Raw genomic sequence first — 144,179 nt, 5'->3', positions numbered from 1 at the left:
TTCAATAGGGTTGATTGAGAAAAACATATATTGGTGTTTGAGTAGAATAACATTCTTTTGATCATGCAACCCTTGTTGGCCTACAAAAATTTGGTTTAGTGCGTTCATGTTCACTAAGCATAAAAGGTGTTGTATATTCATCAAACATGAGACATGCCAACTTGGAGAATTTAGATATGAGATTTGTCCCAACGAAATTGTTATGACATTTCCTAAGAAAAGGTCAACATGTTAAAAGTGTATATGGTTCACATTAAGTAGAAAGGGAAATGAAACATGGTGATAATGGATAACTATAATTTGAAAGAGAAGAAAAGAATAGATGGTAAAGAAGATAAATATTGAATTGACATTCTTACAGTGTTATGGAGGGAGACATGTCATTGAAGACATTTGTGGTATCTAATGAAATGCTTTTATCAAGTTGTATATTGTTGTTGAGGTTCATGGCCACATTTGGAAGCCCAAGTGATTTTTTTGGATTTGACAGTATCTGATGAAATGGTTTTGGCAATTGCAATCTGTCAGTTAAATTTTGGTACTACATTGAGTTGTCTTCTGTTCAACTATCAATATAGATGTACAAACACGTGAAGTTCTATGTTATTGTTCTATAATTCAGTATAGACACATAAAGTTAATGTTAGACAAGATTCTGCACGCGGTTAGTTAATGTTAGATAGGATTCTGATGTGTAAATTGTGGCCTTTCGAAATTGAAAGAGTGCGCAGACACATGAAGTTCTACTCAATCAACATGTCTTTTTCTTCTTATTTTTTACTTACACATCCAACTTTATACAAATATGCATTTTTTATACCAGTCTGAATCAAGTTTCAAGTTGGAGAAGTGTTGTAATTATGAAGAGTGGCATCTTGAATAATTGGTGGCAGTTTATTAATCTGTTGTTTTTGTCCTTGTTTCTATATGTAATGTCAATTAATGGCATTCATAAAATGTAGTCACAATTAGGGAGTAAGTTAAAGCAGTATTTTCATGAACATATTTTGAGGTTATTTCGAATTCAACCTTATATGTTGCTATCATGTCTATTAATTATATTGCATGAAGAAGTTTAGCAAACAGAAATGTAGTGAATGTGAAATTTGTAGCTGACAGAAATTTAGCTTGAAACAAATATCTCACATGCATTCATTTTTATTGTTGATATTTTTATAGTTATTGTTATACATGTAAGAAGTTTATGCAAACAGAACAATAGTGTCTGTGTATTTTTGTAGCAGATTGAAATTAGCTTTGCGCAAAAGGGTCATATACTTTCATATTTATAGTCGATGTTATACATTATGCAATAAGGTTCAAAATAGAAATTGATGATACATATAGAATGGACCAAATAAAAATATATTAATGTAATGACCAATTCCAAAATATAACATACAATAAATCACCATAGGTTCATCAAAAGCTTATATAGCTGGATTCAATTGTTACAAACTTAGGTAGAAAATAGTTCAACAAAACAACTAAAAAGTTAAAGCAGTATCCAATAAATGGTCATAAGCATTTTCATCACTCCTTTTTTAGTTGCTTGACTTTTGTTGCCAACTCTTTTGGAGTTAAAAATTCCTCTACACATATGTCATCCGAGGTGATTTCTGTTGCAATCCTATTATAAGGTGTACTGGATGAGTTAGTAGTTGGACTCTAATTCTGTTCTGCATAAGCAGTTGTTGGGGAAGAGTAGCTAGGGTCTACGGATTGACTTTGCTGTAAAGAATGATATATAGTCAATAGGTGTGTAAAAACACAACAATTGAAGTAGTCATGGACAAATAAGAGGTTATTGTTTCTACAACGAAATATAAGAGTTAATGACTATCTATAAAATGAAAGTTCTTTCTATTTGGATTTTACTTCATTTTTCTGACATCGTTTTATAGATACAGTGTTGCAAAATCAAATAATAAGCAAGAATTGGGTGTCCAATAGATACACAATTGTCATTTTACTTCATTTTTCTCACAGTTGTCATAATTTTCATTTTATAGATACAATTATCAACATATACTTTGATAAGCATGAATTAAGAAAGACATTGTAACCAAATCTAGACCTACAATGTGAGATGGAGATGCAGTAATGTTGTTTATATTGCAGGAGATGCAGTAATGTTGTTTATATTGCAACATATGAGGTACTTTAAATAAGTTAGAATGAAGAGTTATTGTTGAATTGTAATTTTTTGTGTCGAAGTAGGTTGCTCGACGGAAGCAAGGAAGTGTCGAACCACCTAGTGTGTTGAGTAGTGTTAGCTATTTTGGGCTTTTATAGTTTTGGGCTTTGACTTGAGGTCCAAATTAACCTAAATCTATAAATAGAGAGAGTAAACCTTATTCTTGTAATAGAGGTGAATAGAGTATTCATAACACTTGTAACTCACAGTATTTTGCAGTTGCAAAGTGAATCAGAAGTTTTCCACAGTTTGTGGACAGAGAGAAACTCTGCAGAATTTTATTACTCTTCTCCTTCATCGTTCTTTAATTTCTTCCTTTTTCCATTGTTCTTCTCTTTTCGTTGTTATTGTGTGGGTAATAACAATCTTGTTCATCAAGATTGATTGAAATTCTCCATAGGTTTTTGGGGATTTCAACATCTAGTATCAAGAGCTCCGGTTAATCGATTCGTGGGAAGAAAATCACCATGGAAACGAGTCATCCAAACGGGCATTTTCCAGCAAATCTTTCGATTCTCAAGAATAACAATTATGAGAATTGGTGCAAACAAATAAAGGTTGTATTTTGTTATCAAAATCTGAAATTCTAGTTATCAGACTTTGGATGTTACACTGGTTGTTATGACATCCAATTCTGCACAGACAGGGATTATGCAAAACTTAACAGTAAGTGTAGTAAATAACACAAGTAATTGTTCACCCAGTTCAGTCCAACATGACCTACGTCTGGGGGCTACCAAGCCAGGGAGGAAATCCACTATTAGTAGTATCAATTCAAAGCTAAACTCACCCGTTTACAACTTATCACTTAATCCCTACCCAATGCAATTTCAATCTTACACTAAGATCAGAGTTCCTACTCACTCCCCCTCAATCACCTCAGTGATATTAAAGACACTTTGGAGTCACACTTCAAAAACAACTCTTGATTATGCTTCACAGCTTAAATCAAGATACACAACACTCACGCTTAAAAGCTTTGAGTGACACAACACTTACAACTCAATGAACACCCTATGCCAAAGCAATCACCTACTTGATAATGGCTTGGCTTACAAGATACGTCTAATACAAGACTCACACAATACAACAGTGAAGTATGATGGACACACTTAATCTTCACGCCTCAAAATCCCTGAAACTGAATGAAGGAACGTCTTCCTTTTTATATTGCAGCACCTGGGCTTTTGCACCTGTATTCTCCTGAATTTAAGGTCACTCAAGTTCCCATAAATTCAACATTTAGGTTACTAACAAATAGGCTATTTGTTAGGTTCATTGAATGTAGCTTGGTTGTTGATTTCCTGGATTTTCTCTCAGCTGTTGAATCCCTGAAGAATAGCCTGAGAAAAAGCTGAAACAGAAAACTGAACAACCTACAATTTAGCATATGCTGTCAGGCATGAATGTCACGACATTCAGCTTGACATCAAGGTCCATATGCTGAGTCTGTTTTTCCAGAAAAACAGACTGTACAATTTTGCTGACCTGTACATGATCAAAATGACCATACTACAGTAACAACTTACATTAATAAATGTCAAAGTGTCCAACTTAACATTTACACATTTGGCCTTAAGTTAGTTCTGTTATTCTCTTGAATAACAAACTAAGTTACATGCTGAAGTATAACAGAACACCACTCTGTCTAATCTTCAGCAGCTGCTTTCAATGATGAATGTCATAACATCCAGTTTGACATTCAGTCAGTAGGCCTTATGCCAGGTCTGGTTCTTCCTTGATAACCAGACTGCACTTAAATACTAAGTTCTAACAAAACTCATGCTGTTCTATTCCTTAGTATCTGTTGACAGGTATGAATGTCACAACATCCAGTTTGACATTCAATAAATCCTGTGTTAGCTAGTCCTGCAGTAACTACAATGTAGTCACACATACATGTTATGACATCAGTCAAGACATTAGTGTTTTACCATATAATGCAGCCAATTAAACACCTACAAACTCCCCCTTTGGCAAATTTTTGGCTAAAACACTTTGATCCCTATAACAGAGTTCAAGGCAGCGGAATCACACACCTAGCAGGAAATAATACTAGCTAATACACTCAGAGTGGCAACACACTCACACACATGGAAGTTAAATAAAAACTTCACATAGCAGCACACACATATTAGAAGTTGCACCTAAACTTCAACATCAGCTGCAGGGGGGGGAATCTTCAGATCTGTCATGAGAGTCTGTTGTAGAGACCCACTCTGTTTGTCAGGGGTAGTGGTGGTTATTACTCCCCCTTTTTGTCAAAAATGTTGCCAAAGTCAACAACATAGCCAGAGCACAATGACAGAGTTCCAGACTTGGTTTTACTTCACAGTTTCAACCAAGTTCACATCCACTTGATCTTGCTTCACAGCTTCGATCAAGTAATCACCCACTTTTGCTTTACAGTAGGTACCACCATATCAGATGCCATGATTTTGTTTCTGACATCCAGAACCACTCCGGCATGAACAACATCCTTGAACTCCTGCAGGTACATTGGCCTTCTCACAGTAGGGTGTCTCCTTACCCTCTTGTATCCACCCTTGTTGCAAGTAGCATAGGTATGATCTGGTGACCAATCATAGCCTAGTACAAATTGTTTAATAGGCAGAGATATTAAACAATTTATCCCAAACATCAGTGGTTGCTATAAGGTCTCAGAGAGACATATTCCCAGTTTGCTCCTTAAATTTTCAAACTGAGTAGCATCCAGCGCCTTTGTAAATATGTCAGCCAGTTGAAGCTCCGTGGCTACATGTTCCAAAGTGATCACCTTGTCTTCCACCAGATCTCTGATGAAGTGGTGCCTAATGTCAATATGTTTGGTCCTGCTGTGTTGGATGGGATTCTTGGAGATATTGATGGCACTGAGATTATCACAGAATAATGTCATGACATTTTGAGAGACATTGTACTCAGTGAGAATCTGTTTCATCCAAACCAGTTGGGAGCAACTGCTTCCAGCAGCTATGTATTCAGCCTCTGCAGTGGACAGAGAGACACAATTCTGCTTCTTACTGAACCACGATATGAGGTTTTCTCCTAAGAAGAAACATCCACCTAATGTGCTTTTTCTGTCATCAGCACTTCCAGCCCAATCAGCATCACAGTACCCAGATAGGACAGGTTCAGACCCATGTGAATACAGCATCCCATAGTCACACGTCCCATTGATGTACTTGAGAATCCTTTTGACTTGATTCAAGTGGCTCACCTTGGGCTCTGCTTGGCATCTGGCACACACTCCAACTGCATAAGAGATGTCAGGTCTACTTGCAGTCAGATACAACAGACTACCTATCATGCTTCTGTACAGGCATTGATCAACACTAGGCCCTCCATCATCTTTGGTTAACTTCAGATGAGTGGGAGCAGGAGTCCTCTTGTGCCTGGCATTATCCATACCAAACTTCTTAACTATGTTCTTGGCATACTTGCTTTGGGAGAGAAACATAGAGTCCTCCATTTGGTTTACTTGCATTCCAAGGAAATAGGTCAGTTCTCCCACTAGACTCATTTCAAACTCAGACTGCATCTGGTGAACAAATTTTTTAACCATTTGTTCTGACATTCCACCAAAGACAATATCATCAACATAGATTTGAGCTATCATGATTTTGCCTTCTTCATCCTTCACAAACAAGGTTTTATCTATGCCACCCTTTCTGTATCCATTTGAGGTCAGAAATTCGGTTAACCTTTCATACCAAGCTCTGGGTGCTTGCTTCAACCCATACAAGGCTTTCTTCAACTTGTATACATGCTCAGGTTGGTTAGGATCACAGAACCCTTTGGGTTGTTCCACATAGACTTCTTCATTCAGGTAGCCATTCAAGAATGCACTCTTCACATCCATTTGGAATAGCTTAAACTTCAGGATGCAGGCTACCCCCAACAGCAATCTGATGGACTCAAGTCTAGCCACAGGAGCAAATGTCTCATCAAAGTCTACCCCTTCAACTTGAGTGTATCCTTGAGCTACTAGTCTTGCTTTATTTCTAGTAATTACTCCTTTCTCATCAGATTTGTTTTTGTAGATCCACTTGGTACCAATGATGTTGGACCCTTCAGGTCTTGGAACCAGCTCCCATACTTCATGCCTTGTGAACTGCTCGAGTTCCTCTTGCATGGCAATGATCCAGTATTCATCAGTCAGGGCTTCTTTCACATTCTTCGGTTCAACCTTGGAAACAAAGCAGGAATTTGAGTTTACTCCTCTTGACCTGGTAGTTACACCACTGGTGGGATCCCCTATGATAAGATCCTTAGGGTGGTCTTTCTGAATTCTGATAGATGGCACTTTGGTGGTTGCATCTACTTCACATTCAGGAGGAGGTTCCTGTACTTCTTCAGACTTGACTGGACTGTCAGTTGGACTGTCAAGGAATGTTTCAACATCCTCCATGACATCGGTTCCTTCCTCTTTATCATCCACAATGACATTTATGGATTCCATCAGGACATTGGTCCTGTAGTTGAACACTCTGTAGGCTCTGCTGTTAGTGGAGTATCCCAGAAATACGCCTTCATCACTTTTGAGATCTAGCTTCCTTCTCTGTTCACGATCTGTGAGAATGTAGCATTTACTTCCAAAAATATGAAAGTACTTCACAGTGGGTTTTCTGCCCTTCCATATTTCATACAGAGTGGAGGAGGTTCCTTTTCTCAAGGTGACTCTGTTGTGAACATAGCACGCGGTGTTCATTGCTTCAGCCCAAAAGTGCATAGGGAGCTTCTTTGCATGAATCATTGCTCTGGAAGATTCTTGAATAGTTCTATTTTTTCTTTCAACTATTCCATTCTGCTGGGGAGTTATAGGAGAGGAGAACTCATGGCTTATTCCTTCAGACGAGCAAAACTCATCAAACTTGGAATTCTTGAACTCCGTACCATGATCACTTCTAATCCGGACCACACAACTGTCCTTTTCCCTTTGAAGTCTTATACACAGATCTTTGAAGACATCAAATGTATCTGACTTCTCTCTGATGAAGCTTATCCACGTGTATCTGGAATGGTCATCAACCACCACGTAAGCATACTTCTTTCCACCAAGACTTTCAACCTGCATAGGTCCCATTAGGTCCATGTGCAACAGTTCCAGAACTCTGGAGGTTGTGGAATGTCCCAGCTTCGGGTGTGACATCTTGGTTTGCTTGCCCACCTGGCATTCTCCACAGACTCTTCCTTCATCAATCAGAAGCTTTGGAATTCCTCTGACTGCTTCCTTGGATATGATCTTCTTCATTCCCCGTAAGTGGAGATGTCCAAGTCTTCTATGCCACAGCTTCACCTCCTGTTCTTCCTTGGCTGAGGAGCATGTTGTGGAAAAGTTAGAGAGTTCAGGTTCCCACAGGTAGCAGTTGTCTTTGGACCTGGTTCCTCTCATAACTTCCTGATTGTCACCATTTGTCACAATGCACTGCTCCCTAGTAAACTGAACATGAAAACCTTGATCACACAGCTGACTTATGCTGATGAGGTTTGCAGTTAGTCCTCTTACTAACAGCACATTGTTCAGTTTTGGCACTCCAGAATAGTCCAGTTTGCCCACACCTCTTATTTTTCCTTTGGCACCATCACCAAAAGTCACATAGCTGGTAGTGTGAGGTTGAATATCTACCAGTAGATTTTCCATACCAGTCATATGTCTTGAGCATCCACTGTCAAAGTACCAGTCTTCTCTGGAAGAAGCCCTTAGGGCAGTGTGTGCTATCCTAGCATGCCATAGTTGCTTCTTAATGGGAACACATCGCTTATGTGTTTTATGCTTAGGTCTGACATGTGAGGCTCTGTTAGGGAAACCATGAATCCAGTAACAAAGGGCTTTTATATGTCCAAGCCTACCACAGTGGTGACACCTCCAACCCTGGTATTTCCTCTTCTGATGATCATTCATCCTAGTTCCTCGATGTTGTGACATTGGAGTTGACTTCCGCTGGTACTTCTGAACTTTAGCCTTTGGGCGTTTGTGTTCAGTTGAGGATCTTTTCCCAAATCCTAGGCCAGATTTGGTTCCAGACTGCTGTCCCACCTTTAGGATCTCTTCCAAGGTGTCAGTTCCCTTATTCATCATTCTGATGGATTTTGTCATCTGGTTCAGTTTGGAGGTCAGCAGTGCTATTTCACTATTTAGACCCTCTATGACAGACAGTTGCTTTTGTCTCTCATCTTCCAGTTCCTTGATGAGTTTCTTCTGCTTTTCTCCTTGTGCAAGCACTTCAGCACTGGTGGAGCACAGCTTCTTATAGGCTGCAGCAAGTTCATCAAAGGACAGTTCATCTACACTTGAGTCATCATCAGAGGCACAAACACTGGTTAGTGCAGTGACATGTTTGGTAGATTCTCCTTCAGAATCTCCTTCAGACCATGTGATAGCTAGCCCCTTATTTTGCAATTTGAGGTAAGTAGGGCATTCAGCTCTGACGTGTCCATACCCTTCACAACCATGACACTGGATCCCCTTGCCATGGTTGAACTTCTCATCAGAAGTTGATCTTTTCTTAATGTCAGACGGGATGTTCTTGACATTAGGTCTACCTCTTTGATCAATCTTCTTCACGAACTTGTTGAACTGCCTCCCAAGCATGGCTAAGGCTTCTGATATACTTTCATCACCTCCAGTATATTCTGCTTCTGACTCCTCTTCAGCATTAGATACAAAAGCTATGCTTTTGTTCTTCTTCTCAGCATACTCACCCAAGCCCATTTCAAAGGTTTGGAGGGAACCAATGAGCTCATCCACCTTCATGTTGCATATGTCCTGCGCCTCCTCCATGGCTGTAACCTTCATAGCAAATCTCTTAGGCAAGAACCTGAGAATCTTTCTTACGAGTTTCTCTTCAGCCATTTTCTCACCTAGTCCACCAGAGGTGTTTGCAATTTCAAGAATATTCATGTGAAAGTCATGAATAGTCTCATCCTCTTTCATCCTCAGATTTTCAAACTTGGTGGTCAACATCTGAAGTTTGGACATCTTCACCTTGGAAGTACCTTCATGAGTTACCTTGAGGGTATCCCAAACTTCCTTAGCTAGTTCACAATGGTGTACCAGCCTGAAGATGTTCTTGCTGATTCCATTGAACAGTGCATTCAAGGCCTTGGAATTTCCAAGAGCTAACGCCTCTTGCTCGTTGTCCCACTCTTCTTCAGGAATCTGCACACTGACTCCATCTTCACCTGTCCTCACTGGATGTTCCCATCCTTTGTTGACAGCTCTCCAGACTTTGCTGTCTAGAGACCTTAAGAAGGCTATCATACGAGGCTTCCAGTCATCATAATTAGATCCATCCAACATGGGTGGTCTGTTTGAGTGTCCTAAGTCCTTGTCCATGGTACTAGAAAGTAACTTCCCTAGAGCTCACCCAGAAATTCACAGGCAGGGTGCCTGCTCTGATGCCAATTGAAATTCTAGTTATCAGACTTTGGATGTCACACTGGTTGTTATGACATCCAATTCTGCACAGACAGGGATTATGCAGAACTTAACAGTAAGTGCAGTAAATAACACAAGTAATAGTTCACCCAGTTTAGTCCAACATGACCTACGTCTGGGGGCTACCAAGCCAGGGAGGAAATCCACTATTAGTAGTATCAATTCAAAGCTAAACTCACCCGTTTACAACTTATCACTTAATCCCTACCCAATGCAATTTCAATCTTACACTAAGATCAGAGTTCCTACTCACTCCCCCTCAATCACCTCAGTGATATTAAAGACACTTTGAAGTCACACTTCAAAAACAACTCTTGATTATGCTTCACAGCTTAAATCAAGATACACAGCACTCACGCTTAAAAGCTTTAAGTGACACAACACTTACAACTCAATGAACACCCTATGCCAAAGCAATCATCTACTTGATAATGGCTTGGCTTACAAGATACGTCTAATACAAGACTCACACAATACAGCAGTGAAGTATGATGGACACACTTAATCTTCACGCCTCAAAATCCCTGAAACTGAATGAAGGAACGCCTTCCTTTTTATATTGCAGCACCTGGGCTTTTGCACCTGTATTCTCCTGAATTTAAGGTCACTCAAGTTCCCATAAATTCAACATTTAGGTTACTAACAAATAGGCTATTTGTTAGGTTCATTGAATGTAGCTTGGTTGTTGATTTCCTGGATTTTCTCTCAGCTGTTGAATCCCTGAAGAATAGCCTGAGAAAAAGCTGAAACAGAAAACTGAACAACCTACAATTTAGCATATGCTGTCAGGCATGAATGTCACGACATTCAGCTTGACATCAAGGTCCATATGCTGAGTCTGTTTTTCCAGAAAAACAGACTGTACAATTTTGCTGACCTGTACATGATCAAAATGACCATACTACAGTAACAGCTTACATTAATAAATGTCAAAGTGTCTAACTTAACATTTACACATTTGGCCTTAAGTTAGTTCTGTTATTCTCTTGAATAACAAACTAAGTTACATGCTGAAGTATAACAGAACACCACTCTGTCTAATCTTCAGCAGCTGCTTTCAATGATGAATGTCATAACATCCAGTTTGACATTCAGTCAGTAGGCCTTATGCCAGGTCTGGTTCTTCCTTGATAACCAGACTGCACTTAAATACTAAGTTCTAACAGAACTCCTGCTGTTCTATTCCTTAGTATCTGTTGACAGGTATGAATGTCACAACATCCAGTTTGACATTCAATAAATCCTGTGCTAGCTAGTCCTGCAGTAACTACAATGTAGTCACACATACATGTTATGACATCAGTCAAGACATTAGTGTTTTACCATATAATGCAGCCAATTAAACACCTACAAAATCTTTCGGATCTTGTGAAGGAAGGAGTAGCAACTCTTGCAAAAGTCGCGACGGATCAAGAAAAGACTACACACAAATAATTGAAGAAGAAAGATTATAAATCTCTCTTTATAATCCATCAATGTGTTGATGCAGATAACTTTGAAAAGGTTAGTGATGCAGAGTCAGCGAAAGAAGCATGGGAAATTCAGGAGAAATTGTTTGGAGGCACGGAGAAGGTGAAAGAGGTGAGGTTACAAACTCACAAAAGAACGTATGAATTGCTTCAGATGGAAGAAAATGAAAGCATAACTGATTTCTTTACCAAGGTTACGAAACTGGTGAATCAAATCAAGGTATGTGGAGAAGTGTTGACATCAAGATCTGTTGTTGGAAAGATCTTGAGGTCGTTGGCTCCAAAGTTCGACCACATGGTAGTAGCCATAGAAGAGTCGAAAGATTTGTCAAAATTGACAAAGGAGGAGCTTCAAGGGACGCTTGAATCTCATGAACAAAGAATGGATGAAAGAGCTGCAGGAAAGTCGAAGAGTGATATGGCTTTGCAGGCTCAATCAACAAAAGAAAGAAAAGGCAAAGGAAGCTGGAATGACAACAAAGACAAAGGAGGTTACAACAATTCGTCTGGTCGAAATCAGTAAGAAGGAAACTGGTTGAATCAGAGAAAACCCTGGAACCAAGGCAACCAAAGAGGTGGTGTTGCAGGTAGAGGAAGAGGTGGTGGTCAAAAGCCAGACAAGAGTCACATTAAGTGTTACAATTGTCAAAAGTATGGTCACTATTCTAGTGATTGTCCAGAAAAGCAGAAGAATCAAGAAACTTATGCAAAGCTGGCGAAACATGAAAAAGAAGAGATGTTGTTGATGGTCACAACAAGAGAAGAAGAGAGATTCAAAGACCGGTGGTACTTGGACTCAAGATGCTCATCACATATGTCTGGAAGAAAAGATTGGTTTGTCAACATAAAGCCCTCAATGAAGAACATGGTGAAATTTGCAAATGACAACATTCTAGCAGCTGAAGGTGTTGGTGATGTTTTGATTATGAGGAAAGATGGCAAGAGGTCAGTAATTTCAAATATTTTGTACATACCAGGCATGAAGAGTAATTTGCTCAGCATATGGCAGTTAGTCGAAAATAACTATAAGGTGTCGATCAAAGACAAAATGATGAGAGTTCTCGACTCAACTGGAAGGTTGATCTTGAAGGCTCCAATGTCTCGGAATAGAACCTTCAAGATTGAACTAAATGTGATGGAGCATAAGTGCCTTGCAATAGCAGCCAACATAGATGAATGGATATGGCATTATAGACTTAGTCATGTCAATTTCAAAGACATCAGAGATTTGAAGAGAAGAAATATGGTTTTAGGATTACCAGAAATCGATATTCCAAACGAAGTGTGTGAAGAATGCATGCAAGTGAAGCATCATAAGAACATCTTCAGTAAGGATGCAGGAAGTAGGTCAAAGGTAATTCTTGAAGTCATATACTCTGATGTATGTGGCCCTCTCCAGGTGGATTCGATTGGAGGTAAAAAATACTTTGTTACATTCGTAGATGATTTCAGTCGAAAACTGTGGTCTTACCTGATCCAGAAGAAAAGTGAAGTGATCGAGGTAGTTGCCAAGTTTAAATCTATGGTCGAAAGACAGAGCGGTCGAAAGATCAAGATTTTGAGGACTGATGTTGGTGGAGAATATGTGTTGAAAGATTTCGATTCATTATGTGTGAAAGAGTGGATTATGCATGAGGTAGTGCCACCCTACACTCCACAGCAGAATGGAGTTGCGGAAAGGAAGAATAGAACCATTATGAATATGGTTAGAAGTATGTTAAAAGGCAAGCATCTACCCAAAGAATTATGGGGAGAAGTTGTGTCGACTATGACATATATCCTGAACAGATGTCCGATGAAGAAGCTAGAAGGAATCACGCCAGAAGAATGTTGGTCTGGTGCCAAGCCTAGCTTGAGTCATCTAAGGGTGTTTGGATCTATAGCACATAGACATGTGCCAGATCAGTTGAGAAGCAAACTTGATGACAAGTCGAGTCAGATGATCCTGATAGGATATCATTCGACTGGAGGATACAAGTTGTTCGACCCAGTGAATAAGCAAGTGGTGATCAGCAGGGACATGATCATAGATGAGCTTAGAGAATGGGAATGTACTGAGAATGTCAAGAAAGATTCAGTGAGAATATTTTGGGATGAACCAGCTAGTGAAGTCGAAAGAGAAGTTCAACAGGAAGAAGTCAGAGGTGAAGCAGGCCCAAGCAGACCTCGGAGAACAAGACACATGCCTGCAAGATTGCAAGAATGTGTGATTACATTAGATGATGTGGTCGATGAAGAAGGTGAGCTGGTCCATTATGCTTTCTACGCAGATGTCGAACCTATCAATGCAGTTAAGGCATTGAAAAATTCGAAGTGGATGAAAGCAATGGACGAAGAAATGAAGTCAATCAAAGTCAACAACACTTGGTCACTTGTCTAATTACCCCAAGACAAGAAGGCAATCGATGTGAAGTGGGTATACAACGTGAATTTGAATCCTAAAGGAGAAGTGACTCGACACAAGGCAAGACTTGTGGCGAAAGGATTTCTTCAGAAAGAAGGAATCGACTTCGATGAAGTTTTTGCACCTGCTGCTAGGATCAAAACAATCAGGTTGGTTGTTGGTCTAGCAAACTTGAACAACTGACAGATGTGTCGGATGGATGTGAAATGTGCATTCCTTAATGGCCCCTTAGAAGAAGAAGTTTATGTTGCACAACCAGCTGAGTTTGTGAAACATGGTGAAGAAAGAAAAGTGTACAGGTTGCATAAAGCCCTGTACGGACTTAAACAAGCTCCAAGAGCTTGTAACAAGAAGATAGATGGCTTTCTAAGGGAGAAGGAATTTGTAAGGTGCAAATCTGAACATGGAGTATATGTAAGAAGAAGCAAAAGTAAATTGCTTATACTATGCCTCTATGTCGATGACTTGTTGATAACAGGTAGTTGCAAGAAGGAGATCGAAGACCTCAAAGGTGATCTCAACAAGGAATTCAAAATGTCAGATCTGGGTTACATTTCATATTTCCTTGGCATCAAATTCTACAAGAGTGGTAGAGGTTTTATGATGCATCAAAGAATGTATGCAGGCGAAATTCTCAAGAGATTTGAGATGCAAGATTGCAACCCAACTTCGACTCCAGCTGAGCCCAGATTATAACTGTCGAAAGATTTAGATGAAGATGATGCCGATCCAACCCAATACAGAAGACTTATTGGGTCACTTCGATACCTTTGTCACACAAGGCCTGACTTAGCATACAGTGTAGGTATGGTGAGTAGGTTCATGCAGAAGTCAAAGGTATCACATCTAACAATGGCGAAGAGGATACTAAGGTATCTGAAAGGAACTCTCGACTATGGCATTTTGTTTCCTATAGCTGATAAAGGAAAAGAATGCAAATTAGTGGGACACACCGACTCAAGTTTGTGTAGTGATGCTGAGGATCGAAAATCCACAGCTGGCTATGTGCTTATGCTAGGTGGTGCACCAGTTGCTTGGAGTTCGAGAAAGGAACCAGTAGTGGCATTATCGTCATGCGAAGCAGAATACATGGTTGTTTCTCTCTTGTGCATGTCAACCAACATGGATGGTGAATCTGATCAAAGAGATAACAACGAAGAGTCATGGAGCAATTACCATGAAGATCGACATCTTATTAGCTATCAATTTGGCGAAGAATCCAATATCACATGGTCGAAGAAAGCACATCGAGATGATGTTCCATTATCTTCGAGAGCAGGTAGCAGATGGGAAGATGAATGTGGAACACTGCAAAACTGAGAATCAGATTGCAGACATCATGACGAATGGAGTGCAGATCAAAGTGTTCAGAAGATTAAGAGCTATGATGAATGTAGATAGCTTATACACAATGAATTAGGTGGTGTGTTGAATTGTAATTCCTTGTGTCGAAGCAGGTTGCTCGACAGAAGCAAGGAAGTGTCGAACCACTTAGTGTGTTGAGTAGTGTTAGATATTTTAGGCTTTTATAGTTTTGGGCTTTGGCTTGAGGTCCAAGTTAACCTAAATCTATAAATAGAGGGAGTAACCCTTATTCTTGTAATAGAGGTGAATAGAGTATTCATAACACTTGTAATTCACAGTATTTTGCAGTTGCAAAGTGAATCAGAAGTTTTCCACAGTTTGTGGGCAGAGAGAAACTTTGCAGAATTTTATTACTTTTCTCCTTCATCGTTCTTTAATTTCTTTCTTTCTCCATTGTTCTTCTCTTTTCGTTGTTATTGTGTGGGTAATAACAATCATGTTCATCAAGATTCATTGAAATTCTCCATAGGTTTTGGGGGATTTCCAACAGGTATAAGATATTACAAAAGTAGAAAATAATATAAAGATAGATGAGGAGTGTAATACCTCATTAGATTTGATGGAGTCCTTAATGGTTGAAATAACCTCATTGTCATAAAATAGTTTAACTATGGAGAATTGCTTGAAGAAAGGGTTACACTTGATACGAAAGGCTAGTTCTTGATCCAAAAGCTTGTCAATGTGCATCAGATACATTAAGTGATGATCCTCTCCATCCTAAGAATTCAAGAGAAATATGAATGACATAATGTATGGAGATAACAATTAGAAAGGTAGATGGAGTTGTATAAAAACTTGACTTGACTTACATTCTTCATAATATTTCTCAATTCCTGAGTTATCAATTTGATAAATTTTATGCAATCTTTGTCCCATAAAACAACATTTGCAACATGTTTATTGTATTCAACCTCGATTTCAACTTTGTACCTGCAATAAGAAATACAACAAAAAAATATATAAAAAATAAGATTGAAGATATTTGAGTCAAGTATTAGGGAACTATTTTCCATTCAGGTCAAACTCACTTAGTCAGTGGTAAAAGACCGGTCAGAACACAACCACATCCAAATGGTTCTCCAGGGGACTTGTTTGATTTCCTGCAAGTGGGACAAATCTCATAATACCAACCAAACTTGGAGCTTCTTAATCTCGTTGTTTTACCAACTATAATAGCAAAACACTCTTGCATTATTGTATGTCATGACTTGTATTTGTTCTCCTTGCATAATACAACAAAGAAGATAGTGAGGGGTTGTTAATGGAAAATAATGAATCCTACAAACGGAGGGGGTGTAATAATGACATTTGCATCTTTTATAACCAACTCAAGATGTCGTTGGTCGTTTCGCTTTATAACTATCCAGAGGTCGACAATATGAATGAGCATCTACCATATTTTGATCCCTTGTTTCAAGTCACCGATCAATATAAGAGGTTTTGACATTCTCCATTTGCAGAACATGAACAACATAAAGTATGAATTGAGCAATAATCATGGAAGCAAAACTTGAAGATGGTTAAAGTTAGAAGCTCAAATAGAGAAGGATTAACATTGGCAGCAGAACATATCAATTTTTTAACATAGTTAGGTCAAAGTTAGAAGCAGAACTTGAACATAGTTAGCAGAACATTAGATTAATAAGAATAAATTGGAACATGGTAGTATGAAGTATTTAGGACATTGTCTTTCTCATTCCTTCATAATTTACCATAGACTCTAGTTTACAAAATGTATAGGAAACATATAAATAGTGAACAAACAAAAAAAATACATTAGTTTTGATAAAAATCACCAACAGGAGCAAACAATCTCAAGTTTAAATCTTAATAGATAATTGTGGATCCTAAATAGATAGAGTGGTATGCTGAAGTATTCTCTTCAAAACTGATGAACACAGTAGCATTGACAAAATTTCATTGACGATGAAATCATGAACGTAATATGATTGACGAAAATTCATTGACGATGAAAACGTGAATAATACCATTGACAAAACCATGAAAGTACAAACATTGAGATGTGCGGTGCAATAACTGAAAATAGTAAAAATACAAAAAAGACGAGAAAGGTTAACGTAGTTACAAACCTTGCGATGGAGGAAGTTGAAGAACCGGATGAAGCTTTGTTGGCAAGTGACTATGTCATGAGGCAATAAACAAAGGAGTATTATAATAGCCGTGGCTATGTGAATAGGTGTGAATCTAAGTTTTGATAGGAGAGATTGGAAAATATATGTTTTGAAAATCCAAAGGAAATGCAAACAGGTTTGTGTTTGAGAAAGAGAAAAAGTTTGAAAAATCTACTAATAGTTCCTGATTGGTTGAAGGAAAAGGTAAAAAAAAGACTAATGACCACCTGAAATTAATTAGATGTTTACTTGATATTTACTTGTTTATTATTACATTTGTCTCATAAAAAAGTGTCTCATTTTTACTTTTTTCCTCTCTCAAAATAATTGTCATTTTACAATATCAATGCAACATTTATTATTATTTTTCCACTATCATATCTCTATTTATTACCTTTTATTTTATCCAACCACTCTTTTAATTTTAATTAATAAGGATATTCTAGTAAATAATATTAGTTTTATCATTAAAACCAACACATTCAGTCATTTTCTTAAGAACTGTGAATTGTTCAAATATGACATTTTTTATGGGATGGATTGAGTATTATATTTTTCTAGTGAGAAAACTTAAATCTTTTAAGGACAATATTGGGAGATCATGTTTATTCATTTGTAGTGGATTGATAGTTGATTCATAATATTAATGAAAGTTATGTTAATATGGTAATGGAAGTATTATAATAAGAGATTTATGTTTAATGGATTATGTTTCAATGGTATTAAAAAGAAAATGAATTATTTTTCTTTATGACATTTTATTATTTCAATGATGTGTCAAAATAGATGATTAGATGTGAATCAATTATTTTGAGATTGTGTTTTAATATAATGATGATAGATACTACCTCCGTTTTTTATTATAAATCGTTTTAAAAAAATATTTTATATCACAATATAAATCGTTTTATAATATCAATAAATCATTAATATTATTTTTTCTATTATATCATTAAATATTTATTATTTTATCTCCTTTCAATTATATCAATGGATAATTTTATAAAAAAAATTATAATTTCTCTTTTTTATATCATAAAAAACGGAGAGACTTGATATTATGCAACTTTTCTAAAGTTTCTTAAATTTATTACCGTTACTAAATTTCTAGAACTCAAAATCACACTCAACAATGCCTATTAGTTTTTCATAATTGTTCTTATAATTATTGGTCTCATAATGACTCTATATTGTTATTTCGCCTCTTTCCACCAGTTCTCACGTGAAGAGAAAAGACTCATCTTTACTATGTATGTGTAATATAAAAATAGTTATTTCTGTATTTATAAAAACTACTTAAGTGGAGTAATCCACAATTTAAAAAGAATCTTATTAAAATGCACAAATAAATCAATAAAAAGAAAAGAAAAAAAGGGACAGCGTACTTTACTAGGAAGAAACCTATATAAGCAAAAGCAATCCCTAAGAGAGATGCTCGAATTAGTGCAGATTTAGTGGTGCTACAAAAGGGGTTAGACATCAGAATAATGAGATTTCATCTTGGAAATTTTCCCCAAACGCCAAAACTCTAAGGACAAGAAAGTTAATAACTCTTTTTGAATACCATACCACAAATACACATCATTAGATTATCTTGGAACTTTAGAGGGATATAGATCACAATTCACAAGGTAACATTGAGCTAGTAGAAGATCAAGATTCCAACCATTATCATTGCCAATTACTATACAACATCATTATTCAAAGGCTTGAACAAAAGCTAATTATTTCTATTTTCTGAGCATTTAATGGAGGCATAGTTAAAGGAAAAAGAATTAGGCATCCAGGTAGAATAAAGGAACATCTCCAACCCTTCATATCTAAAAAAACAATACATTTACACATCCTTAGGTGGTATTTATGAATCATGAGAAAGAACCAGTCTTCAATTTTGGTGTTTTCTGTTTGACAAAGAAGGATGATAACACACTTCTGCTGCGAGGAGGGGTTTGGGCAGACTCACGGCGATTTGCGTTGTCAAATGACCTGAACCCTGTCATTGGTTTGGAACCATCCAATGCATCCTGCAGGTAGAGACTCCTGAGTAACTTATTGACAACATTTATTTTACATTTTACAAAAACAAAGTTAACATGAATAAATACACTATTTAAATATAGTGGTAGAGCGCAATGGCTAGCTTGAAATATTGACTACAGTTTCAAATATTTGGTTCGCCATTTGATAAACTATGGTAACATTTATTGGGCTTGGTGCAAGTTAACTAAAATAAAAAGCCATTTTTCCCAAGCTAAAAAGAACCATTCAAAACTCAAGAGTATTAAATGTTTTACACTCATAGTCTTCTTTATACTAATTTTATTGTCGACCAGAAACAGAACAATTGGGATACCACACTAGAACTGAAGAACCATGCATCTTCCTATCTCACTTAATGACATTGTAATAACTCAAGTAAAAAATCTCAGTTGAAAGTTCTTTTATCCTCAAACCAAAGTTTCTCGGTGTAAACTACGAAATGATAAAAATTATTGGGCGGCTGACGTAATGATCTCCAAAAAAACCTATTTCTATCATTGAACAAACACTCAAAGGGGAATGAATACAGAGACATAATCTAACACAACCATTAAGTATTCATGGTTATATTGTTTTGTAAGAAAATCATACTGAAAATATGAACTGCTTCTACCTAAGGACTAGAGGAGAACACCTCACAATTAATCATTTCTTGCCAAAAACTTATGTTAGTTAAAGAGATAAAACAATGGCCTGGACTTACTACGAAGCAGCAGTTCTAAAGCAAGGTGGTATAAATATCAGTTGAAGCCCTCATTCTCTCAAGAAGCTTAGACATCGAATATAAATGCTATGAACCAGTGTTTATGTCCATAATGTAGCAACTACGCCCTATTTTGGCTACTATAAAATGCAGAACTCTAAACTACTGCAATGCAGAGCCTATTGCCTACATGAACTGTTAATAGAAATTCAAAACCTTTTGCATTTTCAACCAAGTGCTAGCCAAGCAATTTCAGCAGCAAAAGATTAACAAACAGGTTTTAGAACACTGGCAAACAACGAGCAAACAATAGGTAAATGACAATCACAAGTTGACCATTAAACGTGGCACAACCACTCTCAGTTCTTGAAAAATAATATGCAATTACCCTGCGTGTGCCGCCAAAACTTTGCACATGTATAGTAGAAGTAGGAACTCCATTCGGTAAGTGAATTTGTGCTGGTGAGGACTTTGTATAGATGCTCTCTTCATTGTCTGCAGGACCATAACCAAAGACTATAAGGAGATATAATTTACACATCAAGAAATAATCATCGTGTGGCTTGTCTAACTGAATTATTACATATACAAGAGATACAACTATATCACAAACCTAAAAGGTGGAAAAATCCAGAGGCCTTGGCAGAAAATTTTGGGTTCTCGATGCTGCAAAAGAAGATGCCATATGATAATTCCATTCATGTTTATAGATGAAACCAGAAATTCCAGCAATATTGTACAGCCTCATACTATAAAAAAACTTGAACTTACTTTGGGGAAGCATGCGGAGTTCCTTTCAGTGTAGACTTAGTCTCTGATGCTAAATGCCATGAAAGAGTTTTCGCAGGAGGGGTACCTAGACATAGAATATATATTCCAATTAGTAATATGCTATTCACTTATGAAAAAATAACCACTGTCAGAACCAATGCGAAAAACACTATGAGGGACAAAATTTCCCCCCACCACACACCTGAAGATTGAAAACGAGTTCTGGTTTGAAATGAATTCTGTTTTGCATCAATTTGTATGTGTGGACTGAAATGTACCTTTTTATTGACAGAGTCTAGCTTGCAATGTTAAACAAAATGCACAGAATCATTAGTAAAAACTACCGGTATAGATATGAAGTGCAATAATCTCATCCAGACGAACATAAACGTAGTGAGGCCTACTTGGCAAAATATAGTGCTTATGATGTCTGGGAATGAAAGCCAACAATTGCTGCTGCCGAAGACCTTCTTTATTCGTATAAACTTGGCACGTAAGAAGTTTCTGTTATTAAGAAAATATGTTACTTATATGTCTATGAAAACATAGTATCTAAAATAAAGCTGTAATTACCTGATTTATCGTAGAGACCTTCAAATCAATAGTTGAGACATCCAGTGTGTGTTGCTCGAGAAGGTCAGTTAACTTGTATGCAACAGTTCCAAGATGATCAACAGCATTCACAAGGGCTCTTACAGCGTAATCTTTTAGGTTATCAAGTACCCTAATGAATTAATAGCATATAGCTAAGGAAAACTCAATACAGCTCAAACACAAGAATATGTGAAAAGAAAATGTTAAGTGACAGTGGCACCCGCTTATTTCTACCAGAAGAGTATGTATGGTCCTATAATACTAAAGGAGCCTTCCTCAATTAGTCACCAAATGAAACACGGCCTTACTTTTTAAAAATCAGTATAGTGAATGCTTCAGCATTTATAAATCAATTATGGGGAAACTATTTGATGCTAAGGATTCAGTACCCGAGAAATATGTTACAAAGGAAACAGTTGATGCTCTTTAAATTTTCCACATCCCAAACCATCCTAAGTTTATTTTTATAAGGCATCTTTTTTAACCAAAACTTATTTCATTTTATTCACCTATAGCCTCAAAGCAAGTCGCTAGCATTTCATAAGTTCTATACACAACAAACATATATTGACTTCCAAAGCAGACTGTAAAGAAGAGGGTTAAGGCTGTCTAAAGAACAAATTTAAGAAAAAAAACCATCTACAAGAAGGAAATCCTTACATTTGTTTCTGTTCACTATGGAGATAAGATTTTTCACAGTATTCTGCAGCAGAATAAAGTTGAGGCCTCAGGTTCTTAAGTTCCTGAAATGACCACAATATAGGGATAATGATTGTCATAGCATGTTTTAAATGGTATCCACAACAATCAAAGAGAAAAAAAATCAAACAGTGCCATTAGAAATCAAAAAGTCATGTTAGTCCCTTAAACAGTAAAAACTATTACTTAAGGGGCCCTTGAGTATCCCTGCGCCTATTAGTGCCATTTGAAAACTGATTCCACAAATAGACTCATTTAAACTACACCCCATTGACTTTCGTTCCAAATTTCCAACATTTCATTATTCACGAGTTCAAGCTAAACAGCTCTAATAACTGTTAAAAACTAAATAATCTTTCAAAATATCCTCCAAATCTATGATACTCCGTTACAGCATGATATGAATGTCACATACACTGCACTATTGCAGTGTTGTGATGCAGATTTTACTGTGATTTACAATCACAGCACAATAGTGGATATGGATATCGCCATTCACCACACTGCAATATTGAGCCACCATACCGTGTTTCTGTCCGGAGTTGAGATCCTCTCGATGGTTTCATTTGGAAAGAGATACACACACAAAAAAAAAGTAGTACTGAATCCCACTATAGGCATGTTTGGATTGGTTTATTTGAATTTATCTACTTACATAAATTTCGTAACACTATCTGAAAGACTTCATCAAAACAACTAATGTTATTTACTTATTTTTCATATATTTTTTTAACTTATTTTCATAAGTTCTCTAAAATAGCTTATGAAAACAGATTATACCATATATAAAAACAATTTAATTTAACTTTTCCTCTTGTTATAGAAATAATTCATGTAACCCTATACATAAGGGCTTATAGGCCTAAATTTTTGTAATATTTTTCAAATTTCCGTTTCTACCGCTTTCCAAGTAGATTCTTCGGATCAAGCCTATTAGGAATAGTTTTTCCAGCATTAAGCTTGAACAAAATCACAATTTCAAAACTAAATTGTCAACATACACAACTAGTTATGCCAGATACAAACTCCACCAAATAAACCGAAACAAATACAGATCTGAACTTCAAAAAAAAATATATAAATATAAAAATAAAATAAATAAAAACTCACAGCAAAAAAAAACAGAGAAAAAAGTGAGAATCATCCGAGAGAGAACCTGCAAGGAGTTGATGAAGCTCTTGCTGCGTTCCATGGAAACTTCGTCGAAGGTCATAGAGTTGTTGTGAAACGTCGTCGTTGGGTGCTCCAACTCCATGGCTAGCTATAACAGAAACGTAACTAACTCAACTAACTAATAAATCAAAAACTTGGATCACTCAAATTGCAAAAGAAGAATTTGATTAGAATTAGAAATGCAGTTGAACCGCCATTGATGATGTTATGATTAATTCATAATGAAAAGGAGAAAAGAAGAGAGAGAAAGAGAGAGTTTAACTTTTTTTAGTGAGAAATGAAAGTGAGTATTTAATGGAAATGCCAGGTGGCAGGTGAGTTAGTTGAAACTAACTTCTACTTCACTCCATTTAGTACCCGACGGTGGGTTTGTTTAAAAGACAAAAGTATCCTTATGGGTTGATGGTTGACCTAACTCCACATGCAATGGCATTCAAAAAAAAAAAATTGTCTGCATCATTGTAATCAATGTATTTATGTACTAGTATGTATGTAAATTTAATTTTTAATGCACAGCTTTCTGTATTTTTTTCTTCTTCTTTTTCTTTGGTACAATTTCTGTTTTTGTTATATACGTTGTTAGTGTACTCCTACATCACTGTTGCAACTTGCACTCACCGAATACTACTAAAATATAAAATGAATTAAAATATACTATATTTCATAAAATAGATCAAATTGCTTATTGACAGCTAATCACTCATATAAAACAATAAATAGAATAATCAGTTTAATATTATAAATAAATATTTTATTTTCAGATTTATTAAAGTGTAAGGAAATTGGTCCCGTTAAGTCAACTCAATTGATAGTTATGCAATGATATTAGATGTAGGAGCGTGAGTTCGAATATGCAACATTCTATTTGTTCACATTTAAACGGTGAATTCTAGCCACTAGGCTAGATAAAAAAAAGGAAGGAAATTAAAGGTAAAAATAATGAAAAGTAATATATAATGGGTTTAACTGATGTCGATCAGTGGTTTCCGTCTGCTCCATTAGTGACTTTCACCTTCTTCTTCTCCTACAACATATTTCCTTGTGCAATTTGCTACCTTCTGGATTCTTTTGTTCTTATCGCTAATTTGATCTGCTGTTGATTTGTGTTATTTGATCAACAACCCAGGAATTCACTATCCATTTTTTATTTTCTAGGTTGTTGATTCCATTGCAGACTTTTCTAAAATTTGTTATGGGTTTGTGTTTTTTATTCAAGCCTTCAAATTTTCGACATGGGTGTGTCACTTCTATTTTAATATGGAATTCAGTTTTAAGTTGGATTAGGACTGCCATGGAAGAACAATCAAGTGGTTTCTTTCTGAACGCGAACGAACTTGTTAGAGTGTCTTTGTGTATGTTTTTTCTTGGAGATTTTAACTTAACAAATGTTGTGCATTTATCTGATTTTGCAAGTTGAAAAGGTGATGTCTGCAATGGATAAACCTACGAGGGTTGCAACGAAAATCGTGGTTCCTAAAGTGAAGCGTGCAAGCCAAAAAAAATTGCTCAATTGTTGAGTAAGATATGTGTTATTATCCTCATTGACAAATTCTAAGGGGATGATATCGCTATCAAAACTCTCGCGGATGAGTACAAGATTTATCTTGAATCGTGTAAAAATAACCTTCATTAAAGGTTGATTATGTCTAAAGGAGGCCGTCCCCTAAAACTTCAAAACTTGCATGATAAACTAAATACTCTCTAAAAGTTTTTAAGTGAATGAGAAATTTCTTTAAGGAGAGTTTTCAATGAATTTGTTTTTTCTTTTGTTAAGGATGTTTAGTGTGTTCGTGTGGTTTCTCAAACTATTCACTTGGACTTCCGACTTTAATCTGAATAATCATAACATACAAGATTTCAATGTTGGGTTCGTTTTCTGGAATAGCCTCGGGAATATTGGAGTCCTAATATTATCTTTGCATGATTTTTAAAGTTTTAGGGTGAATGATGTTAATTTATGTTTTCTCAAGGATTTTTGGGCGGATATTAAGGAGGACCTTATAAAATTTATGCATAAGTTTTATTTTATGGGTAAGTTAGTCTAAGGTTTAAATTTCATTTTTATTGCTTTGATTCCAAAATTTGTCTATCCTTCGAGATTAAGTGATTTTCGCAACATATCTTTGATCGGTTGTATTTATAAGGTGTTGGCTAAGGTTATGGTTAATAGGTTAAAAAGGTGATTGGAAAGGTAACTTCATAATCAATCTCGATTTGTTAAAAGGAGACAAATTTTCGATGATACTATTATTGCTAATGAGATTGTCGATGATACTAAAAAGAATAGGAAAATGTTACTTATGTTTAAGGTTTAGTCGATGACAAATTTTCGATGATACTATTATGAATTGTGTGAGTCCAAATTTTGATGAAGTATATGTTAATGGGTACCCAACTACTGAGTTTTACTTGGAAAATGACTTATGCCATGTAAACCCCTTGTCTCTTTTTCTCTTTTTAATCATTATCGAAGGTTTGCATTATTTATCTCTACTTTGGTTAATACTAGGTTACTTTCTAAATACTATGAGGGAAAGAATAATAATAATGGATGAGAAAAGTTGGGCCAATATTAGAGCAATCAAATTTATTTTCTTGTTGTTTGAATTGATGTCGGAGTTTAAAGGTGAATTACCATAAAAGTTTGCTAGATAGGGTGAATGTTTCTACATGTTGGAAGAAACATTTAATGTTCTCCATATTTTCTCAGATTGGAAACATTTTGTTTTGTTTTTATTTTGGTCTTCTTATTTGTGAAAGTTATTTAAGATTGTCTTTTTGACAACCAGTCAATGATTGTATCGAAAATTGCTTGTTGGGCTGGAAATGTCATAACTTTTCCATGGGTGGTTTGCCTTGTCTTGATTAAATCTACATTATCATCTCTTCTAATTTATTTTCTTTATTTCTTAAAATCCCCTCAGTATTGAATCAAAAATGGGTTAAAAAACAATAACCTCTATTTGTAATTTTGATGATAGCAATATGTTTAAGAATAATTGATATTATGATGTGTGTTTCTTCCATATTTAGAACAATTTCTTACCATCTATAGAAGAACAAAAGCTATGCTCATCTTCCCCTAGATGAAGCAATGATCATTTTCCTTTAGATAAAATAATGATCATATGCCCGCATATGAAGAGTGATCATTTATGCCAAAGTCAAAAGATTGGCCATCTAGACCTCAAGTATAGTATGATCATATGTACCCAGACAAATATGATCACATGCATCCAACATAAAGTGATCATATGTGCCTAGTCATCATTCATTCAGACCATATAAAATGTTCTCTCAACAGTCACATTGTGACACTTGTGTTAGTATAAGGAAAGAAAATATAAGACTTTGTATAAGATAGTACAATTCTCAACAACTCTATTCTCGGTGGCCCAATGATTTGCAAATCAAATATTAAACACCTCCATAAAAGTAAGAATTCAAATGATGAAAAACTGAGAATTTATAGAAGAACTTTTGACACTCTGATTCTTAAAATACGATTGTCTTTTTTTCTTTCCTTTGTTATATTAGAAGATATACATAAAAACACATGTGCCTTAATCATTATTATTTCTTAGGAAAATTATTCATTTGTAACTGAACTTTATTGAGTTTACCTATTTGTGTGAGTAGTTGTAAATTAACTTCATTTTGTAATTCAAAGAAGTTCTCTTGTGTGAGACTAGGAAGTCCTTGTAGGTTTAAGACAAGAAAATATATGATTTGAGAGTCTTATTGACTAATTGTAAATAAGTTTGATTATAGTAGAAATTTCTCGGTGTGAGGGGTTTGGATGTAACTCCCAGTAGACGGAGTAAGCCGGTGTAAATTTCTTGTGTGAATCTCTTTCATTCAATTTTTACTTTTAGAAGTTATCTAATTTTTTTGTGTTATCAATTTTTTTTTAAAATCCAACACAATTTAACCCCCTTCTCTTTCTTGTGTTTTGCTCATCTTATGTTTGTATTAGAGCGATGTCTCCATTTTTCGCGTAATAGTGTAAGAGTAAATTATCCTTTGAGAAAAGCATGGTTGGCGATCCCATATCTCTATCTAACTCTCAAAATAATAATAATTCTTATTTTCTTTCTAAACCACTCATATTTAATGGAGATCGTGAATAATATCATTTGTGGAAGAACAACCTCTATAGTTTCTTCATACCTCAATATGAAGATCTGTATGACATGCTAGAAAATGGTTATAATATACATGATGACACAAAATGTTTTGCTACAGAAATGAAAACATTATCACCTAAATATAAGAAGTATAATCTTGAACGTAAAGTTATAACCATTATGGTGAACACAATCCCTTTCAAAGAATTTCTTAAAATTCCACATCAATCCACTACCAAGAACATATATGGTTCTCTGGTTAGAATTTATGAAGGATATCAACAAATTAGAGAATCTAAAGTTGGGCTATTGATTCAACAGTATGAGATATTCAAGATGAATAATGATTAAGATATTGAAACCATGCTCTCAAGGTTTCAAACTCGGTTTTAGAATTTCAAATCTTAAAAAAAGATTCATAATGTTGCATATCATATAAATAAAATCCTCCAGAGTTTATCGGTTAAATGGAGACCCACAATCACAACTATTTAGGAAGTTAAAGATTTGAACAATTTGAGGTTGGAAAAACTCATAAGCTCTTTGAGAAGTCACGAGCTAGAGTTAAACACATATTGACCTTCAAGAAAGTTCAAATGCATTATTTTAAAATCAAAAGGAAAATTTGTCAAAGCTATAAGGCATTTCAAGGTGAGAAAATGTAGTCAATGATGACTCCCTAAAGGATGAAATGGTTGAAGGGTCAGATGATGAAGAGTTTAATTTTCTAATGAAGAGAATACAACACATGTACAATGAAAGAAAGTTACCAAGAGTAATTCATTCTCAACTATATATATGATCAACTTTTAATACCAATAAAGAAGACAAGATAATATGTTTTGGTTACAACAAGTCAAGACACTTTAAGAATGAATGTTGATAGCATTAGGAGGAGAAACCTATGTGGTTATATGTGTTGTTCATGTAATACCTTCTAAAGATTTTGATGATGACAACTGAAAAAAAAATATTAAGCATCACTAGTCAAGAAGCATGCACAAGTCAATTTGTTCAAAGTTATAGTTGAAATAGCTAATCAGGTTAAATCAAGCAAGAGTAAGTTGTGAAGTTCTAACGTTTTGAAGTTTTGAAATCTTGCATGATATTACGCTTAGTGTTTTATTTTGTAGTGTGATCATTTAATTGTAAATGAAGCAAGCTTAAGCCTGGAAACATTAAGGTGGTGCACATACACATAAAGTTATTTCAAATTTCTCATCTTTTTATGAAAACTTCTTAAAACTAATAAGTGCAAGAATTTAATCTATTAAGAGTCCCTCTAATCAATTAGGAAGACAAAACTAAATTGTCTAATAGATTATGAAATTTTATAATTTTTATTCAATGGTCATTGCCTTAACGTTAAGAGAGTGAAAAACTTCATATGAAAGTTGTGACATCTTTTTGTTGTGTTGGAATTGTTAATTCAAGAGCATAGTTCTCTTATAATTTATAATGAATTTGAAGGTTGAAACCTAAACCTTTAAATATATATATTTAAGGTTATTAGATTAAACTTTTGTAAAAGTTCAAAGTATTTGTGCAAGCATGTACGAAGAGACAATCATGTGTAAGAATTCAAATTGATTTTAGTTGATTCTTTGGAATTATAATTGTTTTACATTTATTTTGTTGATTTTGAAATGAATTGTATTATGCCACCTGACAATTACTCTAATTGTTTTTTTATATAGGAGATAATTGATGAGAAATATATATGCGCAAAAAACAGAGCCATTCATATATTTATGTAGATATATGCCCTCACTAATATTTCAATTATAAATATATTATTGCTATTAATATATGATATTCACATCTACATATTTGTTTCGCCTCTATACATTATTTCTTATTATAACATATAATATAATATTCACATCCATATATTTATTCCGCCCTTTTGTATGTTATCTTTTTATTGGTGTCATCTTAAATTTTTAGGACAAATATTTATGAGGCTCTATTTAATTATAATTTAACCCTTAAAAATTCGAGACCCTCTAAATTAGCATGTCTTACACGCTTTTAAATAGGGTCTTATTTTTTATAAAAGAATATTAGAAACAAATTCTTCAAAACAAAATAACTTGTTCATAGTATATGTCCAATGTATTATATATATCACCTAATTAAGTATATTTTTAATGCAATGCAATTCGACTCTTGTTTTTTCTTCTTTTTTAATTTAGTGCAGTTGAACTCTTATTAAAACCATTAATAGATTATCAATATTAATTTATATTTCATATATGTAATAATATTTACTTTTTTAATATAAATTTAACAGTAGTAATTTTTTAAATAATATATATTTAATACTTAAAGTAATATATCACATTTTAAATAGAACTTAATCCGTATTGTTAATACATAAAAAAATAACACATGCACTTAATTGTATTTTGTTTGTTATTGTTTTTAAAGTAATATAGTAAAGTAAAAAATAATATATAAATATATTATATACATACAAATCATTTCACTCAAATATAAATTTAATATTACTTATATATCATGCGCCCATATTTTAATTTTTTTTAACTGCATCCCTAATATAGCATAAAAATCTTTAAAGAAAAGAATTTGAATAGTAGATAAATGTCTAGAATAAGATTTTACTTACACAAATAATAAGGTAAAGTAAAAAATTTCTACTTGCATTCTTTCTCAAACACCACATCTCTTAAAAGCTTAATCACTTTAACCCTTACCATATCAATCAAACTATTTTCTACTTTTCTACAAGTTACATCTAATAATAATTCTACTTTTCTAAAAAAATTGATCTCTATTCAAAACAACACATCTTTAAATTAATCTACTTCTATAATTTGTTGATAAATAAATATTTAGACAATATTTATTATTTTACTGTAGCTAATGTTATATTAGTTTCATCAATTTCATTATCATTCAATTTCATATCATTTAATATCATAATATTTATTTTATTGATTTTGGTAATAAATAATTGTATGGCAAACAATTTTTATGGGAGAATTAACCTAGTCAACATTTGATTATATGCTTTTATGACTAATAATTTTCAATTAGCAATTTTAAAAAATTTAAAAAGAAAATAATATATAAGAAAATCGTGTTACACAATACACGTTATTAAAATATTTAAAGCCAATAACAATCTATCATACAATTTTTATAAATTATTTACTACATTTAAGTTCATTATTTAAAAATATTTGTTTAGCATTTTTTAGTGATTGACTCCTTAATTATTTTACTTTTCATATATTTTACAATGGTGTAATCCCATTTTATTTTAATTTCGCCACATTATTTTGTGTATTAATTAAATAAAAAACAATTAAATTGAGAAGATATATCAAAATATTAAATTAACCACATTATTAAATTTTAATGTTTATGTAAATTAACAACGATATTAAATTAACAACAGTATTTGCTTTGTTTATACCAAAAAATCATCATTACAATATTGATAATTTTTATTATTCTATGAAATTTATTACTATTTATTTTAAAAATAATTGGTAAATTTGTATTCGAAAATTACAAAATAAATAAATCAAGGGACAAATATTTATTATTAATAAATATTAAAAGTATAATAAAAATATTTGTCATTTAAAAAAATATAAAACAAATTTAATACGGGTAAATACAAAAAAAAATAGAACGTGTATATTTAATTATTTTATTATGTCGTCTAAGTGATAATGTTTAATTATATTTAATTAAATTGTATAATTTATTTTAATTATATTTAATTATGTTGTAATAATAACTATTTTTTAATATTTTATAAAGTATGTATATTTTAAAATTTTGATAAGTGTATCTTTAGCTTCTATTTTATAAATATGATTAGGAACTATTTAATGCATTGAAGAAAAAAACACATAATTATTGCACATAAATATGTTCTAAACCTAAATTAAAAAAATATTTTTTCAAAATAATAATTTGTTTTTGTTAAACAATTTTGTCTTTCTATTTTTTCATTCTCATTACATTTTAGAAATAAATGAGTGTAACACACCAGTACGAATGCTCGAATATCTAGATTAAAATTCTTGTGAATGCATGTATTATTATATTTTTTGTAAAATTAAAAAAAAATATTTAAAATAATGTACATATTTAAATATGTGCAAAATGTATTTTTTTTTTATGTTATTGATTTCTTTATACAATTAAAACAATATCTACGAATACTATGTTATTAGTTGATATTTATAAAACTAAATAATTGTATAAATATTTTTTTAAATAATGTCAAAACAAAATTAATATTTTCATATGAAAAAATATATTGTTGATTCAAATACGAGAAAATATAGGGTTGATTTAAATATTTGTATATATCAAAAAATTATATTTATGCTTCAAACATAAATAAAAATATATATATTTTTAAATAATAATCTTTTCTGATTAATTTTTTTTATCTTTTATTTTATTTTATTGTATTTTAAAAACAAATGTGTGTAATACTTCAATACTCGTACGAACGCATGAATAATTTAAGGAGTAGTTTTTCCGATAGTTTATGCAACTACTCCCTCCGTCCCACCATGAGTGATCCATTTGGAATAAATAAGTGTTGCAAAATAAATGATTCATTTTAATTTGCAATGCACTTTTTTCAATTCTACCCTCTAATTAATGTTACTTTCATCATTTCCAATGTTTAATTAAGGATATTTTAGTAAAAACTTCACTTTCTCTTTTATTTATTCTTTTTTTAATATATGAGAAATTATCAACTGAATCATTTATTATTCATTATAAGATGGATGGATAATTATTTAGTTACTCTTTCTAGTTATACACTCATAAAGTAGGCTATGGCTAAAAGTGCATTATTGTTTTCCTAGATCCCACGAACTCTTTTTTTAGCACCCCAATCTTTGAGTGCACATAACTCATTTTCTACCATGTTTTCGATCAACTCATTTAGTTTAGTTTCATATTTGTTATTTCATCTAGATCGTGCCTTTAAGAAACATTAAGGAAACTTGCATTTGAATCAATCATCTAGATGGCCGTCAAAAAATTTCTTCAAAAATAGTTTGAACCTCTCTCATATGTCATAGAGAGTATGCATCAGATTAATGAATACTAAGAATCTCGCTTTTTTTTTTATATAAACTTTGATATTGAAAAAAAAATCATATAACAACAATTATTCTAGATCATCCCCAAATTAGATGGTTCCAGAAGGAAGAGTATGGAACCGAATTATTGCCTAATTAGCAAAGTAAAATCGGGCAACCTCAACCTCTTAAAAATTTCTACGACCCTCATTGAACTAGTGGTTCTACGAGCCTCATAAAAATGACTCAAATGTTGATTAGGGTCTTTGCGATATCCTTCAGAAAGTTGATCTTTTTAAGAGCAACTAACACAAACTTCTTGATCTTGAAGAAAATTAGATTTGTCAGTTAAAACTTATGAGTGACATGTCCTATATTGTTTCTTATTCCATAGTAATCTACATGATGCTTCACCTAACATCCTCAACTCATAAATATATTAGTAATATTGCACGATTAGAACAAAAAGAAGAAAATTTATTATTTTTGGTAATTTTCTTTTTTATTCCACAATTCTTTCCTCTTTTTCTCTGATTTTTCTCAATATAAATTATTGCTTTCCCATACTTATGGTTGAATTTCTTTTGTCATCAACTTTTTGCCGATGTATTCATAATTAGAAGAAGACTATTTATCCATGTCACAATTCTCTTATGTAACTTTCTTTATAAATTTATTGTTACCATCCTTAACTATACAAGCTTTTAGAGTAAATCACACGAATTAAAAAATAGTTTGGAGTGTTAAGTCTTTTATAGTAAATCACACAAATTAAAAAATAGTTTGGAGTGTTAAGTTTGTTAAGTATTTGTATAATTTTACATCTTTATTTATAAAAGAAATAGAGTCTTATAAACTTTATTTATAAAAGAGAGTCTTATAAAAAAAATTAAAGAGAGACTTATAAAAAGAATTAAAAATGTTATATTTGAGGACATACTCTTAATTATAGTCTCGAATAATTATTGAATTATTTTTCTAATAAATACTAACTTTTAATATTTTTAAAAATTAATAATACTAAATCAACATAATTGATAATCATGTAAAGATATTATATGCAGATGTACAAATTCTAATATGTGACATCTCATTTAACGATGATATTCAATTTAGTTAAATTTTTAAGTTTTATAAAAGGTGAAACATCACATAAAATTTTCTAAATTATAAAAAAACAATATTTTTTAAATAACAAAGGCATAATACTAAAGTATTTATGAGGAATTATTAGATCATTTTCATTATCACTCCACAATCCATAACTATCCTCATTTTTGTTTCTTTCTCTCCATCTATATCCATTTTATTTACTTTTCCCCACAAAAGTCTTCTACTTTTTTTATTTTTACAACCAAAAAAGAATAATCAAACAAACCCAAAATATCTATCCTAAATCCTCATCCTCATCCAACCCATCACACATTTTCCCGCTTAATAACTCAATAAATCCAATTATCCACAACTTAATCTCCTTTTCACTTCATTAAATAAATAAATTCACTCGTTCATATTTTCCGAGAAAATAATTGATTTTTTTTCTTAATTTTCTAAGCTTTTTCAATGCCGCTTCTATTACACTACCCCGAGGTTCACGTTGCTCTTCAATTCGCACAAAACCCTAACCCTAATCGAAGGAAACTTCACTGCTTCAAACCCTATGCAAAATTGAACGCGGTTGGAACAAAGAACGGGGTGAAATTTTCCAACGAAGTAAAGGATTGTGCGGTTTTTGATTTGGATTTGGATTTGGATTTGAATAGGAACGTGAAGCAGTTTGGTCAGTTTTCGGTTCCGGTGAAGAGTAGTTCGCGGTCGAGTAAAGAGGAAGAGGAAGAAAAACAGAATTATTATGTGAATATGGGATATGCTATACGAACTTTGAGGGAGGAGTTTCCTGATCTCTTCTCTAAGGAACTTAGCTTTGACATCTATAGGTTTGGATTTTACTTCATTTGTTTCATGATTTTGCATAATTTAATGTTATTGCTTTTTAGTGTGGAAGGATATCATGATTTTGCTTAGTCTATGATGATATGTAGATGATAGAAATCAATTTTGAGAGAGGTTTTCAAGGATGAGTTTGGAAGATGTAATATATGAGTAAATAGATAAATTGATTCTCGGAATTGTGATTATCAATTTAATATAGTCTTTCAATTTTGTAAATTGGGTCTTGAATAGAACATTATGGAGAAAGTTAATTGATGTAGCCGAGGGATAAGATTTCCTTATTGTTGTTGTAATTTTGCAAATTGGCAAATAATCTCTGGAGTTGTGATGATTCATGAACATGGTTGATGATCACTGTTCAAATTAGAGAACAATCATTATTTGGGTTTATTGCGGTGGCGGGGAAGGGAGGAGAAGAACATAGAAGGGGAATTTATGGGAAATTTTCACATTGTAAATGGATAAAATGTTAGCATCAAGAATAGAGATTCAAAAACAAACATGATCAGTGAGTTATTGCATGGTATCCTTGCTATGCTCAATGCTATAACTCAAAGTTAAAAGAGGTCCAAACATATTTTAGTGTGATTTAGCATCCCCGTGTTTGGAAGGGACCAGTAAGGCCATACTACACTTCTTGGAGCCTTTGTCATTGGGCATACTTATTTCTAGAGACCTTCAGGCCTAAGCTTTGTAGCACCGACACCTATGAATAGAAACGTGTTTGTATTAGTGGTTGTGTCCGAAACCGACACTGACCCTTGTGATTATGTTTAATTTATTTAGTTTTTCAAATTATTACCGGTGTTGACGAGTCAGTGTCGGTGTCGTCTTTCCGGTGTCCGTGTTTGGCCTAAGCCTCTTTCCACCCCATTCAATGTACTATGAAATAAAATATGTTTTCCCACTACTTTGGAACATGATATAGTTTGGTTATGTTATGTGCTTAATTTAAAATAATCAACTCCATATTCATGTTTTTCTACTCTGATCTGCTAAATTTGCTTTTGTTCTGTCCAGGGATGATATTGTGTTGAAGGATCCTCTGAATACGTTTATGGGTATTGAGAATTACAAATCGATATTCTGGAACCTACGATTTCATGGCAAGATATTTTTCAAAAGTTTATGGATAGACATAAATAGTGTATGGCAGCCGGTTGAGAATGTAATTATGGTTCGCTGGACCGTTCACGGGATCCCACGAGTTCCATGGGAAAGCCGAGGTAGGTTTGATGGGACGTCTGAGTATAAACTTGATAAACAGGGCAAGATTTACGAGCATCGGGTTGACAACATTGCTTGGAAAAAACCTCCTAGGTTTAAAGTTATGAGTGTGGAAGAATTGATTCAATCTATTGGCTGTCAGCAGACCCCAGGACCAACTTACTTCGAAATATCTTCATCTGCTAAGAGAAAGTAAAAGCTACTCATGCCCTTCAAAAAGTTTTGGACCAAATTGTGCATATTATGGTATACATTAAGCTAGATATTTAGCATCTTGTTGTAGCACAAACCCTTGAGAAAATTGTATTTTTCTTTAGACCTAATGGTTTATATGTAAATAATGGTTCCCATATCTACTGGCACCAGTTTTAAAGGGTCTTTGTTGGCTGTGTAGTGTAAATAGTTGAATTTGAAAAGCCATGTATATATAATGCAGTTTCTACTTCAATCTTCCTTTAGGTTTATATCAGCAATTCATGTACTAATGTTGCTAGAAAAATTATACTTTCCATTTTTCAATCTTTGCTTCTCACTATATCTAATATTGGCAAATACCCATATCAACTCCTAAACAACCTGTCCCTATATCAATTCTTCGCCCGACCAAACTTTGGTTCGAACCAACAGAAATGAGCCTTATCGATGGTTCAAATAGACAGAAATGAGACTTATAGTTGGTTCATTGAAAGAAAAATGAGTTGTATGATTTTACATAGTTAGGGATATTCTCGATCTATTTCTCAATAATATCAAATACCCTTAAATTTTTAATTTTAATCATTTCTAAAATATCCTTCTGAAAATGTTTTTTATTTATTTATTTAAGAGGTATTAAAACTCCTCTAAATATTATGGTTTTGTAATGTTTGAATTTGAATGATTAGTTTATTATGGTTGTATAATGTATGAATATGGATGATTAGTTTATAAGTGCATGCAACTTTAGAGTTGAAGAGTTTGACGATAGAGGCGGAGTTGGTGGATCTTTCGCTTCATATGGTAATAACCCGGGGTTCGGTGATGAGCCGGTTAGATAGATTCTTTATATTAAACAATTGGTTTAGAACTTGGTTGGAATTTTATTGGTGGTGCTTAGATAAGAAATTATATGATTATTGTCCGATCATGTTGTGCAAAACAGTTCAAGATTGAGGCCAAAAACCTTTTTGTATGTTAAATTGTTGGAAGGATTTGCAAGGTTGTGATAAGTTAGGAGATGTGAAGGTGGAGGGTGGGGAGTGTTTGTGTTGAAAGAAAAGTTAAAATGATCAAGGAAAGACTCAAAGAATGGCACAAGATACACTTAAAATATTGAAGGGAGAATACTAGACAGAGGAAAAGTTAAATAAATTAGAGATCCAAGGTGAAAACACAATCCTATTAGAGGAGGAGATGGTATCCAAGAGAGAGATTTCATCAAAATTCCACGATCTTTTGAGACTCAGTTGCAATATTCAGTGGCAAGAGGCTTGATTAAGATGGTTAAAGGATAGGGATGTCAACACTAATTATTTTCATAGATACATAAACAAGAGAATAAAAGATAATGAAATTCTAAGTCTAGGCGTGAAAAGAAGAAGGGTAACGAAATAAAAAAAAAATAGATTTTCAAGCATTTTCGTCCCCGATACTCAGCAAGTAGTGTAAGAGCAATAGTGACAAAAGTCATGGTCCGAGCGTAGTAAACTTGGGGTTTGTGAAAGAATTTCGAGAGGAAATAAAACATAACTTTTTAAGGGTAATAGTAGAATTTCACATGGAAGGGTGGCTAAGGGAGCTAATTCTTCTTTCGTGGTGATGATATCAAAGAAAATACACATGATCAAGATTTTAGATTATAGGCCAATTTTGTTGATAGGCTGCATCTACGATGTGATTTCAAAATTCTTTGCTAACATATTAAAGAAGTGATGAGTATTACTATATCACAATGTTGGAAATTGTTTTGCAATATTAGTTCTAAAATGACAAGAGTTAAATAGCATTTAATGCTTTGCTTTAAGTCCCACATAGAAAGTGGAGACATCCTTTAAAGCATTTATAAATGCTTTGGAACTTTAACTCACCAAAGGAACAAAGAGAATAAGGTGCCACATGGACATGTGGTGGTCCCAAGCATTATGCCACTTGACACAACCAATGGACCCTCGCCGGTGTTACCACCGGCGACACCGGCTCCGGGACCGGGGGCGTGGGCGTAGAGGCGCTAGTGGTGGCTTGTAGGTGGCACATTGCATCGGAGCGATCGGGCTATTCGCGGCGTTAATGAGGCGCTAGTGGCGGCTTATAGGTGGCACTTAGGCACGTCGCATCGGAGCGATCGGGCTATTCGCGGCGTTAATGAGGCGCTAGTGGCGGCTTATAGGTGGCACTTAGGCACGTCGCATCGGAGCGATCGGGCTATACGCGGCGTTAATGAGGCGGCCGGTCGAAGAATTTTAGTTATTGTTTTGTTTGAATTTTGAATTCAATTTTCATATCTTTTCATGAAATAGTGTCATATATGAAACATTGTGTTTTATGGTGAAATTGTGTTGTTTCATCAAAGGTTGCAAATTTTTAAAACAACATCCATATCTCTTATAAATATATGATTCTATTCAGAAAAATCAACACAAGAACTAAAAACGTATTTCTCTTCCAAATTCCAGAAAAACCTTCCTTGCATTTCGGGTTCTTCACTTGTCTTGTGCAGACTCAAAATTAAGGCTGATATTATCCTGAGTGTTCTTGCATTTTCCAACTCTAAGACATAATAAAAGAGTGCTTGAAATACTTTTAAGGAAATTGATTCTCAATCACGATTCAGTCCTGGATCCATTTAATTTTACCGAATTTTCTAACAATCTTAAAAGTATCAGTAACATAATGGCTTCAGACGCTGCTGTTTCAAGCATCAAAGTGATGAACCAGGATCTTGTCAAGTTAGATCGATTTGATGGAACAAATTACACAAGATGGCAAGACAAGATGACATTCCTATTGATTGCCCTGAAGGTTCACTATGTTCTTGATCCCGACCTACAACCAATACCTGAACCAACAGAAAGTGATTCGGAAGAACTCGAGAAGGAGCGCAAGAAACGCTAGGAGGACGAACTGCTTTGCCGTGGACACATTCTGAATACTTTATCTGATCGTCTCTACGACCTCTACACAGACAATCCATCGGCAACAGAAATATGGAAGGCACTAGAATTCAAGTTCAAGGCTGAAGAGGAAGGTACGAAGAAGTTCTTAATATCTAAATATTTCGATTTTTAATTCTTAGATTCTAAGTCCATTCTTCCCCAAGTGCATGAATTGCAAGTTCTCGTCAATAAAATAAAGGCAGTAAAAATAGACATCCCTGAGACCTTCCAAGTCGGTGCAATTATTGCAAAATTACCACCTTCATGGAAAGGCTACCGAAAGAAATTGTTGCACAGTTCCGAGGACTTCTCCTTGGAGAAAATTCAGAAACATCTTTGAATCGAGGAGGAATCGAATGAGAGGGAGAAATCAGAACCCCCTACTCATTTCAAAACAAACGTTGTGACCAACAAGGGAAAGAAGAGACATGATGGCATGAAGAGTCATCTTGGACCAAAGAAAGAACATAACAAGTTCAAGAACTCTGGCGGTCATAAAGGTCCAAAGAACGGATGTTTCGTATGCGGTAAACCTGGACACCATGCTCGAGATTGCAGACAAAATAAAGCAAAAAATGAGATCAATGCAATTCGATCAGATGATGACATAATTGCTACAGTGAGCGAAATTATGGCAATCAAAGGAAAAGTTCAAGGTTGGTGGTATGACACTTGTGCTACGGTGCATGTTACTTATGACAAGGCTGCATTCAAAACCTATTCTGAAGCAATTGATGGACAAGAGGTACAAATGGGAAATGAAGTCCGCTCTAAAGTTGTTGGAACCGGTTCGGTCGAACTTAACTTCACTTCTGGAAAGAAAGTTACACTTGTAAATGTGCTTCATGTTCCAGACATGAATAGGAATCTTGTTAGTGGGGATTTATTGGGAAAACCGGGTATTAAATCTGTATATGAATCGGGCAAACTTATTTTGACCGTAATGGTGTATTCATTGGAAAAGGATATTCCGTAGAGGGAATGATCAAACTATGTACTAATGATAATATTATTAATGAAATTTCTAATTCCGCTTACATGCTTGATTCCGTTTCTTTATGGCATAATAGATTAGCACATTGTGGTATTAGTTCTATGAAGAGACTAATTAAATCTGGACTAATTTCATGCAATATAAAGGATTTCAAAAAATGTGAATTATGTGTTGAATAAAAAATGATTAAGAAGCTTTTCAAAAATGTTGAAAGGAAAACGAAATTACTTGATCTTGTGCACTCAGATTTGTGCGAATTTAATGGCATGTTGACACATGGAGGGAATATGTCGCACCTCGAAAATATGGGGATACGACTTTAAAGCGAAGCGCGATTTGCACGCTCGCAATGATGGACTGAACAGAGTCGCCACCGAACTTTATTTATTCCTAAAAAGGAAAGGGGAAATATCGATAAAACCCAAGACAAAAGAAAGGATAAGATATGGTCATCGCAACCAATATCAGGGTTCGGGAGTCGATTACGCGAGGGGAAGGTATTAGCACCCTTCACGTCCGTTGTACTCAACGGGAACCATTAGGTCAGTTGTGTGCGTTAATGTTAGTTGAAATGTTAGGCTTTTCAAGTTATAATGAGGGAAAGAAAGAATAGAAGAAAGAAGAAATGTTTTTGGATTTTTTTTTAACAAAGGACTAAACCTAAGTTTTTTATTAGTGGGCCTGACAAGATTTACAAATCCTGCTCCTACGTATCTCAAAAGAGAAATCAAGACTTACGTAGTTCTAGGTAGAAAAATGTTTGTTTGTTGGTCGATTTTAGCGAAAGCTATATTGCATTAATCGACGAAAACATTGTTTTACCCAAAACAGATGAGGAGTGGACGCATACCACACATCGAACGAATTTATAAATCTACATTCGGAAAAGCGTCATTTATCTCTACTCAACAATTGTGGCCGAAACATTGTTTTATATCACTTAAGACAAGATACCCTTCGTTTATGAAAAAAGGTTTTTGATTAGTCGCACGGCAGCGAGAAAAGAGTTTGATTGGCTGGGTGTATTTTGAGTGATGGCGAGAATTTGGATGAGCGAGATATACATCTCGAATCCTAGCCTCAGGAGTGCATGGTATACACCATGTTCCATTTCCATCTTTATTGAAAAGGTCTTGAGTATGAATTAAGCATTTTGGAATTTGATTGAGAAAGAGTTTGAAGAAACCGCATTGACAATTTTAGACGGTGGCGAGAGTTAAGATTGTCGAGATATACATCTCGAATCTTAACCTCAGGAGTGCATGGTATACACCATGTTCCATTTCCACCTTTATTGAGAAAATGTTAGATAAGAATTAGGTATTTTGAGTTTTGTTGTGAAAATGACTTAACCTAGATCAAGTATTGATGGACGTTTAAGAGAAATTTGGATAAGTGTTTGAGAGAAAACAAAGTGGATAAATTGGATGATGGCGAGAGCTAGGACTGGCGAGATATACATCTCGAATCTTAGTCTCAGGAGTGCGTGGTATACACCACGTTCCATTTCCATCTTTATTGAAAAAGTCTTGAATATGAATTAATATTTTTTTGAGTTTTTATTAGAAAAAATGGCTTGACGTTGGATCAAGCATTTGATGAAGTTTGAGAGAAACGGAATAGAAAGGAGGAATGAGTTGATTTGTTTATTGAGAAAATACTCGACGTTGGATCGAGTCATATTTTTTTTGTATTTTTTGAAATTGTTGATTTTATTCTTATATTAGTAGCTAACTAAACAGTCAAACAAATAAAGAACTAAACAGTACAAAATTATTACACATCGGGGGAGTGGGGTACATTTTGTCAAATGGGGATTCAAAATAATGAAATAATTAAATCGGGCCCAAACAACAAATAATGCAAAAATATGAGTGTAAGTGCAAGAAAACCGGCTCATTGTAAGAAAGCCCAAGAGTAAGCTATGTGAGGTTGACGGCGATGCTTGAAAAAGCAATCGACTTACAAGGGTGTGAAAAAGGGCTCGATATTAAATCGAGAAAAGTATGATTTTTTTATAGTTTTCAAATGGTTTCGAATATATGATGAAATTAATAAAGAAGCATGGACATAAAAAAAAATATTAAAAGAAACAAAATGCTAAAAGACAATAAAATACTAAAAAATAAAAGCTAAAAGAAAATGAAATACTAAAAAAATGAAATACTAAAAAAATGAAATACTAAAAAAATGAAATACTAAAAAAATGAAATACTAAAAAATGAAATACTAAAAAAGTGCTACATACGAGTATCGAACCCACTCCTCTTGAGACTATGAAAACCACCCTCTCCACCAGGCCACTTACCAACTAGATGTTATTTTAGTACTAACTTAAATATATAAACTAAAATAAATTAAAAAGGATTAAAATAAAAAAATAATAAAACTAAATAATAAAAAAGGGTAGAATAACCTAATTAATTCCAACCACTTGTCTGTTGGATTTCCGAAGGGGAATAAGTTGGAAATGGTAAAAAAGAATCAACTTTAATAGCCAATATTAATATCTACTGGGAAAACCAACAGTCACTTAAAATGGAATTAAAAAGGTTTTAAACCACGCTTAAAGTAAATAATAAATGAAAAAAAAGAAAATGAACGAACTCTCAGAACTCTTCCTCTCTCAATCTCTCTGTCTCGTCCAATCTCAACGATGCTCTCTCAAACTCTCACGCCCTCCTTCCATCTCGTTCTCTCTCGAAACCGCCTCTCCATATCTCGTTCACGAACCTCTCTCTCAAACGCTCTCACTCAAACTCTCAAACTCTCCCATCGCTACCATCACGTCCCAAACCCAGACGCCCATATCTCAATCAATCGTGTGAGCAAAGCAATGTCTGAAACAAAAAACTCACCTTCGGCGATGACAAACGGCAACGATGAAGCTCACAGGTTTGTCCTTGATTTGGTGATTAGGGTTTGGTATCCTTTCCGCCGTTCCTCTTTTTTTCGTCTTTTTTTCGATCCCCTTACTGATTTCTTCTCCTTTCTATTTATGCTCTGAATTAGGGTTTCAATTGGTGCCCAAAGGTTCGAAAGGAGAAAGTTTCCAGAAGCGCTTTTTTTTGCTCAGAAACGAGTTTAGCCTGTTTTATGCTATAATCCGGAACTGGTACCACGAGCTCCTTCTTTCTCTTTGAATTTGTCTTAATTCCAAATTTGGGATTTTTTTGAAATTTAACTTTTTTCCATTTTGCTTTTGTTACTTTCTCATTCAGAACCGATGAAGCAACCAAATCATCTTTGAAGAAGTTCAAACCAGCATTAGACTGAGTTAATTCGCCCGTTTTTGTGTCGTAAGAAAGATCGTGACCGAGAGCAATTACATTAGTTCCAAAGACACCAGAGAGGTCGACAATTGGGTTTGCTGTTGGTTTCAGTCCAAGAACCGATTAAATCAAACCTTCCAATATGAGGTAAGTTTCTACCGGTTCGTAATTTTTTAAGTTCTTACTGGTTTGTAATCCTTCCTAAGTTTCTACTGGTTTGGTAGGCTCAAGATAAGAACGCAACATCTTTTCTGAAGTCAACGGTTCAGAATTTGTTTGCCTTTTTAAGATTCAAGAAGCTTTTCTTAGGTTTAAACTCATCGTCTGTTTCCAATTCTGTTTCAGGTAGCGGTATTGTAGCAGAAATACTGCAGTTTGAATCTCGGGCTGCGGCGGTATGAAATCAGAAACATAGTCGTGATACTTCATAGTTTTTCACCTTCCTGTTGGCTAGGTAATAATTGATCATCTCCACTGCAAAGTATCAAAGTCTGAGCTTTGATAGCATAAGGCCGTGAATTTGGTGTGTGCAACAAAATCACCTTGCTTTTCATGCAAAACAGGATATGGCTGCAAGAGCTCGTGATTCATACATTCCACTAAACCTAGCCGAGCTCTTTTCTCTTCCAAGGCCCTAGCAGAAAATGGCATGATTGGAAATTTTTGGCTTATTTCACTGAGAATAAATCGAGATGCTTTCATCTTCAAGTGATAACTCTTGTCAACAGCCCGCTTATAAATGGTTGTTTGTTTCTCATCTAACAGCTTAGGCTTGCCTTCTCCGGTGCTGGCTACAATATCGATTGCATAAACTTCATTCTCTTCAAACTCGGCATCATCAACCCTTGTATCAGGATTAGATACATTTAGCACAACCTTATTTGCATCAATCACAAACTGCTTCATTTGGTGGCCAAGAACACCTTCAACAATCCTACAATCATAGGCAGCAGCAACCTTTTGAATCGCATCAGTTACATCTTGGTTCTTCCTTCCAGGCCTAACAAGCCTCAATGCCACTTCAGCAGCTGTGTTTGCTGCAGCAATGACATCCGCTGCACGTCCTGTAACAGACCCCTCTTGAAGAACATGTGTGTGAGCCACGGCAGCAATAAACCCATCAATATGACATGCCAAATCAATTTTCAATATATCCCCTTCTTCCAACACTGTCTCATCACTGACTAGAGGAGAGAAATGACAAATTATGTTGTTGTGTTTCTGCTACAGATTGCAACTGTCCATGTTAGCTAGGATTATTTCAATGCCTTAACCTGTTTGCTGCAGAATTGAGCCGGAGAGGGTGCATTGAACGGTTGCTGCAACTTGATGTCGATATGTGTTGGGTCCATAGTGATCATGAAGTGTAGTATTTGGAACATGTCATGTAGCATAAAAGCTAGTGTAGGATTAGGACCTTTTTGTAAGAACAACATGTAATGTCACATTTTAGTATCAATGCTCATTCTCATGGATAAATACTAGCAATGTATTGATATGGAAATGGAATTGTTTGTCCTTTGGAAGATGACTTTGTAATTCATGATAATGTTGTAATGCCATTTTGATTTTGAAATGTACTATGGATATAAAATGGATTTTTTTAGAAATAATCCAAGACTAATTTAAGTATCAATTTAAATAATAATGAAAAAAATCAGTAGAAAACCCAATTAAAATCAAATTAATCCAATAATTTGTTAAAATTACCTTTGACATCAATTCTAACATCTATTTGAAAATTAAAATCAATTAGAGTTTTAAATCATTAGTAAAAATAACAATTAAAATTAAATTGAAATTTGGGAATTGAACTTAATCTGAAATTAAAATCAAAAATTGAAAAATTACAAAAGTCAAATGATTAAAATCCATTTTATAGTCAAAAGCACCATGATCAAAAAGGCATAGACAATGATCAATGTGTAACAAAAATATGGAGTTGGGAATGTATGCAAATGAACTTTAGGCCAAGTGCCAAACAAAAATAAAAAATTCAGGACCAAAATCGGGGTATGACAGTTGCCCCTATTTAAGTATCTTCTACTAGATCATATGAAGCAGGACACTCTTCATATGATCATAGTGGGAGATGGTTAAATACTAAGAAGACCCGGATTTTGATCCTGAATCCCTATGACATGATGTGATATGATATGATATGATATGATATGATATGATATGATATGATATGATATGATATGATATGATATGATATGATATGATATGATATGATATGATATGCATGGATGCATGATTCTTTTTTTTAGTTTTCTTCCCTGCTAGGGATATGGTGGACCCTTGACAGGAGATGCTACTAGACAGACCAATATGTGGGGAATACTGATGATCCAAAGGGAGATAGACGAATGGTAAGAAACAACTTGCTGGGGAAACAATCCTGTTGGAGAAACAGGCACACAGTGGGGAGTATTCAAAGTGAGATTTGATGAACGACACTTAGAATACAAGGGATTTCGGTAGTAAGTTCACACATGACTTACCGAACCCGAATAAAGGAAAAGATGCTACAACAGGTTCATATATGACCTGACAACGCTGGGGAATAATCAAGGAGAAAACTCTTCAGAACAGGTTCATGTATGACCTGACACCGGAATAAGGGTTCAACAACAGGTTCATACATGACCTGAATGGTATTGAACAAACAGAGAAAAAAATCTTCAGAGCAGGTTCAAGTATGACCTGACACCGGAATAAGGGATCAACAACAGGTTCATATATGACCTGAATGGTATTGAACAAACAGAGAAAAAAATCTTCAGTACAGGTTCAAATATGACCTGCCACTAGAATAGCAACAATTGGACTCTGACCGTAAGCAATGGACTACAACCAGCTTTTAACGGATTCTGCCAACAACAATTGGACTTGAAAATGACCATGAAAACCGGATATTGGTTTAAGGATACCAAAGACAAACTGGAATTAGAGGTTCAAGGACATAGGATTGACACCAAGACCTAGGTCAATGCACAATGATCACGAAATACCTTTCGGCTATGCATGATTTGAATTTTTTTGATGTATGAATGATCATGATTATGCTGACACTTGGCAGACTGGGTGTTTGTAGGGACAGAGATTCTGATTCATCAACACCAATAACTCACCCGTACAATTAATTGGCGCATCCAGAGGAGAAACTATCACGATTGACAGTTATAAACAACCAAAGGTCCATCCTTCTAGAGGATCAATGAGTTATATTCCATGGGGACTTTTGTTGGTGCTCCCGGAATATTTATGCAACTTTGAGGCTTTTGGGGAAACAAATGATTTTCCTTCGATTTTCACATGTATCAAAGTAAATTTGTTCTAAGTTTCAAATTCTTTTTCCAAGTTTCAAAATTTCATTATTAACAAACAAATGACATTTTGCATAACAAAGAAAAGCATAGATGAACACAAATTAACAATGATTGGGAAAACTTGTATTTTATTGAAGAATGGTAGCACACAAATGGCGTAGCTCCATAGAGTGTTACATTTTTTTTGAAAATGGAAATAAGGAAAGGTTTACATTGAATTCCATGACCACTAACATCCCTAATAGGTATGATTTCCCAAAACCTTGCTTCTGAGGGGAGTAACTGGATTAATCTTCCACCTCAAATTCTTCGGTGTTAATCAGTAACAACTGATGCAGTTTATGCCTTTATGCCCCTAACTTTTGCCTGGATCGCCCTTTCGGGTTTTCAATCCACCGGGACGCTCCTTTTTTTTTGCCTAAGTCGCCTTTTCAGGTTTTCAACTTAGCGAGCTTTTATTAGGCATAGTATTTTTTAACTGCATCAGAGTTCACGGGGTGTGAGAGTTCTTCATCATCCATAGTTGTGAGAATCAAGGCACCTCTGGAGAAAACTTTCTTTACAAAATGTGGGCCTTCATAATTGGGAGTCCACTTCCCACGTGAGTCTTTGTGTATTGGCAATATCTTCTTAAGCACGAGGTCTCCTTCTCTGAATTCCCGAACACGTACTTTCTTGTCAAAAGCCCTTTTAAGCCGTTTCTGGTATAATTGTCCATGGCACAAAGAAGTCATTCGCTTCTCATCTATGAGGTTCAACTGATCAAATCTGTTTTGAATCCACTCAGCCTCTGCTAACTTGGTCTCCATCAAGATTCTCATTGAAGGTATCTCCACTTCAATTGGGAGAACTGCTTCCATCCCATATACCAAAGAGAACGGGGTTGCCCCTGTTGAAGTGCGGACGGAAGTCCGGTATCCATGCAGTGCGAAAGGTAGCATCTCGTGCCAATCCTTATAGGTTTTCACCATTTTTTACAGGATCTTCTTGATGTTTTTATTAGCGGCTTCAACAGCGCCATTCATCTTTGGACGATATGGTGAAGAGTTATGGTGCTCAATCTTGAAGCTCTCGCATAATTCTTTCATGGTCTTATTGTTCAGATTCGTCCCATTATCTGTGATGATCCGGCTTGGAATTCCATAACGGCAAATGATCTCTTTCTTGAGAAACCGTGCAACCACTTGTTTTGTCACATTAGCATAGGAGGCGGCTTCTACCCATTTGGTAAAGTAATCAATGGCAACCAGGATGAAGCGGTGACCATTGGAAGCTTTAGGCTCGATGGCGCCAATCATGTCGATGCCCCACATTGAGAAAGGCCAAGGTGACGTCAAAACATTTAGCAGGGTTGGAGGCACGTGTACCCTGTCGGCATAGATTTGGCATTTATGACATTTTCTAGCATAATTGAAACAGTCGGATTCCATGGCCAACCAGTAATAACCAGCTCTCAAAATCTTCTTGGCCATGGCATGTCCATTGGCATGAGTTCCAAAGGATCCTTCATGAATCTCCTTGATCAACATGTCCGCTTCACGTCCATCCACGCATTTGAGCAGAATCATGTCGTGATTTCTCTTGTACAACACACCATTGCTTAAGAAGAATTTGGATGCTAACTTCCTCAATGTTTTCTTGTCAAGGGTTGTCGCATCTGTCGGATATTCTTGATTTTGCAAAAAGCATTTGATGTCATGAAACCAAGGTTTACCATCGGCTTCCTCTTCCACTGACTGGCAGTAGGCAGGCTCAACTTTCCGCTCGATCTGAATGAGAGGTGCTTCATTATGGAATCTAACCTGGTACATTGAAGCCAACATAGCCAAAACATCAGCAATTTGATTCTCAGTTCTCGGGATATGACGGAAAGTGATTTCGTCAAAGTATTTTATTAATTCCATGACATAGGCACGATATGGGATCAACTTGGTATCACGGGTTTCCCATTCTCCCTTGACTTGGTATATCACCAAGGCTGAGTCTCCACATACTTCAAGGATTTTGATTCGGAGATCATGTAACACCTCAAAATTTACCCTCCTCTCTTGGGACTAGCATTAACATATTTGCATTTCATTTTAGGTCATTAGGCATTTCATATTGCATGGCATGTGGTTACATAGTGCAAGCCATCTTCCCAAGTCTTAGTCAGAAGATGAGGAAGTCAGAAGGTGCAAAGCTAGGGTTTATTGACTGATCATGGGCCATCTGAGGATTGGGCTGTGAATTAGGGTTTCATGATTTCCAAGGGTATTGGTCTTCATCTTGATTGAATTGATACATCATCATCATCATGGATGGATGTCATCAGAAGATTGAAGAAGATTCCTTGAGATTAGGGTTTTGACCACTGGTCAACCCTAATCAGTTGTATTGGGCCAATCAGGGCTGGATCAGGAGATGGGGTTTATGATGGTTATGAGGATCATTTTGTAATTATATTGTGCTTATTGAGGCTAGGGTTTCTCCCTTGAGCCATTTCAGTTGGAAATTGGGGTTTAAATTGATCTATGCATTGCCAGATTCATCTATCAATGGAAAAGTCAACTGTGGTCAACTGTGCATGATCTGGTGAATTTGGAGGTGAAAATGAGTTAGATACACTTCATTCATATTGAAACAAGTGTTAAATGACATCTCAAAGCTTAAAAATGAAGAAAATCAAGTCAGGACAAAAACTGCCAAAAATAGCAGGTGACCTGTAATTGAAGTTTCCAAAAATGGAAAGTTTTTGACCTCAAAATAAGATGTCCAAGGAAGCTTCAAATGAAAAATTGTTCAAAATGAAAGTTGTAGATCTTGCTCTCACCTTTCCAAAAAGTCCAAGAACTTGAAAATCCAATGTATGGTTGGGAAGTTATGGCTCAGTGAAATTCAAAAATGACCCGTAATCAGGAGGCCATAATTTCCACATGCTTTGTCCAAATTGCAAGTTCTTTATATGCACAAACTCCATTTGACATGTACTTTGAGGGTGCATAATTGGATTTTCCCAAAAATGGCCAAGGCAAAAAGTCACTTTTCAACTGGACAGCTGAATTGGACTAGGGGCAAAATTGTCCAACTCTCAGAATAATTGGAATTTTTGAATGGGACTTTTTGCTACACCTCATAATTGGCATTTTAAATATGTTGGAATCATCATTTCATGGCAAAGGCTAGTGGTTTGGAATTTGGCTTGAAAAATGGAAGTTGTAAAAATGGACCAAATGCATCCACATGTGAATTTGAGAAATACATAACCAATAAGCATGAGACAAGTGGCAATGGATCACACATGGTATTTAGAGTTTGCATGAGCTGTCAACAGGTGTCATTGAGCTGGCATAGTGAAATTCCATTTTTGCCCTTTCTTGCAAATAACCATTTTCACTTAACAATGCCAAATTGCTAATTAACATGATTAGTTGATGATTAAGTGTACATATATAAACAAAAACACATTCTAATCACAACTGAATTTCACAATCATCAAATTCAGATCAAAAACCATTCCAATTCTCTCAATTCTTCAAGAACTCAAGAATCTTCAAACTCATCAATCTTCTTCAATCTTGAACCAAATCACGAAATTCCTTTTGCATTCAACTCACATCATCTTCTCCTCCATCTGTTTGTGCTCAAGAGCCTCAAAAACTTGGCCAATCGCGACTGTTGCAAGTGAAGACATCAATGGCAAATTCCAATTCCTCGTGACTGGAGCAGGTTCGAGCTAGGCAAAGGCTTCCAATCATCTTCCTCATCATTATACAACATCTGTTTAAAGGAATCAAGCGCAAAGAACCGCTCAATCAACACTGCCACATCCAGGTTTGGAAAAAAATCGAATCTCAAGATTTGTTGTATGATCATATGCGTTTGAAAGAGCATGCTGTGTAGGTTATAGTGATACTCTTAGATTTGTGAATAGTGAACTGTATAGGGAGAAATCTAGGTTTGAAGATATGAACATAAACCCTAACTTCTTCGATTTGCACGATTTAGGAATTTTTAGGTTGTAATAGGTTCATATTCGTGTTGTTGATGATCGTACGGTTCGAATGACTATCCATTTGCCAATTTCCATGAAGTTTTCATGTTCTTCGAATTTCTCAAAATCTGGAAAATATTTGGTCTGAAACGAAGAAGATGAAGCTGTTTGATCTTCAAAACTGTTTGAAATTTCAAATAGAGTGTTTCCCGCTGGCGCCATGCAGTATTTACAAAAATGCCACTGAATTTTAATTATTTTCATTAATTCTTAAAAAAAATACATAACACATGAAAAAATTCATAAAAAATAGTAAAAAAATCATAAAAATGTGGAGATTTTTTCTATGACTTCCTTGTTGACCCTAGGATTTTTTTGACCTATTGGTCAAAGTTGTGCATGGCAAAAATGTTGTTTGACCTAGACTTATTTCACATATGTCACATTTTGCTACATCTCACCAATTTGATTATGAAATGCTCATATTGTTAAATAAATTCTTGCCAATTTTTGTGATGATTCTTGATTGGATGAGGTTTATTTCCATATAAATTTTGTGAATTTTTGATACCTGGCCATGGAGTTATGAATTATTGAACTTAGGTGTGACAATTTGTGTCACACCTCTTGAGGTCAACTTGTTGAATTTATTTGATTGACTTGTGCTTGCTGGATTAAGGAGAAATTTTGCATGATGATTTATTGGTATGTTGAGATGATGTATGAATTTTTGTGGAAATTTTCATTGCATTTTCAAATTGATTGTGATTTTTCATTTCTGGTGATCAAATATGCAAGCTCATGTGACCTATGTTTGTAATTTTGATGTGAAATGCTCATATGGTATTGGATAGCCATGAAATTTGGTATGGATGTTGTAGACACATTGTGTGACATCCCTGTTTTGGTCCCATTCATTTCTTTTTGGTTTTCATTGAGTTATGAATTTTTGAAGTGGATGCATGCATTGATGTTGTGGTTTGGAGCCCATAATTGTGTCTGTTTTTGATGATTTTCATTAACATGGTTCCTTTTATCCAATTGAGCTCAAATTTTGCATGCTTGACCTTAAATATGTCCTGTTTAAGTGTAATTTATTTGAGAATTTTTGGAATTATTTTGATGTGGATTTGGATGCAATAGTTCTGTTTGTATGTTTGATGCTTCATTTGAACCAATGTGGATTGTTTTGTGCATAACATGATCATAATGAATGATATAAACATGAGACCAATGATGTTTGCTCTTGTTTGACTTTAATTTGAGATTGGTTGGTGGATACCTTGCTGTTTAAGGTTTTTATTGCCTTTGGACCCTAGGCTTAGCCTAGTGGTCTAGTTGCTAATGTTTGCTTGATCTTTCAGGATAAGAAAAGCAATGCACATGGAGAATGATCCAAATCAATTTTAATTGATGTTGTTGATGTTTGTACACTAACATAACATTGTTTTGTAGGTTGTGAAGCATAGGCTTAATCCTTGAGCTTACCTTGTGTTGTGCATTAAGTTGAATAGACTGGTTGACTGTTTGCTGTTTATGGTTTATCTGCTGAATACTAACTGTGTTTGATTGTTTCCAGGTACTTTAGTTGCTCAGTTCCTTGTGAACTTTTGCTTTGCTTTGCTTAAGCAACTTGCATTTGAGGTAACCTCCTAATCTTCATGTAGTCTGGAGACCCGGCTTGTTATTTGGCCGGGCAAATTGTCTGAAGTCCTCCTTAAGAGGCAATGATTGTGATTGTTTATTTTTCAAGCCCAAGCAGGTAAAGACCTCAATGAGGCAATTGGTGGAAGCCAAGGGGTATGCAACCTACCCCCCACTATTCATGTTGTGTCATCCCTCTGCTCACACTGCTTTGTGTTGATGCATTGGGATACAAACCCAAAGATCTTGTGCTGTGCACAATTGAGTCAAAGTCTCTGAGTATAGAAGGGTTCCCACATTCTGGACCCATGCTCATTTGTCAAAAGCTCTCCCTGGCCAGGGATAAGAGCTGTGAGGTCTCATCCTTACTTCATCCTTTCATCTGCTTCACCTTAGCCTCGTAATGGCAAGGTTAAGAGCAAACACAGCCTATACAGATGACTTGCTGAGGCAGTCAAACCCATTGCTTGAGCCCAAATTGTGTGGTTATAGTGTGTGCTATGTGGATATCTGTTATGCTTGTGTTGATTGAGATGCCTGTTCTCACTGATTGTATGCTTGTATGCTTGCCTATTTCCTGGTTAGGATTAGCTTGCTTATGCAAGTAGGATAGAAACCTGAACTTAGGGTCAATGATGCATGATAACACTAGGCTCGAGTACAACTCCCTAGTAGTGTGTCTCCCTTTGTGTCTGGCTTGATTTTTAGTCCCTTGAGGGGGAACTACATCGCCCTGATCCTTGTTCCAGACGAGGTATGTAGGCAGGTGGTCGTGCGAGACCACTCCGGGCGCCTTTTTCTTTTTTGTGTGAGTTGTTTGATAACTGTGCTAGGCTCGAGTTCCAGACTCCTGAGCCTGTGGTTGTTTGTTTGTATGTGATTGTTGTGTGTTTGGTAGCTGATGTAAGTCCATTGAGTGGCATTCGGGTGCCAGTGTGGGTTTGTTGGGTTCGGATGCTGACTTAAGTCCAGTGATTGGCTGTCGGGCTCCACGTTTGCCCGTTTGTGTGTGTTTTGGTTCGGATGCTGACGTAATTCCATTGAGTGGTTGTCGGGCTCCATGTTTGCCACCCTTGTGTGTTTGATATGTTTGATTTGTTTGGCGTGCGTGAGCCGAACTACGGTAGCTCTGATTCTCGTTCCCGACGAGATACGTAGGCATAGGATGCGACGTCCTATCGAGCCCCTTTCTTCTAACCCCACCTGTGTGATCCTGTAGCGTGTGTGTATGATGTTTATAGCAACCTAGTCTTTCTAGAGCGTGGATCCCGTCGAGTACGACGGACGTGAGGGGTGCTAATACCTTCCCCTTGCGTAACCGACTCCCGAACCCATTCTCTTGGTCGCGAGACCATGTCTTTTCCAGGTTTCTCTGAGTGTTTCCTTTCCCTACCCTGGGATAAATAACGTTTAGTGGCGGCTCTGTGTTGTTTTTATTTCAGCGCTCGCCGGTTGATTTTCGCGGATGCGACAGCTGACGACTCTGCTGGGGATATCAACATGTTGACCTATGCTGGTCCATGGTCCATAAGCGAGTCTCTCCTAGCGCTTTAGGATGGGTTTGGTTGCTTGTATTGTTTATTTATTGCATTTATTATACTAACCATTGTTTGTATTTGCATTAAATACTTGCATGCATCATTACTGTCATGTTGCCATCTTCCTCTGCAGGTGGTTCTGTTACTTTGGGGTGGGTGTTCTGAGTGGGGCTAAAACCCAGGCCCGAGTATACACCTAGGACTAGTGTGGTCTCACGTTGCCTTTTTCATGTTAAATCAACATGTGCCTGGCGGCGTGATGTTCCACAAGCCGGACGAGGCTCATTTGATAGTGCTCATCTCTGTGGATATTCCGCTTTGTTTGAGTCACTCCATCTGAGTTGTTGACTCTGGTGACCGATCATTTCCCGGATCTTTGGTTTAGACGATTTTAAGAGAGCTACAATGGCACACCCGAAAGGGCAAACCCATTGAGTATCTCCGCCCGATTGTCGAGACTATTATCCGCCTTAGGATGACCTGTTTAGAACTTACCTGTGAGGGAAGGGTGGTTCTGTCAGATGTTTGTTCAGATGGAGCCTTCAGATGGTGACTTTTTGATCTGTGATTCAGAGACATATTTATAAGTCGGATTTATGGTCATTTATTTCCGTGACGCCGGAGTGCTGTCCGTGACTTATCAGTGGGGATCCGTTTATTTCAGGATTCCCCGGGCCGAGATACTTATCAGTGGGGATCCGTTTATTTCAGGATTCCCCGGGCCGTGTCAGAGGGTGATGATGTGTCCACTCAGAGATGGTTTGGTGATGATGATGATGATGATGTATCTGTCTTCCGTTTATTTCGGAACCCGTGGGTCAGATTGATGGCTACAGTCTCCTCAGATGGTTATGATCAGTTCAGAGATCGGATTCAGTGCAGATGATCAGATGACTTGGAGGATGGCAACGCATTGCATTCATTCATCAGCATCATTACATTTTGCATCACTTGCATCTAACCCATGTTTACCCATATGCAGGGACACTTTTGATTGACATCCTGGTTGAGAGATTTGCTGCTCAGATATGAGGACCGGCCTGAAGAACAACATTGCTTACAGTTTCTTTGATCCAGAGATTGGTGTGCTCAAGGATATGGTAGCATTGATTACTTCTGACCATGTGGGGTTGTTTAGAGAGTCATACGGCGGTATTCTGAAGATGGTTTTCAGACTCACTGACTGTGACAGGAGCGCCATCCACACTCTTCTTCAGTTCTATGATCCGGGGCTGAGGTGCTTTGTTTTGCCAGACTATCTGTTGGGGCCTTTAATGGAGGATTATGCTAGCATCTTGGGTATTCAGGTCCGAGATCAGATTCCTTTCCATGTCACGAGGGTAGATCCAGATGTCCTTGGAATTTCCCGTGCTCTTTATTTGAGTCCGGAAATGGTCAAGGAAGGTTTGAAGGAGAAGGGAAAGTTACCTGGTTTTCATTTGAGTTTCTTGGAGGCTAATGCCAAGGAACATGCTGCAATGGGTAACTGGAAGACGGTGTGCGCATTGATTGCTGTGAGCATTTATGGGATTATTCTATTCCCTAACCAGAAGAATTTCGTGGACCATAATGCTATCAGGTTGTTTATGCAGAGAAACCCTATTCCTACCCGGATTGGAGATGTCTACTACTCAGTGCATAACAGGAATGAGAAGAGGCGGGGTGGTCTGGTCAGATGCTGCTCTCAGTTTCTCTTTAGATGGTTCATGGGGTATTTGCCTTCCCGAGGTGCCTTTGCTCAGATTGATCCTAGTGTGAAGTGGTCCTTTCGATTGATGGGTCTGCGGGCTGATGACATTGCTTGGACTCATAATGGTCTAGCTGGTCGGGACTTCATATGCAGTTGCGGGAGTTTACCTAATGTGCCTTTGGTGGGAGTTCAGGGTTGCATTAATTACAACCCAACACTTCTCAGGAGACAGATGGGGTTTGCTGTAGAGGGTCCTCCTCTCGAGCGAGAGATTCAGGAGTCCTTCTATTTCCCGATTGATGGTAACCAAGCCAAGTTGAGGCAGGTGTTGGATGAGTGGCGAGATATCCAGAGGAAGGGTAAGGTTCCTTATGGTAAAGTCAACTGTCAGTATTTTCCACTTTTTGAAGATTGGTTGCGGAAGAGGATTGAGTCTACATTTCTACCGTTTCCTGGAGGTGACTCTGTGTGTCCTAGGATCGAGGGTCCAAGTTCTTCTGTTAGCATGGGGGAATTCCTCGAGATGAAGAGGGCCAGAGATCAGTTACTTGCGGAGAAAGCTGAATTGGAGAGAGGTGTTGCTCGGTTTCAGGCGTCCAACCAAGAGATCAAGATGAAGATGGAAGATCAAGACAAGCGGCATGCCTTGGAGGCCAAGCGCTTTGAGATGGATACAACCTATTATGGGAAGATCAGCCAAGCTTTAGCATCATCCAACCGGGAACACGATATCACCAAGGAGAAGCTGTTCAGAGCATCCAAGGTTATTGAAGATGAAAAGAGGAGGCAGATCCTTGCCAGGGATCAGAGAGATGAGAGAGCCAGAATTCTTGCTGCAGAGTGGGAAGCGGAGAAAGCAAAGATCAGGGCTGAGAGAGATCATTACCTAGCTGAGAGAGATCACTACTTCAGACAGATGAAGATTCATCAGAAGGAAGTTGGGAGACTACAGCAGGAGAACACCGAGCTCAGGTTCGCCGCGGAGTTCGCAAGGATGGAAGGCGAGATGGGGCCACCTGCGGGACCCTCATCCAGCTAGTTCTTTCATTTATGGTGGATTACCGTCAGGCTTGTTGACGGAATTCATTGTCTGTATTTCTTTCCAATTCTGGAGGATGGTATTTGATTCTATTTGACTTGATGTATGACTATTGCACTGATTGTGCACTTTTTGGTTATGTGATGGTGATTTTCATTCAGTGATTAATCTTCAAGCTTTATTTGCTTTACCGTATGCACTTACACAAGCACACACATGGTTGGGGGTATTCATGCCAAATCACATATCTCCGATCTGCATAATGAAATCAAACAATGCTAATCAAGATATTGATGCCGGATTATTATTTGTCTCGATGATGCCAGGATCGAGAGACAAAGTGTCCTTCATATGGATAGACACTGCATACATGCATTAATCATGATAACTTGTGTTTTATTTTGCAGGTGACTATTACTAACGTGCTTGTTTGTAAACAGGAATCATTGCTCGTGCTCGAAGAGTAGTACCTCTGCACTCAACTCGCCCTCACAGATATTATACTCGAAGAAACACTCCCAGACTCATGGAGCTTCCGAATGCTGATATTCTTGAGCTTAAAGACAAAATGAGCGAACTGATCAACATCATGCAAGGCTTTGCAGTTGGTCAGAAAGCTCTGGCTGATAAGGTTGAAAAGCTTGAGCGGGCTTCTGCAGCAAATAGTGGAGTGAACCTGGATGGAGTCTCCAACCAGGGCATTGGGGGTAGTAAGAGAGCCACGGTTGGTATGGTAAACAATCCTGCGGGGCCAAGTCAGAATCCGAGGGACAATCTGGTGCCTCCGTTCTACGGATTTGATGAGGATCAGGAGGAAGATAGAGAGGCGGACCAGTTCTCAATGCAGAATGAGCCGTTTGTGCCTTACAACGCTCCACCCCAGAATCGGGAGATTCAACTGCTGGCTAAGAAAATAAAAGTGCTCGAAAGCTATGCCACGCCTGGGGTGGTGAATATGTCAAACATGGGGTTGGTGGAGGGGATTGTGATCCCTCATAAGTTTAAAGCACCTGCGTTTGATAAATATAACGGTAGTTCTTGCCCTGAGACGCACTTGCAAGCATTTGTCCGCAAGATCTCTGCGTATACGTCAGATCAGAAGCTGTGGATGTACTTCTTCCAGGACAGCCTGTCCGGAGGCTCCCTGGAGTGGTATACCAAATTGAAATCGTCTGATGTAAAGAGCTGGCAGGATCTTGGGGATGCGTTCTTCAAGCAATACCAGTTCAACGCGGATATGGCTCCGAGTCGTACCCAGCTACAGGGTATGTCTCAGAAGCATAATGAGGGCTTTAAGGAATATGCCCAAAGGTGGAGAGAACTGGCTGCGAGGGTGCAACCTCCTCTGGTGGACAGAGAGATGTCCGATTTATTCATGGGGACCCTGCAGGGGCCGTTTGCAGAAAGAATGGTGGGTTGTCCTGTGACCAACTTCTCAGATATAGTGGTAGCTGGAGAGCGTATTGAGAGTTGGTTAAAGCTTGGCAAGATTCAGGGTGCGTCTTCTTCTTCTTCGGGATCGAAGAAACCATTCGGTAGTAATGGAGGGCAGAGGAAGAAGGAAGGAGACACCAGTGCAGTCTATACTCAACGCGGACCTAGTAGGGACCGTTACTTCCAGCACAACGCTGCGGTAACAATTCCTGCTGAGTCTCAGTCAGCACAACCACAACAACAGCAGCAACAGCAACAGAGACAACCTTTCCAGCAGAGGCAGCAGAGGGCTGGGTACCAGGTCAGGGGCAGGGCGAGTGATCGACATTTTGATAGGCCTCCGGTGACCTACTCATTTCTGTTGAAGAAGCTCTTGGATCTTGGGCTGGTGCAACTGAGGACACTGGCGCCTTTGAGACCTGATCAGAGGCCACCCAGTTACAATGAAAACGCAAAGTGTGAATTCCACTCGGGTGCTCCCGGGCACAATGTGGAGGACTGCAAAGCTTTTAAGCACGTAGTCCAGGACTTGGTGGATTCTAAAGCGATCAACTTCGCTCCATCTCCCAATGTCAACGCAAATCCCATGCCTGCGCATGGTCAACGGGGAGTAAATGCGATCTTCGAGGAGATTAGGGTTGGATTGTCTGAGGTTGATCAGTTGAGGACGCCCTTGGCTGAGTTGAAGAGTCAATTGCTGAGAAATGGGGTTTATCCGGGCTGCGGTCATGATTGTGTTGAGTGCACGGTTTCTGCGAACGGTTGTGAGCTTCTGCGGAAGCATGTCCAGGGTCTGATGGACAGTGGGGATATTTTGATTGAGAGGGCTGAAGGGAAGAAAGATGAAGTCTCCACCATAACTATATACTACGATCCGGTTGATTTGTCTAACCTCGTGGAGGAGGCTCCGGTTACCATCACGGTACCTGGGCCAATTCCCTATGACAAAGATGATGCCGTGCCATGGCATTATGGTGGGGAGGTATACTGTAATGGGGAGAGGCTGGAGGAACAGAATGCTAGTGAAACCACCGTGCTAAAGGTGGATAATGCCGGTCCCAGTGGTTTCACGCGCAGTGGAAGATTATTCGCTCCTGACGCGTTGAGGAGAGGGGAGGAAGAAAAAGAGAAAAAAGAAAAGGCCGAGGCTTTAGCCAGGGCAAAGGGGAAGGCTGTGGTGAATAATGATAGTACTCCTGTAGTGACACCGACGCCTGCGGGGTCGGATAACCAACTTGATGATGATGCGGAAGAGTTTTTAAGGATCATCAAAAAGTCAGAGTACAAGCTGGTTGATCATTTGCAGCAGACTCCGTCTAAAATCTCCATTCTTTCACTGTTACTGAGCTCAGAGGGGCATAGGGAAGCCTTGTTGAAGATTCTGAAGAAGGCCTATGTTCCTCAGGAGATCACAATTAATCAGTTGGAGACCGTGGTATCTAATGTTCATGCCAGCCATGGGCTGGGTTTCACGGATATGGATTTAACAGTGGACGGCAGAAACCATAACCGGGCTTTGCACATTGCAATGGAGTGTAAAGGAGCCGTGCTTTCGCATGTGCTGGTTGATACCGGCTCCTCATTGAATGTGTTGCCTAAGAAGGCCCTGGCGAAGCTAAACTGTGATGGGCTGATTTTGACCCCGACCGATTTAATTGTGCGGGCTTTTGATGGGTCAAAGCGGGCCGTGTTCGGAGAAGTTGAATTGCCGGTGAAGATGGACCAGAGGTGTTCAAGTCGACTTTCTACGTCATGGACATCCAGCCAGCCTACAGTTGTTTGTTGGGTAGGCCCTGGATTCATGTTGCGGGAGCAGTTACTTCGACTTTGCACCAGAAGCTGAAATATGTCTGGGGAGGTCAAGTCGTCACCGTCTGCGGAGAGGAGGATATCTTCGTCAGCCACCTGTCTTCGTTCAAATACGTGGAGATGGAGGGTGAAATATGGGAGACGCCTAGCCAGGCATTCGAAACCGTCAAGGTGGAGAATGCTCTGTTTGCGAAGCAAGAGGAGGAGAAACCGTCCATCGTTTCCTATAAGCAGGCTGCTGAGGTGGTCAAAAGCGGAGAGGCTCCAGGCTGGGGCAGAATAATGGAGGTCCCTGAGAAGAAGGACCGATTCGGGGTTGGATATAAGCCGAGCCGAGGCTCTGGGCCGAGCAGAGGGGGCCGTACGTCTGTAACTTTCACTAGTGCCGGAATGCTGGATCCGGACCACATCTGCATGATGGGTGAAGATATTGACAGCGACTGTGACATGGACCGGTGGATAACGCCGTGCGCACCAGGGATGGAAATCCACAACTGGAAGGCCGAAGAGATCATCCGGGTCACTCTCCTCGAAGAGTAATATTTTTCTTGTTTTCTTTGTTATAAGCATGCAAACCATACGTGTTGCCCGACACGTAATGGTTCATTGTAAGGGCCACCTCATGTTCATAATTTGCAAAGATTTTGCATCATTAATAAAAGGATGTTTTTCAATTAAAAGCGGTGTTCCCTGTTTTTCATTTATTTTTGCAGTTTAAAAATAAAAACAAATAAAAATGGCAATGTTTTCATTTTTCTTTTCAAATTTCTCACACCGGTTCTAAAGCAATGCATGAATCAACATTCATGCAGATGCAATTCCTCTCCGGATCTCATTGATAACAATCCTGTTACACCCTTGTATGACTTCGACAATCCGATCTATCTTGCTGAAGAAGAAGACGAAGAAGATTGTGAATTGCCGGAGGAATTAGCCAGGTTGTTAAAACAAGAGGAGAAGGTGATTCAGCCGCATGAAGAGCCGATTGAGGTCGTGAACTTGGGTACCGACGAGGTCAAGAGAGAGGTGAAAATCAGGGCTGCTTTGGAGGAAAGTGTTAAGAACAGGTTGGTAGTGCTGTTGAAAGAGTATGTCGACATCTTTGCCTGGTCTTATCAAGATATGCCAGGGTTGGATACCGACATTGTTGTGCACAAGCTACCGTTGAGAGCCGATTGTCCTCCAGTAAAGCAGAAGTTGCGCAGAACTCGACCGGACATGGCGATGAAAATCAAAGAAGAAGTGCAGAAGCAGTGGGATGCTGGTTTCCTTGCTGTCACTAATTATCCGCCATGGGTTGCGAACATTGTGCCAGTCCCGAAGAAAGATGGGAAGGTGAGAATGTGTGTGGACTACCGAGATCTGAAAAGAGCTAGTCCGAAGGATGATTTTCCACTGCCTCACATCGACGTGTTGGTAGATAATACAGCTCAATTCTCGGTGTTTTCCTTCATGGATGGTTTTTCTGGATATAATCAAATCAAAATGTCGCCAGAGGATATGGAGAAAACAACGTTCATCACACCGTGGGGCACTTTTTGTTATAAGGTGATGCCATTCGGTCTCAAGAACGCCGGTGCTACTTATCAGAGGGACATGGTGACTTTGTTTCATGATATGATTCATCATGAAATTGAATGCTATGTTGATGACATGATAGCAAAGTCCCAGACAGAAGAGGGGCATTTGGTAGATCTGGCCAAGTTGTTTGACCGGTTGAGACTGTTCAGACTGAGGTTGAATCCGAATAAGTGCACGTTCAGAGTGCGGTCTGGTAAATTGCTGGGGTTCATTGTAAGTGAGAAAGGAATCGAGGTTGATCCTGCAAAAGTAAAAGCGATAAGAGAAATGCCTGAACCGAGAACGGAGAAAGAGGTTTGTGGTTTCTTAGGGAGATTGAACTACATTTCACGGTTCATATCTCATCTAACAGCCACGTGTGAACCGATTTTCAAATTGTTGAGAAAAGATCAAGCGGTCAGGTGGAATGATGATTGCCAAGCGGCATTTGAAAGAATAAAAGAGTATTTGCAGGAGCCTCCGATTCTGATGCCTCCTGTGGAGGGAAGACCGTTAATACTGTACCTGACAGTCCTCGAGGGGTCTATGGGGTGTGTATTGGGGCAGCATGACGAGTCTGGTCGAAAAGAGCATGCCATATACTACCTTAGCAAAAAGTTTACCGACTGTGAAACAAGATATTCACTGCTCGAGAAAACTTGTTGTGCTTTGGCCTGGGCTGCTCGCCGACTAAGACAGTATATGCTGGTTCATACCACTTTATTGATTTCCAAGATGGATCCAATCAAGTACATATTTGAAAATCCAGCGTTGACCGGACGGGTTGCGAGGTGGCAAATGATTTTGACTGAATATGATATTCAGTACACCTCTCAGAAAGCAATTAAGGGGAGTGTATTGTCTGATTACCTTGCCCAGCAACCTATTGATGATTATCAACCAATGAAGTTTGAATTCCCTGATGAGGACATCATGTTTCTCAAATCGAAAGATTGCGAGGAACCGATCCCGGAGGAGGGGCCTGACCCTGAATCCGAATGGATTCTGATGTTTGATGGGGCCGTTAACGTGAATGGAAGCGGTGTTGGTGCTGTTTTGGTTACGCCGAAAGGATCTCATATTCCTTTTGCTGCCCGGCTAACATTTGAGTGTACCAACAACGTAGCTGAATATGAAGCTTGTATCCTGGGGATTGAAGAGGCGATTGATTTACGGATCAAGAACCTTGTCATATACGGAGATTCAACTCTGGTGATAAATCAGGTTAACGGAAAATGGTATACGCATCAATATCATTTGGTTCCGTATCGAGATTATACGAGGAGATTGTTGACGTTTTCACCAAGGTGAAGATGCATCACGTGCCCAGAGAGGAGAATCCTTTGGCAGATGCTTTGGCTACTCTGGCTGCCTTGATTAAGGTACAGAGATGGAATCAGTTCCCCAGTGTGGAGATTGGTCGTATGGATAGACCGGCTTATGTGTTTGCTGTTGATACAGCACATGATGATGAGAAGCCGTGGTATTATGATATCAAGCGCTATCTTGAGACGCAGGAATATCCTGAGGGAGCATCGAAGAAGGACAGAAAGACTCTGCGGAGGTTAGCCATGGTATTCTACTTGAATAAGGATGGGGTTTTGTATAAGAGGAATTTTGATTGGGTCTTGCTCAGATGTGTTGATGATGCAGAAGCAAGCCAATTGATGAAAGAGGTTCATGAAGGTTCGTTCGGTACCCATGCCAGTGGGAATGCAATGGTAAAGAAGCTGCTGAGAGCAGGTTATTACTGGATGACTATGGAGGCCCAATGTTTCAATTTCATGCGGAAGTGTCATAAATGCCAGATTTATGCTGATAAGGTGCACGTGCCTCCAAATCCGTTGAGTTTAATGTCGTCTCCATGGCCGTTTGCTATGTGGGGTATTGATATGATTGGAAAGATAGAGCCTACGGCTTCGAATGGTCATCGGTTCATATTAGTGGCTATTGATTACTTCACCAAGTGGGTAGAAGCAGCCTCTTATACGAATGTGACGAAGCAGGTCGTTGCCAGGTTTCTCAAGAGAGACATCATTTGCAGATATGGGGTTCCTGAGAGAATCATTACTGATAATGGTTCTAATTTGAATAATAAGATGATGGCAGAGCTGTGCCGGGAATTCAAGATCGAGCATCACAATTCTTCTCCTTATCGTCCGAAGATGAATGGGGCAGTTGAGGCAGCCAACAAGAATATAAAGAAGATTGTGCAGAAAATGGTGGTAACCTATAAGGACTGGCATGAGATGTTACCGTTTGCATTGCATGGGTATCGGACGTCGGTACGCACATCTACTGGGGCAACTCCTTTTTCATTGGTATATGGGATGGAGGCGGTATTACCTGTTGAGGTTCAGATTCCCTCTTTGAGAGTCCTGATGGACGTGAAGTTGCAAGAGGCTGAATGGGTAAGGACCCGGTATGAAGAGTTGAGCCTGATTGAAGAAAAGAGGCTGGCAGCCATCTGTCATGGGCAGTTATACCAACAAAGGATGAAGCGTGCTTTCGACAAGAAGGTGCGATCTCGGGTATATCACGTGGGTGATATGGTGCTGAAAAGGATCCTTCCTCCTCAAAACGATCGAAGGGGCAAATGGACTCCGAATTATGAAGGTCCATTCGTGGTCAAGAAGGTTTTCTCTGGCGGAGCCTTGTTGTTAACGACCATGGATGGTGAAGATTTTCCATCCCCTGTGAATGCGGACGCAGTTAAAAAATACTTCGTGTAAAAAGACCCGCTGGACGAAAAGAACAAAATAGTCCAGGCAAAAATGGGCTTCCCGGCGAACCAAAAACAGAAAAAGGTTCGGGCAAAAGTTAGGGATATAAATGAAAAAATGTACACCCGGCAAGTCGAAAACCTGAAAAGGCGACTTGGGCAAGAATGGGTATCCCGGTGGACTGAAAACCCGAAAGGGCGGTCTAGGCAAAAGAGGGATTGAAACGAATAACTGCGTTTAGCATGATCGTTTGTGCTTTGGTTGAAGCAGCTTGGATAATACCCGGTAGGGATCAGTTGGAATCGTCTTGTTCAGAAGGCAGAAAGCACGGAGAGTCTGAGGACATATGGGGTGTAACCGAGTTGGAACTCGATGAGATCACGGGTTTCACATTGCCATTAGGATAGATTTTTCCTTTTGAGCGCAATTACCTCTTTTCAGGAATTGCTTCCTTTTGTATTGCTCATTTGAGCCACACTTTTCAATCAATAAAATGCACATTCAGTCAAATAATTTTGTTTTTGTTTTTCATTACTGTTTTGATTGCAAGAACATCCAATTATTTTTGATAAAGAATCTTTGCATTTTAATACATACAGGTTCCTTCCAATGCATGTTTATAAGATTGAAGCTTGAAATCTTATTTGGAAGGTTGAGTGACCCAAGTGTTGAAATCTTGACACGCCTGGGGCACGGTTTTATCTAACGATCTATTTTGCAGGAATTGTTAGATTTTTCCACTCACTTGCAGGTTGTGGTGTGGAAGCTTTGATGAAAAAAACAAAATCCCCAGCGGAGTAGCAGTCGTTTCCCCTAGCATGGTCTGGATGGTTATCCCCAGCAGGTTGAAGATTGTTCGTTCCCCAGCGGGAGTGTCTGTGAGGGTTCCCCTAGCAGAATTGGGAGTGTATATCCCTAGCAAGCCAGAGATTGTGGTATCCCCACAGAGTACGGTGATGATTCATTTCCCCAGCACGTCCTCGAGAGGGTTGGGTGCAAAGGAGGTATTCCCCAGCAAGGGTTACATTTTCCCAGCGGCAGTGCTAATCCCCAGCCGAGTGGAAATCGGAGTAGTGACGAGTTCCTCAGCAGAGAGTCTCGTGTTCCCTAGAAGGGTCCCTTGAGAGGGATATTTATACATTCATCATGGAAAAATAGCATGGCATATTGCATAGAAAAATAAATAATCGCGTAGCATTTCCATTGTTTATGGAGCATTACGCAGAAAAATTAATCATACATCATTGCGGGCATAAGCTAGTCCCAAACCGTGGTTACCGTTTGAGAGGTGGTCTTGCCAGAACGTGAAGGCGTTACTCCGAGGAGTTTAGCTTCATAAATTGATAAAGGGTGGTTTCCCAGTAAGTACTATACTGGAGAAGGCTTTTTCCGTCGGACAGAGATGGAAAGGTGATGCGTTCAGCTAGTCTCAAGCCGTGGTTACTGTTTGAGAGGGGTTTCGCCAGAGAATGGAGATGTTACTCTGAGGAGTCTAGCATCAGAACGTCAGATCAGCAATGTTCCCCAGTAGTGCGATATTGGAGGAAATGTTTCCGTCGGACAGAGATGGAGATAAAATCAGAGGACGTTACGCGATCAGCGCGGTTCAGGGGTTCAAATGCAATGATTGGGGATCATTGGCGCAAGAAATTTTCCGGAGTTCAGACCGAGGCGGTATCCAGACCGAAGTGGCGTTCAGGCCCAGTTTCCGATTCTCAGATCGAAGAAGTTTCCGACAATCAGGTTGATGTACTTGTGGTGTTCAGACCAGTTTTCCGGAGTTCAGACCGAGGTGGTATCCAGACCGAAGTGGCGCTCAGGCCCAGTTTCCGATTCTCAGATCGAAGAGGTTTCCGACGATCAGGTTGATGTACTTGTGGTATTCAGGCCAGTTTTCCGGAGTTCAGACCGAGGCGGTATTCAGACCGAAGAGGCGATCAGGCCGATGTTCCGGTGATCAGACCGAGGTGGTTTTCAGACCAAGAAGAAGAAAAGGAGTTCCGGGGTTCAAATGCAGAGGTCCGAGGATCGTTTGCGCAGCAAAAATTTTCGGGGTCCAAGAAAAGCAAAAGAAAAAAAGAAGAGAATAATAATCCCTAGTGGATGTGTGGTGTTCAGGCCATGGTTATCCCTGCGTTGCCATTTATTTTGGTATCCAGGTCGACGTTTTGAGGTTCCTTCACCGATGCTGACAGGCGTTGTTAATTATTTTTCCCATCAGAGTGCAAATTGTTCGTCTGTTCTTGGTATTCAATCACTCTTCATCCTGATCATCCGAAAGCCGAGGCTATTCGTATCGACAGGTTCACAGTGGATTGAATAGGGGCAGCTGTAACACCTCAAAATTTGCCCTCCTCTCTTTGGACTAGCATTAACATATTTGCATTTCATTTTAGGTCATTAGGCATTTCATATTGCATGGCATGTGGTTACATAGTGCAAGCCATCTTCCCAAGTCTTAGTCAGAAGATGAGGAAGTCAGAAGGTGCAAAGCTAGGGTTTATTGACTGATCATGGGCCATCTGAGGATTGGGCTGTGAATTAGGGTTTCATGATTTCCAAGGGTATTGGTCTTCATCTTGCTTGAATTGATACATCATCATCATCATGGATGGATGTCATCAGAAGATTGAAGAAGATTCCTTGAGATTAGGGTTTTGACCACTGGTCAACCCTAATCAGTTGTATTGGGCCAATCAGGGCTGGATCAGGAGATAGGGTTTATGATGGTTATGAGGATCATTTTGTAATTATATTGTGCTTATTGAGGCTAGGGTTTCTCCCTTGAGCCATTTCAGTTGGAAATTGGGGTTTAAATTGATCTATGCATTGCCAGATTCATCTATCAGTGGAAAAGTCAACTGTGGTCAACTGTGCATGATCTGGTGAATTTGGAGGTGAAAATGAGTTAGATACACTTCATTCATGTTGAAACAAGTGTTAAATGACATCTCAAAGCTTAAAAATGAAGAAAATCAAGTCAGGACAAAAACTGCCAAAAATAGCAGGTGACCTGTAATTGAAGTTTCCAAAAATGGAAAGTTTTTGACCTCAAAATAAGATGTCCAAGGAAGCTTCAAATAAAAAATTATTCAACATGAAAGTTGTAGATCTTGCTCTCACCTTTCCAAAAAGTCCAAGAACTTGAAAATCCAATGTATGGTTGGGAAGTTATGGCTCAGTGAAATTCAAAAATGACCCGTAATCAGGAGGCCATAATTTCCACATGCTTTGTCCAAATTGCAAGTTCTTTATATGCACAAACTCCATTTGACATGTACTTTGAGGGTGCATAATTGGATTTTCCCAAAAATGGCCAAGGCAAAAAGTCACTTTTCAACTGGACAGCTGAATTGGACTAGGGGCAAAATTGTCCAACTCTCAGAATAATTGGAATTTTTGAATGGGACTTTTTGCTACACCTCATAATTGGTATTTTAAATATGTTGGAATCATCATTTCATGGCAAAGGCTAGTGGTTTGGAATTTGGCTTGAAAAATGGAAGTTGTAAAAATGGACCAAATGCATCCACATGTGAATTTGAGAAATACATAACCAATAAGCATGAGACAAGTGGCAATGGATCACACATGGTATTTAGAGTTTGCATGAGCTGTCAACAGGTGTCATTGAGCTGGCATAGTGAAATTCCATTTTTGCCCTTTCTTGCAAATAACCATTTTCACTTAACAATGCCAAATTGCTAATTAACATGATTAGTTGATGATTAAGTGTACATATATAAACAAAAACACATTCTAATCACAACTGAATTTCACAATCATCAAATTCAGATCAAAAACCATTCCAATTCTCTCAATTCTTCAAGAACTCAAGAATCTTCAAACTCATCAATCTTCTTCAATCTTGAACCAAATCACGAAATTCCTTTTGCATTCAACTCACATCATCTTCTCCTCCATCTGTTTGTGCTCAAGAGCCTCAAAAACTTGGCCAATCGCGACTGTTGCAAGTGAAGACATCAATGGCAAATTCCAATTCCTCGTGACTGGAGCAGGTTCGAGCTAGGCAAAGGCTTCCAATCATCTTCCTCATCATTATACAACATCTGTTTGAAGGAATCAAGCGCAAAGAACCGCTCAATCAACACTGCCACATCCAGGTTTGGAAAAAAATCGAATCTCAAGATTTGTTGTATGATCATGTGCGTTTGAAAGAGCATGCTGTGTAGGTTATAGTGATACTCTTAGATTTGTGAATAGTGAACTGTATAGGGAGGAATCTAGGTTTGAAGATATGAACATAAACCCTAACTTCTTCGATTTGCACGATTTAGGAATTTTTAGGTTGTAATAGGTTCATATTCGTGTTGTTGATGATCGTACGGTTCGAATGACTATCCATTTGCCAATTTCCATGAAGTTTTCATGTTCTTCGAATTTCTCAAAATCTGGAAAATATTTGGTCTGAAACGAAGAAGATGAAGCTGTTTGATCTTCAAAACTGTTTGAAATTTCAAATAGAGTGTTTCCCGCTGGCGCCATGCAGTATTTACAAAAATGCCACTGAATTTTAATTATTTTCATTAATTCTTAAAAAAAATACATAACACATGAAAAAATTCATAAAAAATAGTAAAAAAATCATAAAAATGTGGAGATTTTTTCTATGACTTCCTTGTTGACCCTAGGATTTTTTTGACCTATTGGTCAAAGTTGTGCATGGCAAAAATGTTGTTTGACCTAGACTTATTTCACATATGTCACATTTTGCTACATCTCACCAATTTGATTATGAAATGCTCATATTGTTAAATAAATTCTTGCCAATTTTTGTGATGATTCTTGACTGGATGAGGTTTATTTCCATATAAATTTTGTGAATTTTTGATACCTGGCCATGGAGTTATGAATTATTGAACTTAGGTGTGACAATTTGTGTCACACCTCTTGAGGTCAACTTGTTGAATTTATTTGATTGACTTGTGCTTGCTGGATTAAGGAGAAATTTTGCATGATGATTTATTGGTATGTTGAGATGATGTATGAATTTTTGTGGAAATTTTCATTGCATTTTCAAATTGATTGTGATTTTTCATTTCTGGTGATCAAATATGCAAGCTCATGTGACCTATGTTTGTAATTTTGATGTGAAATGCTCATATGGTATTGGATAGCCATGAAATTTGGTATGCATGTTGTAGACACATTGTGTGACATCCCTGTTTTGGTCCCATTCATTTCTTTTTGGTTTTCATTGAGTTATGAATTTTTGAAGTGGATGCATGCATTGATGTTGTGGTTTGGAGCCCATAATTGTGTCTGTTTTTGATGATTTTCATTAACATGGTTCCTTTTATCCAATTGAGCTCAAATTTTGCATGCTTGACCTTAAATATGTCCTGTTTAAGTGTAATTTATTTGAGAATTTTTGGAATTATTTTGATGTGGATTTGGATGCAATAGTTCTGTTTGTATGTTTGATGCTTCATTTGAACCAATGTGGATTGTTTTGTGCATAACATGATCATAAAGAATGATATAAACATGAGACCAATGATGTTTGCTCTTGTTTGACTTTAATTTGAGATTGGTTGGTGGATACCTTGCTGTTTAAGGTTTTTATTGCCTTTGGACCCTAGGCTTAGCCTAGTGGTCTAGTTGCTAATGTTTGCTTGATCTTTCAGGATAAGAAAAGCAATGCACATGGAGAATGATCCAAATCAATTTTAATTGATGTTGTTGATGTTTGTACACTAACATAACATTGTTTTGTAGGTTGTGAAGCATAGGCTTAATCCTTGAGCTTACCTTGTGTTGTGCATTAAGTTGAATAGACTGGTTGACTGTTTGCTGTTTATGGTTTATCTGCTGAATACTAACTGTGTTTGATTGTTTCCAGGTACTTTAGTTGCTCAGTTCCTTGTGAACTTTTGCTTTGCTTTGCTTAAGCAACTTGCATTTGAGGTAACCTCCTAATCTTCATGTAGTCTGGAGACCCGGCTTGTTATTTGGCCGGGCAAATTGTCTGAAGTCCTCCTTAAGAGGCAATGATTGTGATTGTTTATTTTTCAAGCCCAAGCAGGTAAAGACCTCAATGAGGCAATTGGTGGAAGCCAAGGGGTATGCAACCTACCCCCCACTATTCATGTTGTGTCATCCCTCTGCTCACACTGCTTTGTGTTGATGCATTGGGATACAAACCCAAAGATCTTGTGCTGTGCACAATTGAGTCAAAGTCTCTGAGTATAGAAGGGTTCCCACATTCTGGACCCATGCTCATTTGTCAAAAGCTCTCCCTGGCCAGGGATAAGAGCTGTGAGGTCTCATCCTCACTTCATCCTTTCATCTGCTTCACCTTAGCCTCGTAATGGCAAGGTTAAGAGCAAACACAGCCTATACAGATGACTTGCTGAGGCAGTCAAACCCATTGCTTGAGCCCAAATTGTGTGGTTATAGTGTGTGCTATGTGGATATCTGTTATGCTTGTGTTGATTGAGATGCCTGTTCTCACTGATTGTATGCTTGTATGCTTGCCTATTTCCTGGTTAGGATTAGCTTGCTTATGCAAGTAGGATAGAAACCTGAACTTAGGGTCAATGATGCATGATAACACTAGGCTCGAGTACAGCTCCCTAGTAGTGTGTCTCCCTTTGTGTCTGGCTTGATTTTTAGTCCCTTGAGGGGGAACTACATCACCCTGATCCTTGTTCCAGACGAGGTATGTAGGCAGGTGGTCGTGCGAGACCACTCCGGGCGCCTTTTTCTTTTTTGTGTGAGTTGTTTGATAACTGTGCTAGGCTCGAGTTCCAGACTCCTGAGCCTGTGGTTGTTTGTTTGTATGTGATTGTTGTGTGTTTGGTAGCTGATGTAAGTCCATTGAGTGGCATTCGGGTGCCAGTGTGGGTTTGTTGGGTTCGGATGCTGACTTAAGTCCAGTGATTGGCTGTCGGGCTCCACGTTTGCCCGTTTGTGTGTGTTTTGGTTCGGATGCTGACGTAATTCCATTGAGTGGTTGTCGGGCTCCATGTTTGCCACCCTTGTGTGTTTGATATGTTTGATTTGTTTGGCGTGCGTGAGCCGAACTACGGTAGCTCTGATTCTCGTTCCCGACGAGATACGTAGGCATAGGATGCGACGTCCTATCGAGCCCCTTTCTTCTAACCCCACCTGTGTGATCCTGTAGCGTGTGTGTATGATGTTTATAGCAACCTAGTCTTTCTAGAGCGTGGATCCCGTCGAGTACGACGGACGTGAGGGGTGCTAATACCTTCCCCTTGCGTAACCGACTCCCGAACCCATTCTCTTGGTCGCGAGACCATGTCTTTTCCAGGTTTCTCTGAGCGTTTCCTTTCCCTACCCTGGGATAAATAACGTTTAGTGGCGGCTCTGTGTTGTTTTTATTTCAGCGCTCGCCGGTTGATTTTCGCGGATGCGACAGCTGGCGACTATGCTGGGGATATCAACATGTTGACCTATGCTGGTCCATGGTCCATAAGCGAGTCTCTCCTAGCGCTTTAGGATGGGTTTGGTTGCTTGTATTGTTTATTTATTGCATTTATTATACTAACCATTGTTTGTATTTGCATTAAATACTTGCATGCATCATTACTGTCATGTTGCCATCTTCCTCTGCAGGTGGTTCTGTTACTTTGGGGTGGGTGTTCTGAGTGGGGCTAAAACCCAGGCCCGAGTATACACCTAGGACTAGTGTAGTCTCACGTTGCCTTTTTCATGTTAAATCAACATGTGCCTGGCGGCGTGATGTGCCACAAGCCGGACGAGGCTCATTTGATAGTGCTCATCTCTGTGGATATTCCGCTTTGTTTGAGTCGCTCCATCTGAGTTGTTGACTCTGGTGACCGATCATTTCCCGGATCTTTGGTTTAGACGATTTTAAGAGAGCTACAATGGCACACCCGAAAGGGCAAACCCATTGAGTATCTCCGCCCGATTGTCGAGACTATTATCCGCCTTAGGATGACCTGTTTAGAACTTACCTGTGAGGGAAGGGTGGTTCTGTCAGATGTTTGTTCAGATGGAGCCTTCAGATGGTGACTTTTTGATCTGTGATTCAGAGACATATTTATAAGTCGGATTTATGGTCATTTATTTCCGTGACGCCGGAGTGCTGTCCGTGACTTATCAGTGGGGATCCGTTTATTTCAGGATTCCCCGGGCCGAGATACTTATCAGTGGGGATCCGTTTATTTCAGGATTCCCCGGGCCGTGTCAGAGGGTGATGATGTGTCCGCTCAGAGATGGTTTGGTGATGATGATGATGATGATGTATCTGTCTTCCGTTTATTTCGGAACCCGTGGGTCAGATTGATGGCTACAGTCTCCTCAGATGGTTATGATCAGTTCAGAGATCGGATTCAGTGCAGATGATCAGATGACTTGGAGGATGGTAACGCATTGCATTCATTCATCAGCATCATTACATTTTGCATCACTTGCATCTAACCCATGTTTACCCATATGCAGGGACACTTTTGATTGACATCCTGGTTGAGAGATTTTCTGCTCAGATATGAGGACCGGCCTGAAGAACAACATTGCTTACAGTTTCTTTGATCCAGAGATTGGTGTGCTCAAGGATATGGTAGCATTGATTACTCCTGACCATGTGGGGTTGTTTAGAGAGTCATACGGCGGTATTCTGAAGATGGTTTTCAGACTCACTGACTGTGACAGGAGCGCCATCCACACTCTTCTTCAGTTCTATGATCCGGGGCTGAGGTGCTTTGTTTTGCCAGACTATCTGTTGGGGCCTTTAATGGAGGATTATGCTAGCATCTTGGGTATTCAGGTCCGAGATCAGATTCCTTTCCATGTCACGAGGGTAGATCCAGATGTCCTTGGAATTTCCCGTGCTCTTTATTTGAGTCCGGAAATGGTCAAGGAAGGTTTGAAGGAGAAGGGAAAGTTACCTGGTTTTCATTTGAGTTTCTTGGAGGCTAATGCCAAGGAACATGCTGCAATGGGTAACTGGAAGACGGTGTGCGCATTGATTGCTGTGAGCATTTATGGGATTATTCTGTTCCCTAACCAGAAGAATTTCGTGGACCATAATGCTATCAGGTTGTTTATGCAGAGAAACCCTATTCCTACCCTGATTGGAGATGTCTACTACTCAGTGCATAACAGGAATGAGAAGAGGCGGGGTGGTCTGGTCAGATGCTGCTCTCAGTTGCTCTTTAGATGGTTCATGGGGTATTTGCCTTCCCGAGGTGCCTTTGCTCAGATTGATCCTAGTGTGAAGTGGTCCTTTCGATTGATGGGTCTGCGGGCTGATGACATTGCTTGGACTCATAATGGTCTAGCTGGTCGGGACTTCATATGCAGTTGCGGGAGTTTACCTAATGTGCCTTTGGTGGGAGTTCAGGGTTGCATTAATTACAACCCAACACTTCTCAGGAGACAGATGGGGTTTGCTGTAGAGGGTCCTCCTCTCGAGCGAGAGATTCAGGAGTCCTTCTATTTCCCGATTGATGGTAACCAAGCCAAGTTGAGGCAGGTGTTGGATGAGTGGCGAGATATCCAGAGGAAGGGTAAGGTTCCTTATGGTAAAGTCAACTGTCAGTATTTTCCACTTTTTGAAGATTGGTTGCGGAAGAGGATTGAGTCTATATTTCTACCGTTTCCTGGAGGTGACTATGTGTGTCCTAGGATCGAGGGTCCAAGTTCTTCTGTTAGCATGGGGGAATTCCTCGAGATGAAGAGGGCCAGAGATCAGTTACTTGCGGAGAAAGCTGAATTGGAGAGAGGTGTTGCTCGGTTTCAGGCGTCCAACCAAGAGATCAAGATGAAGATGGAAGATCAAGACAAGCGGCATGCCTTGGAGGCCAAGCGCTTTGAGATGGATACAACCTATTATGGGAAGATCAGCCAAGCTTTAGCATCATCCAACCGGGAACACGATATCACCAAGGAGAAGCTGTTCAGAGCATCCAAGGTTATTGAAGATGAAAAGAGGAGGCAGATCCTTGCCAGGGATCAGAGAGATGAGAGAGCCAGAATTCTTGCTGCAGAGTGGGAAGCGGAGAAAGCAAAGATCAGGGCTGAGAGAGATCATTACCTAGCTGAGAGAGATCACTACTTCAGACAGATGAAGATTCATCAGAAGGAAGTTGGGAGACTACAGCAGGAGAACACCGAGCTCAGGTTCGCCGCGGAGTTCGCAAGGATGGAAGGCGAGATGGGGCCACTTGCGGGACCCTCATCCAGCTAGTTCTTTCATTTATGGTGGATTACCGTCAGGCTTGTTGACGGAATTCATTGTCTGTATTTCTTTCCAATTCTGGAGGATGGTATTTGATTCTATTTGACTTGATGTATGACTATTCCACTGATTGTGCACTTTTTGGTTATGTGATGGTGATTTTCATTCAGTGATTAATCTTCAAGCTTTATTTGCTTTACCGTATGCACTTACACAAGCACACACATGGTTGGGGGTATTCATGCCAAATCACATATCTCCGATCTGCATAATGAAATCAAACAATGCTAATCAAGATATTGATGCCGGATTATTATTTGTCTCGATGATGCCAGGATCGAGAGACAAAGTGTCCTTCATATGGATAGACACTGCATACATGCATTAATCATGATAACTTGTGTTTTATTTTGCAGGTGACTATTACTAACGTGCTTGTTTGTAAACAGGAATCATTGCTCACGCTCGAAGAGTAGTACCTCTGCACTCAACTCGCCCTCACAGATATTATACTCGAAGAAACACTCCCAGACTCATGGAGCTTCCGAATGCTGATATTCTTGAGCTTAAAGACAAAATGAGCGAACTGATCAACATCATGCAAGGCTTTGTAGTTGGTCAGAAAGCTCTGGCTGATAAGGTTGAAAAGCTCGAGCGGGCTTCTGCAGCAAATAGTGGAGTGAACCTGGATGGAGTCTCCAACCAGGGCATTGGGGGTAGTAAGAGAGCCACGGTTGGTATGGTAAACAATCCTGCGGGGCCAAGTCAGAATCCGAGGGACAATCTGGTGCGACAGATCAATGGCTGCTTCAATGCCTAGGATGCACGCCTCATATTCTGCTATATTGTTCGTGCAATCAAAACACAACCTTACTGTGAAGGGAGTGTATCCACCATTTGGATTCAACAGGACAGCTCCTACGCCATGCCCCATGTAGTTGGAGGAACCATCAAACATGAGCTTCCACCGAGATCCGGGTTCAGGTCCTTCATCAAGTCCTGGGATTTCACAGTCTTTCACTACCATAATGTCTTCATCCGGGAAGTCAAACTTCAACGACTGGTAATCTTCAACGGGTTGGTTTGCCAAGTAATCAGACAACACACTCCCTTTTATGGCTTTCTGAGACACATATTGGATGTCGTACTCAGATAGTAACATCTGCCAACGGGCGAGTCTTCCGGTCAAGGCAGGCTTTTCAAAGATGTACTTTATTGGATCCATTTTGGAGATCAACAGAGTAGTGTGGCAAATCATGTATTGTCTTAAACGACGAGCGGTCTATGCTAAAGCACAACAAGTCTTCTCCAAGAGTGAGTATCGGGATTCACAATCGGTAAATCTCTTACTTAGATAGTAGATAGCATGTTCCTTTCGACCGGTTTCGTCATGTTGTCCCAACACACATCCCATTGACTTTTCAAGCACGGTTAAGTACATAAAGAGTGGTCTCCCCTGAACAGGTGGAATTAGAATAGGGGGCTCTTGCAGGTATTGTCCGATTCTCTCAAAAGCCATTTGGCAGTCAGAATTCCATTCAACTGCTTGATCTTTTCGAAGCAATTTGAATATAGGCTCACATGTGGCCGTCATATGTGAGATAAACCTTGAGATATAATTCAAACGTCCCAGGAAGCCTCTAACCTCTCGCTCGGTGCATGGAGCAGGCATCTCTTATATAGCTCGGACCTTGTCTAGATCTACCTCAATTCCTCGTTGACTAACAATGAAACCAAGCAACTTTCCAGATCGGACACCAAAGGTGCATTTAGCAGGATTCAGTCGTAGTCGAAATTTCCGAAGACGCTCAAATAGCTTTTGCAAGTGGTCTATGTGATCCTCTTCACTTTGAGATTTTGCAATCATATCATCCACATAAACCTCAATTTCCTTATGCATCATGTCATGGAAAAGAGTGACCATTGCTCTTTGGTAAGTTGCCCCAGCATTTTTGAGACCGAATGGCATTACCTTGTAGCAAAATGTTCCCCAAGGGGTGATGAATGTGGTCTTTTCCATGTCCTCTGGATCCATCTTGATTTGATTATAACCCGAGAATCCGTCCATAAAGGAGAAGACTGCGAACTTAGCAGTGTTGTCTACCAGAGTGTCAAGGCAGGGGGAAATCGTCCTTCGGACTAGCTTTGTTTAGATCCCTATAATCAACACACATCCTGACCTTTCCATCCTTTTTGGGTACTGGCACAATGTTGGCTACCCATTGAGGGTACTTTGCAACTGCTAGAAAACCGACATCAAATTGACGTTTCACCTCGTCACAAATCTTTAGAGCCATGTCGGGTCTTGCTCTTCGGAGCTTCTGCTTTACTGGCGGACAATCTGGCTGTAGTGGTAGCTTGTGGACAACAATGTCAGTATCTAAACCTGGCATATCCTGATACGACCAAGCAAATACATCTACATATTCATGTAGCAACTTGATCAATCTTTCCTTGATGCTTGTCTTAAGTGTAGTCCCAACTTTGACCTCTTTCTTGTCTTCCTCGGTGCCAAGGTTGATTGTTTCCACTGGTTCTTGATGTGGCTGAAGGGCCTTTGACTCGTGCTCGAGCATCCTTTCCAGTTCTTCTGGGAAATCACCATCTTCCTCACTCTCCTCTTCTGCTTGGTAGATGGGGAGTTCAAAATTATAGGGAGTAGCGGGGTCATCGAATTCAACTGGTTTATTGATTATTCTGCATGTTTTTTAATGATGGTTTTTTTAGAAAAATGGAAATAAAATGCAAAAGAAGTAAAAAAAATTTGTAGTTTTTGAAAGGATTGCCATTTTAAGAAAAACAACAGATAAATGAACGACAAGAATTTGAACAAAATGCTCTTTATTTGTCATAATGATTTTTTTTGAAATTCAAAAGGGGCCCTACAAATGATCCATTAGCCTTGGGCAGAGCTAAGGATTTTCAAAAAACACACAAAGGAAAACAACAATTACTTTGACACGGGAAAAACTTCTGGAATCTCAACCGCTTCCCAGTTTGTCAAGGCTGCTTCACACCGGTATATCAGATTCGACGTTTCCTCATCTTCAGTGTCATCTTCCACTGCACCAACTTGTTCTCCATGGATAAATCCTTTACTCAGGAAAACTTCTTGAATGCTCCGCACACGGTCCTTTACAGGGACCAGGGCTCCTCCATTAGCAGAAGGCTTGTACCCCAAACCAAAACGGTCATTCTTCTCGTTGACGTTGATAACTTGCCCCCAACCTGCAGGGCCTCCACTTTCAACTGCTGATTTTACGCTCTTCAAAGAGGCGAATGACAAACTAGCTTTCTCAACAGGATCCTTAACCTCTTCAAGTGTAGCATTGGATATTTCAAGGGCTTGAAAGGAGGTTTCCAAGGCATCCTCATCAGCCTCAATATAACGGAAAGAGGAGAGTTGACTGATGATAAAGTCCTCTTCGCCTGAGACAATAACGAGCTTGTTATCGACAACGAACTTCATCTTCTGATGTAGAGTAGAAGTTACTGCCCCAGCGGCATGTATCCATGGGCGTCCCAAAAGGCAGCTATAAGCTGGATTTATGTCCATGACTTGGAAATTGATGGGGAATACATGCGGTCCAATCTGTATCGGTAACTCTACCTCCCCAATTACTGTCCTTCGCGAACCATCAAATGCTTTTACCACCAGCGCACTAGGTTTCAATTCTGAACCTTGATAAGACAATTTAGCAAGTGCCCTCTTTGGTAGAACATTGAGGGATGATCCAGTGTCAACTAAAACTCTAGCCAAAGCGTCTTCTTGGCACTTTATGGATACATGCAAGGCGCGGTTGTGATCCTTCCCCTCTTTGGGCAACTCTTCATTACTGAAGCTTAGAGTGTTGCAGGCTGTGATATTGGCGACCACTCCATCGAATTGGCCGACCGTTATATCCTGGGTAACATGAGCCTGAGCAAGCACTTTTAGTAGAACCTCCCTATGAGCTTCGGAATTCAGAAGCAAGGACAAAATAGATATTTTTGATGGCGTTTGATGCAGCTGATCAACTATCTTGTAGTCAAATTTCTTTATTATCCTTAGGAACTCACTTGCTTCATCTGTTTGCACAGCCGGCTGTGCCCCTCCACGTTCTGGGGTAGGATCTACGTTTGCAGCTCCCCTTGCTGGCTCTTGAGGGTTCACATCAAAATTGGGAGTATAAATCCGACCACTGCGGGTCATCCTGCTTGTTCCTGCGATATTGGTGATGTCGGCGTCAACATTCTCCACACCTTTCTTACTTTCAGTGGCCTCAGGTTTTCCATCCACTACTCCATCTACCACTGTTATGTCGTACTTCCAGGGTACTGCCTTGGTACTTTCAAAAGGAAATGGGGTAGGCATGCAAACTACCACAGGTGACGGATGAACAACGTCTCTCCTGTGATAAGTCACCTCAAACGGTTCTGGTATGTTAAAGACAGGTTCAATGACCGAAATTTCCTCATTTATTGTTGGACCAGAAATTTGTAAAACACCTTGATTCATCAAATTCTGAATGTTATTTCGTACCACTTTACATCCTTTCGGCTGAATGGCACATTCCTCACAGCTATCGTGACAAATATCAATCAATCTAGCCCTCACCAATCCTACATGAAGCGCTAGCAACGGAGTTTTAACATCCTCCACATTCTTGATTACACACACATCAGAAGCATCTTCGACGGCATTGACATCACCATGTGTTGGCAAAGGGTTGTTCTTGACATTGGGTCCGACGTCTCGAAACGACAGAATCTTCTTTTCAACCAGGTCTCGCACAATATGCTTTAAAGCATAACATCCTTCTAAATCATGTCCTGGGGCACCCCCATGGAAAGGACAATGTGCATCTGGTTTGTACCACGGAGGTAAAGGATTTGGTGGAGGACCCAAAGATCTGGGCGTCACTAACCCTTTCTGTAGCAATGACGGGTACAATTCAGTGTATGTCATAAGGATTGAAGCAAACAGAACTCTGCTTCTCTGTACCCTATTTTGATTTTGAGGATTTTGCGGACGAGGAGCCTGTGCCCTCGGCTGTTGATAAGCAGGTGGCGCGGGCGCTTGCTGATATATCGGCGCTTGTTGAGCAGGAACAGGTTGATAAACTGAAGCTTGTGGTTGGTTAAAATTTTGTGTGACAGCTGCCACATACGGTTGTTGGACATATTGTACTGGATAAATTGGTTGTTGTTGAGGAAATTGGTGTTGTTGAGTAAATTGGTGTTGTTTCTTCCATGACTGACTCCTTCTTTGACTAGTTGACACTGCATTCGTATCCCCCTCCTTCTTTCCTTGAAATCCTCCAGGAAACTTTTTGGCATTACTACCAGATGTTTCAGAGGTAGTCGTCATCTTTCCATTCTTTTAATCCAAGTTCGACCTTTATGCCTACAGCGACCAGGTCAGAGAAACTTGCAGACACACTACTTACCATTCTTTCATAAAACACAGGTTTGACTGTATCCATGAACCAATCCGCTAATTTCTTCTCAGCCAGAGGTGGTTCGACTTGCGAGGCCACTTCCCTCCATCGTTGCGCATACTCCTTAAAAGACTCCTTGTCTTTCTGGGACATGCTGAGAAGTTGTCTCCTATCTGGGGCCATATCCATATTATACTTGTAGTGTTGGATGAAGGCATCAGATAAGTCCTGGAAGCAACGAATCCTACTCTGATCCAGGCTTAGGTACCACTTGGAGGGAGCACCCCTCAAGCTCTCCTGGAAGCAATGTATCATAAGCTTGTCATCTTCTACATGCGCAACCATTTTTCGATAGTACATAATAAGGTGACTCTTAGGACACGAGTGGCCCTCATGCTTATCGAAATCTGGGGTCTTGAACTTCGCAGGAATCACAAGACCTGACACCAAGCACATCTCCTTAGCTGTAGCACCAAAAACTTGGTCGCCCTCCATAGCCCTCAATCTCTTCTCAAGCAGCTGGTAATTCTCCTTCATCCCTCTTAGGTCCTCTTGCCTTTCCTCATCTTCATCTGAAAAGTCTGGAGCATGTTGCTGATCCTCAAAGTAAGGTTGCGCATGTGCACGAACGAGAGGAGGTGCGAACGTGTGAACCACTTGATGGTTTTCATTGATGGTCGGTAGAGGAGCTGTCTGCTGAGCAGGTGGTGCAAAACCAGGGGCGCCTTCAACTGTAGGCGTGAAACCGGGAGGTAAACCATAGGTTGGCCAGGTTGTTGGTACCGCCCTCGCAGGTTGGGGTTCAATCGATGGACCTGCGACTTCAGAAACAACCGTTGTTTGGGTGTCTAGCTTCGCCCTGATGACCTGTAATATCTCCATGACCTGCCCCATGTTTCCACGCAGGTCTTCAAGCTCTGAGCTCACTCGCTCCAATTCATGCTCTTGGTCTGCCATTCTTTGACGAGCTCTGGCACGAGTATTGTATTGGTGTTGAAAATTCAGCGTGAAACTGGAGGAAGAAAGGACAGAATGAGACTCTGTTTTAAAAAATGCATGAATGCATGTATGGATGCATTTTATTTGCAAAACTCTTGGTTAGTTTCAATCATTTATTTCAAAAACGTCACAACACTTGTTAGCAAATATTTAAAATAATAAGGAAATGAAACACAATAAAATGAATCTCAAAAGTGATTTTTCATTAATCTCATATCCAAGTTCAAATACAAACAACGTGCTCATGGTTTATGGGCTTTCCGGACCGTAGCAAGGTCGGTAGTTAACCCTTCTAACATTGCCTTACAAAACTTAATGAAATTAAAGACTTGATGCGGTGTGTTCTCTGGACACATGCACCAATCCGCCTCTTGCAGCTTCTCAGGTAGCTCACGCATGATGGAACTCGCGAACCCGGACAGCTTCAGAAATTTGCCCTTCCACTCAGTGTAGAGCCCCTGGAGATCTTGGATAATACGCACGTCTTCAGCCTTTGTCACCTCTATGTCCCTATAGAGGTTTCTCCAATATCTGCATTCATTCAGCAACACCATATAGGCAGCATCCTAATCCCCACCTTCAAGTGCTTGGATTCTAGCATCGGCTCGATCCAAATGATGCTTCAACCGTGTGCAAACTCTTTCTGACTCTTCGGTCTTCAGCTTCTCACGTTCCAGAGCATCCTGGTACTTCTGAATGGTATTCTCCAATTCACGAGTACGAATCTCAGAAATCAACCGTGCTTCCCTTTTCATCTCAAGGGTCAGTTCCAGAGTCTTGTTGAGTTTTTGAATCCGGAGTAAAGCTCTATCCAACTCCTCTTCCTTTGATTTGAACACAGATTTGGTGCTAAAGAGTGCTTGTCCAAACTTTTCTCTCCTTGCTTCAGACTCTCTAGCTCTTTTGTTGGAGACTTCGAGCTCTTTGTCTTTCTTTTGTTGATCATCTCTCAAGTTCCCATTCTCTATCGAGACTCGGCCAAGCCTGATTCTCAAATCAGCATTTTCCAATTCCAACTCCTTGATACGGGCATTGAGCTTCTCTACATCTTCAGATAATATGGGTTCTGGCTCAGGAACCACTGGATAGATAGAAGGATCAAATGGATAAGGGAGTTTAATCATCTGAACCCTTTCTCTAACCCAACAAATGTAAGGCTCTTGAGCGATGACATTTCTCCTACCCAACTCCTTACCTTTTCTGATGACTGCTTGCCAAGACCTCTTGATCTTTTTCACCATGGGATGATCCGCTTCAATACCATGTAAGATGAAAGGCTCTAGAGCCTCAGCTCTTGGAGGGCCATTCATAGGGTATCCATGCTGCCTTAGAGATAACATGGGGTTATAGTTGATGCAACCCTTGGTTCCTATCAACGGCACATTGGGGAAGTCTCCAATGCTGACAATCACATTCTCGGTTTCCCAATCTCTGATATACCACTTAACATGACTGGAGGTGAGGGAAGCCAACTTCTGGAAAGGCTTGAGTTCCTTGGAGACGAAAGGACCTTCTTCAGGCATATGGGATCTGAACCAAGCATGTAACAACTGTGCACAACATAAGATGATTCCTCCCTTCTTCTCATGACGATCGTGGAGAGTGTAGTAGATATCTGCCAAGAGGAACGGTACAGGGTTACCAGAGAAGAAAATTCTCACCGCCAGGTGGTCCACAAAATGGTCAATATTTGGGAAGAGGACTATCCCATATACCAACACGGCTAACACAGCATAAAAGGCTTCCCAATTCCCTTCTTTTTCCATCTTCTTGGCCTGATCTTCCAGGAACTTCCTAGAAAAACCACTGAAAGGTCCTTTCACATCCCAATTATCCACGACTTCAGAAACTTTCAGACCCAAAGCTGAAGTTATTCTCTTGGGAGGAATATCTTCATCAAGCTTAGGAAATGGGTTATGGTCCTTCAAGTTCCGGCCTACGATCCTCTCAACCTCCTCCAAGGTAGGAGCCAACTGGAAGTCAGAAAACGTGAAACAACGTAGAGGTGGATCATAGAACTGAGCAATAGTCACCGCGGTCATCATGTCCATCTTCTCATTTAGGATGTCCAGAATTCTTCCATAGTTTTGTACGAAGCTGTTGAGTTTGAGAGGTGTTACTTTGGCACTCAACTTCTGTAGGCTGGTAAGGTCCACGTTCTTGTATTTGAACTGAAAAGTGCCTCTTCTTTCAGGATTCATCTTGCTAACAAGTCTTGGATTCCTGAAATAATGCGAAACAACTAAGAGTTTTGCTTTTTATGCATATGCAATGAATGAATGGATGCAATGCTTTTTTTTGTTTTTTTTATAGGTTCGAAGGTCCGAGGTATGGGTAAATTTGATTGCTTTCCAAAACGGGGTTCTCACCGGGTATGATCTAGGGCTTTGTTACAAAGGATCCCCAGAGTCATTGATTCACAAGATTGTTTGACGCTTACGGGAAATACTTCCCGGTCGTCAACTCCATCAAGGGAATCTATTCTGGGTGAGGTTCTCGTACCGACCCTTACGAAGTATTCACCTCGGGAGTCCGTACTACGCAACCATCTACTGGGTTCTAGACAGGGTACTCAGAGTCATGGATTCAAAAGATTGTTTGATACTTACGGAAAATACTTTCCGGTCATCAACTCCATCTAGGGAATCTATTCTGAGCGAGGTTCTCGTATCGATCCTTACGAAGTATTCACCTTGGGAATCCATACTACGTAACCATCATTTCTAGTCGGCCAAAGGTTTAATGTTCTAAAAGGTCCTTAGAGTCATGGACCCCTTTGAAACATCGACGCTTACGAGGTATACACCTCGGGCGACAATATTTGCAAAAGGATCTACTCTAAGTGAGGTTCTCGTACCGACCCTTACGAAGTATTCACCTCGGGAGTCCGTACTACTCAACCATCGTCCTATCTTATGTTTTTTTCACTCTAGACTCGGGTGTAGAGTCTTTCCCACATGGTTTGCAATCAAATATCAATACCCAACACATTGGAACCAATATACAACAAATATAACAATATAACAATAAAGATAATAAAACAATGAAGAAAAGCCACACAATTAAACAAACAAAGGCACACAAACGTCCTAACTAGGCTTGACTCGCTTAGGGAGAAGTTGTCCCCAGCAGAGTCGCCATCTGTCGCACCTCGAAAAAATGAGGATACGACTTTAAAGCGAAGCGCGATTTGCACGCTCGCAATGATGGACTGAACAGAGTCGCCACCGAACTTTATTTATTCCTAAAAAGGAAAGGGGAAATATCGATAAAACCCAAGACAAAATAAAGGATAAGATATGGTCATCGCAACCAATATCAGGGTTCGGGAGTCGATTACGCGAGGGGAAGGTATTAGCACCCCTCACGTCCGTTGTACTCAACGGGAACCATTAGGTCAGTTGTGTGCATTAATGTTAGTTGACATGTTAGGCTTTTCAAGTTATAATGAGGGAAAGAAAGAATAGAAGAAAGAAGAAATGTTTTTGGATTTTTTTTTAACAAAGGACTAAACCTAAGTTTTTTATTAGTGGACCTGACAAGATTTACAAATCCTGCTCCTACGTATCTCAAAAGAGAAATCAAGGCTTACGTAGTTCTAGGTAGAAAAATGTTTGTTTGTTGGTCGATTTTAGCGAAAGCTATATTGTATTAATCGACGAAAACATTGTTTTACCCAAAACAGATGAGGAGTGGACGCATACCACACATCGAACGGATTTATAAATCTACATTCGGAAAAGCGTCATTTATCTCTACTCAACAATCGTGGCCGAAACATTGTTTTATATCACTTAAGACAAGATACCCTTCGTTTATGAAAAAAGGTTTTTGATTAGTCGCACGGCAGCGAGAAAAGAGTTTGATTGGCTGGGTGTATTTTGAGTGATGGCGAGAACTTGGATGAGCGAGATATACATCTCGAATCCTAGCCTCAGGAGTGCATGGTATACACCATGTTCCATTTCCATCTTTATTGAAAATGTCTTGAATATGAATTAAGCATTTTGGAATTTGATTGAGAAAGGGTTTGAAGAAACCGCATTGACAATTTTAGACGGTGGCGAGAGTTAAGATTGTCGAGATATACATCTCGAATCTTAACCTCAGGAGTGCATGGTATACACCATATTCCATTTCCACCTTTATTGAGAAAATGTTAGATAAGAATTAGGTATTTTGAGTTTTGTTGTGAAAATGACTTAACCTAGATCAAGTATTGATGGACGTTTAAGAGAAATTTGGATAAGTGTTTGAGAGAAAACAAAGTGGATAAATTGGATGATGGCGAGAGCTAGGACTGGCGAGATATACATCTCGAATCTTAGTCTCAGGAGTGCATGGTATACACCATGTTTCATTTCCATCTTTATTGAAAAGGTCTTGAATATGAATTAAGCATTTTGGAATTTGATTGAGAAAGGGTTTGAAGAAACCGCATTGACAATTTAAGACGGTGGCGAGAGTTAAGATTGTCGAGATATACATCTCGAAGCTTAACCTCAGGAGTGCATGGTATACACCATGTTCCATTTCCACCTTGATTGAGAAAATGTTAGATAAGAATTAGGTATTTTGATTTTTGTTGTGAAAATGACTTAACCTAGATCAAGTATTGATGGACGTTTAAGAGAAATTTGGATAAGTGTTTGAGAGAAAACAAAGTGGATAAATTGGATGATGGCGAGAGCTAGGACTGGCGAGATATACATCTCGAATCTTAGTCTCAGGAGTGCGTGGTATACACCACGTTCCATTTCCATCTTTATTGAAAAAGTCTTGAATATGAATTAATATTTTTTTTGAGTTTTTATTAGAAAAAATGGCTTGACGTTGGATCAAGCATTTGATGAAGTTTGAGAGAAACGGAATAGAAAGGAGGAATGAGTTGATTTGTTTATTGAGAAAATACTCGACGTTGGATCGAGTCATATTTTTTTGTATTTTTTGAAATTGTTGATTTTATTCTTATATTAGTAGCTAACTAAACAGTCAAACAAATAAAGAACTAAACAGTACAAAATTATTACACATCGGGGGAGTGGGGTACATTTTGTCAAATGGGGATTCAAAATAATGAAATAATTAAATCGGGCCCAAACAACAAATAATGCAAAAGTATGAGTGTAAGTGGAAGAGAACCGGCTCATTGTAAGAAAGCCCAAGAGTAAGCTATGTGAGGTTGACGACGATGCTTGAAAAAGCAATCGACTTACAAGGGTGTGAAAAAGAGCTCGATATTAAATCGAGAAAAGTATGATTTTTTATAGTTTTCAAATGGTTTCGAATATATGATGAAATTAATAAAGAAGCATGGACATAAAAAAAAATATTAAAAGAAACAAAATGCTAAAAGACAATAAAATACTAAAAAATAAAAGCTAAAAGAAAATGAAATACTAAAAAAATGAAATACTAAAAAAAATGAAATACTAAAAAAATGAAATACTAAAAAAATGCTACATACGAGTATCAAACCCACTCCTCTTGAGACTATGAAAACCACCCTCTCCACCAGGCCACTTACCAACTAGATGTTATTTTAGTACTAACTTAAATATATAAACTAAAATAAATTAAAAAGGATTAAAATAAAAAAATAATAAAACTAAATAATAAAAAAGGGTAGAATAACCTAATTAATTCCAACCACTTGTCTGTTGGATTTCCGAAGGGGAATAAGTTGGAAATGGTAAAAAAGAATCAACTTTAATAGCCAATATTAATATCTACTGGGAAAACCAACAGTCACTTAAAATGGAATTAAAAAGGTTTTAAACCACGCTTAAAGTAAATAATAAATGAAAAAAAAGAAAATGAACGAACTCTTAGAACTCTTCCTCTCTCAATCTCTCCGTCTCGTCCAATCTCAACGATGCTCTCTCAAACTCTCACGCCCTCCTTCCATCTCGTTCTCTCTCGAAACCTCCTTTACATATCTCGTTCACGAACCTCTCTCTCAAACGCTCTCACTCAAACTCTCAAACTCTCCCATCGCTACCATCACGTCCCAAACCCAGACGCCCATATCTCAATCAATCGTGTGAGCAAAGCAATGTCTGAAACGAAAAACTCACCTTCGGCGATGACAAACGGCAACGATGAAGCTCACAGGTTTGTCCTTGATTTGGTGATTAGGGTTTGGTATCCTTTCCGTCGTTCCTCTTTTTTTCGTCTTTTTTTCGATCCCCTTACTGATTTCTTCTCCTTTCTATTTATGCTCTGAATTAGGGTTTCAATTGGTGCCCAAAGGTTCGAAAGGAGAAAGTTTCCAGAAGCGCTTTTTTTAGCTCAGAAACGAGTTTAGCCTGTTTTATGCTATAATCCGGAACTGGTACCACGAGCTCCTTCTTTCTCTTTGAATTTGTCTTAATTCCAAATTTGGGATTTTTTTGAAATTTAACTTTTTGCCATTTTGCTTCTGTTACTTTCTCATTCAGAACCGATGAAGCAACCAAATCATCTTTGAAGAAGTTCAAACCAGCATTAGACTGAGTTAATTCGCCCGTTTTTGTGTCGTAAGAAAGATCTTGACCGAGAGCAATTACATTAGTTCCAAAGACACCAGAGAGGTCGACAATTGGGTTTGCTGTTGGTTTCAGTCCAAGAACCGATTAAATCAAACCTTCCAATATGAGGTAAGTTTCTACCGGTTCGTAATTTCTTAAGTTCTTACTGGTTTGTAATCCTTCCTAAGTTTCTACTGGTTTGGTAGGCTCAAGATAAGAACGCAACATCTTTTCTGAAGTCAACGGTTCAGAATTTGTTTGCCTTTTTAAGATTCAAGAAGCTTTTCTTAGGTTTAAACTCATCGTCTGTTTCCAATTCTGTTTCAGGTAGCGGTATTGTAGCAGAAATACTGCAGTTTGAATCTCGGGCTGCGGCGGTATGAAATCAGAAACATAGTCGTGATACTTCATAGTTTTTCACCTTCCTGTTGGCTAGGTAATAATTGATCATCTCCACTACAAAGTATCAAAGTCTGAGCTTTGATAGCATAAGGCCGTGAATTTGGTGTGTGCAACAAAATCACCTTGCTTTTCATGCAAAACAGGATATGGCTGCAAGAGCTCGTGATTCATACATTCCACTAAACCTAGCCGAGCTCTTTTCTCTTCCAAGGCCCTAGCAGAAAATGGCATGATTGGAAATTTTTGGCTTATTTCACTGAGAATAAATCGAGATGCTTTCATCTTCAAGTGATAACTCTTGTCAACAGCCCGCTTATAAATGGTTGTTTGTTTCTCATCTAACAGCTTAGGCTTGCCTTCTCCGGTGCTGGCTACAATATCGATTGCATAAACTTCATTCTCTTCAAACTCGGCATCATCAACCCTTGTATCAGGATTAGATACATTTAGCACAACCTTATTTGCATCAATCACAAACTGCTTCATTTGGTGGCCAAGAACACCTTCAACAATCCTACAATCATAGGCAGCAGCAACCTTTTGAATCGCATCAGTTACATCTTGGTTCTTCCTTCCAGGCCTAACAAGCCTCAATGCCACTTCAGCAGCCGTGTTTGCTGCAGCAATGACATCCGTTGCACGTCCTGTAACAGACCCCTCTTGAAGAACATGTGTGTGAGCCACGACAGCAATAAACCCATCAATATGACATGCCAAATCAATTTTCAATATATGCCCTTCTTCCAACACTGTCTCATCACTGACTAGAGGAGAGAAATGACAAATTGTGTTGTTGTGTTTCTGCTACAGATTGCAACTGTCCATGTTAGCTAGGATTATTTCAATGCCTTAACCTGTTTGCTGTAGAATTGAGCCGGAGAGGGTGCATTGAACGGTTGCTGCAACTTGATGTCGATATGTGTTGGGTCCATAGTGATCATGAAGTGTAGTATTTGGAACATGTCATGTAGCATAAAAGCTAGTGTAGGATTAGGACCTTTTTGTAAGAACAACATGTAATGTCACATTTTAGTATCAATGCTCATTCTCATGGATAAATACTAGCAATGTATTGATATGGAAATGGAATTGTTTGTCCTTTGGAAGATGACTTTGTAATTCATGATAATGTTGTAATGCCATTTTGATTTTGAAATGTACTATGGATATAAAATGGATTTTTTTAGAAATAATCCAAGACTAATTTAAATATCAATTTAAATAATAATGAAAAAAATCAGTAGAAAACCCAATTAAAATCAAATTAATCCAATAATTTGTTAAAATTACCTTTGACATCAATTCTAACATCTATTTGAAAATTAAAATCAATTAGAGTTTTGAATCATTAGTAAAAATAACAATTAAAATTAAATTGAAATTTGGGAATTGAACTTAATCTGAAATTAAAATCAAAAATTGAAAAATTACAAAAGTCAAATGATTAAAATCCATTTTATAGTCAAAAGCACCATGATCAAAAAGGCATAGACAATGATCAATGTGTAACAAAAATATGGAGTTGGGAATGTATGCAAATGAACTTTAGGCCAAGTGCCAAACAAAAATAAAAAATTCAGGACCAAAATCGGGGTATGACAGAATAGATACTTTATTACATTCATAGACGATTTCTCTAGATACACTCATGTATATCTCTTGAAGCATAAAGATGATGCATTTAATACCTTTAAGACTTATAAAGCAGAAGTCGAAAATCAATTAAATAAAAGTATAAAGGTCCTTAGAAGTGATAGGGGCGGCGAATACTTTTCAATTGAATTTGATGCATTCTGTGAAGAGCACGGTATAATACATGAATGTTCGGCACCACGAACACCGCAACAAAATGGCATGGCAGAAAGAAAGAATCGAACATATCAAGAGATGATGAATGCCATGTTGAAGCATTCTAAATTAACCCTTAACTTGGGGGGGGGGGGGGGGAATTATTGTCCGCCTGTCATATAATCAATAGAATTCCGTTAAAGAAAACTGGTATATCTCCATATGAGTCATGGAAAGGCAGAGCGCCAAATATCGGTTACTTTAAAGTGTGGGGGTGTGTGGCATACTACAAAAACATGGACCCTAAAAGAACCAAGTTGGGACCTCGAGGAATAAGATGTGCTTTTATAGGATATGCACAACACAGTAAAGCATATAGACTCTTAAATCTAGAATCTAATGTAATTGTTGAATCCCGGGATGTAGAATTCTTTGAAAACCTTATCACAAAAGGATAAAGGATCGGAGTCGACCACTAATAAAGAATCTCATGAAGATAACTCTTCTCGGATTGTAGAAATACAAACTGAAGGCACTCCTATAATCATTGAACCACAACCCGAGCCTAGGATAAGCAAGAGAATTCGGAAAACAAAGAATCTAGGACCAGATGAGATTGATTCTCAATCTATTTCCTTTTATCTTGTTGAAGGAAATTGTAAGAACTTTGTTCAACGCATTCCGATTATTCTTCAAGTGGAAGATGATCCAAAAACTTATAAGGAAGCAATAACTTCAAGGGACTCCACTTTTTGGAAAGATGATATCCAAGATGAAATGGATTCAATTGTATCAAACCACACTTGTGAACTTGTTGACTTACCTAAGGGATCAAGGCCAATTGGATGCAAGTGGGTGTTTAAAAAGAAATACCATAGCGATGGTACTCTAAACACTTATAAAGCCAGATTAGTGGAAAAAGGATTTAGACAGAAAGAAGGCATAGACTACTTCGACACATACGCACCAGTTGCAAGAACAACTACTATTAGATTGTTGTTTGCCTTAGCATCTTTGAATGATCTTATAATCCATCAGATGGATGTTAAAACAACGTTCCTAAATGGAGATCTCAATGAGGAAATCTACATGTGTCGCATCCGCGAAAATCAACCGGCGAGCGCTGAAATAAAAACAGCAAAGAGTCGCCACTAAACGTTATTTATCCCAAGGTAGGGAAAGGAAACGCTCAGAGAAACCTGGAAAGGACATGGTCTCGCGACCAAGAGAATGGGCTCGGGAGTCGGTTACGCAAGGGGAAGGTATTAGCACCCCTCACGTCCGTCGTACTCGACGGGATCCACGCTTTAGAAAGATAAGGTTGCTATAAACATACATCACACGCACGCTACCGGATCACACAGGTGGGGTTAAGAAGAAGGGGCTCGATAGGACATCGCATCCTATGCCTACGTATCTCGTCGGGAACGAGAATCAGAGCTACCGTAGTTCGGCTCACGCACGCCAAACAAATCAAACATATCAAACACACAAGGGTGGCAAACATGGAGCCCGACAACCACTCAATGGAATTACGTCGGCATCCGAACCAAAACGCACACAAATGGGCAAACGTGGAGCCCGACAGCCTATCACAGAACTTAAGTCAGCATCCGAACCCAAACAACCCACACTGGCACCCGAATGCCACTCAATGGACTTACATCAGCTACCAAGCACACAACAATCACAAACATACAGACAACAACAGGCTAAGGAGTCGAGAACTCGAGCCTAGCACAGTGTCAAACAACTCACACAAAAAAAAGAAAAAGGCGCCCGGAGTGGTCTCGCACGACCACCTGCCTACATACCTCGTCTGGAACAAGGATCAGGGCGATGTAGTTCCCCCTCAAGGGACTAAAAATCAAGCCAGACACAAAGGGAGACACACTACTAGGGAGCTGAGACTCGAGCCTAGTGTTATCATGCATCATTGACCCTAAGTTCAGGTTTCTAACCTACTTGCATAAGCAAGCTAATCCTAACCAGGAAAGGCAAGCATACAAGCATACAATCCATACATCTCATGAGAACAAGCATCTCAAATCAACACAAGCATAACAGATATCCACATAGCACACACTATAACCACACAATTGGGCTCAAGCAATGGGTTTGACTGCCTCAGCAAGTCATCTGTATAGGTTGTGTTTGCTCTTAACCTTGCCATTACGAGGCTAAGGTGAAGCAGATGAAAGGATGAAGTGAGGATGAGACCTCACAGCTCTTATCCCTGGCCAGGGAGAGCTTAATGACAAATGAGCATGGGTCCAGAATGTGGGAACCCTTCTATACTCGAAGACTCTGACTCAATTGTGCATTGCACAGGATATTGGGTTTGTACCCCAATGCATCAACACAAAGCAGTGTGAGCAGAGGGATGACACAACATGAATAGTGGGGGGTAGGTTGCATACCCCTTGGCTTCCACCAATTGCCTCATTGAGGTCTTTACCTGCTTGGCTTGAAAATAAACAATCACAATCATTGCCTCTTAAGGAGGACTTCAGACAATTTGCCCGGCCAAATAACAAACCGGGTCTCCAGACTACATGAAGATTAGTAGGTTACCTCAAATGCAAGTTGCTTAAGCAAAGCAAAGCAAAAGTTCACAAGGAACTGAGCAACTAAAGTACCTGGAAACAATCAAATACAGTTAGTACTCAGGCAGACAAACTGAACAACAAACAGTCAACCAGACAAATTACACAAGCAATGTACAACACAAGGCAAGCTCAAGGCTTAAGCCTAAGCTCCACAACCTACAAAACAATGTTATGTTAGTGTACAAACATCCACAACATCAATTAAAATCAACTTGTATCATTCTCCATGTACATTGCTTTTTTGATCCTGAAAAACCAAGCAAATATTAGCAACTAGACCACTAGGCCAAGCCTAGGGTCCAAAAGCAAGAAAAAATCTAAAACAGCAAGGTATTCATAAACCAACATCAAATTATCATCAAACAAGATCAAACATCATTGGTCTCATGTTTATATCATCCATCATATTCAATTCATGCACAAAAGAAGCCAAATGATGCCAAATGAACCACCAAACATACAAACAGAAGTATTGCATTCAAATCCATGTCAAAACACATCCAAAAATTCTCAAATTAAATACACCTAAACAGGGGTCAATCAAGGTCTACCATATCAAATTTGAGCTTAATTGGGCAAATAGAACCATGTCAATGAAAATCATCAAAAACAGACACAATCACATGCTTCAATCCACACCATCAATGCATACATCCACTTCAAAAATTCATATCTCATTGAAAACTAAAAAGAAATGGATGAGACCAAAACAGGGAGGTTCTAACATGTGTCTAGTTCATGCATATCAAATTTCATGGCCATACAATACAATGTGAGCATTTCCCAATCAAATTACAAACCTATGTCATATGAACTTGCACATTCAATAACCAGAAATGAAAAATCAAGATTAAATTGAAAATGCAATGAACAAATCCACAAAAATTCATCAAGCATCCTAACATGTCAACAAGTCATCATGCAAAATTTCATCCAATTCTAACATGCATAGGTCAATCAATTAAATTCCACAAGTTGACATCAAGAGGTGTGACACAAATTGTCACACCTATCTTCCAAAAATCATATCTCCCTGTCCAGGTATCATAAATGCACAAAATTTATATGGAAATAAACCTCAATTAGTCATGAATCACCACAAAAATTGGCACAAATTTCTTTAACAATATGGACATTTCATGATCAAATTACAAACATGTATCAAAAATGGACATACAATGGAAAACCCTAGGTCAACTAAAAAAATTGCCAAGCACAACTTTGACCAATAGGTCAAAAAAAACCTACACTCAAAGACAAAGTCAACACAATTTTTCTCATAATTTTCTGATTTTTTATCTATTTTTTATGAATTTTTAAAAGTGTTAAACAATTTTTAAATAATTAATTAAAACTCAGTGGCATTCTTGTAAATATTAAATGGCGGGAGCGGGAAACGCAGTTTTTGAACATTTGAATGGGAAACAAGATCTAGCCAGCACTGTTCATCGTCTTCAGCAAGAAATTTTCCAGAAAATTTCAAATTATGATGAACATCAAAACCTAACGAAAATTAACAAGCCATAGCTCGTTCGAACCGTCTTCTCAAGCACATTCCAAATACCAACTCCATTTTGCCTAAAGGTTCCTAAAATTCTTGAATCGAGCATGTTAGGGTTTTGGATCATACTTTCAAATCGCGATTTCTCTCACTACAGGCAACTATTTGCAATTCTACAAACATCACAACGCTCTACGTACTACACACTTTCAAACGCATATATTTATTAAGCCAATGGTGAAAGTTGAATTTTCGAGTTACCTGGAAGTGCAGCAATGGTGCGCGACGTTTCCAAGCTTATGCTCTCAAAACAGCAACGCAACAACCTTCAGGAAGATGAATTCCATGCTCCGTTTCAATCGATTCCGCTCCTATCGTCCATAATTCGAATTTGCCATTGATGAGGTAATTTCGGACAGCCACGATGCAATGTTCTTCAGGCTCCAATCTTCCAAAACAGTTGGAGAAGATGATTGATAGAGTTGAATGCAAAAGAAATCTTGAAGTTTGGCTTAGAATTGAGGAAGAAACTTGAGATTGAAGCTTGTTGTGTTCTTGAGGGTTTGGAGAGAATGTGAGAGATCTTGATCCAACTTTGGAAAATGCAATTTTCTGTTATGATTAGGCAATGATTTGGAATATATATGTTGGCTTAATCCTCCACTAATCATGTAATTAGCATTTGGCATAATTAAGTGAAATGGTAATTTTTGTAAGCAAGGGCAAATTGGTCAATACACAATGACAGCACATGCCAGCTCAACATTGGTTCCAACATGTCCAAAACACCATATGTGAAGTGTAGAAACAATTCCCATTGCAATTGGTCATGTATTTCTCAAATTCACCATGTATTTGCAAAATGTCCATTTTTGACCATTTCATTCTTCATGCCAAAACTCAAACCATGTGCATTAACCATAAAATGAATATCCAAACACACTTAAAATGCCATTCCTGAGGTGTTGGAAAAAGTCCCATTCAAAAATTCCCAATATTTTGACATTTGGACAATTTTGCCCCCGGTCTAATTCAGCTGTCCAGTTGAAAAGTGACTTTTTGCCTTGGCCATTTTGGGAAATTCCAATGATGCACCCTCAAAGTACATGTCAAATGGAGTTTGTGCATATAAAGAACTTGCAATTTGGACAAAGTATGTGGTAGTTATGGCCTCCTGATTACGGGTCTTTTCTGAAATTCACTGAGCCATATCTTGCAAACCATACATTGGATTTTCAAGTTCTTGGACTTTTTGGAAAGGTGAGAGCAAGATCTACAACTGTCATGTTGAACAATTTTTCATTTGAAGCTTCCTTGGACTTCTGTTTTTGAGGTCAAAAACTTTCCATTTTTGGAAACTTCAGTTACAGGTCACCTGCTATTTTTGGCAGTTTTTGTCCTGACTTGATTTTCTTCATTTTTAAGCTTTGCCATGTCATTTAACACTTGTCCCAACATGAATGAAGTGTATCTAACTCATTTCCACCTCCAAATCCACCAGATCATGTACAGTTGACCACAGTTGACTTTTCATCTGATAGATGAATCTGGCGATGCATAGATCAATTTAAACCCCAATCTCCAACTGAAATGGCTCAAGGGTGACACCCTAGCCTCAATAAGCACAATTTAACCATAGAATGATCCTCACAACCATCACAAACCCCATCTCCTGATCCAGCCCTGATTGGCCCAATGCAACTGATTAGGGTTGACCAGTGGTCAAAACCCTAATCTCAAGGAATCTTCCTCAACCACTTGATGACACCCAATCATGATAATGATGATGTATCAATTCAAACAAGATGAAGACCAATGCCCTTGGAAATTATAAAACCCTAATTCACAGCCCAATCCTCAGATGGCCCATGATCAGTCAAAACCCTAGCTTGCACCTTCTGACTTCCTCATCTTCTGATCAAGACTTAGGAAGATGGCTTGCACTATGTATCCACATGTTATGCAATATGAAATGCCTAATGACCTACAAATGATATGCAAATATGGTAATGCTAGTCCCAAGAGAGGAGGGCAAATTTTGAGGTGTTACAGCTGCCCCTATTCAATCCACTGTGAACCTGTCGATACGAAATAGCCTCGGCTTTCGGATGATCAGGGTGAAGAGTGATTGAATACCAAGAACAGACGAACAATTTGCACTCTGATGGGATAATAATTAACAACGCCTGTCAGCATCGGCGAAGAAACAAACCCGAAAAAACGTCGACCTGGATGCCAAAATAAATGGTAACGCAGGGATAACCATGGCCTGAATACCACACATCCACTCGGGATTATTATTCTCTTCTTTTTTTTTGTTTTTTCTTGGACCCCGAAAATTTTCTTAACTCTCCTTTTTTTTCATTTTCTTGAACCCCGAAATTTTTTCTCGCAAACGATCCTCGGACCTCTGCGTTTGAACCCCGGAAAATGCCTCAGCACTCCTCTTTTGCCAACATAATGAACCCCGATCTCCAGTTTGAACCCCAGTCGCCTGACGATAACTCTCGATCGCCAGAATGATCCCCGTTCTCCAGAAAATGTCGCAACATCTCCCCTTCTCCATTTGAACCCCGTCTCCAGAAAATGCATCCACATTTCCTTTTCTCCATTTGAACCCCAGAAAATGCCTCAGCATTTCCTTTTTTCCCGTGATAATTCCGCTGGCAACGTCGGAAATAACACCAAACCGCTCTGAGGGCGACATGTCAGAGGGTAAACCTTCATAAAGAAGGTAACATGTGTATCTCTTCCTCAGAAGACACCTATCACGACCTCCCTTGGCCTCAGCCAGAGTCTAAGGTGACACATGAACAGAAGACAATCCTAAGGACCTCATCCCGGATACAATCTTCAACTCTATCTCCATTTGAACCCCAGAAAATACCTCAGCATCTTCTTTTTCTCCATTTGAACCCCGAAATCGCGCTGATCGCGTAACGTCTTCTGACTGTATCCCCATCTCTGTCTGACGGAAACATTTCCTCCAGTATCGCACTACTGGGGAACACTGCTGCTCTGACGTTCTGATGCTAGACTCCTCAGAGTAACATCTGATTTCTCTCTCTTCAAGCGGTAACCACGGCTTGAATCGTGCTGAACGCATCACCTTTCCATCTCCGTCCGACGGAAGAAGTCTTTTCCAGTGTCGTACCACTGGGACAATACCTTTGATCAAATCATGAGGCGAAACTCCTCGGAGTAACACCTTCATCTCCGGCAAAACCTCTCAAACGGTAACCACGGTCTGGGACTAGCTTATGCCTTCAATGATGCATGAGTGATTTTTTCAGCGTAATGCTCCATGAACATGGAAATGCTACGCGGTTTATTATTATTTTTTTTCTATGCAATATGCCATGCTATATTTTTTCATGATGAATGCATAAAAAGAAATGTCCCCCTCAAGGGAATCTGCTGGGGAACACGAGACTCTCTGCTGAGGATCTCGTCACTACTCCGATTTCCGCCCTGCCGGGGAATAGCACTGCTGCTGGGAAATAGGCAACCCTTGCTGGGGAATACCTCCTTTGCAACCAACCCTCTCGAGGACATGTTGGGGAAGAAGAATCATCACCATACTCTGTGGAGATACCACAGTCTTTTTGACTTGCTGGGGGATATACGTCCCAACTCTGCTTTGGGAACCCTCACCGATACTCCCGCTGGGGAACGAGCAACCTCCAACCTGCTGGGGAAGCGAGCAATCTTCAACCTGCTGGGGATAACCATCCAGACCATGCTAGGGGGGAACGACTGCTACTCCGCTGGGGATTTTGTTTTCATCAAAGCGTCCACACCACAACCTGCAAGTGAGTGGGAAAAATCTAACAGTTCCTGCAAAACAGATCGTTAGATAAAACCGTGCCCCAAGCGTATCGAGATTCCAACACTTGGGTCACTCAACCTTCCAAATAAGATTTCAAGCTTTCAATCTTATAAACGTGCATTGGAAGGAACCTGTAAGTATTAAAATGCAAAGATTCTATATCAAAATAATTGGATGTTTTCGCAATCAAAACGGTACTGAAAAACAAAACAAAATTATTTGACTGAATGTGCATTTTATTGATTTGAAAAGTGTGGCTCAAATGAGCAATACAAAAGGAAGCAATTCCTGAAAAGAGGTAATTGCGCACAAAAGGAAAAATCTATCCTAATGGCAATGTGAAACCCGTGATCTCATCGAGTTCCAACTCGGTTACACCCCATATGTCCTCAGACTCTCCTTGCTTTCTGCCTTCTGAACAATACGCTTCTGACTGATCCCTACCGGGTATTATCCAAGATGCTTTAACCAAAGCGCAAACGATCATGCCGGACGCAGTTGTTCGTTTCAATCCCTCTTTTGCCTGGACCGCCCTTTCGGGTTTTCAGTCCACCGGGATACCCTTTTTTGCCCAAGTCGCCTTTCCAGGTTTTCGACTTGCCGGGTGTACATTCTTTTCTTTTTATATCCCTAATTTTTGCCCGAACCTTTCTTCTGTTTTTGGTTCGCCGGGATGCCCATTTTTGCCTGGACTATTTTGTTCTTTTCGCCCAGCGGGTCTTTTATACGAAGTATTTTTTAACTGCGTCCGCATTCACAGGGGATGGAAAATCTTCGCCATCCATGGTCGTTAACAACAAGGCTCCACCAGAGAAAACCTTCTTGACCACGAATGGACCTTCATAATTCGGTGTCCATTTGCCCCTTCGATCGTTCTGAGGAGGAAGGATCCTTTTCAACACCATATCACCCACGTGATACACCCGAGGTCGCACCTTCTTGTCAAAAGCACGCTTCATTCTCTGCTGGTATAACTGCCCATGACAGATGGCTGCTAGCCTCTTTTCCTCAATCAGGCTCAACTCTTCATACCGGGTCCTTACCCATTCAGCCTCTTGCAATTTCACGTCCATCAGGACTCTCAAAGAGGGAATCTGAACCTCAACAGGTAATACCGCCTCCATCCCATATACCAATGAGAAAGGAGTTGCCCCAGTAGATGTGCGCACCGACGTTCGATACCCATGTAACGCAAACGGCAACATCTCATGCCAGTCTTTGTAGGTTACCACCATTTTCTGCACAATCTTCTTTATATTCTTGTTGGCTGCCTCAACCGCCCCATTCATCTTCGGACGATAGGGAGAAGAATTGTGATGCTCGATCTTGAATTCCCGGCACAACTCTGCCATCATCTTATTATTCAAATTAGAACCATTATCAGTGATGATTCTCTCGGGAACCCCGTATCGGCAAATGATGTCTCTCTTGAGAAATCTGGCCACAACCTGCTTCGTCACGTTCGTATAAGAGGCTGCTTCTACCCACTTGGTGAAGTAATCGATAGCCACTAATATGAACCGATGCCCATTCGAAGCCGTAGGCTCTATCTTTCCAATCATATCAATGCCCCACATAGCAAACGGCCATGGAGACGACATTAAGCTCAACGGATTTGGAGGCACGTGCACCTTGTCAGCATAAATCTGGCATTTATGAAACTTCCGCACGAAATTAAAACATTGGGCCTCCATCGTCATCCAGTAATAACCTGCTCTCAGCAGCTTCTTCACCATTGCATTCCCACTGGCATGGGTACCAAACGAGCCTTCATGAACTTCTTTCATTAATTGGCTTGCTTCTGCATCATCAACACATTTGAGCAAGACCCAATCAAAATTTCTCTTGTACAAAACCCCATCCTTATTCAGGTAGAATACCATGGCTAACCTCCGCAGAGTCTTTCTGTCTTTCTTTGACGCTCCCTCAGGATACTCTTGCGTCTCCAGATAGCGCTTGATATCGTAATACCACGGCTTCTCATCATCAGGCGCTGTATCAACAGCAAACACATAAGCCGGTCTATCCAGACGACCAATCTCCACACTGGAGAACTGATTCCATCTCTGCACCTTAATCAAGGCTGCTAGAGTAGCCAAAGCATCTGCCAAAGGATTCTCCTCTCTGGGCACATGATGCATCTTCACCTTGGTGAAAAACGTCAACAATCTCCTCGTATAATCTTGATACGGAACCAAATGAGATTGATGCGTATACCATTTTCCGTTAACCTGATTTATCACCAGAGCTGAATCTCCATATATCACAAGGTTCTTGATCCTCAAATCAATCGCCTCTTCAATACCCAGGATACAAGCTTCATATTCAGCTACGTTGTTGGTACACTCAAACGTTAGCCGGGCAGCAAAAGGAATATGAGATCCTTTCGGCGTAACCAAAACAGCACCAACACCGCTTCCATTCACGTTAACAGCCCCATCAAACATCAGAATCCATTCGGATTCAGGGTCAGGCCCCTCCTCCGGGATCGGTTCCTCGCAATCTTTCGATTTGAGAAACATGATGTCCTCATCAGGGAATTCAAACTTCATCGGTTGATAATCATCAATAGGTTGCTGGGCAAGGTAATCAGACAATACACTCCCCTTAATCGCTTTCTGAGAGGTGTACTGAATATCATATTCTGTCAAGATCATTTGCCACCTCGCAACCCGTCCGGTCAATGCTGGCTTCTCAAAAATGTACTTGATTGGATCCATCTTGGAAATCAATAAAGTGGTATGAACCAGCATATACTGTCTCAGTCGGCGAGCAGCCCAGGCCAAAGCACAGCAAGTTTTCTCGAGCAGTGAATATCTTGTTTCACAGTCGGTAAACTTTTTGCTAAGGTAGTATATGGCATGCTCTTTTCGACCAGACTCGTCATGCTGCCCCAATACACACCCCATAGACCCCTCGAGGACTGTCAGGTACAGAATTAACGGTCTTCCCTCCACAGGAGGCATCAGAATCGGAGGCTCCTGCAAATACTCTTTTATTCTTTCAAATGCCGCTTGGCAATCATCATTCCACCTGACCGCTTGATCTTTTCTCAACAATTTGAATATCGGTTCGCACGTGGCCGTTAGATGAGATATGAACCGCGAAATGTAGTTCAATCTACCTAAGAAACCACGAACCTCTTTCTCCGTTCTCGGTTCAGGCATTTCTCTTATCGCTTTTACTTTTGCAGGATCAACCTCGATTCCCTTCTCGCTTACAATGAACCCCAGCAATTTACCGGACCGCACTCCGAACGTGCACTTATTCGGATTCAACCTCAGTCTGAACAGTCTCAACCGGTCAAACAACTTGGCCAAATCTACCAAATGCCCCTCTTCAGTCTGGGACTTTGCTATCATGTCATCAACATAACATTCAATCTCATGATGAATCATATCATGAAACAAAGTCACCATGGCCCTCTGATAAGTAGCACCGGCGTTCTTGAGACCGAATGGCATCACCTTATAACAAAAATTGCCCCACGGTGTAATGAACGTTGTTTTCTCCATATCCTCTGGCGACATCTTGATCTGATTATAGCCAGAAAAGCCATCCATGAAGGAAAACACCGAGAATTGAGCTGTATTATCTACCAACACATCAATGTGCGGTAAAGGAAAATCATCCTTCGGACTAGCTCTATTCAAATCTCGGTAATCCACACACATTCTCACCTTCCCATCTTTCTTCGGGACTGGCACAATGTTCGCAACCCATGGCGGATAATTAGTGACAGCAAGGAAACCAGCATCCCACTGCTTCTGCACTTCTTCTTTAATCTTCATCGCCATGTCAGGTCGAGTTCTGCGCAACTTCTGCTTTACTGGAGGACAATCTGCTCTCAACGGTAGCTTATGCACAACGATGTCGGTATCCAACCCTGGCATATCTTGATAAGACCAGGCAAAGATGTCGACATACTCTTTCAATAATGCTACCAATCTGCCTTTAACACTTTCCTCCAAAGCAGCCCCGATTTTCACTTCTCTCTTGACCTCGTCGGTACCCAAATTCACGACCTCAATCGGCTCTTCGTGCGGCTGAATCACCTTCTCCTCTTGTCTTAATAACCTGGCTAATCCCTCCGGCAATTCACAATCTTCTTCGTCTTCTTCTTCAGCAAGATAGATCGGATTGTCGAAGTCATATAGAGGTGTAACAGGATTGTTATCAATGAGATCCGGAGAGGAATCGCATCTGCATGAATGTTGATTCATGCATTGCTTTAGAACCGGTGTGAAAAATTTGAAAAGAAAAATGAAAACATTGCCATTTTTATCTGTTTTTATTTTTAAACTGCAAAAATAAATGAAAAACAGGGAACACCGCTTTTAATTGAAAAACATCCTTTTATTTATGATGCAAAATCTTGCAAATTATAACAAGAGGTGGCCCTTACAATGAACCATTACGTGTCGGGCAACACGTATGGTTTGCATGCAAATAAGACTAAAAACAGGAAAATATTACTCTTTGAGGAGAGTGACCCGGATGATCTCTTCGGCCTTCCAGTTGTGGATTTCCATCCCTGGTGCGCACGACGTTATCCATCGGTCCATGTCACAGTCGTTGTCGGTATCTTCACCCATCATGCAGATGTGGTCTGGATCTAGCATTCAAGCACTGGTGAAGGTTACAGGCGCACGACCTCCTCTGCTCGGCCCAGAGCCTCGGCTCGGCTTATATCCGACCCCAAACCGGTCCTTCTTTGCGGGGACCTCCATCATTCTGCCCCAGCCTGGAGCCTCTCCGCTTTTGACTACTTCAGCAGCCTGCTTGTAGGAAGCGATGGACGGTTTCTCTTCATCTTGCTTCGCGAACAGAGCATTCTCCACCCTGACGGTTTCAAATGCCTGACTCGGCGTCTCCCAGATCTCGCCGTCCATCTCCACGTATTTGAACGAAGACAGGTGGCTGACAAAGATGTCCTCCTCTCCGCAAACAGTAACAACCTGACCTCCCCAGACATATTTCAGCTTCTGGTGCAAAGTCGATGTGACTGCTCCCGCAGCATGGATCCATGGGCGACCCAACAAGCAACTATATGCTGGCTGGATGTCCATAACATAGAAGGTCGACTTGAACACCTCCGGGCCAATCTTTACCGGCAATTCCACTTCCCCAAACACGGCCCGCTTTGACCCATCAAACGCCCGCACAATTAAATCAGTCGGGGTCAAAATCAACCCATCACAATTTAGCTTCGCCAGGGCCTTCTTAGGCAACACATTCAAAGAGGAGCCGGTATCAACCAGCACATGCGAAAGCACGGCTCCTTTACACTCCATTGCTATGTGTAATGCCCGATTGTGGTTTCTTCCGTCTACGGTCAAATCCATATCAGTAAAGCCCAATCCATGACTGGCATGCACGTTGGACACGACCGTCTCCAATTGGTTGATCGTGATCTCCTGAGGAACATAGGCCTTCTTCAAGATCTTCAACAAGGCCTCCCTATGACCCTCTGAGCTCAGCAACAGCGAAAGAATGGAGATCTTAGAAGGTGTTTGCTGCAAGTGATCAACCAGCTTGTACTCTGACTTCTTGATGATCCTCAGAAATTCCTCGGCATCATCATCAAGTTTGTTTTCCGACCCCGCAGGCGCCGGTGTCACCACAGGAGTATTATCATTGCTCACCACAGATTTTCCCTTCGCCCTGGCTAAAGCCTCGGCCTTTTCTTTTTTCTCTTTTTCTTCTTCTCCTCTCCTTAACGCATCAGGAGCAAACAATCTTCCATTGCGCGTGAAACCACTGGGACCGGCATTATCCACCTTTAGCACGGTGGTTTCACTTGCAGTCTGTTCTTCAACCTTCTCCCCGTTGCAGTACACTTCTCCACCATAATGCCATGGCACGGCATCATCTTTGTCATATGGAATCGGTCCAGGTACCGTGATGGTAACTGGAGCCTCCTCCACGAGGTTGGACAAATCCACCGGATCATAGAAAATGGTTATGGTGGAGACTTCATCTTTCTCTTTCCCAGCCTTCTCAATCACGACAACCCCTGCGTCCATCAAACCCTGGACATGCTCCCTCAGAAGCTCGCAGCCGTTTACAGAAATAGTGCACTCAGCACACTCGGACCCACAGCTCGGATAGACCCCATTCATCAGCAATTGACTCTTGACCTCAGCCAAAGGCGTCCTCATCTGATCAACATCAAACAACCCAACCCTATCCTCCGCAGAGATAGCATTTACTCCCCGTTGACCATGCACCGGCATGGGATTTGCGTTGACATTGGGAGAAGGCGCAAAGTTGATTGCTTTGGAATCCACTAGGTCCTGAACTGTGTGCTTAAAAGCTTTACAGTTCTCGATATTATGCCCAGGCGCACCTGAGTGGAACTCACATTTGGCATTCTCGTCATAACTGGCTGGCCTTTGATCAGGTCTCAAAGGTGCCAGAGTTCTAGTCTGCACTAAACCCAAATCCATCAGCTTCTTGAACAAGAAGGCATAAGTCACTGGAGGCCTATCAAAATGTCGGTCATTTGCTCTGCCTCTGACTTGATAACCAGCCCTTTGTTGCCTCTGCTGAAAGGGTTGTCTCTGCTGCTATTGTTGCTGCTGTTGCTGTGCGGGTTGAGGCTCAGCAGGAATTGTTACTGCAGCAGTGTGCTGGAAGTAACGGTCCCTACTGGGTCCATGTTGAGCATACACTGCACTTGTGTCTCCTTCCTTCTTCCTCTGCCCACCGTTATTACCAAAGGGTTTCTTCGATCCCGAAGAAGAAGAAGACGCACCACTCTGGATCTTTCCCAGCTTCAGCCAACTCTCGATTCTTTCTCCTGCCACCACAATGTCTGAGAAATTGGTGACAGGACAACCCACCATTCTTTCAGCAAAGGGCCCCTGCAGGGTCCCCATGAATAAATCAGACATCTCTCGATCAACGAGAGGAGGTTGAACTCTTGCAGCCAGTTCTCTCCATCTTTGGGCATACTCCTTGAAGCCCTCGTTGTGCTTTTGAGACATACCCTGCAGCTGGGTACGGCTCGGAGCCATATCGGCATTGAACTGGTATTGCTTAAAAAAGGCATCTCCCAGATCTTGCCAGCTCTTGATATCAGAAGATCTCAACTTGGTGTACCATTCCAAGGAGCCCCCAGACAGGCTGTCCTGGAAAAAGTACATCCACAGTTTTTGATCTGCGGTGTATGCCGAGATTTTACGGACGAATGCCTGGAGATGAGTTTCCGGGCAAGAACTACCATTGTATTTGTCGAATGCGGGCGCCTTGAACTTCTGAGGAATCACAATTCCCTCCACCAGCCCCATGTTGGACATGTTAACCACCCCCGGCGTGGCATAGCTCTCAAGTACTTTGATTTTCTCAGCCAGCAGCTGAATTTCCTTATTCTGGGGAGGAATGTCGTAAGGCACAAAAGGCTCATTTCGCATAGAGAACTGGTCAGCCTCCCTATCTTCCTCCTGATCGTCATCAAAACCATAGAACGGAGGCACAAAATTATCCTTCATATTTTGACTAGGCCCAGGTTGACCAGCAGCACCAGCATTATTCACCAGACCAACTGTTGTCCTCTTCCCCCCATCGCGAGATCCTTGCCCCTGGTTGGAGACTCCATCCAAGTTGACCCCACTGTTTGCTGCAGAAACCCGCTCGAGTTTCTCAACCTTGTCTGCAAGAGCCTTCTGACCAATTGCAAAGCCTTGCATTATATTGATCAGCTCGTTCATCTTATCCTTCAATTCAAGCATATCAGCACTGGGAAGCTCCATGAGTCTGGGAGTGTTTCTTCTTGTGTAGTATCGGTGAGGGCGTGTTGAGTGCAAGGGTACTACTCTTCGAGCGCGAGCAATGATTCCTGTTTACAAACAAACACGTTAGTAATGATCACCTGCAAAATAAAACACAAGTTATCATGATTATGCATGAATGCAATGTCTATCCATATGAAGGACACTTTGTCTCTCGATCCTGGCATCATCGAGACAAATAATAATGCGGCATTAATATTCTGATTTTGCAGTGTTTGATTTCATCGTGCAAATCGGAGATATGTGATTTAGCATGAATACCCCCAACCATGTGTGTGCTCGTGTAAATGCATACGGCAAAGCAAATAAAGCTTGAAGATCAATTACGGAATGAAAATCACCATCACATAACCAAAAGAGTGCACAATCAGTGCAATAGTCATACATCAACCAGATAAAGTCAAATACAATCCTCCAGAATAGGAAAGAAATACAAGCAAATGGATTCCTCCAACAAGCCTGACGGTAATCCAACACAAATGAAAGAACTAGCTGGATGAGGGTCCCGCAGGTGGCCCCATCTCGCCTTCCATCCTCGCGAACTCTGCGGCGAACCTGAGCTCGGTGTTCTCCTGCTGTAGTCTCCCAACTTCCTTCTGATGAATCTTCATCTGCCTGAAGTAATGGTCTCTCTCAGCAACATAATGATCCCTCTCAGCAATGCAATGATCTCTCTCCGCGATGATCTTCAACTTCTCTGAATCCTTGATCTGCAGCTTTGCCTCCCACTCAGCAATGAGGCCTCTGACTTTGTCATCTCTCTGCTCTCGGACAAGGATCTGCCTCCTCTTTTCATCCTCAATGACCTTCGATGCTCTGAACAGCTTCTCTTTCGTGATGTCATGCTCCTGGTGGGACGATGCTAAGGCCTGGCTGATCTTCCCATAGTAGGCTGTATCCATCTCGAAGCGCTGGACCTTCAAGGCATGCCGCTTGTCTTGATCTTCCATCTTCACTTTCATCTCTTGGTTGGACGCTTGAAAATGAGCAACACTTCTTTCCAATTCAGCTTTCTCTGCAAGTAACTGATCTCTAGCCCTCTTCATCTCGAGGAATTCTTCCATGCTGACAGAAGAACTGGGACCCTCGATCCTAGGACACACAAAGTCACCTCCGGGAAAAGGTAGAAATGTAGACTCAATCTGATAGCATTATGGTCCACAAAATCCTTCTGATTAGGAAACAGAACGATCCCATAAATGCTCACGGCGATCAGAGCACAAACCGTCTTCCAGTTACCCGTAGCAGCATGTTCCTTGGCATTAGCCTCCAAGAAACTCAAATGAAAACCTGGTAACTTTCCTTTCTCCTTCAAACCCCCTTTGACTATGTCCGGGCTCAAATAAAGAGCACGCGAAATTCCAAGGACATCTGGCTCTCCCCTAATGGCACAAAAAGGAATCTGATCTCGAATCGTGATACCCAGAATACTAGCATAGTCCTCCATCAGAGGTCCCAACAGATAATCAGGAAGTACGAAGCATCTCAACCCCGGGTCATAGAACTGGAGAAGAGTATGGATGGCGCTCCTATCCCTATCAGCGAGTCTGAAAACCATCCTCAGAATACCGCCGTATGACTCTCTAAACATCCCCACATGGTCAGGAGTAATCAATGCTACCATATCCTTCAAGACGCCAATCTCAGGATCAAAGAAACTGTATACCACATCAGGCTTCAGACCGGTCCTCATATCGGAGCAGAAAGTCTCTCAACCAGGATCTCAATCCAAAGTGTCCCTGCATATGGGTAAACATGTGTTAGATGCAGTTAATGCAAAATGCAATGATGCTGATGAATGAATGCAATGTGTTGCCATCCCCCAAGCCATCTGATCATTTGCACTGAATCTGGACTCTGAACTGATCATAACCATCTGAGGAGACTGTACAATCATCAATCGGACCCACGGGTTCCGAAATAAACGGAAGATAGATACATCATCATCATTATCATCATCAAACCCTCTCTGAGCAGATACCACAATCGTCTGAATCGGCCCGGGGAATCCTGAAATAAACGGATCCCCACTGATAAATATCTCGGCCCGGGGAATCCTGAAATAAACGGATCCCCACTGATAAGTCACGGACAGCACTCCGGCGTCACCGCAATAAATGACCATAAATCCGACTCATAAATATGCCTCTGAATCACTGATCAAAAGTCACCATCTGAGTCCATCTGATTATGCATCTGAAAGAGACACCCTCCCCTCACAGGTAAATTCTAAACAGGTCACCCTAAGGCGGATAATGGTCTCGACAATCGGGCGGAGATACTCAATGGGTTTGCCCTTTCGGGTGTGCCATTGTAGCTCTCTTAAAATCGTCTAAACCAAAGATCCGGAAAATGATCGGTCACCAGAGTCAACAACTCAGATGGAGTGACTCAAACAAAGTGGATACTCCACAGAGATGAGCACTATCAACTGAGCCTCGTCCGGCTTGTGGTATGTCACGTTACAACATTATGCTGATCCAGCAAATGAGGAACATGAGACCACACTAGTCCTAGGTGTATACTCGGGCCTGGGTTTTAGCCCCACTCAGAACACCCACCCCAAACAACAGAATCACCTGCAGAGGAAGATGGCAACATGACAGTAATGATGCATGTAAGCATTTAATGCAAATATATAAACAAGGGTTAGTATAATAAGTGCAATAAATAAACAATACAAGCAACCAAACCTAAAGCGCTAGGAGAGACTCGCTTAGGGACTATGGACCAGCATAGGTCAACATGTTAGGTTCCCCAGCAGAGTCGCCAGCTGTCGCATCCGCGAAAATCAACCGGCGAGCGCTGAAATAAAAACAGCAAAGAGTCGCCACTAAACGTTATTTATCCCAAGGTAGGGAAAGGAAACGCTCAGAGAAACCTGGAAAGGACATGGTCTCGCGACCAAGAGAATGGGCTCGGGAGTCGGTTACGCAAGGGGAAGGTATTAGCACCCCTCACGTCCGTCGTACTCGACGGGATCCACGTTTTAGAAAGATAAGGTTGCTATAAACATACATCACACGCACGTTACCGGATCACACAGGTGGGGTTAAGAAGAAGGGGCTCGATAGGACATCGCATCCTATGCCTACGTATCTCGTCGGGAACGAGAATCAGAGCTACCGTAGTTCGGCTCACGCACGCCAAACAAATCAAACATATCAAACACACAAGGGTGGCAAACATGGAGCCCGACAACCACTCAATGGAATTACGTCGGCATCCGAACCAAAACGCACACAAATGGGCAAACGTGGAGCCCGACAGCCTATCACAGGACTTAAGTCAGCATCCGAACCCAAACAACCCACACTGGCACCCGAATGCCACTCAATGGACTTACATCAGCTACCAAGCACACAACAATCACAAACATACAGACAACAACAGGCTAAGGAGTCGGGAACTCGAGCCTAGCACAGTGTCAAACAACTCACACAAAAAAAAGAAAAAGGCGCCCGGAGTGGTCTCGCACGACCACCTGCCTACATACCTCGTCTGGAACAAGGATCAGGGCGATGTAGTTCCCCCTCAAGGGACTAAAAATCAAGCCAGACACAAAGGGAGACACACTACTAGGGAGCTGAGACTCGAGCCTAGTGTTATCATGCATCATTGACCCTAAGTTCAGGTTTCTAACCTACTTGCATAAGCAAGCTAATCCTAACCAGGAAAGGCAAGCATACAAGCATACAATCCATACATCTCATGAGAACAGGCATCTCAAATCAACACAAGCATAACAGATATCCACATAGCACACACTATAACCACACAATTGGGCTCAAGCAATGGGTTTGACTGCCTCAGCAAGTCATCTGTATAGGTTGTGTTTGCTCTTAACCTTGCCATTACGAGGCTAAGGTGAAGCAGATGAAAGGATGAAGTGAGGATGAGACCTCACAGCTCTTATCCCTGGCCAGGGAGAGCTTAATGACAAATGAGCATGGGTCCAGAATGTGGGAACCCTTCTATACTCGAAGACTCTGACTCAATTGTGCACTGCACAGGATATTGGGTTTGTACCCCAATGCATCAACACAAAGCAGTGTGAGCAGAGGGATGACACAACATGAATAGTGGGGGGTAGGTTGCATACCCCTTGGCTTCCACCAATTGCCTCATTGAGGTCTTTACCTGCTTGGCTTGAAAATAAACAATCACAATCATTGCCTCTTAAGGAGGACTTCAGACAATTTGCCCGGCCAAATAACAAACCGGGTCTCCAGACTACATGAAGATTAGTAGGTTACCTCAAATGCAAGTTGCTTAAGCAAAGCAAAGCAAAAGTTCACAAGGAACTAAGCAACTAAAGTACCTGGAAACAATCAAATACAGTTAGTACTCAGGCAGACAAACTGAACAACAAACAGTCAACCAGACAAATTACACAAGCAATGTACAACACAAGGCAAGCTCAAGGCTTAAGCCTAAGCTCCACAACCTACAAAACAATGTTATGTTAGTGTACAAACATCCACAACATCAATTAAAATCAACTTGTATCATTCTCCATGTACATTGCTTTTTTGATCCTGAAAAACCAAGCAAATATTAGCAACTAGACCACTAGGCCAAGCCTAGGGTCCAAAAGCAAGAAAAAATCTAAAACAGCAAGGTATTCATAAACCAACATCAAATTATCATCAAACAAGAGCAAACATCATTGGTCTCATGTTTATATCATCCATCATATTCAATTCATGCACAAAAGAAGCCAAATGATGCCAAATGAACCACCAAACATACAAACAGAAGTATTGCATTCAAATCCATGTCAAAACACATCCAAAAATTCTCAAATTAAATACACCTAAACAGGGGTCAATCAAGGTCTACCATATCAAATTTGAGCTTAATTGGGCAAATAGAACCATGTCAATGAAAATCATCAAAAACAGACACAATCACATGCTTCAATCCACACCATCAATGCATACATCCACTTCAAAAATTCATATCTCATTGAAAACTAAAAAGAAATGGATGAGACCAAAACAGGGAGGTTCTAACATGTGTCTAGTTCATGCATATCAAATTTCATGGCCATACAATACAATGTGAGCATTTCCCAATCAAATTACAAACCTATGTCATATGAACTTGCACATTCAATAACCAGAAATGAAAAATCAAGATTAAATTGAAAATGCAATGAACAAATCCACAAAAATTCATCAAGCATCCTAACATGTCAACAAGTCATCATGCAAAATTTCATCCAATTCTAACATGCATAGGTCAATCAATTAAATTCCACAAGTTGACATCAAGAGGTGTGACACAAATTGTCACACCTATCTTCCAAAAATCATATCTCCCTGTCCAGGTATCATAAATGCACAAAATTTATATGGAAATAAACCTCAATCAGTCATGAATCACCACAAAAATTGGCACAAATTTCTTTAACAATATGGACATTTCATGATCAAATTACAAACATGTATCAAAAATGGACATACAATGGAAAACCCTAGGTCAACTAAAAAAATTGCCAAGCACAACTTTGACCAATAGGTCAAAAAAAACCTACACTCAAAGACAAAGTCAACACAATTTTTCTCATAATTTTCTGATTTTTTATCTATTTTTTATGAATTTTTAAAAGTGTTAAACAATTTTTAAATAATTAATTAAAACTCAGTGGCATTCTTGTAAATATTAAATGGCGGGAGCGGGAAACGCAGTTTTTGAACATTTGAATGGGAAACAAGATCTAGCCAGCACTGTTCATCGTCTTCAGCAAGAAATTTTCCAGAAAATTTCAAATTATGATGAACATCAAAACCTAACGAAAATTAACAAGCCATAGCTCGTTCGAACCGTCTTCTCAAGCACATTCCAAATACCAACTCCATTTTGCCTAAAGGTTCCTAAAATTCTTGAATCGAGCATGTTAGGGTTTTGGATCATACTTTCAAATCGCGATTTCTCTCACTACAGGCAACTATTTGCAATTCTACAAACATCACAACGCTCTACGTACTACACACTTTCAAACGCATATATTTATTAAGCCAATGGTGAAAGTTGAATTTTCGAGTTACCTGGAAGTGCAGCAATGGTGCGCGACGTTTCCAAGCTTATGCTCTCAAAACAGCAACGCAACAACCTTCAGGAAGATGAATTCCATGCTCCGTTTCAATCGATTCCGCTCCTATCGTCCATAATTCGAATTTGCCATTGATGAGGTAATTTCGGACAGCCACGATGCAATGTTCTTCAGGCTCCAATCTTCCAAAACAGTTGGAGAAGATGATTGATAGAGTTGAATGCAAAAGAAATCTTGAAGTTTGGCTTAGAATTGAGGAAGAAACTTGAGATTGAAGCTTGTTGTGTTCTTGAGGGTTTGGAGAGAATGTGAGAGATCTTGATCCAACTTTGGAAAATGCAATTTTCTGTTATGATTAGGCAATGATTTGGAATATATATGTTGGCTTAATCCTCCACTAATCATGTAATTAGCATTTGGCATAATTAAGTGAAATGGTAATTTTTGTAAGCAAGGGCAAATTGGTCAATACACAATGACAGCACATGCCAGCTCAACATTGGTTCCAACATGTCCAAAACACCATATGTGAAGTGTAGAAACAATTCCCATTGCAATTGGTCATGTATTTCTCAAATTCACCATGTATTTGCAAAATGTCCATTTTTGACCATTTCATTCTTCATGCCAAAACTCAAACCATGTGCATTAACCATAAAATGAATATCCAAACACACTTAAAATGCCATTCCTGAGGTGTTGGAAAAAGTCCCATTCAAAAATTCCCAATATTTTGACATTTGGACAATTTTGCCCTCGGTCTAATTCAGCTGTCCAGTTGAAAAGTGACTTTTTGCCTTGGCCATTTTTGGGAAATTCCAATGATGCACCCTCAAAGTACATGTCAAATGGAGTTTGTGCATATAAAGAACTTGCAATTTGGACAAAGTATGTGGTAGTTATGGCCTCCTGATTACGGGTCTTTTCTGAAATTCACTGAGCCATATCTTGCAAACCATACATTGGATTTTCAAGTTCTTGGACTTTTTGGAAAGGTGAGAGCAAGATCTACAACTGTCATGTTGAACAATTTTTCATTTGAAGCTTCCTTGGACTTCTGTTTTTGAGGTCAAAAACTTTCCATTTTTGGAAACTTCAGTTACAGGTCACCTGCTATTTTTGGCAGTTTTTGTCCTGACTTGATTTTCTTCATTTTTAAGCTTTGCCATGTCATTTAACACTTGTCCCAACATGAATGAAGTGTATCTAACTCATTTCCACCTCCAAATCCACCAGATCATGTACAGTTGACCACAGTTGACTTTTCATCTGATAGATGAATCTGGCGATGCATAGATCAATTTAAACCCCAATCTCCAACTGAAATGGCTCAAGGGTGACACCCTAGCCTCAATAAGCACAATTTAACCATAGAATGATCCTCACAACCATCACAAACCCCATCTCCTGATCCAGCCCTGATTGGCCCAATGCAACTGATTAGGGTTGACCAGTGGTCAAAACCCTAATCTCAAGGAATCTTCCTCAACCACTTGATGACACCCAATCATGATAATGATGATGTATCAATTCAAACAAGATGAAGACCAATGCCCTTGGAAATTATAAAACCCTAATTCACAGCCCAATCCTCAGATGGCCCATGATCAGTCAAAACCCTAGCTTGCACCTTCTGACTTCCTCATCTTCTGATCAAGACTTAGGAAGATGGCTTGCACTATGTATCCACATGTTATGCAATATGAAATGCCTAATGACCTACAAATGATATGCAAATATGGTAATGCTAGTCCCAAGAGAGGAGGGCAAATTTTGAGGTGTTACAACATGGAACAACCGGAAGGCTACCTGCTTCCTGGAAATGAACAAAAGGTGTGTAAACTTGTTAAATCCTTATACGGACTAAAACAAGCACCAAAACAGTGGCATCAAAAAATTTGACTCTGTAATACTCTCAAATGGATTTATTCCTAATTCTTGTGACAAGTGTTTATACACAAAGACGTGCAAAACCACTGTAGTATTCCTTTGTCTCTATGTCGACGATATGTTGATCATTAGTAATGATTTAAAAGGAATCTTAGAAACAAAGAAGTTTCTAACATCCACTTTCAAGATCAAAGATCTTGGACTTGTTGACACAATTTTAGGGATCAAGGTTAAGCGAAATAGTGGGGGTTATGAACTTAGTCAAACCCACTATATTGAGAAAATGATTGATAAGTTTAAACATCTAAACTTTAAGGAAGTAACCACTCCATTTGATCATGCCAACAAACTTCAAAAGAATAATGGAAGATCACTGGCTCAATTGGAATATGCAAGTGCAATAGGGTGTCTAATGTACCTATTGCAATGTACCAGACCCGACATATCATTTGCAATCAGTAAAATGAGTCGATTTACTAGTAATCCAAGTAATGAACATTGGAAGGCAATACAAGGATTTTTGGCTATCTACTGAAAACCAAGGACCTTGATCTTCACTATGGAAGGTTCCCTGCCATATTAGAAGGATACACTGATGCGAGTTGGATATCTAATATTGGAGACCATAAATCTACAACTGGATGGATATTTACACTTGCTGGTGGAGCAATTTCTTGGAAGAGCAAGAAACAAACATGCATTACACTTTCGACCATGGAATCAGAGTTCGTGGCTCTCGCTTCCGCCGGTCAAGAAGCGAAATGGTTGAGGGATCTTCTGTTGGAAGTTCCATTGGCTAAAGACAATGTCTCAAAAGTGATGATACATTGCGATAGCCAAGCCACATTAGCAAGAGCATTCAGCGAAGTGTATAACGGAAAGTCTAGACATATAGGACTTAGACATTCGTTCGTAAGAAAATTGATTAAGGATGGAATCATTTCACTCACCTACATACGAACATGTTATAACTTAGCAGATCCGTTTACTAAGCCACTGGCCAGAGACTTAGTACGAACAACCTCGAGAGGAATGGGGTTGAAACTCCTTAAATAAAAGTTCCGACAGCGGCAGCAACCCAATCTTATGTTAACAAAACATTAACTTCAAGATTCAATGGGTAACAACAAGTCGTTGAATTGGATGTAAGTCAAGAATTTGGGAAATAAGGTTGACTGTGTTGAATTGAGGGTTGAGGTTTCCAAAACCTCTTAATGAAGTTCATTAACAAAGAAGAGTATCTATTGGAAAGGATGCTATATGAACCTCACCTATGTGAATTTTGAGATGGTGTCGTATCAAAGTGAGAGTTGGAGTTTCTCTCATAAAAAATTCATGAAAAGGATAGCATATGGCCATAAATAAGTGATAAGCGAGATATGTAAAGGAATAACCTTTAAAGAGTGTGTGTAAGGTAACGCCGGTCTGATCCCATGGATTAATGGTTTAAAAGCTTTGCTACCAAACATTCCGATTAAACTTTGCGTTATCCTCATTAAGGTTAAGTTTAAAATCGAAAGATACCTAACTGTATTAACACTTTTTTATATTTCACTATCTGGAATGATTTTTGTCATTATTAGAACTAGTGGGGGGTTGTTGGAAATTGTTTTGCAATATTAGTTCCAAAATGACAAAAGAGTTAAATAGCATTTAATGCTTTGCTTTAAGTCCCACATAGAAAGTGGAGACATCCTTTAAAGCATTTATAAATGCTTTGGAACTTTAACTCACCAAAGGAACAAAGAGAATAAGGTGCCACATGGACATGTGGTGGTCCTAAGCATTATGCCACTTGACACAACCAATGGACCCTCGTCGGTGTTTCCACCGGCGACACCGGCTCCGGCTCTGGGACCGGGACCGGGGGCGTGGGCGTAGAGGTGCTAGTGGCGGCTTGTAGGTGGCACTTGAGCATTTAGGCACGTCGCATGAGGCGGCTCTCCGGCGGCCGGCCGAATTCTATTAGTGCTCAGAATTTTAGTTATTGTTTTGTTTGAATTTTGAATTCAATTTTCATATCTTTTCATGAAATAGTGTCATATATGAAACATTGTGTTTTATGGTGAAATGGTGTTGTTTCATCAAAGGTTGCAAACTTTTGAAACAACATCCATATCTCCTATAAATATATGATTTTATTCAGAAAAATCAACACAAGAACTAAAAACGTATTTCTCTTCCAAATTCCAGAAAAACCTTCCTTGCATTTCGGGTTCTTCACTTGTCTTGTGCAGACTCGAAATTAAGGCTGATATTATCCTGAGTGTTCTTGCATTTTCCAACTCTAAGACATAATAAAAGAGTGCTTGAAATACTTTTAAGGAAAGTGATTCTCAATCACGATTCAGTCCTGGATCCATTTAATTTTACCGAATTTTCTAACACACAAACTCATACAACATTCATATCAAATAGGCAGATTCTTGACGGGGTATTAATTGCAAATGAAATTGTGGATGAGGCTAGAAAAATTAAGTGTTATTATTTAAGGTTGACTTTGAGAAGGCTTACGACTCAATGGATTGAAATTTCCTTGACTTTGTGATGACAAAGATGAGGTTTAAAAAAAATGAAGAAGATGGATAGTTGAATGCTGAAAAACATCTTCATTATCAGTGCTAGTTAATGGTAGCCCTACTAAGGAATTGAGGATGGTACGAGGTTTAAGAGTAGAATAACATATGTCAACATTTTAATTTCTCATTGTAGCCGAAGGTTTTAACATGTTAATGAGAAAAACAATGGATAATAGGATAGACAATGGGTACAAATTTGAGAACGGGGAAGAGTGATTTTCTGATTTACAATATGTTGATGATACTTTTATCATTGGGGAAAAGAGGTGATCAAACATCTGGATAAAAAAAAAAACTTATTGCTTTTTGAAGTGATGTCAGACCTTAAGGTAAATTTCAATAAGATCTTATTAATATGGATAAACATTCATCAAAGGTGACTTGAAGAAGTGACCCAAATTATGAACGGTCAAACGAGCTCGACTCCATTCAAGTATATCTATCACGATGGTCATTCCAAATGTAATGAGTTGTATCCATCCACAGGACACACTAAGTTATGTAAGCTTCAATGGAGTTGGTGATCCAAGACATCACCATGGTGTTGCAGCGATCCAATGTGAGTGATAAACGATCAGTGTCAATTGTGTGAGTTAGAGGTCCATCCAAGAAACATAACTTATTCTTATATCTCAATGTAACTAGAATTGATCTTGACCAGGAATGATATTTCAAGTTGTTGAGGTGAGGTGTGGTTATGACGAGATTGAGATTTTTGCTAGGGTGCATGAAATACAGGTCTAGCATATCCTGTTAGTAGTTTTGGGAACCATTGTTTAACAAGAGAAATTGTGATTATTGTATGCGTGGTTAGTTGCGATGGAATACGAGTTGTTGGAAGAAGAAGTGTTGTTGGTGATTGAATCAGTAACCACATGATCTTAGTTATCCATGGAGAAGAAAATATTTTTGTGTAGAAGAAGAGATTAGGGTTCGGGGAAAAAAATGATTTTGGTGTACAAGAGAGAAGAAGTAGAAATTTTGCAACATTTGCGTGAATATAGTGGTGAAAAATTGATTTCTGGATGAACGTTTGAGATTGGTGAATGTTTCTGGAAATTATTTGGGTAACATGTACGAAAGTATAAATTGTTGGGTATTTTGGATGAACGTATGAACGTTATGAATGTTTTTAGGGTTTATGGGATAAATGTATGATTTTCTGGCTTTTCTTGGATGAATGTGTGAATGTGAAGGATATTTTTTTTAGGTTTTTGTGTTTTCTTGAATGAGTGTATGAGTGGGATGAATATGGGTACGATTATTATTGATGTGAATGGAATATGGAGAGAAGAGAGAGAAGAGAGAGAGAATATTGAATAAAATTAAAAGAAAAGATGAATTACACTGAGAAAAATAGTGGTGTGATAAGATGAAATCGGTGCGGTCCAATATGTGGTGGTCACGTGGAAATTGTTGTTAGCCAATGAAGAGTGGATTTTATAACATCCTTATACTTTTATATACAAACACATTTATCCTTTTATTAAGTTTATTATTTATTAACAATTTATCTTATATATAAAGTGATATTTTAATTATTTATATATCATCATATTGTAATTATATATTTATAAATAGTCATTTTGATAAATTAGTAATATTGAGATTAATATTAATTATTTGTGTAAGGGTTAAATATACCATATCCTCATGTAATGTAAGCGATATTTGATTTGAATCTCCATAAAAGAAATTTATTTTTATTCCTCCTTTATAATATGAATATTCCCTCCCTTTCTATGGATCCTAAGGTCGTTATTTCAACCCAAATTGCATATTTATTCCAGCGTAGTATGTCAAAAGACACTGACGGGGTTTTTTGTCCCCCTTAAGCCAGCGTGGCCCTTTGTGTCTTATTCAACCCTAATTCTCTCTTCTTCATCGTTACTAATTTGTTGAACATTCATCTTCATCTTCAACCCTAACTCCTTTTTGAATATTCATTGTTACCGATTGAACTTGGCATACTTTGTTCCCAGTTTTACCGACATTCATCATCTTCGTGTAAGGATACATGGGTGGAAGAAAAACTTCAGTCATTAGTAACTTAAGTGGATTGAGTTTGCTCAGATGTGGATGTAATGAACCAATGAAGATGTGGGTATCAACACCGTATATAACCATAATATAAAATTCGGTAAATATCGTCATTCAGGGGTAAGTTTTTGTTCATGTTGTTCTTCATTTTTCGCTTAACATTTTCTCTTACAATTATTCTGAACTAATCGCAGAGTGGTGTAAGTTGTGAATTTTTCATGTGGGACGATGAAGTTGGTCAGGTTCAAACAACTTAAAAGATTCCTACAAATTGCTGCAATTGTGAAATGACAATGGTTGAATTTGGCAAGCCGATTGGTACAGGATCCAATTCAAAGAAGCTTGAAAAGACCAAGAAAAAGCTTGAAATGGAGAAGAACTAACGATATTGCTTGATGGTTTCACTTGTGTTGTCTTGGACTTTATTCTCTATTGTTGTTAAGTTAATGTAATTTATTATGTATCAGCAATCTTACCGTGATATATCAATTTGTATTTTATATAATGGAAAAGTTGTTATATACAATTGTGATTTATCTTAAAGTGTATCAGCAAAGTTGTTTTATTATTTATCAATAATTTCTATGTAATTCATTTTCTATATAATGGAAAATTCATAATTATGTAATACTTATGGAATATATAGTGTATAAGTCAAAACAAATTGGCACTTAAAGTGCATCAAATAGTAAGTAGCACTTAAAGTGCATAAGTCATTACAAAGTGGCACTTAAAATGCATCATAACATACTAACTATTATCTATCATTACTGATATAACAAAATGGCACATAACTTAAAGTGAATTGGTACAAACGAAATTTAAACATTAACTCTAAAGTACATAATATAGATTTTAAGGTTTCATCTGTCATTTCTTTTTCTTCCAAGATTTCAAGGACCTGGTACACACCCCTAGTTTTGAATCAGGTCCATAAACACTTTTTCCAGGTGTATTTGTTCCTTCATCATGTTCAGTCAAAGTGATTGACTAGTCAGACGTTGAACCATGACTTGTAATTTGTTTCTGAAAGAATTTCAACTTCACTCTTTCACTCACCTTTTTTCTCATCTTCATAACAGGTTTTTTTATGCACCATGTTGCTTACGAGAATAATGCAGAATCGTACCATCTTGTTGATTACTCATAATAACATATCCTTTGCCTTTGTATTTAGGTTTCCTTTGCCACTAACATCCATATGTTGCGCCATCAAACAAAATGTTTTAGAGAATTTTTCAACCAATTTTGTGATATGTGCGTATAAAAATATAGTGAGTTTAAAAAGAATTTTAAATCACACACCCATAAAAGAAATGATTCAGGGGAAATCAAAACAAGATTTAATTTTATCCAAGAAACTGATTCCCAAAGATAACACAAACATTTTTGTCACAAAAAAGAATATATATATATATATATATATATATATATATATATATATATATATATATATATATATATATATATATATATATATATATATATATATATATATATATATCTGATTCAGAGTCTAATAACTCAAAAACACATAGAAACCAATCAGAGACACAAAGGAATCTGATTGTAATAAAATATATGGTAATGACAGATGGAGATGAGACATAATATTCAAAACACTTACATCATTAACCATAAGTTATTATCCAACAGCTATGAACCCAACTGCCAAAAAAACCTTTTAGATTCATGACACATAAGTGGGTAGGTGTTAAAAAAACTCTCACTTGTATGTTATCATATGCAACTAATCAAATTATGAGCATCAAAGATTGAGTTGCATTAGATGCTACTATTCATCAGAGGCTAGTTCAGAGCTTCAGACCACAGTAGCTTCTAATCATCATCAAACTTTGTTCCTCCATTTAGAAACAAGCATTAATCTTTAACAAAATGCATGTTCAAATTTTGTGATAAAATCAAATCTTTCAATAGTAAAGGTTTGATAAAAATATTCGTCCATTGATTATTAGTATCGGTGAATTTTATATCTATCACACCCTTCTAAACATTCTTAAATAGAAAAATTTATATCTTATTAGTATCGGTGAATTTTATATATATCAAAGATCAGAAGAAAGAAAATTCTCAGATGAATATATCCGTCATTCTTAAATGTCTTTCTAAGGAGAGTAATGTTTACTTGTCTTTTCTAAAAGTCATTTCCTACCAAACAAAATACTCAGTATCTCATGCCAAACTCTGTAAGCTTGTTTGAGTCCATATGGTAAATTTAAAGTTTGAAAACATAATCTTAGTGGACTGCATCCTCAAACTCATGTGTTGTTTGACATATACTTCTTTAGTAATTAAAAATGCACTCTTAACATTCATTTGGCTTATAATAATGTCATGATTGATAGCAAAAGAGAGAAGTAACTTGTTTCCTTTAACCTTGCAACCTGTGCAAAGGTTTTAGAGAAATCTGTATCTTCTTAACAACTGTAGTCTTGAGCGACAAGTCTGACTAACCATATTTCTTAACACTTCTACTTACTCATTGAACTTGTTCCTGAACACCCATTGTATTCCAATTATATTCTTCTACAAATGTTTGGATACTAGATCCCTGCCATCATTTTAACACAAATTCAACTCTTCTTGCATTACCACAATACCTTGCCTGCCAGCTTAACAAGGATCCTTATAGCCTTTAGAAGGCCCCTGGTGTAGTGATTTGAAAGGCTTCAAACTACCTTATTCACACTTCAATTCAAAGCTAGCAAATGTGATTCCTACTTATTCACTTTATTCTTACAAGGGTGTACCTTCAATCTAGTTGTATATGTAAATGATAACATCAAGTAACTCTAAAAATCTCCCAAAATTTCCGACCAGTCATTACCAAGCTTAATGCAGCCTTCTCCCTTATATTACTTGGCACACTTGACTATTTCCTTACTATATAGCTCAAACATGCCATGCGCCTATTCTTCTTACTCATACTAAGTATTTTAGAGATATTCTTTAGAAAACTATCATGCTTGAGACTTCCCCTCTTAACACTCATACGCAAATCCACTTGTAAACTCACTAAGGCAGGTTATCCATCTCTTACATGTATAGGTTTATGGTAGGCGCACAACACACTGCCAATTCATGGCATATCAAATTGAAACACATAGGATTACTGTCAACAGGATCACAAGATACCTAAAAGGAACCCTCAGCCATGACATTTTGCTATCTCCTTTGTCTCATTCTACCACTTCTTCTTTTCAAGTCTTTTGTAATGCATATTGAACATTATATCCCAATGAAAGAAAAAGCACCTCAAGTGCAATAACTTTCTTTAGTTCCTCACAACATCTTGATTATACTTTCGTTTTTAAAATTTTATAGTTAATATGATATCGTAAAAATAACTATAAAATATTAACTATAACAGAATTCAGGCTTTTAGGATATCATACTAACAATAAAATATTTCTTGGCTATAGGTTTAAATTTCTTTGATATACATAAGCTTTCAGTAGTTAATATGATATCCGAAAAATCTTCTATATGATATTCATTTATAGTTAATATATTGTTTTGAATCAGCCTATCGTATGTGTTTGAATTTGCTTTTAGGCGAAATTTTAGGTAAAAAGAAACTACAACTTATTCTTTTTCTCGAATTAATAAAACTATTTTTTAAAAAAACTACAACTTATGCTTTTATAATTAACAATTTTTTTAAAGAATTGATTTCAATTATTACTATTTTTTTCCAATAACTAAACTAAAAATTAAGTAATTTTTTATCTCAAATAAAAAAAACTAAAATTTTTTAAAAATTGATTTCAATCATTATTATTTAAAACTTATTAGTACACCGCATATGTTTTTTATAAAATGGTTCAGTCAAAAGAATACAACTCAATGACAAAAAAATCCTAATTTTGTATACAAATATCCTAACACTAATATGAAAACAAACTCAAACAACATAAACATCGGATTGAGGATTTTTTATTAAAATAACCCTAATTTTCAAATTATTTCCAAAAATAACCCACATTTCAAAAAATTTCCCAATATACCCCACCTTTAGAAGGGAGGCGCCAATTGGATTGGCGCCCCCTCTTAAAAGTTACAAGGAGGCGCCAATTGGATTGGCTAGGGCATGTGCCCTAGCCAATCCAATTGGCGCCTATGTGTAAATTTTAAGAGGAGGCGCCAATCCAATTGGCGCCTCCCTTAAAAAAGCCTCAAATGAAAAAACTTCCAACATGAAAGTTGTAGATCTTTTCAAGACAATGAATTTGGATATAAATTTTGCATCATTTGGATTTTTTTTGAGAAAGTTATGGGCAGTTGAAGTCGGACTTCTGAGTTTTTCAACTGTTATGCGAGTCATAATGTTTTGTTTTATTGCATGTGTTTCTTTTAGGAATATGAATTTTTGTCCAACATAACAAGTGAAGTATACATCTTAAATTTTCCAATGCACTTGGTCCCACCTCAAAATAACTAAAAATGAGTGAGTTAGGTATCTGCGAACTTGACCCAAAATTAGGGTTTCTGTCAAAACAAGTGTATGTGAATTTTGCCAAAAGGGACCAACTTCAAGCCCTTTAGTTTGAAAGATAAAAGCCTCAAATGACAAAACCTTCAACATAAAAGTTGTAGATCTTTTCAAGATAATGAATTTGGACTAAAGTTTTGCATCATTTGCAATTTTTATGAGAAAGGTATGGGCACCTGAAGTTGGACTCTTTGACATTTTATCTGTTATCTGACCTATAATGTTTTGTATTATTGCATGTGTTTCTTTTAGGAATATGAATTTTTGTCCAACATAACATTTGAAGTAGACATCTTAAATTTTCCAATGCACTTGGTCCCACCTCAAAATAATTAAAAATGAGTGAGTTAGGTATCTGCGAACTTGACCCAAAATTAGGGTTTCTGTCAAAACAAGTGTATGTGAATTTTGCCAAAAGGGACCAACTTCAAGCCCTTTAATTTGAATGATAAAAGCCTCAAATGACAAAACCTTCAACATAAAAGTTGTAGATCTTTTCAAGATAATGAATTTGGACTAAAGTTTTGCATCATTTGCAATTTTTATGAGAAAGGTATGGGCACCTGAAGTTGGACTCTTTGACATTTTATCTGTTATCTGAGCTATAATGTTTTGTATTATTTCATGTGTTTGTGTTATAGTTATGAATTTTTGTTCAACATAACAAGTGAAGTATACATCTTAAATTTCTGTATTATGATATGTGTTTATTTTAGAATTATGAAAGAAACCAAATGTTTGGAGTTCACACAATGATAAATTTGACATAATACGAATTGATATTAATAAAATTTGGATTTTACACAATGAATCCTAATGGTGATGACCGGGATCACCTAACCGACCTCCGGTCCCACATCCCCTAGCTACCCTAACCCTTGGCCCTAACCCACGTTGACGAATCTGCACCGGTGTTTGTTCATCTGATGGTCCAGGAGCGTCATTACCTCCTACAGGAGAAGATCCGTTGAGGTATTCAGCCAACTCAGCATAGTCTTCAGTATTCAATGATGGTGTAGCGGCGTAGCTGAGCTCATGACCCATGCCAGAGAAGTTGGGGTGTGGTTGACTCATGGATGGGCGACCTGGACGGTTGAAGGGGGACATGGGTGACAATGATGGGTCTAGGAAAGGTTGGAAAGGTTGTTGGGGTGTTTGGAAGAGATATGGTTGTGGGATGTTTTGGTATTGTGATGTTTGGGGTTCTTGGCTACGGTAGGTGATGGGGCGGTTAGTGTTTTGGGTAAGGCGACTTTGGTAGGGTGATGGTGTGGGTGCGAAGCGATGTTGGGTCGAAGGTTGATGGTCCATTTGTTGGTGGTGGTATGGGGGATGTTCTTGGTTTTGGGGTTGGGTGAATGGCATGTTTTGGTTGTATGTTTGTGTGTTTGTGGAACGGAAAGTTTGTCGGATAGGTGGTTGTGAGTAACTGGGCTGAGATTGTTGCTGGGGGTTAGATGTTGAGCCTTCTTGTGTGTAAGTTGTCTGGCGTGGGTCGTAGAGGTACATATCATCGGCGATGAATTGAAATCCAACTGATCTATACCAAGCCATATAAGTACGACTTGGTTTTACCTCATTTGGCATGACTGCGTCAGTTAAGACATGGTCATGACGGTGCTTCCACTTGCGACACTCTGATCTTGCGAAGGTTTGCCAAGGGTTGTAGTTCCATTGGTCGTTCACTTTGCGCATATGTCTTGTCTCGTGTATGCTGATGACTACCTTCTTGATAGCTTGCCTGGCTGACACATCAACTCACACTGTCTTGCAGGATTGACACATCATCTCTGACCGTCTTAGGTGTCCGACACGTGTCTGTCTTGTCTCCTGTGTGCTGATGACTACCTTCTTGATAGCTTGCCTGGCTGACACATCAACTCACACTGTCTTGCAGGATTGACACATCAACTCTGACCGTCTTAGGTGTCCGACACGTGTCTGTCTTGTCTCCTGTTTGCTGATGACTACCTTCTTACTAGCTTGCCTGGCTGACACATCAACTCACACTGTCTTGCAGGATTGACACATCATCTCTGACCGTCTTAGGTGTCCGACACGTGTCTGTCTTGTCTCCTGTGTGCTGATGACTACCTTCTTGATAGCTTGCCTGGCTGACACATCAACTCACACTGTCTTGCAGGATTGACACATCAACTCTGACCGTCTTAGGGGTCCGACACGTGTCTGTCTTGTCTCCTGTTTGCTGATGACTACCTTCTTACTAGCTTGCTGATGACTCCTGTTCGGTAACTGGGAGGACTCATTCAAAGAATTACCACGGTTTTTATGGGCACTAAAAACTTATGTCCCAGGAACCGTGGCAATTCTGGAGACAGTGCCAGCAATGATGCCAGACGGAACCTGTGCTACAGGTAATAGAATATTCCACCGTCTCTTTTGGGCATTTGACCCTTGCATCAAAGGTTTCGCATTCTGCAAACCTCTCCTGCAAATTGATGGCACTTGGTTATACGGAAAATACAAGGGTACGTTGCTAATGGCAGTTGCACAAGACGGTAACAACAATGTATTTCCCGTTGCCTTTGCTCTTGTTGAAGGTGAAACAGCTGCTGGATGGGGTTTCTTTCTTCGACATCTCAGAACGCATGTCGCACCACAAGCCAATCTATGTCTGATTTCTGATAGACATGCTGCCATCGAAAGTGCCTACAACAACCATGACAACGGATGGCATGATCCTCCTTCTACACATGTCTACTGTATCAGACACATAGCACAAAACTTCATGCGTGCTATAAAAGATAAGAATCTGCGCAAGAAGGTGGTGAATGCTGGGTATGCTTTAACTCAACCGTCTTTTCAATATTATCGTGATGAGATTCGACTGTCTAATGAAGACGCGGGGAGATGGATAAATAACATCCCAGTAGAGCAGTGGACAAGAGCATTTGACGGTGGTTGTCGATGGGGCCACATGACAACAAACATTGTGGAATGCATGAACGGGGTTTTCAAAGGAATTCGAAACCTGCCGATAACCGCCTTGTTAAGATCAACCTATTATAGGTTGGCTTCTATGTTCGCAACCAGAGGCGAAAGATGGAGTGCAGTGTTAATGTCTGGACAAGTATTCAGTGAATGTTGCATGAAGGTCATGAAAGAGGAGAGCATCAAAGCTACGACACACGCTGTAACAGTGTTTGACCGTCATAGACAAAATTTCAGCGTCCAGGAAACAATGGGCAACAGCGAGGGGAGACCAAATTTAGCCTACGCTGTTAGACTAAACACAAGTTGGTGCGATTGTGGAAAATTTCAGGCCTTCCGCATACCTTGCTCCCATGTCATTGCAGCATGCGCTTATACTCGTCAAGACGCTAACACCTATTTATCTGATGTGTACAAGGCCAACACCATCATGAATGTATATAGTCAAGGCTTTTCAGTACTACCAATGGAGGATTACTGGCCTCCATATGAAGGAGATATTGTTTGGCACAATGAAGAGATGCGTAGAAAGAAGAAAGGAAGGCCAAACAGCACACGTATAAGAACAGAGATGGATTCGGTTGATAAAATGATAAGGTTATGTAGTATCTGTCGTCAACCAGGACACAACAAAAACAACTGTCCCAATCTAGGAGCATCATCTAGATCTTAAGCTTATTGTAATATGATATCTAGATCTTAAGCTATTTGTAACATTGTATCTACATCTTATGCTTTTTGTAACATTGTATTTCTGTAACAATCAATCATTATATATCATTAAGTTCTTGTTACAACGAGTTTCATAACCAACATCAGTACAAAATATCTGAAAACATAAATAATTCTAACTGATTACAACAATCAAATTAATGTCGTCTCGACCGAACATCATTTCCCTAGCATCCTTATCAGTCCTCATTCGCACCCAACCAAAGATACTGTCAAGTCTCTCAATACTTCTGATTTTTTCCCCTTCTGGTATCTTCCCGTCTAACCATCGAACCAGCTCCCTCTTCAGTTGATCTAACGTGGTGATGTTCCAAAACAGCATCACCAATTGAGGTTTGTCTCTCGCATAAATCACCTTACCGTATCGGCGACGAACACCAAACATGATAGCCAAATGATTATTTGAGTTGTGGAACAATAGGTCACACAACGCATCTATTTATAATACAAAAAAGGCATTTAATGAGGGACTCTGCAATTGAGTTGGCGCCTCCTTTTAAAACATACACATAGGTGCCAATTTGATTGGCTAGGGCACCTACCCTAAGCTAGGGCACCTGCCCTAGCCAATCCAATTGGCGCCTCCATTCAAGTTTTAACAACAGTCACCATATGAACAACTTTCATGTTCATCAAAAATCCATTTGAAACTTGGAAGCTCATCATTAATTTCAGAACATTATAGGTCATTTTGACAGAAACCCTAATTTTGAGTCAAGTTCGCAGATACCTAACTCACTCATTTTTAATTATTTTGAGGTGGGACCAAGTGCATTGGAAAATTTAAGATGTCTACATCAAATGTTATGTTGGACAAAAATTCATATTCCTAAAAGAAACACATGCAATAATACAAAACATTACAGGTCAGATAACAGTTGAAAAACTCAGACGTCCGACTTCAACTGCCCATAACTTTCTCAAAAAAAATCCAACTTGAAAAGATCTACAACTTTCATGTTGGAAGTTTTTTCATTTGAGGCTTTTTTAAGGGAGGCGCCAATTGGATTGGCGCCCCCTCTTAAAAATTACACAGAGGCGCCAATTGGATTGGCTAGGGCACCTGCCCTAGCCAATCCAATTGGCGCCTCCTTGCAATTTTTAAGAGGGGGCGCCAATCCAATTGGCGCCTCCCTTATAAAGGTGGGGTATATTGGGAAATTTTTTGAAATTTGGGTTATTTTTGGAAATAATTTGAAAATTAGGGTTATTTTAGTAAAAAATCCTCGGATTGACTATCTAAACCTTTAGATACATAATCCTAGTCACACAATTTTTTTCGAAATTAAGGGATGTTATACAAAAATGATATCAAATAGCAATTCAACCATCTCCTCAATCATTAAGAACAGAATGTAGCACTACAATAACAAATATACTACAAAATTGAAAACATATTCTCTTATACTGACAATAAAAACCAACTAGAAAGAAACACTAAATTTAAAAAATGTATAATCAAAACAGAAATGTAGACGAGGGTTCAAGATACACCAAAACAAGATAAATTTGGGTATCCTACGATTCAGCAATTCAATGTGCGAAGTTATTGAAATTAATAGTTAGAGCGGCCTCAATAATAAGAGTAACTCGCCTCTGCTGGGATCTTCGCATTCATCAACTAACATAATTGAAAAAAATACTTAGTATTTCATACTTAGTTATTCATACCAAGCTTCTGAAGAGAATAATGTCTATTTGCCTTTTCTAAAAGCCACCTTCTAGTAAAAAATACTTAGTATTTCATACCAAGCTTTCCATTAAGTGGTTTTTAAATTTGAAAACATAATCGGGATGAACTGAATCCTCAAACTCAAGTGATTTTTGACATACACTTTTTCAAAAATGATTTCATTTAAAAATTCATTTTTAACATCCATTTGATATAAAATAATGTGAGGATTAATATCATAAGAGAGAAATAACTTAATTTCCTCTAACATTGCAACACGTTAGGTTCGAATAAGAGAAAATCGTTTGTAATCGTAAAATTAAGACATGTTAGGTTCGAGTTTTGGATGGGATGTGGGATAAGTGAAGTTTAGATGGTAACATAATTTGATTTAGTTCAGTTTGCAAAATACAAACCACAAACCAAACCAAACCGTGCGATTTTATTAAAAAATGACTCAAACACATCCGAACTAAATACAATTTCTTGCAGTTTGATTTGGTTTACGATTTCCTATTGGATTGATTTGGTTTTGAACATCCCTAACTTCATCAGAAATAGATTCAATCAGGGACAGTGGGCTAACATTTAATGCTATTCTCTAAAGATAGACCTTTCCTATTAGAGTTAAAGATAGGTTCTTAATATGCCACCATCACATAGCCTCATATCACCTATGCGGTTAACAAAAAGTGTCAATTCATGACATATCCCATTGACACCAACCAGACTGTTGTCAAAAGGATCCTAAGATACCTTAAAAGAGCCCTCAACCGTGACATTTTCCTCTTTCTTCTATCTCATTCTACAATTCCTTTTTTACAGGTCTTTTGAGATGAATATTGGACATCATACCCTGATGAGAGAAGAAACAGCTTAGGTACAACCACTGTAATCGGTTCCAATTAGATCCCTTTGTAGTCAAAGAAGAACCAATTGTTATCAGGTCCAAAATTGAGGCTGAATACATAAGCTTAGCTCAAGATACATCATGCCTCATTTTGAGTCAGACTTCACCTTTAGAGTTATGAATCACCACAACGCTTCCATTACCTTTTTTGTCACAATCAATATGCTAATCTAGTTGCTCTCAATCCATTCCTAGATTAAAGAACTTAACATAAGTTATTCACATTTTGTTAATTTTTTTAAAATACCATAAACAGTTATTTTAAAATATCCTCGCAAGAATTTAGTAATTTAAAATACCATAAACAAATATTACTTTTAGATTCTTTAAAATATTATATGAACTTAGATTCTTTTAAATATTATAAGAATTTCTTTGTTCGTGACATTATTGAGCTATCTATCCCTAGAGAGAGTGTAATTGGGTGACAATTTTGTATAATTTTAAACAATTTTTAAAAAGTTCGATTTATAATGACTACAAGTCATTCCTATTGCTCATTCTAGATCACGAAATCATTTCTATTGCTCACACGGGACTATATATCTAATCCTTTGGCGAGGTAATGGAAATATGCTCATGAGAATTATATAAAAAAAACAAGAAACTGTGTATTAAATCCTGTTTAATTTTTTAATATCGGTCATCGAAGAAATGTCCTCCAACAAACGAGAAATGTAACAAAAATACTTACAAAATTTGAAAGCACATTCTCCCTATTTTAATAATATAATAATAAAATAATAAAATCAAGTAAAAAGTAGTACATCTTAAATTTAAAAACAAGTATAATGAAAATGGAAATGTAGACGAGGGTTCAAGATACACCAAAACAAGATAAATTTGGGTATCCTACGATTCGGCAATTCAATGTGCGAAGTTATTGAAATTAATAGTTAGAGCGGCCTCAATAATAAGAGTAACTCGCCTCTCTGCTGGGATCTTCGCATTTATCAACTAACATAATTAAAAAATGAAGCCAAAAATTAAATAATAATGTTCGAAAACGAAATCAAAAGATAAACCAAGCTATATGATAAAGGCTTGGTTAATGATAAGATCCAGATCTCGATTCAGTTTACGAAAGCAAACTTGAAGTAAAATCGCACTGATTGCGTTTCCTCCATAGGACCTTCGATTCAAACGCAAAAATTGAAGAAGAAAAAATAAAGAAAATTATCAATAAACGAAAAACGGAAGATAGGTGTTTTATGATGATGCTCAGTGAATACGAACCAAAACAAAGGGATCATATTGCATATCGATCAGCAATCACTAATTTCCTTTTGTTTGTTTCTCTTCATCGCATGAATATATATAAAAAAAAAAAATCGAAAGAAAGAATGAAAGTTGTGTTTGTGTTGTGAAAGGCGATATGCAGCGGCTGTAACCCTAGTAGCTACGGAATATACCAAAATGCTGCTACTGCAAGATCATTTATATAATAGTGCATTCTGGTTTCGGACTCTAATGCTAAACCTAGAGGCCCAATTATTAACTTTTTAAGGCCCAATTATTAATTTTTTAATAATTATTATTTTTTCTAGATTTGTATTGTTCCCTCCACTTTTATGGCACATCAAAATAATGATCTAACAAGTCATGTCATTAAATATGTTTATAGTAATATCCAAATTAAAAAATTTATTATTTGTTTTTTTAATTGTTTTTTAATCATTTAAATATTAAAAATAATTTATTCATATTTCTATTATTCAAAGGTCTAAGAAAACCCTAAACTGTCGTCGAGTTTGTTTCATTTCATCGTTTTCTTCGTCGAGTTTATACCATTTCATCGTCTCCAAGTTCAGAGAAATCCTAAATCATTGTCGCCTACATCATTCTCATCACAAACAATCATGTCACAATTTTCTCAAGCAAGTAATCACATAAAAACTCCATTCATCTGATACGAATGTAGATGTGATTTTGATGCACAATTTATGACATTATGGAGTGGTGTTAACCCAGAATGTTGTTTTTACGGGTGTGGGGTGTATAAGGTATTAATATTTTGTAACTATTTCATTCAAAGTTCATTCTATGCAACTCGAAAATCTTTAAACGTGTTCTTCTTCTATATTCTTTGTAGCTTTAAGGACACAAAAGGTGCGGTCATTTTGTTTTGTGTGACGAAGAGGTGACCTCAAGAGCAAAAGAATTGATTTCTTCATTGCATCAAAGATTAAGTCTCTAAAAGATTAAGGTGAATAAAGGAAAACTCAAAGAGGATCAATTGAAGATCAAGATAAAGTTTTTGAGTATGCAGTGGAAGTTTACATTTGTCATGAGTGATGTTTTATTAATAGGACTAGTTGCAACAATGGTAATGAAGTATGATCTATCATTGTGATTTAGGTTTTGAAACAACCTTGTTATGGTATTATTGTTTAGTAGTTAATGTATTGAAACAACCATGTTGTTCTAAGTATATAGTGTAAACTAAGAGGGGGTTGAATAGATTTTACGAATTTTTCTCATTATTTTGCAGATGTTATATTTCTTTTATTTTTTCGGAAGAACAACGATGAATTTATGAACAATAATGTAGAAAAATAAAAGTGCATAAAAGTAAAAGAGACGCAAGAAATTATACTAGTTTCCTTTATCAACTAATGGTATGTCTAGTCCCCTCACACTCTGTGAAAGATTTCACTATGTTATATCTTTGTACAGCCTCCGACCAAAACTCTCCTACAATCTTCCAACACAACACAAACATATGGTGGACTTAGAATCTTCCCGATTCAAAGGAGTTTTTACAACAAACTTAAAGAACGTCACTTCCTATTTGCAAACACCTGTAGAAAGTACACACATTTTCTTTACAAACAATGTCACCACTCACCACACACTTGGTGAATAATTTACAACAAATAGATAAATTGACTACATAAATTTTTGTATGTTTTCCAATATTGTGAAAATATAATCTCCTCTTTCCAATGAACAATTCAAAAGTATGTAAATATTAAGTGTTCAATGGTTTATGAAATATTTATTTGATGTATGAAAATTATGCAGTAAAAGTTTTGAAGTCATTATGTACGAACACTTGAAAAACAGTAAGAATTGTATGAAAAATTATGATGAAATAGGTGAATTGTAATGTGAAAAATCCTTTCTATGAATACCTCAAAAGATGCCTCTTGAATGAGTGGCAATGTTTCAGATTTTTCACACTGCATCCTGAAGCAAACGACTGCACTAAGGGATAAATCAACTGTTCCATTTGCAACGTTCAAAAAATATGAAAAACTACACTGGGTAAATCGATTGTGCGGGATGATCAAACGATTTAACGGGCTAAAATTAGACCCCTCAATCAATTGTTTCAATGTATCAAACGATTATTCCTTTTAAATTTCCAATTCTTCATTTTACAGGGAGCACAAGCAACTGATTGATGTGAATGAGCAAACAATTTCTTCCTTTGAATACTTAAAATTTTTTATTAAAGGATATGATTTGAATGGCAGTCATGCATAAATGTTTAAGAAACATATAATGGTTTAGATGAAAAGATTTTGAGTACCTAAAGCTTATATACATATGAAATTCCATTGTACCTTAATCTTTGTGATTCAATCCTTTAATTTCCATAGCTTATGCAATCTTGAGACTTGATTCCAATCTTTTTCTTCTTTGATTTTTCTTCATTGATAAGTGATCTATTTTAAAACTAGAAAAGTGTAGAGTAGCGAAAGTTATAACAGATGAAAGCTTCTGATGCGATGGAGCAGAGGGTGTACTTGCAAGGTTAGTACTCTAACGCTCAAGACAATGTGTGAATGATGAGAGAGTGTTCAAATAATGTTTGAAACTTTTTACTTGAAACATTGTCATCTCATATATATATATATATATATATATATATATATATATATATATATATATATATATATATATATATATATATATATATATATATATATATATAAGAGAAATAGATGTCTTGCTACTTTTCCGTCGTGGAATGTGGATGATCGTTGGATGTGTTAGAGGTATGGATCTCCTACTTCCATATCACTAAAGGTCCAGTGATTAGGAGAATATCCAAGAAGCTTGGTAGATACTTGCTTCGAATCTAGGACGCCACGTCTCTTGGTGGTCAGACTGAGGGGTGTATGACCGGCTCATAGCAGTCCGGGGAGTTCTCTTCTTATGGTGGTTGGATTTTTATAAGAGTGTTTGGATCGAGATGGATATGGTCGACCCGACACATTTCCTCCCAATCCCTCATGTTTAAGGAATAAACGTGAGAGTTTGAAGGATTCTAGACAGTGGTTATCATTCATACTTTCTTTGCTTAAACTATTTTGTAACTTCATATGTCTTAAGGAGAGTTATTATGATCTTTTTAGAGAACTGAAATACTCAAGTATTACGGGAGATAAAAGTTACTATTTATAAGACACCTTTCGTTTAATAAGGTCTGTTCATAATAGTAGGAAGAACTAAAGTCACTTCTTTTCTAGGTTTTCTTTCTCCTCGTTCCTAAACGGTCATTGTCATCATCATTGTTGTCCTTCAACTTGTAACGTGACACATCACATTCCAGACATTGATCCAAATTTTCATATTTTTTCTTGTATAATATGCAATCATCAGGGCATGCATGTATTTTGATATACTTCAAACTCATTGGACACAATATCTTTTTGGCATCATAACAACGATTGATCCGTCAAATTGTTATCCTCTGGTAGCATTTGTTTCAGCAAATCAAGCAATTTCGTGAAACTTTTATCTGACCACCTATTTTTTGCCTTCAAATTAAACAATTTTAACACCACAGACAATCGTGTAAAACTTTTGCACCCCTTATATAAAGGGGTGTCCTTATCACTACATAGTATCATAAATATGGGCTTTCCTAAAATAACATTCTCCAATATCATAGAACATATCTTATAGTCGATCATCCATATCTTAATCTTCATCAACTTCGTGAATTTATGACGCCCTGTTTCGCTTTTTATCCACTTCAACATGCCACATCCATATAATATAATTTTGACATATACCGTCACGACATAGGTGATGGAATATTTCTTCCTTTGTACCTTTATTGAGATTCCCGCAAATAACACAAGGAAAATACAAGTTACCATCATTTTTGGGAAGATTTTGTTCAGTGTACTCAAGGAACTCAAGAACTCATTTGTCATATATCGGGCCTAATCTAACAGTTTTCATCCAACTATGATCCATAATAAATTTTGAAATTTATATCAAAAGAATAACGTAAACGGCACACCAAAACCTATACCTAAAGCATATCCAAATCTAAAGCATATTCATAACAATAATATAACACTAAACCTAAAACATGTGCATATCCATCACAATAATATAATATTTAACAACAAAAAACGCAATGAACTATGAACCAGGAAGAATATTAACATAAGGTTTCATAAACGCAATTAAAGCAATGAAAATCATCCATGAAAAAAGTAACGATAAAATCAACAAAAAAGGAATAAAAGCAATGAACATCAGCCGTGAAAAGTAATGTATCATACTTCAAAGAGGAGCAAGAGACCAAATTAATGAAGAAGATATGGATTTTCGTTCCAAATGAATGAAGATGGTGAACACAAAATGAAGATGGTGAAGATTTTTATTCCAAATGAATGAAGACGGTGAACATAAAATGAAGATGGTGAAGATGAAGAGTTCTCTATTGTCATCCTCTGGTTCACTTATGACAAGTTAGGAAGGAAATAAAGAATTTGTTTTTTTTAATTGACAAGAAAGCCTTTCACTTCGATGGATAACTAGAACCGTAGTTAAATATTTTTCGATTTTTGTTTAACTTATGAATTTAAGGGACACACGTTTTTTTAATATGAAAAATGGAAAAATCTTGTTGCTGGTATTCAAAGCTTGTAACACTTAATTTATCACCACAGTTGTTTCACACAACCGTAATGAAATGTCTTATAATAAAATAAAATAAAAAATCAGGTGCTTCCAATTTGAGATATTTAAATGGTGAGTTGAATGGATGTAGTAATATAATATTACCAAAGGTATATTTTGTAGTAGTGATGTATTGCCTTGAACAAATGTCGACGTATTGTGTTTGTACTCAGAATGCGCCCGCGCAGAGGAAGTGTTGGTATAATTCAGTGTGTCTGTATGCTATATCAGAATTGGCAAACCATGAGCTCGGGTCTGTCCATTTGTGCTCTTAAGTGTACCTGTAATTACTTTTAGTTGAACCAACTAGATGCAAGTATGCCTTAATCATGTTTATATGGATAAGGCATGAGTCTAGTAAATTGTGGTTATATTTTGAATTATACTTGCATACGAGAGACATGAAACCGACTAAGTGCAACCATGCTTTAAAATGCGCTCTGCGTCACAGAGGATCGTACACGACCAAATGTAGAGGATCCACGTCCCTTCCCTGAGGCGATAACTCAGATCATGGTGGAAATCTTCAGGCTTCACCATGCCCGCCCTTGGATTAGCTAGTTCCGAAGGGGGCACATCATCTACGCATGAAAGCATGTATTTCTTTGAAAGATGGTATTTAAATATTGTATTTAGATATGTAATGCATCTTTGATAATAGCACCCCTGGAGGAATTGTTTATTGTAGTCGCACGTGCAAAACATCTTTGACAGCTCCTGATGACTTCTCGACAAGTTTACCGATAGTGTCGTAGTAATAAAAAGATATTAAATCCATAGTGACAGCTATTTAACAAAAAATATTTGTGCAAGTTGTAGAAACTAATAATTTTTTTTTCCAGGTTTGAATGCGAAAAATAAAAGTTGTTCTGGAAAAATGCGAAAGTAGACGGGTTTTATCTATAATGCCTTATTTATACCCTATTGATGTTTGATGCATTACATGAATGATAAAGTTGTTATATTTCCACGGTAAATTAACAAAACCATTATACTAAATCCATTGGTGTATAACTCACTAATTCCTACTAGAGGTCTCATATCCATATTTAACCAGCGTAAGTGAAATTAGGCAATGCAATAGTACGTTAACTCAAATGCCACTACTAGAGGTCTCATATCCTTATTCGACTAGTGTAAACACAATAATTACTATAGTTCCAACGCATAGACTAATGGTCAGTATTCAATATGCATTCATAATCAGATTAAAAGAGTATCTCACATAAAAAATATTAAGCATAAGAGGCAATTAAATAGAAATATAACTTCAATTATTCATGCATTGGAAAATCAAACATATGTCCCAACAGGTTCCAAATAAGTTCATCATACAAAACCTAACATATAAAAGTTTAGCTACTTATAATGATACAATTAAATATCCAGCAATAAGATGAAGATTTCATATGAAAATCCTTGAAGAACTGCCCTCTGTCGTAACCTGAAAAAGGAGATGCGAAAAAACAACCGGCGAGAAAGAAATGACAGAAGAGTTGCCACCGCGCGTTATTTATCCTAAAGGAGGGAAAGGAAACGCTCGAAGTAAACCTGGAAAAAGGAAAGGAAAAGACAAGGTCTCGCAACCAAATCTCGGGTTCGGGAGCCGATTATGCGAAGGGAAGGTATTAGCACCCCTACGCATCTGTAGTACTCTACGGGATCCACTCTTGTTGTTCTTGTCTAAAGGGTGCGGGTTTATCTAATGTACTATTTACTAAAAGAGGGGTCAAAAGAAAATGACTCGCACGGATGTCGCATCCACTGCATACGTATCTCATATGAATATGAGAATCAGAGTCTTCGTAGCTCGGCTACCTATGGGTTAAAGAGGAGTGTGCTCGCTAAGACATCGCGTCTTATGCCTATGTATCTCATCTGGAATGAGAATCAAAGCAAGCCGTAGTTCGGCTACCTACGGGTTAAGGGTTGTGTTTTTTAGGTGAACGACGTTACTACGCGATCTACCGGATGCTCGACCTTTGGAGACTTACTCACCTGTAGTAGAAGGAGTTAACGTGTTCTTAGGAGAAGAAAAATCAATGAGTTTGTTTATGTTTTAGGAATGCTCACGCAAAAAAGGAAGTCCTAGACGAAGGAACAGTGCTACCTTAATTGACATGCAAACGGGAGACTATACGAAGCCTAGCAATCCTATGGGGAGACAATCACACCATACAAAACAAATATGCATAAAGTAAACGCACCAACGAGGGGGCTCAAACATACATGGGTAGGGCTTTAGTCAAGAGGGGTCATATCAACCTCGACAAACAAGCCATGAAAAAGGTAATCCAATGGGCTCTTAACCACTAACATTGAACGTCAGGGTGAGCAGATCAAAAGGGTAATGAGGATAAGACCTCATAGCTCTTAACCCTGGACAGGGCGAGCTCATGACAAAGAGTGGGGATTCAGAAAGGTGGAACCCTCGCCACTGACCGACCAGACAAAAGATCTTGGGCTTTTGTTCTGAAGCTTCGACACGTAGTGCGAGCATAAAGAACGACACACTGAATAACGGGGGATTGATTACTAATCCCTTTTATCCGTCAATTTCCTCTTCAGGGAGGTCTTTAGCACTGATGCCTCTTCTTGGAGGTCTTTGGGCACAAAAGTAAACAAACAAAAGAAAACATTGCCTCCTATTGAGGTCTTCCGGCTATGAAAGCGGTAAAATGCGGGAAAGATAAAGGGATCAAGAGATCTACCACACGGATAAAAATCCGAAGTAACCGCAACTAAAGAAATAAGAAACCCAGAGATCTCTCAAGCTGACACCATCAAAGAAAGCAAGTCAATACAGGTAATCGGAATAAACCTCCAAAGGGTATCCCACAAATAAAGTGGAATGCCAAGCAAGCTATCCTTTCAGGAGTCATGTGAGCTCTCACAAAAACTCAACAAACATGTTAGAGAAACAATATGGGGTGCAGTCAAGAGTTGCCCCAAATCAAAATGTAACCACATGAATCATGCCATTAAAATTCACAAAAAAAGTTCACAAAAAGCAACCAAGTGTAGGAGGTCTAAACCTCTTGTCAAACACATGCATCAAAAGGGTATCAAAAATTTCATGTTGAAAGTATAAAGTAGTGAAAATAGGGCAAACCTGATTGGAGAGATCGAATGAAATTGAATTGCCCGGTTGGGTTTTCAAAGCAGTCTGAGGGTTTATATGAGATGGAATTGGCTCTTTGCAGATGAGTTCCTTTCAGTCTTTGGAGGTTGCTCTGAACTCTGTTAGCTCTTCTCTCACTATCTTTTTCCCAGGGTTTTTTTGGGAGATGGAAGTCTAGAATTTATAACCTGATTTTTGTGACTTTGTGGGCTCAAAAGAGAGAGGTCCAAGTCCAATATTTTTCTGTTATATTTTATTTATTTATTTATTTATATTTTTATTTTCGTTTCTTTTTTTTTCTTTTTTTTTTCTTTCGTTTTTTTCGTTTTTTTTTGTTTTTTTTTTCAAAATGCGTGGGCTTCGCCTAGCGAGCATGACAGTTCAAGAAATTCCTCTGAGCGTAGGTGATTCTGGTGGCTTTTCTTGGGACTCGCTAGGCGACCCATTCTGCTCGCCTAGCGAGCATGACAGCTCATGAACAAACTTTTGCTCCTTCAAGATTAACGTTTTGACTGATGAATAGACCCCATTTGAACAAGTTGGAAGTATCTCAAGTCGTTCCCTTGTGTTGGCTGATCACCCAGATAGGACCCACAAAGTGTCTTGGATGATATTCAAGCTTCTTGGATCTAATTCCGATTGACATGATGAAATGCAATATGAAATGTTAAATGCCCTAAAAATGAATGCATGAATGAGGAGGGCAAACTTTGAGGTATTACACCCTCCAATGACTTTCAATGCTCTCAAAATCGCTCCCATAATACTCTTTTCCATCACTTTCAGTCAAATTCCCATAACCCTTGAAAAGATGCCAAAAATTTCCTTACAAAGCTGTCAAATCAGTCTAGAACGCGTTAGAATAGGCCCAGAAAAGGACCTATCAAATGCGTGATATCCTTCACTGTACGTGCGATGCTGACAAAACATATTTATCACGCATGCAATACTGCATGTTATTATTCCAGTAGTTGCACGTTTTTTTGCTCATTTTCCCATCAAATTTTCACTAAATCTTTATTTCTTCATACTTGGCCATTTTTGCATATTTCTTTGGTATTTATTCTTCATTTTTGCTCATCTTTAACTTGTTTTTCTTTGTTTCTCCTACAAAAAACATGCAATGACAGAGTGTCATCACAACCCCAAACTTGGACTATTGCTTGTCCTCGAGTAACTTGTCTACACTGCAAATTCGAAATAGAAAAACAATTTGCCTCGATAACAAGTGAACATCCTCATATGAACTTTGTTTTACCTGACCACCATTCTAGATTCCATCTGCAATCCGGAAAATTCAGAAAACATCATCAATCTTTGACAAGTACTCAACATGTCTCTCATCTCACCATGACTCGCTCACTTGATATGATGGCCTCTCAATCAACATGCAAAATAGTTTATACTGAGCTTGATCATGTTCTAATAGAATTCGTCAAAGAAATCAAAACACACACACTTGAGGGCTTTTTCGATTGTAACTTAGCTTATGTTTAGGTAAGACATTTTTGGGAAAGTAAGTTTAAACCTTTGGAGTTAGGTACCTAATTCTCTTATTGTATCATACCACTCTTTTCCTGATCAACGGTCTTAGAGATATCACTATTGTGGTCCTCAATATTCATTTGCGTTCTTTTTCTCCTTTTGTTTTTGAAGAAGTTAATTTTCATTTCTTATTTTCTCAACAAAAAAAAAAGATTTTCTTTACCATTTTTTCTCTAGTGCCCCAACCCCAAACTTATTATGTTTCATACAACTTTATTGCTAATAATGTATACCTAACTCCAAAGAGATGGTGTAAAGATGTAATCTTTCAAGTCATATGGCTAATGAATAAGACTAAGTCACCGAACGAAGGGCTAAGCTCAAAGTGGTTAGCAAAGTATTTTTCCTACTACTACTACAAGGTGGTTTTAAAAAGGCTCAGAGTTCATAGCAAACAACTGCCTCTGTATTTAAACCAGAAAAATTGAATCGAAAATAGTTCAAACTTGATAAAGAAATAATACATGGATACACTCAATGAAATGAATAGTAAACAGTGGAAATAATTTGGCTCAAACCTTACTAGTTGAGGTATCTAAAGGTTGAGTATAAGCTGTTTATTCCTTTTTCATCATTTTCTTTCAATTCTAAGTCTCTTTATTGATGATCAAGTTTCATCTGATGGTGCTTTTGGTTCATCTATTTCATGCTAAAGTTGCAATATTTGTATATTTGAAAGAAACAACAGTAGCAAACTCATTTATTAAAGACAAACATAAACGTGTGAGATTGGTTAATTCCTCTTATTGAATCTGACTACCAACATAAATTAAATTCTGCAAAAAAAATAAAACTTGTTAGCAAAGATGGATTTCTCCCATGAAGCGTTATTTTCATGTCGTTAGCTTGACTTTTTATGCCTAAGGCACGTCGGACGCAAGGGATACCCTCACGTCGGATACTTGTCCTTCCTTCCTTCCTTTGTCATCCTTGATACCTTTATCTTCCATCTGGTAGCATATTTTTAGATCATCTGCATACGATGTCCATTCATAAGCATTAAACACCATTTTTTATTACTAAGCTTCAAGCTAAGTTCGCATGTTTGCAAATATATTAACGTTTTCCCGGTCACTGAGAATGGGAATCCGAGAATAACTAAGGCAACCTTTGTCTCCCTTCATATCTACCACCATAAAATCTGTAGGAAAAATTAAACCATCGACATGTACTAACACATCTTGTAGAGCACCGTGAGGGTGAGTAACAAATAAATCAGCTAAAGTGAGAGTTACATTACTAGACATAATATCTCCCAAATTTAATTTATTCGCCTTATTTAGAGGAATTAAATTAATACTCGACCCCAAATCTTACAGACCATGTGGGATCTCTACCCCAACAATAATGCAAGAGATGGTAAACTTACATGGATCCTTTAGTTTTGTGGGCATTGTTTGGAGGGCTACGTCTATATTTTGATGTGTATTTGATATTTTTAAAAAGTTTAAAAAATATATAATACATTAGAATATAAAATCATATTGTTTTCTAAACCTTTTAATAATATTAAAATCATATTGTTTATTGATTTTTATTTTTTTCCCCGATGTTAAGAGTTATTAATTCAATGGTAAAAATTAACTTGTGTGTTATACAAAACTTACTTCACTTGTACACAATAAAACTAACCTCTAATTTGAGATTATTTTTTGCTCTGGGTTGGATTAATCGCCTAGCTTGTTTGTAGTTAATAAAATACAGAAATATTTATAAAACGGAATTTTTTTGTTATGTACTATTAATGTAACACAATTTAAATCATCGATGCATTACAACAATTTATGTGATACTTTAAATATGATTTAAATAAAAATCAAATACTTACAAGTATTCAACGGTTGATCTGACAGGGTAAAATATCTATGATACTATAAAAAAATATGTCTAGAATAATTACTACGACATTCAATTTAATACTAGAAAAATAGACAAGTTTTGAATTACAATCACCAACAATACACGAGATTTCTAAAGTATATCATGGCAATTGCCGTGAGTAAACATAAAACTCATCATCTAAATTCAACACAATGGAACTCCAATATCGTGTCCTCAGTGAGTTCCTTGATTAGGATCATCAATTGCCTAATTACCCAATCGATCATATCTTAACTCATCAGACAATCTCCCATAGTCTTATAATAAACTATACAATCAATATTACATACCATACACAATTTTATTAATCTTAACACATTTTGCTTTACTTAGTACTTAGGATTTGTTCTAATTAAGATCTTCATTCGTTGTTTTCCCTTCAGTATCCAATTATTTGAAATTTCCTTATCATTTTTGTACCCAGGTTTATCTAATAAATACTTATTCTTACTTAATATTGGTGGTCCTTTAATTAAATTATCCTCAACCAAAATTATTTTAGCATTCTCTTCATTAACCCATGTCTTGATTTTATCCATCATCCTTACAATATTTAGAGTTTTTACTTTCATACATCATGTTAACCAACCATTATTTAGTCTCATTTCTAAGCATATGATTCTTACTTGATTTATAGTCATTCTTGATCTCACATTATCTTTGTTTTTAAGTCATATCTCATTGATAATTAAACCTAGGATCATTACTTATATATTACCTTTGTTTCTAAGTTGTTTTTTTATTGATAATTAAGTTTTGTATCATTACATTAGTCTTAGAGATCATCACTTACCTTAAACTAGAGTTTTCTAGCATAAATAGGGTTTTTAGGGATTTTATGGGTCATGATTTGATTAAGTTATTGCCCTAATTCTTACAAAAATGTCAGGGAGTGTAATCTTGACTATATGAATCATTTCATGCACCCCTCTTATTGGATTCAAGAGTGAAAAATGATCTTGATTTAATTCATAACTTCTCTGAATCGATTCAAAAGTGCAAAAACTCATAAATTCCCATTTTTACACTTCCATACCATCATCAAACACATACTAATACCCCCTAATTTTCATGGATTAGAACATACATAGTCTTATCTCATAATACACCTAATCTACATAATTTCTCAGCACATACAAGATCAACTATCTTAGGATTTATCATACACAATCATCATTAATCATTAATTCCTAAACAAACAATTGTCATTCCTATCCCAAATAAGATCGTAAAACCCACCTTTGCCTTACTTTTGATTCCAAAGCAAGAAAATATTGTGATGAAAATGAATTTTAATGCTCATATCTTCATAATTGCAAGATGATTGATGAACTTCTTCCTAGTGTATGCAAGCTTGATTAAGTGCATGATTTCTTCCTCTTTTTTCAAATTCGAGCAGTCCATTCTTGTCATGAACATTCATACTAACTTTCTCTCAATTTATGCTTCATCATACTTGAACAATTTCTATTTTGGTTGTACATTAAGAATTATGAGAAAATGAGGTTGGATGTAAGCAAGAATGACTTGCAACCCACTCCATTTCACCCTTTTCCTCTTTCTTGTGTGAAAGAGGAGAAGAAGTAAAAAAAAATATTTTTGTTAGCTCATATTTTCGACGCCCATCAAGAATTATCAAAATCGGAAATCATATGTACAACTGCTTTTCGACCAGGAAGTAGTATTCGACCAATTGGGGTTGATTCGACTGGGCAAGGTTGATGAGGATCAACATACAGTTGAGACTCCAGAAGAATCTCTTGAAAAAACGGTTGAAAACGGTTTTCGACCAAAGATTCAAAATTCAAATAAGGGAGGGAACTTCGCCCTTCTCAGAAACCGTTGAGAGTACACATGGAACATAGTAGATAGTTGCATACATGCAAGGCGCCATGTATCTTGACGTGATTGAAGAACCATCAGAAACGGTTATCTCGATCTAGTATAAATATTGGGTCTTAGTATTAGAAAAGGGTATGTCAAAGTATGTACAAAAACCCGTAAATTTACCAAGTACTCGTGTGAAGAAGAATCATAAATCACAGAATGTACGTTTGTTTACACCATTGTTAGTTACTTCAAAGCAATACAAAGTTATATTTACTTTTTGTTCCCATAAATACATTTCTTTATTGCTTCATTTCAAACACTCTTCTTTTCTTCATCATTTACAGTCCTTTACAATTTCTTTGCTTTCAGCATTTACTTTTGTCAACTGTTTATCATTAAAAGTCATTTATCTCTCATTCATACCCGCCCTTTTTTATTCAATTTCTAACTCTAATTTTGCGCTTATTATTGGAGTGTTTGTTATTACCAGAACGCATTTTCAAAATAATTAGCACATGTCCTAGGATCAATCTGATCGATCCTGCGAGTAACCAAATTTAGAAAGTTGGAAGATCAACGGTTGTTTACCGATTTTCAAGGTAAACAAATTGGCACGCCCAGTGGGACTAGTGCTAACGGTACGAATTATGTGTAGTTCTGGTTGTTAAGTTTTCTGGGAAAAGATTCGTTGTATGTTATTAAGAAGTGGTAAAATAGCCATAAACAACGATTAACGAGCAGGGAGAGAATCCCATACGGGGATGGCGAATGTGAATGCGCCAGATACCCAAAACTCTCAAAATCCATCAACCAGTAACATAACGCCTCCTTCTTCTTCGATAGGGGCAAACACGGCCACAACGCATGTGTCCGAAGTAGTTTCGTCTATGGTGAGTTCGATGCCTACGCATTCGATCTCTCATAATGAATCAATTTTAACCTACATTGGGCCTAGGGGACCTCCTATCCCCACCAATTAGAGATTTTCTGAATAGACCGTTGGTACCCCATGGTTTCTCAATACCATTTGGTAGTCGAGAACAGCCGTATGGAATGCCAACTTCAGTGATGGCCAATTTACAGAACGTTGGTTCTACTTTTTTAGAACCAGTGGTTAACATAAATTCTCCAGTGCAAGGGTCTGGGGTTAACATGGGTCGAACTAACCAATCTTCAGGTTTGAGACACCCAACACAACTAGATACTCTTACTAATAACTCTGCCGCAACATGGAGGCAACAAATGGACGAAAGCAACCATGAAATGGTTCAAATGTTGACTCAGACTTTGACCACTGTGCTGAATCCTCTGATTCAAAATACGACTCATTCGAATCAACAGATAACAACGCAAGTGGCACGAATGTCTGAATTCCTTGGTGTACCTCAGCACCAACGACCTCCTCCTAGGGATTGGGTCAGAGAAAATCAAGAGGCCACTTTTGAAGATGACCTCACCATTAACCAGATTCCACAAAACCAAGGGGGAGTAGCAGTACCCCCTAGGATCGAACCACAAATACCTAGGGAGCCAATGATATTAATGGTGAATAGAAACCAAAGTATTGATGATATCATACAGCAAGTTTGACACGATGATGTGGCAGCATATAATAATCTAGCAGCTATAGTCGAAGGAATTATGGCTCGAAATGGGGTAAATTCCGACCTTAGAAGGCCAAATTATACGTCACCTTTGTCAGAGTATATCTTGTAGGCAGAAGCACCCCCTAGAACCAAAATCCCCAAATTCACCAAGTTTGTTGGGGATACCACTGAGTCCATTGTCGAGCATGTGGCTAGATATTTAATTGAGGTTGGAGATATGTCAAACAATGAGAGCCTTAGAATTAAAAAAATTCCAAGTTCTCTCACAAAGAATGTTTTTACATGGTTCACCACCTTGCCCCAAAGTTTGATCCACACTTGGAACCAACTGGAAAGAATGTACCATGAACAGTTTTACATGGGGCAAACG

At 38.4% G+C, this 144,179-nt stretch overlaps 3 protein-coding genes and 2 non-coding genes across 5 annotated transcripts; 1 reads left to right on the top strand and 4 right to left on the bottom strand.

The window, feature by feature from the left end:
- Positions 1-18,618: 18,618 nt before the first annotated feature.
- LOC127076011 (protein ABIL1) lies at positions 18,619-23,304 on the bottom strand. Its single transcript, XM_051017562.1, has 9 exons — positions 22,969-23,304; positions 21,774-21,856; positions 21,093-21,243; positions 20,924-21,023; positions 20,722-20,814; positions 20,520-20,604; positions 20,362-20,414; positions 20,137-20,243; positions 18,619-19,029 (listed from the first exon to the last, which is right to left on the bottom strand). Exons 1-9 carry the CDS (start codon positions 23,065-23,067, stop codon positions 18,871-18,873), a joined length of 930 nt encoding a protein of 309 aa, XP_050873519.1. The 5' UTR covers positions 23,068-23,304; the 3' UTR covers positions 18,619-18,870.
- Positions 23,305-33,504: 10,200 nt separating this feature from the next.
- LOC127076010 (uncharacterized) lies at positions 33,505-35,824 on the top strand. The gene is made up of 2 exons (XM_051017561.1): positions 33,505-34,133; positions 35,170-35,824. The coding sequence occupies exons 1-2, from the start codon at positions 33,760-33,762 to the stop codon at positions 35,570-35,572; spliced, it is 777 nt and encodes a 258-aa protein (XP_050873518.1). The 5' UTR covers positions 33,505-33,759; the 3' UTR covers positions 35,573-35,824.
- Positions 35,825-87,085: 51,261 nt separating this feature from the next.
- On the bottom strand, positions 87,086-104,512 carry LOC127137911 (ERBB-3 BINDING PROTEIN 1). Its single transcript, XM_051064318.1, has 2 exons — positions 104,030-104,512; positions 87,086-87,832 (listed from the first exon to the last, which is right to left on the bottom strand). The coding sequence occupies exons 1-2, from the start codon at positions 104,510-104,512 to the stop codon at positions 87,086-87,088; spliced, it is 1,230 nt and encodes a 409-aa protein (XP_050920275.1).
- A 22,268-nt stretch (positions 104,513-126,780) lies between these two features.
- LOC127077650 (small nucleolar RNA snoR145) lies at positions 126,781-126,929 on the bottom strand. Its single transcript, XR_007787438.1, has one exon. It is a non-coding gene; the product is annotated as a small nucleolar RNA snoR145 (small nucleolar RNA).
- A 1,767-nt stretch (positions 126,930-128,696) lies between these two features.
- On the bottom strand, positions 128,697-128,847 carry LOC127077649 (small nucleolar RNA snoR145). Its single transcript, XR_007787437.1, has one exon. It is a non-coding gene; the product is annotated as a small nucleolar RNA snoR145 (small nucleolar RNA).
- Positions 128,848-144,179: the final 15,332 nt, after the last annotated feature.

The sequence above is a fragment of the Lathyrus oleraceus genome, chromosome 4 (genome assembly GCF_024323335.1).
Source record: "Lathyrus oleraceus cultivar Zhongwan6 chromosome 4, CAAS_Psat_ZW6_1.0, whole genome shotgun sequence".
In the NCBI taxonomy this organism is placed as follows: domain Eukaryota; kingdom Viridiplantae; phylum Streptophyta; class Magnoliopsida; order Fabales; family Fabaceae; genus Lathyrus; species Lathyrus oleraceus.
This window is presented reverse-complemented; position numbering and strand designations above follow the sequence as displayed.

Bases quoted from the DNA above. Each gene is read 5' to 3' on its own strand.
- LOC127076010 (XM_051017561.1), top strand. From the start codon at position 33,760: ATGCCGCTTCTATTACACTACCCCGAGGTTCACGTTGCTCTTCAATTC. The intron at 34,134-35,169 runs GTTTGGATTTTA...TGTTCTGTCCAG, and splicing joins CTTAGCTTTGACATCTATAG to GGATGATATTGTGTTGAAGG.
- LOC127137911 (XM_051064318.1), bottom strand. From the start codon at position 104,512: ATGGAGCTTCCCAGTGCTGATATGCTTGAATTGAAGGATAAGATGAAC. The intron at 87,833-104,029 runs GTGATTCCTCAG...AATCTGTAGCAG, and splicing joins TGGGGCTGGTGGAGGGAATT to AAACACAACAACACAATTTG.
- LOC127076011 (XM_051017562.1), bottom strand. From the start codon at position 23,067: ATGGAGTTGGAGCACCCAACGACGACGTTTCACAACAACTCTATGACC. The intron at 20,605-20,721 runs GTGTGTGGTGGG...TTCTATGTCTAG, and splicing joins AACTCGTTTTCAATCTTCAG to GTACCCCTCCTGCGAAAACT. The intron at 19,030-20,136 runs GTAATTGCATAT...CTCTACCTGCAG, and splicing joins GTTTTGGCGGCACACGCAGG to GATGCATTGGATGGTTCCAA.